This window comes from Pseudorasbora parva, chromosome 24 (assembly GCF_024679245.1).
Source record: "Pseudorasbora parva isolate DD20220531a chromosome 24, ASM2467924v1, whole genome shotgun sequence".
In the NCBI taxonomy this organism is placed as follows: Eukaryota; Metazoa; Chordata; class Actinopteri; order Cypriniformes; family Gobionidae; genus Pseudorasbora; species Pseudorasbora parva.
In genome coordinates, this window is record NC_090195.1 from 10,698,520 (window position 1) to 10,839,888 (window position 141,369).

Consider the following 141,369-nt stretch of genomic DNA (forward strand, 5'->3'; position numbering starts at 1 on the left):
CACAGCCAATAACTGCCAAAACGTAATTAGTGACTTAATATTGAGAACTGCAGTGATGGCATATTTTTGTAGGCCAACCCAGAAGTTAGCATCACACTGGTCCCCTTGACAAAAACCCAATATAATGTTTCCATTAGGTTTCGAATGATCACAAAAATGAGCTCTGCGAACAGCAAAAGTTTATGATACGTTACGCCTACAAGTTTTGTCCATCAAGATGATTTTCAACTTGATTTTTGAAGCATAAATACAATAATAACCTTAAACTATAGACAAACCACTTCACGGTTACTCGACTTCAGCGCCACCACCACCACGCTTCCGGCAACTCTCCAGGATTGCACTTTTTTGAAAGGTCAACAAGCAGTAGAAGATGAATTCAGCTGAGAAGACTGAAACTATCTAGAGCCCGCAGCCCCGCACCTCACATTCTGCATGGTCAACAGTTATGGCTCAGGATTTTCCTTCAGTGTCAATGGTGTTTTATCACCCACCAGGCCAAAATCACGTCAGATCAATCAGTTTAATAGCACAACTCTCACGAGCAAACCACGATTTAAAGTTTCCTTCATGTCCGAAGCACAGTGCAGGCAAGTAAGGTGACAAGGTTTAAATTACGTTCATGTGTAGAGCAATTGCAAGTGTGATACTGATTTTAAAAGTTTAGTAAAGGAGTGCTGCAGGGATGACATTTTTGTAGAACAAAACTTTGAAACAAGTTCAATAGTACTATAGTTATTACATGTACTACATTATATTACTATATGAATAACAGTAAATTATGCATAAGTAACTAACCCTAAAACAAACCTTAATCCTAATCATAACTTTGTAGTAAGTTAATGTAGTTAATTAATATTGCTCAGTACTTATTTGAGTACTAATAGTTTATGTATATCACACATGAAATTTCTCCACATATGAACATAAATTAAACCTTGCAACCTAACTTTTCGTACAAGAATGAAACTTTAAATCGTGGTTTGCTCGGGAGAGTTAAACCGATTGATTTGACATGATTTTGGCCTGGTCGGTGAAAGGAAAATCACCAAGCTATATCTGTTGACCATGCAGAATGTGTGGGCTCCATTTACTTTTTAATCTTCTCAGCTGAATTCATCTTGTACTGCTTGTTGATCTAGAATGAAGAGAATCACCTATACTTGTTTTGTCTGTGCGTGTGAATTGTGTTATGTTTTCAAAGGAGCTGAAATTCCTATTAAATCAGCACTAGGTAACTTTTCAACCTTCATAATATATTTTTTAAGACTCTTGTGATGATAAATCGACTTACAATAGGTTGAATGACACGTCTGGCATAGCCTGATGGGGTCTGTATCGTTTTTAATCGTACTTTTAAACTTTGGGTTTCGGGTAGTAACCCGAGAACAAAAAGAACTACAAAATTCGACTGCTTTACGGCATACGTCACTTCCACCAACACCCACACTTCCTTAAATTCGGACGTGCGAGCCCAACTTTGTTCGTCGGATAATATAGTCATGTCCGAAGCAGCAGAGACAAATAAGAAAGAAACGGTTTTGTTGGAGGAAAGCAATAAGAGGAAACGAAAAAGTGATGTGATTAAAGGCAGGACGAGGATCAACATGTGACCAGCGTTTGCCCGTCGGCATGAGCTGAAGGAGGCGTGCTCGACCGATGCTGTCCTGCTTGTTACGGTGATTACCTACCACTCAAACACTGAACTGAAGTATCATAAAGATTCTGTAAAACGGTAACCAATAGACTACTATAATGACGCTGGCTTGTAAACGTGAGCATCGTGATTATTTGGCGTTTGAAAAAAATAAAACCCATGAAATTATATTCATATGACATGCTGAAGCATAAGCCACTGACTGTAACGTTACCTGGGATGAAGACATTTCACATGCGACGCCAGAAGAACTTTGAACTCCTCTTGCAGTGTTCAGGGGAACTGTTAGTGCTGCACCGACCCGCGGGACGCTTTTATGAAGTTATTTGGCCCACCCCGCACCACTGTATATATTTTTACAACCCGCCGCGCACCCGCGACCATTAAATAGACATACGGGGTCCGCGGGTTATGAGACGACCCGCGCATCACTAGTTCAGGGCTATCAGGGTTGTCATGTCAACAAATGCACGCGCGATGGCATCCCCTGTTGTAGGATGACAGCTCTTACGACAGTAGTTGAGGATATTATTTTTCCAAACTGTAGGGGGACCCCGAGAGCAAAAGTAGCCAAGTGCGGCTTTAAGAGACATAATAAAGGCAGGCATCTTCTGAACAATGTCAGGAGAAGAATGCACTTGTATAAATGCTGTCCTTTATTTTACTCAGTAAGCTCACTGTGCCAAAATGAAGCGTGATTTATCTTGTGTCGTGAAACACTGGGGTTTCTGAGGAGCTCACTCTTTCCAGGGGTAAACAATCGGATGCCCTTAATGAGCATAAATTGCACAGTTGTTTGTTCAAGGTCAGACGATTACATGAGAAATTGGTCTGGGAACAGTTATTTCATTCCCATTGCTTAGTGTGCAATAAATTACCTCTCCCCCATGCATAACCTCTACCAGTTTGATAATGGGATTTTTTTTTCTGTGGGTTATTATGTAAGCGTACAGAAATCGTGCTAAAATGAAAAGTCTCATAACCTCTATCTCAATTCAAGGCAAATGTGTAAAGGAAAACTCTGTATGCTCATAGTTCTACTGTGTCAGAAATGACAGAAATGATTTCTATAAATATGGAGATTGATAGCAGCATAGTTAGACCACACAGCTTGTGCCCAATATCCATTGTGCTATTACTTTCAGTCCCACTAGCTGTATTTTTAACTATAATTTACATTTGACCGCTATTAACAAATGACCCAAACCTTAAAATTACAGATCACTACACAAGTCTTTGTTAAGACCTCGTAATTCTTCACCTGAGGCTGGCGAGAATGCATATTGCACAAATTGAGATATAAAAATCGGATTGTTTTTGAAATCGCACAAAATAAACTCATTTTTTTGGAGATTGTTTATGCATGCATTGTTTCCTGCAGAGAGATAAAAAATCAATGATTTGCATTTCACTCCATCAATCCGCCATTAAATGAGAGAATGATTGCATATACTTAAGCATGTTTATCTGTTGAAGACTGTTGGCTGCTCCCCAGTGTGTAGTTCTGAAAACACTCTCTCACACTTGGCTTGCATTTCCTCATTAAGTTCCAAGACGAACCAGTGGTCGTAACCAAAGAACAAAACAGTTCTGAAAATAATAATAATAATAACCAGACTGAAGGAGCCGATGACCACTGAGCACAGAATGAGAAAATGCATTCCAACTCAAAACATATGCTTTGAAAAACAGTCTAGTTGAACTTTAGATTGTTGCTGGATCCCAATTATGTCTCCAAGTACCTTTTATCTCTTGGTTTAAAGGGATAACTTGAGAAATGGAACCACATAGTTTATCACTGAATTGACATTTCAAAAGATGAAATGTCTGCTGTTTAGCTTTTTCTTTCAGTTTTAAAGTAGACCACACTGAAAGTTATGCTGTCATAAAGACATAAAAAACATAATTCTATTTGAGATCTGTTGGATAGCCCAAACCGTCTTCACCTTATTGTTCTTAGCATGTAATTCAAGGTAGTTCTGCGATGCTTTTCAGGTTCAAAAATCCATTTCCAAAATCAGCTCATGATCAAAAAGCTAATTTGCTAATTTGATTACTCCAGAAAACCATTTGACCTTTTTCTTTCTAGTCACTCACTTGGAGATTTAGCTGCTATTACAAACATCTTTGTTTTAAAAATGTGTTAGTGTTTGGCTTGATGGATTAATATACAGAATTGTATATATACAGGAGTATGTTTTATCCCAAGTCTCTTAATTACATTCTCTTATGTTAAATGATGTACTGTAAATAGGTTTGGTCTAACCAAATATCTGACTTTATGATTCCTTACATCAGAAACTATCAACCAGCTGTCAGTCCTCCTATACTGTCAATTCAGAATGTCATGTTACCTGACAGATGATTGACAGTCAGGGGTGTGCTTTGACTTTATGACAGGCAGATATGCAGGTTTGTTTAGTATTGTATAGTAATGGCGAATCTGGCAAGAAAGCAGCTATAGAATGCCTGTGGGTTGTAAAATATCTGTGTGTATAGTTAGAAACTGGTCACAATGCAGGCCATTGGAATATTCATTGAAGTCACAAATACCTTAAGGGCATCAGTGTAGCTGAAATGAGTGAGATTAAACTATATATATATATATATGTGTGTGTCATGACACAAATGGCTGTGTCTCAAAACATGGTAAGTTGCTTACATACTGTAGGTCGTTTTGCAGTAGTAGTCTATCTCAGATTGTAGACTCAAATACCCTTTTAGATACCTCATTTTGGTTAAAATTTGAGACACCATCAAATGCATCCTTCATAAAGGTCACAATGCCTGACCTTCTATCCCATATAATGATGGGATGAGGCTGCTGCTTAAGGTGCCACGTTGGAGCAGTGCGAGTCAGATGTTTGTCAGTGCTGGTGTGCCCACCTGCTCTGCAGTGTTGCGCAATATCATGTACAGAAGTATGTGTAGACTGACTGACTCAGCAAATAGAATAATCTTAGCACTAACGAACCCAACACTAAGTTCAGTCAGATTCTTCTCCAGTATGTGGAGCCACTGGCGTTTTAGCTTGAATGTAAACGTGTGATATTGTGGGTTTGTTTGTTTGTTTTTTTGTGTGTGTGTTTGTACTGCTATTGTTGTATTGGTTTTACATGTTTTGGACCGTGTGTGTCCTGAATAAAAGTTTGATGATGATGATGATAAAACGATCACACATTGCATTGCTTTAGTCTTGGTTCGCTTAGCATTCTGTTTACACTGTCATTTTTACACAAAACATACAAAATATAATATGGCTTTTATAGTATATATGTAGTATAGTATATATGTAGTGAGGGAAACTTACAGAACATCCAAAACAATGCTGAATGCTGGGGTTAATAATGCGCTCTTTGTGTATTTTTACCAGCTGAGAATTCACAAAGAGCTTATAAAATGTGTAAAGGTGTCAAAACAGCTCCAGAAATTCCATTGCACACAAATGAGGATTTGCTCTAGGGAGACGGCGGTTCCGACTCCTATACCGAACTGTAATGGGCAACATAGCTCTATAGCGAGAAACACCAGAGCTATGTCCAAAATCACTTCTCGTGATTAGCTGCAAAGTAGGTGAGACCTCTAAAAAAGTATGTTCTATATAGTATGAGTGTGTGTATGAGTGTAATCCGGACACTGCTTTCCCCAAGCTGTCATTATTATGTGACCAGCGTTTCTTACGTCCCTTCACTGGCATTCACAAATCTGTGGCCTAATGGAATAATGTAGTGTCTATCCTTTGCACACTTCAGAATCACACTGATAGTGGTACATACTCGGGTACATTTTGCTTACTCATTTAATACTGTGAATTCTGCCCTTTTTAGGGTCACGTCTTGTGACATCATGTTCTGTTGTTGTTTAGTTTAGATGTCTTTGTTGTATTGCATTCATATTTCAGTCAAATCGCACCAGGGGTTCTCGGCCCTCTTGTTTGGCGTGCACCAGGGTTCGGATGGAGCGCTCACGCTTATCGAAATGAACTGCACTAACAGAGCAATTGCACCAGAGTTCACTTTTATCAAACCAAACCTGCAGTGTGAGCACACCCTAAATTTGAGGTACTATTTCTGTGTTTTTTCTTCGTGGTAGAGGTAAAAACAATATAAATACTGTTCGTTTTCTCACACAAACCACTCGTTTCGTGTCTTAGGCCATCAGTGTGTACTTACGATGGGGGATTGTTTAATTTGGACTCCTCTGTGTATGCTCTTTGAGGTGGTGACCATAGACCTGCATTATGTGAGGCACAGACAAGAACGGTTTGACCTAAAATGATCAAAAATGAAACTACTGGGGAAACAAATACTCCTACATCTCGGATACCCATGAGGTAAGCTAAAACATATCAAAATTTAATTTCAAAATGAACTATCCCTTTAACAAACTACAAGGCATTATTTGAGCTTGAGTTACAGTAGAAATGCATTAGCAGTATTTCTTATCCTATTGTGAGTAGCTGTCGTTGCAGGCAGTGACTGACTGATATCTGTGGAACTGTCATACACAGCTTATGTCACACGTCTCTGAAGTTTCTCATATCTCTTCTCACCAAAAGTGTCAGTCAGTCACGCCACTGCCATTTCCAAGCATGATTTCAGACATCAGACAGCATACTGGCGCCTCCAGATTGGAGCAGTTTATTTGTGCATAAATTATGTTTGACTTGTCTAAAGTCAGTGTTCAGGGAATTCTGACCTACGGTTAACCTGAAAATGGAGGTGGGGCTTTGGTTAATATTGGTCAAAGATTTGGGTTAAGGACCTAATGGTTTTGGGTTTGAATCCCACACTTAACCCTGGGACTGTCACTTTGGTTAAAAGCATCTGCTTTAGATTGATATCCGATGTCCAGTATTGTGTGGTATGTATTTCTTTGCCAGTCCTGTTAGAAAATTTTTGTTGTCAGGGTTCTGATGTTAATGTCAAATTACTCCAGTACTAGTTCTGTGGGTAACTCCAAAGCCGGTCTTGCAGGCATGCGGGTGGAATAAATACATACACTATATTGCCAAAAGTTTTGGGATGCCTGCCTTTACATGCACATGAACATTATGACATCCCATTCTTAATCCGTGGGGTTAAGAATGGGATAACCTCTTACCATTCATCGAGGTTAATATGGGGTTGGCCCACCCTTTGCAGCTATAATGGCTTCAGCTCTGTGTTAAGTGTGTTTATGGGAGTTTTTGACCATTCTTCTATAGGAGTGCATTTGTGAGACTGGTTATCAGGTACTGATGTTGGATGAGAAGGTCACACAATAATTCCCCTCCACTAAACTTTACACTTGGCACAATGTTGTCAGGCATGTACAGTTCTCCTGGCAACCACCAAACCCAGACTTGTCCATCAGATTGCCCGAAAGAGAAGTGTGATTCGTCACTCCAGAGAACATGTCTCCACTTCTTTAGAGTCTAGTGGCGGTGTGCTTTACACCTCTGCATCTGACGCTTTGCATTGCACTTGGTGATGTAAGGCTTGGATGCATCTGCTCAGCCATGGAAACCCATTCCATGAAGTTCTCTACACACTGTTCTTGAGCTAATCTGAAGTCCACGTGAAGTTTTGGGGTCTGTAGCTACTGACTCTGCAGAAAGTTGCCATCTTCTGAACACTGTGTGCCTCAGCATGCGCTGACCCCGCTCTGTGATTTTACGTAGTTTAACACTTTGTGGCTGAGTTGCTGTTGTTCCCAATTGTTATACAAATTTGTTATAATACCACTACCGTTTTTATAATAACTTATAGATCATTTTCTATTTTAATATACTTTAAAATATCATTTATTTATGTGATGCAAAGCAAAAAAATGCATCAGCCATTACTCCAGTCTTCAGAGTCACATTCTAATATGCTGATCTGATACTTAGTTATAGTTAAGAGACAGTTAAGAGACTTCTTTCAACAACATTACTAAAAGTAATGTTTATTTTTTGTTATTATCTATTAATTTATTTTGGTAGAAATTCGACCCAGTTCAGCCCAAAGTCATTCTGCTGTAATTATTTAACCCTTTAGTTGGCCTTTCTGGACTGACCGTGCGATGGTAATAAATCGAAGGAATTCCACTTTGACGCTCTGGATCTCCCCCTCTATGATAATATCAGTGCTTTTCTCTGAGGATGAAAGAAGGCCTTGCTCTTCTTGTGAACTCCTCATCTTTCATAAAATCAGTGTCCCTATTGGCTGAGAGTTATTGTGAGTCACGCCATTCAGAGGTCATATTTCTCAATGCTGAATAATTTATTTTTCCTGTCTTATGCTCTGCATCGGGGTCAGTCTCAAAGGTGATAACAATGCATATCTGTACATGAGCTGTTTAGCCATGGGCGTACAGAATAAGACAAACAATACTTTATTGTATTATGTTGTCTGTAGACATTCAGATGATGATGGCAGTCTTTCCAGTAAATTGTTTACATCCTATATTTGTTTTTTTCAAGTATGTAAATGTGTTGTTTAGCCTTGTTCCTTACAGTATTTTCACCTGTGTGTTATTTAAACGAAGAACTGTCATAGGATTCACAATTTAAATGAACCTTAATCCTTCCTGCCTCCTTCAAGGACCTTGTGGCAGTCAAATGGCATTCCACAGCTGTTTAATTAAACCGTTTTATGCTTCACAACATCAACCCTGAAGTCCTTATATTGCAACTATATGTTTTTCTCAAGGACACCACCTCTAACTACCCTATTGACAGGGCCGTGACCCCGCCTAAGTTTCCTAGAGGCACTAATTAGGGCACCCTCCCTTGTGTCCGCACTAGAGGAATCAAGTTGCATTGAATGTGTAGCAGTGTCCAAACTACTGCTGTGAAAGCAAAAGGCATTTTAAAGCTGTGAATGGCATTTACCTGGCCTTTGCAAATATATCAGTATGGCACAACTTGAACGTGACTGTGCTGCTAATTTGTTGATAGAAAACAATGAATATCGTAATAATACGATAGACACAGCTGAAGAATGTTCAGAAACATCATGCATCAGTGACTTGACTTTTTTTTCCCGATAGCATGTTCATCTATTTCATATTGTCCTGATTCTCTGAAATCATATTTATACCCCAAACAAAGTGTTTATACCACACTCTTTGATTAAACTATTAAAAACAAGTTAGTTCCCTTTCGAAAGGGAACTCGCGCTGCGTCAGCTGACGCTACGGGGAACGCCTTCAGCGTGACAGGTGTCTGAAATCGCTATCAAATCACAATCCTACTGACCGTCGGCAGCTGGTGATGTCATCACCGTGCGACCAGGAAGTATAAAAAGGCACCGTGCCAACATGACAACATCCTTTCGTCTTCAGGGACTGTTTTGTCTGGTTCGCTGGAAAGTCAGAATGAAGTGCACACGCAAAGTGAAGGGAGCGTACAGGAAGTGCGCTGATCCGTGTCCCAGGTTTCTTACGCCTGAGGACACACACACCCTTTGTGTGCTCTGCCTGGGGGAAGAGCACGCGCGGGAGGTTCTCGAGGGGGCCTCCTGCGCGAACTGCGAGCGTTTTCCGTTGAGGACGCTCCGCTCTCGCCTGGCCTTCTTCTCGAGGGAAGAAGAGCCAGCATCTGGGAGCGGTCCCGCTCAAGCTGAGGCTGAGCGGCACCGTCTGTCCTGGGGCTCCCAGATGGACCTGGCTCATCGTCTGGAGAGTACAGTTCTCGCGGATGATCAGCCAGGTCGCGAGAGCAGGCTGACGGAGGAGGAGTCGGATGGAGACTCCTCCTCGTCGTCAGCCCATGCTCTTCCGGTCGATCAGAGGATGGCTGTGGATGAGGGGGAAAATGAAGCTGAGGCTGAATCCTCCCAGCCATCCTGCCCCGTGTATGGGGAGCTGTACGATGTGATGGGGCGCGCGGCGCTGAGACTTCAGCTGCCGTGGCAGAGAGCCAGGGGAGAGGCCGCCCGCCCTGACAGATTGGGCGATCGGTTTCTCCCCGACCATAGCCGCCCAGCTCCCGGGAGCCTTCCATTCCTCCCCGACCTTCACGAGCAGGTCGTGGGGGCATGGAAGAAACCCTACTCGGCGCGAATCCATCGGCATCAGCGGTTTAACTTCGCTGATGTCGAGGGATTGGCCGAGGCAGGGTATGTGTCGATGCCGCCCATCGATGAGACGTTCGCGAACTATCTCGCGTCCGGGCGGCCATCGACACTAAGAGCTCCAGCCCTGCCGTCTAAACCATTAAAGACGACCTCGCGTCTTAACGGCAGGGCATACACGTCGGCGGGTCAGGCGGCGGCGGCCTTGCACACAATGGCAGTGTTGCAGGCCTATCAGGCCGATCTGCTGAGGGACCTCGATCAGGGGGAGGGCCTACCCCCTGATGCGATGGCTGAGTTGCGCCGCACCACGGATCTCTCTCTCCGGGCGGCCAAACACACAGCAGTCGCCATCGGACGGTCGATGGCGGCTATGGTCGCCACGGAGAGGCATCTGTGGCTGAACCTGGCGGACATCGGGGGGAAAGAAAAGGCTTTTCTCCTTGATGCCCCGGTCTCGCCCTCTGAGCTTTTCGGCACCTCCGTCGAGGCGGTGGTGGGAAAGTTCAGAGAGGCGAGGGCGCGCTCAGCGGCATATAGAACGTGTATTCCGCTGAGGTCCGGGGCGGCGCCCAGGCAGGAGGGTGTCCCTGGCCCTTCGAGGTCCGAGGATCATCGATTGGGCAAACGCAGCAGCGTAGCCTCTCGGGCGCCCCCTCCGTGGAGGAGTAGGACGCAGAAGAGGCGGGACACCCGCAACAGGAGGAGGGACATCGGGGAGAAGAGCCGCTTCCAGCGCCGGAAGCGGGGTGGTGAGTCTCCGCCCCCGAGGGCGCGGAAGTGATGTAAATGTGTCCCCTCCTTTGTTTTTCTGTTATGTTCTTTTCTCTCCCCGGGCGCGCTTCACACCAGGCCGCGCGGGCCGATGATGAGCGGATGTGAGACTCTGACGGCCTGCCAGGCCGGTGTGTGCTCTGCCCGCACACAGTGCATCGTCTCTGGGAATAGCGGGATTTCGCGGCCGCCTCCAAAAGCGGCCTTGTTTGAGAATGAAGCGCCCCACCCTCAGGTTAGTGCGCCGAAGCATGCATGTTACATGAAGCGATGAGGCACTGAAGACAGCGGGTGAGTCCCCTTTTAGGGCAAACATTCTTCTTTTTAATGCCGTATGTTTGGACTCTATGCTTCCCTGAGGGATATTTTGTCTACAAAAGATGAAGAAAAGTGTAACAGTGGGCCTGTAGTTCCCCGGTAAAGGTGGCTAGAACGATGTTTTGTATAAACACAGTGTGTTTATGTAGGCTGTATGTTTGCTAGTGTAGCAACAGTAGTTTATAAGGCTGTTTCTCTTCTGGATATGTGTAATATGAGCAGTTGAGGCCACCGCACATGCCGCGGGCATGTAGCGGCGATATAAACTGACGTATGTTCTCCTGGCGAACGTTTTTAGCTGTAGCCACCTCTGGGTAGCGTTGGCACCTCTGCTAGTGAAATATCTAGATGAATTTGTGAGGTTAGGCTAGCGCATGAACTACAGTAAGGTCTGTCCCAGCCCTGTTTAGGGCCGTTGTGTGTGGGATTATCAGACCGATGCTAGTGCATCAAGTTGGCCTAGGCTGTTAATGGGATGACGGTGGCGTCTCGCGGTGGCATATCGCCCTGGCAGTTGCCCCGGGCTCCTGTCGGTAGTCCCGCAGGAGCTTTATATCCCTACCCGGCCTCCCCGCAGTAGGGTCGTCCGGCCAATGCCCACCCCCCTTCTGCATTTGGGGGTTATTATTAATGCATAAAGGTGTGTAGCAGAATGAATCGCGACTCAGCCAGTGGTCGTGGGGACGGGGTAGGCGTCTCTTCGCGGTGCGCAGTTAGACTGGTTTTGCTAGCCCCGCCCCCCAGAGCTAGTGCGGCCGCCACTTCTGGGCGGCCCCCCGGCTTGGTTCAGGAAATGGCCGGTTATGTGTGTTCAATATCTTTCACTTTTTGCTCTGTGTCTTCTGCTTCACCTTTTAGGCTCGGGTCGAGCTGTACTTCGCAACCATCTGAAAGCATCGGTTGGTAGGATGCTCCCATGGAGTCGAAACACTGTCACGGCTGATGCCCTTGCGCGGACGGCGGACCGCTGGACGACCAGACGGCCGCCCTGGAGGCAGGTGGCGTAAGTTGTACTCCCCTCGCTTTAGAGGGTTCAAGGCGCTTTATGCTGAGTGCACTGCTGTGGGCATTGTGTTTTAGGTCCACGCTGGTAGGCGCTGCCTGAGAGACTGCGCCGTCGCAGAAGGCTGCTATGGGCCGCTGGGGCGGACCGACTATAGAAGGCTGGCTGGCGGGAGACGCCAGCCGAGGCAGTCCGGGCAGTTAACTCTGGGTCAGGTGGTAGGCCTCATTAGGCCTCCCTGCGGGTGAGTTCCGACGTCGTGGCCCATGTGAGCGGGGAGGGTTCTCCCCAACGATGTCGGTTGCAGTAGAAACCTCGTCATAAGTAGGCCCCTAACGGCCTCCCTGGGGATGAGTCCCCAGGTAGTGACTGGATACCCAGTCCGCATCAGCCAGCAGACAGCCACTGTCAGCCCGACTTTAAGGGCTCGCTGAGTTTCAGCACGCCTCACATGACGTCCCCTGAGGGGGTGACCTAGGGTTCCGACCATTGGTTGACAGGATCTAGGCCGCTTGAGGCCGCCTGTAGGGTGAGCCCCGGTTCCCAGGTCTTGCAACAGTGTGCGCGGGTGCTAGCCAGGCGGCTAGCATAGTCTGCTATCAGGGACGGGCCGCTTCAGGCCGTCCTATGATCGTTTCCCGGCCCTGCGGGGTTTCCGGTGGGATTTGCCATCGGATAAGCACCGTATGTCACCAATCTAATAGGGAACTGCCATTCGGCAATAGGCCTCTCCGGGCCGCCCTAAAAAGACCGGACTGTACGTAGGCATCAAACAGGCCTCCCTGGAGGCGAGCCCCGGGAACACAACAGCTCCCAACAGTTTGCACGTTGGCTGACAGGAAGTAGGCCGCTCTAGGCCGCCGGAGGGTGAGCCCCCGAGCTGGGACGCTCGGTAGGCCAGTGTATTATGCTGTCAGGCCTCTTTTGGCCTTTTTGGGAGGGATTCCCGGACCAGGTCTCGGTGACAAGCTAGCTATTAGCATGGGTGGCTTCTGGCGCTATAGCCTCATGAGCCCCCTGAGGAACCAGTAAAGCCACCTGCCTGCAGGCCGCCTGAGGGTGAGCCCCGAGCTGGGACGCTCGTTAGGCCAGTGTATTATGCTGTCAGGCCTCTTTGGGCCTTTTTGGGAGAGGATTCCCGGACCAAGGTCTCAGTGACACGCTAGCCATTAGCGTGGGTGGCTTCTGGCGTTATAGCCTCATGAGCCCCCTGAGGAACCAGTAAAGCCACCTTCCTGCGGCTTTTAACAGCAAACAGCTAACACTGACGGTGCTGGGTGGAGGCGCCTCATGGCCTCCCTGGAGGGGAAACGGTTCCTTGGAACAGGAACATATAACTGGCTTTGGGCTGACAGCTAGCGGCTGCCCGCCGGTGGGTCCCGGCCTGCGCCGGTATAACTCAAGGGCGGGCTTATGCCCTAGCACAACGAGACTCCGTTTCTGCTGGACAGGGACTGGCTAGCCTACAGCATGGGTTACCTACCAAGCTGGCTTAAGAGCTCCCCTCATTGAGGGTCGTCTGCGAGCTTACGGCCGCTTGAGTCTGATCAGACGGGCAGGCCCCCCTCGGGGCCTCCCGGGTAGATCAGTCCATAGGCCTTTTTTAGGCCTCCTGAGCACCCCTGTAATAAATGTGCTCAGTAGATCCTAGGATCGAGCAGAAGAAACTCCCCTCGATGGCAAGGGTAAGAAGCACTAAGCTGAGTACTGCTCTCCAGGATTCCCGTCTCCGAGTTCCGGTCTGAGGAGGACACTGCCACTTTGCAGTCCCTCAGTCTGGATGCTCATAAGTAGAGCGATGTCCGGAGGCTCTGTTTTGACAGACAGGGTTGGCCAAGCTGGGGTGTCCCACAGAAGTGATGCCAGGTGAGGCCTCCCTGGTGGCATTCGGTGAAGGGTTTTCCCGAATTAGTGACGGCTGGTGGCGCCCTCGGGTCCCCTAGCCACATTCCCTTAAGGGACTCCTTCCTTCGAAAGTAGTAGGTCCCAGGCCCTCGAGCAAGCCGAGAGTAGGAAACCTCAGTTAAAACTTGTTTAGGTTCTCTCTTAGGCATATAGCTTGGGCTATGACCGTAGGGAATGATGTCACTGGCAGCCTGTGTGGCTAGAGGGGGAGTGGTTCAGACTTTCCGCGAACACTCGTCCAGGCAGTTCTCACTGCCAGTAAGGGGCGTGCACTCCCCTCAGCATGGCGGCGTGGGTATATCGTTCCCCGTAGCGTCAGCTGACGCAGCGCGAGTTCCCTTTCGAAAGGGAACGTCCCCGGTTACGTATGTAACCTTAGTTCCCTGAGAACAGGGAACGAGACGCTGCGTCACATGGCCATGCTTCAAGGTGTGCCTGCCCACAGTCCCTTCAGACGAAGCGGATGTTGTCATGTTGGCACGGTGCCTTTTTATACTTCCTGGTCGCACGGTGATGACATCACCAGCTGCCGACGGTCAGTAGGATTGTGATTTGATAGCGATTTCAGACACCTGTCACGCTGAAGGCGTTCCCCGTAGCGTCAGCTGACGCAGCGTCTCGTTCCCTGTTCTCAGGGAACTAAGGTTACATACGTAACCGGGGACGTTTTTGCACCTTATCAAAAAATCTATTTGGTTCTTAAGTTGGCCATATGTTTCTTTGGAGATTAAAAAAGTTGTTGATGTTCCAATTTACACCAACTTAAATTTAACTGAAACAGGGCTGGGATTTCTATTTCCTTGAATGCTTTGCTATGACGCCCAAAAGGAAAGTAAACGCTCCAATTATTATTTATTATTATTATTATTATTATTATTATTATTATTATTATTATTATTATTATTATTATTATTATTATTATTGTGTGTGATTATAACAATATTTTTTTGGGGAAAAATCATGTTTTGCTATGCCAGAAGAGCTGATATGTGAGGTTTTTTGGAGGGTTACACACCGAGTGGAGCATGAGCTTAGTTTGAGAACATGCATACTCTTTCAGCAATTGCTATGCTAATGCTATCAAAACATTGTGTTACTAATTATCTAATGCTAATGCTAAAAGTTAGCATTTACTGATTTAGCCTGTTGAAGATAGCCAAATTGAGATTACATGATCATTTACATTTACATTTACATTTAATCATTTAGCAGACGCTTTTATCCAAAGCGACTTACAAAAAAAGGGGAGAGTAATAGAAGCAACAGAACAGACAAGGCCAACATGTAAGAGCTGTAAGAAATCTCAATTAATTAGCACAATACACAACATTTTTTTTTTTTTTTTTTTAAAGACAGACATCTACAACAAAAACTCACGTACGCAAAGTGCCGAACACTGGATTTTGATAGCCATGATAACAACCCATTAGGACTAAGGCTGTTGCCCCAGCTGTTGTCGTTAATGCAGATTCAGTGGCCCAATGGGTTGCATCTCCTGATCATTTTAAATTCAATGTATAAATAAGCTTACTCAATCATTTCAAGTTAAGAGCAATTAAAAAGTATGAGAACAAAATAAAAATCTGCAAGCTTTGCTTAAACATTTTTTGAATTTCTTTGAAACTTTACATTTTTTACTTAAATCGATCTATTTGACCTGTTAACCTGAATAAGTTGGCAAAAAAGTTCAAAAAAGTTTAAGCAAGCAGAACTCGCAGATTTTTATTTTGAAATCATACATTTAAATTGCTCTGATCTTTAAATATTTTAGTAAGCTAACTTGAATTAACTTGTATAATTGTTTAGTAGTTGACTAGCTTTAACTAGCTAGCTAATTCAATAAATACCACCTTGCTAATTTGTTACAGAATGCTTTGGTAGCATTAGCATAGCACTTTGAGTGCAGCAATATAATACACTTGACATATCTTTTATCAAACTAACCTCATTTTGAGCGTATTAACAAAGCATACTGGGGAATAGACATCCCAGCACAGTTTCAGTTAAATTTAAGTGGGTCTAAATTAAAATAAACAATGAAACAATTTAGATTAAAATGTGTCCGTTTTGAGAACTCAAAAGAAAAAGAAAATTCTAAATACTCATAAAAGTTCATTTGATTGAACTAACTTTTTAAATTTGAGTTGGTTCAGACCAATTCATTATTTTGACAGTATCTATCTATCTTTCTATCTATCTATCTATCTATCTATCTATCTATCTATCTATCTATCTATCTATCTATCTATCTATCTATCTATCTATCTATCTATCTATCTATCTATCTATCTATCTATCTATCTATCTATCTATCTATCTATCTATCTATCTGTCTGTCTGTCTGTCTGTCTGTCTGTCTGTCTGTCTGTCTGTCTGTCTGTCCGTCCGTCTTTCCGTCCGTCCGTCCGTCCGTCCGTCATGTGTCTATCTGTCTCTCTCAAGCCTTATGAATGTCTTTAAAATTCTTGTTAATTATTTTCCTTCACATTCAAATTTAACAACCCTGCTAAACCCTGTGATCTTGTGAATGACAGGTTATCCCGCCCTGACGGCAGTAAACACGTCATCAAGAGATGTTGCTGCAAGAGGGAGGGGAAGTTATTTTAATTAAAGATTACAAGGGCACATGAATTTTAAAAACAATGATGTGTCAGTTTCGATTTCAAGGTGACTTTAAGATGGGATAGGAAAGTATTTTAACCGAAAATTACAGCTTGTTTCAGAAGCTTTTTTAGTTTCTGTTGTATCTGAATCATGTAGAGATTGATTACAAGAGAGTTTCAAGCATTAAACTTTATATAAAGAGAAAGTTAAAGTTAAATATAGGAGCTCAAGAACATGTACGAGTGCATTATCCCAGAGTGTGTGGAAAGGTGAACACCCAGTTTGTCCCAGTTTGGTCATCTTGCCTCTGGGCATTTCTGGCTGGGCTGGGGTGTACAGTAGGACTTCAGAAGACTGTGTATGACTCTCTCCACCCACTCGCTAACTCCTGCCCATGCACCCGGGCTGATTAATCTCCATTTCCACTGCAGTGCGTGGAGGAGTGTAGAGGGGATATCACATGCTCTCACTTATTCCCTGCATTAATACAGTGGGCGTGGGTCACCTCGCTGAGGAGTCTGTAGACGCTTTCTTTATCTCTCTATTCTCAGCCCACGTTCTGAATCAGCTTTCAGGGCTACAGAGGTTCCTCTTTTCCAGCAACTTTTGTTTCTGCTGTATATTATAAATAAACCTCAAACACACCTCTCGATGGGATGAGATTTAGTGTGATTTGTACAGGTTTATCTGCTCCATATAATTCCCTTGTTATGCATGTCACTGAATGGATTTAGTTGTTCTTCAATGGCCTCTAAAATTTTGCCTTTTCTCTTAGAGGTATTCCAAGTCATCAGCTGTTTTTTTTCTTCAGGTTTTGTGTCATAATATTTACTTTGTATAATATTGCCTGTAAGAAATATATATACTGTATATAAATGTGATCTTTTGAATGTCTCTATTTCTACTAGATAGCGATAAGATTAAATAAAGAGCACTATAGAACTGTACTCTCTCTGTGTGTCAGCAAATGTCTAATTTGGTTCTATTTTATTCTTTTAGAAAAAAACATCTGTGATAAAGTCAGTACTTTTTATTTTGCAGTTTTAAATGATGTAGGCATCACAATGGAACAAATGGATCAAATTATGTCTCTCATTTTTATGGCACTTCGCAAGAAAAGAAGAGCACAATCTGTCAGCCTGTAATGTGCACATATGTTCAACACTGCCTTTGTTGACAAAATCAAAAAATTATATCCAATAGCACATTATAGCATTATAGTGTGAACAGAGTCAGAAGGCAAGACATTGTTGGAATTCACTGAAAAATGGCTGCACAAAGCTTTTGATTGTTAAATTAACCACAAATTTTTTTGTCAGGAAATGTTTTACCTTTCAGCAAATGCACAACTTTAAAATATATATCAGTGTCAGATTATTGCCAGAATATTGTGTCAGATTATTGCCAGATTTTTGGCAGAATATGGGAAGTTGAGAAGTTTTGAATCACAATGAAATAGAGTGTCTTCGAAAATCTAAATATAATAAATGCATCTCTACCACAGTGAAAAATAAAGGAAGAGGTATTGTTGTTTGGGGAGTCTTATTAGCTGCTGATATTGGTAAGATACTTCACTGTGAAAAGTCATTCAATGCTTTGGAGAACAGAAGACTATTGCAGATGGTTTGCTTCCTATGAATGAAGAGTTGTTATCTAAAGAGGAATGATCAGATGTTATTTTTTAACAAGACAATGCTGCAATTGCAAAGATAACCAAGAAGTCCATCAAGCTCATGTTTTGGCCTGGTCAGAGTCCAGATTTGAAGCCTATAGTGAATATTTGGTGTCACATAAATTCTAACTGGGAGACATTTTTAAACAATTTATGAATTGTTTGATGCATTAACATTAAGTGGAACAACACTGACTCTTCTTTCTGTTAAACACTAGTTGGGAAAGGCTATTCCATGCTAAATTACTTTATCTACTGTATAATTCTTGCTAATTTTTTTACCAGTAATTTGTGATTAAAATGGTTAGCACATTAAATGACAACTAAATATTTTGCCATTTTTGGCTTGACCCATTAGTGTTACTGGCTACTGTTCATTCCAAATTAGCTTTTTTAGCATTTAGCATTTTTAATTGCATTTTATATGGTTGCATTTTGAAATATCGGGGGGGCGGGGGGGGGGGGGTAATTAGAATAGAATACATTTCATAAGTGACTATCAAACTTATCAATGATGGTAAAACTGGTATTTACACTAATCATGAACTTTATGGCCATGACACTTCACTTCATTTATCACGGCCCCTGTTAGTGGGTGGTATATATAAAGCAGCAAATGAAAATTGTGTCCTCAATGCTGATGTGTAAGAAGCAGGAAAAATGGAGAAAAAAAAATTAAATTGTGGTGGCTAGACGAATGGGTCAAGAGCATCTCCAGAAGCAGCTCTTGTGGGATGTTCCCGGTCTGCAGTGGTCAGTATCTATCAAAAGTGGTATAAGAAAGGAACAGTGGTAAAACGGTGTCAGGGTCATTGGTGGCCAAGGCTCATTGATGCACGTGGAGAGCGAAGGCTGGCCAGTGTGGCCCGATCAAACAGACGAGCTACTGTAGCTCAAATTGCTCAAGAAGTTAATGCTGGTTCTGATAGAAAGGTTTCAGAATACACAGTGCATCACAGTTTGTTGCGTATGGGGCTGCATAGCAGCAGATCCATCAGGTTGCCTGTGCTGACCCCTGTCCACCGCCAAAAATGACAACAGTGGGCACATGAGCATCAGAACCTTAGAGCAAAGGAAAACGGCAATTTGGGCAATGTTCTTCTGGAAAAACCTTGGGTCCTGCCATCCATGTGGATGTTACTTTGACATGTACCACCTACCTGAGCTTTGCTCCAGACCTTGTACACCCTTTCATGGAAACGGTATTCCCTGATGGCTGTGGCCTCATTCAGCAGGATAATGTGCTGTGCCACAAAGCAAAAATGATTCAGGAATGGTTTGAGGAGCACAACAACGAGTTTGAGGAGTTGACTTGGCCTCCAAATTCCCCAGATCTCAATTCAATCAAGCATCTGTGGGATGTGCCGAACAAACAAGTCTGGTCCATGGAGGCCCCATCTCGCAACTTATGCCGAGTTCACACTGCCCAATTTTAGCCCCGATATTGACTCGACGACAAGGTTTGTGGAATTGTAGACAAATGCCCAAAATCATAGGCAAATCGGTGCTGGTTAATGCAAGTGACATTAACGCAGTGTGAATTATCTTTGACGTGATTTGTGAGGATCACAGGCAAGTCGTTGACACCCGTGAGATATTTGGCATGCTAAATATCCTGACCTGGATCATCATGATCAATTTGGATCATGTGAGCTATCATTTTTAATAACAGTTCCAGTCTCGCATGACAATTCCGGTTGGATGCATGCGTGATCTTGTGTTGTTTCCTTGTCACATCAAACGTGTGTTTGGTTGTGAAATGTAGTTTGCGGATGAGACTGAGTTCCTTTTGAAAAGTCATGCAGTGTGAAACCTCCTGTCGCTGATCCATCGTGAACACATCAGCAACTGAAAGCTACCCCAGATTAGTCATGCAGTGGGAAAAGAACTGTGATCTGACTACTTGTCAGGGTGTCTAAGTGTGAACTCTGCATTACAGGACTTAAAGGATCTGCAGCTAACATCTTGGTGCCAGATACCACAGCGCACCTTCAGAGGTCTAGTGGAGTCAAATGGGTCAGGGCTGTTTTGGCAGCAAAAGGGGGACCAACAAAATATTAGGAAGGTGGTCATAATGTTATGCCTGGTCTGTGTATAACTCCCATTGATTATTAACAACAACTATGTCCTTAGGATACCCTGTTCTAGCCAGGCCTACTTCATTTTTTTTCTTTCTTTTTTTTCTAAATGATTTTAATTAATTTACACAGACTTGTGCAAAAACAGATAATTATTGCTAACTAATTAAATCATAGCAAAATCTGATGACGCAGAACAAAATTACTACATTTATTTTTACAGTTCTTTTTCGCCTCTTTCTCCGTACATTGTACTCTATAGCTTCTGATGTTATAAATAAGCTCAGCTATATTTTCTAAAGCCGATGGTAATAATTTAACACTAAAATGAAACTGCTGTAATTGCATCCCACTCATAATACCCTCCATTTCTTAATCAGAATAACTGCATATTATCCAGCACAGCTAATACATTTCTTTTGTTCCTTTACACACTCTCATTCTCCTTATATTCTCATTACTCTCTCTTGCGGTTTCTTCTTACAATACCACAGAAATGTAGATTTAGCCCTGGAGGTAAACTACTGGTACAGGAGTTTTTGACATAATCAGCACAATAAAATCTGCCTTGTTAAAGATGATGAAATAGAGCTTTCAGCCCAGACAGAGAGAGAATAGATGGCACTGATTTCTGTAAAAGCATTGAGGATGGCACTGCAGCACATTAAGATGAACCCAACTCCAGTAATGTTGCATAACAGCATCCTACAGTACAGCATATCATTTTCTCCTTGTAACAAATTTCCTTAGTGTTGCTTCGATCCCCTCCTCTTTATTTTTTTATTGGATTTATGTGGGTTTGATTGTATGTTCTCAATATGCAGAATGCAGTACTTAAAAAAACAGTTTATTCGAACATTTCAACAAGCCCCATGCGGCAATATTGGCTCAACCAATTAGCTTGAGTTTGGGGTGGAGCTTTCTGTTTGACTGACCAATGGCAGACTGGGAGAATGTTCTGAAATCACTATCACTAAAGCCCCTTTCACACTGCACGTCGGACCCGCAATATTCCCGGAACATTGCCAGGTCGCCTTCTGTGTGAAAGCAACCACGTCCCGGAATTGATTACCGAATTGAACCCGGGTCGGGACCTAGTAACATTGCGGGATTCGACCCGGGACGAGCGCTGTGTGAACAAAAGCCAAAACTAATGCCGCAATGTGTACGTAGTTTTCGTGCGACTCCTAGAGCTTTTTTTTTTCAATAATACAACCCTGCAGTGCCAGAAGAGCTAGTCTGTGTTTTAAACGCAGAGAGTGTTCGTATACAAAATAAACTAAAATTAAACAAGCAGAAATGTGCGCAAACTGGACACAAGTCGAGAACATGGCGCTCCTTACTATCCGCGCTGAAGCTGAGATCGCTCAGCGTTATACGTCACATCAGGATGTCACGTGTCAACTCGACCCGGGACCGTTACGGGTTGTGTGTGAAAGCGCACATATTACGGTATTTCACTGGCTGTGTGAATGGACCAAATCTAGTGGCCCGGGAACAAATGCCGGGTCGCATTAACGTGTATTTGACGGAATTGCAGTGTGAAAGGGGCATAATTCTGCAGTTCCATTGTCTATTTATCCTAAAAATTCCATTATATATCTTTATAGAAACACAATTGCTGACATATAGGTGGTGAATGGGTTTTGTTTCACAATCCTCTCCAGGGTGCGGCAATCCCTATTGCTTGTACACTTTTTTCTACCACACTTTTTCCTTCCCTTCACCTTTCTATTAATGTGCTTGGACACAGGGCTCTTTTGCAACGACCTTTTGTGTCTTGCTCTCCTTGTGCAAGGTGTCAATGGTCGTTTTTGGACAACTGTCAAGTCAGCAGTCTTCCCCACGATTGTGTAACATACAGATCTAGACTGAGAGACCATTAAAAAGGCTTTTGCAGGTGTTTTGAATTTATTAGCTGATAAGAGTGTGGCACCAGGTGTCTTCAATATTGAACCTTTTCACAATATTCTAATTGTCTGAGCTAATGAATTTGGGATTTTCCTTAATTTATTGTCAGTTATAATCATCAAAATTAAATGAAATAAACATTTTAAATATATCAGTCTGTGTGTAATGAATGAATATAATATACATGTTTCACTTTTTAAATGGAATTAGTGAAATATATCAACTTTTGGATGATATTTTAATTATATGACCAGCACCTGTATACAGTATACATCCAAACTACATAGACCAGATAATTTTGTCCTGGAATAATTTGAAGAGAACTGTGCATTTATAATGAAATATTATACTTTAGAGCATTTTGTTTCTCTGTAAATCTGATGCATTATTAGATTTTTTCCCCCTGAAATGTTCTGAAACTTTAATAACATTAGTAGGGTGTTTTTCTCAGGAGAAAAATCTCAGAAGCTTAAGTATAAGCTTAAGCTTCCATGTTTAGTTCAATTCTCACTTATTAGCATGCATATTAGTAGGATATTAGCTGTTTGTTAGTACTTATAAAGCGCGCATTTATGCCTTATTCTGCCTGACAATATTCTACATCCCTTAATCCTACACAGTACCTAAACTTAACAACCACCTTACTAATTAAGCAATAATAAGGAGTTTAGTGAGGCAAAAGTTGCAATTTATAGTTAGGTAATAGCAGGGTGTGAATTACAGAGATTCAACTGAACTGTGTATATGCATTTTAAGCGCACTGTGTTCTTCTTCCATGTGACAAATGCCCATCACTGAATGAATACAGGTTTATAGTGTTCCTATTTAATTCAACAGCTCAGGTAAAGATAATGGAAGGACTCATTTCAGGGGTGACCAAAAAAAAGTCAGAGCTAGAAAAATCTTATTTACTGCTAAAGCTACATATTAAGGGTAGACTACTTTATTTGTCCCTCCAATCTTGTATTGATGTCCTTCAAAGACCAGAGAATACTGCAATCCCAGTCTTACAATGGAAGCTGTCAGTGTGAAAACCTCATCCCAAGATGTTTTTTGACACAAAATGTAGCGTATACCACGTCTGAATGATGAACAAACTTTACTGATGGTTTATGAAGTTTATTACATCATTTTTCACTCCAAAAAAATTACAGTAAGAGCCGAACAAATAAAGCGTGCGCATTAATGCATCATTCTCTCTCATGTCTCAGTCTCTCTCGTGCTCTCTCTCTCTCTCTCTCTCTCTCTCTCTCTCTCTCTCTCTCTCTCTCTCTCTCTCTCTCTCTCTCTCTCTCTCTCTCTCTCTGTTGCATTATCATCAACATACACAGCAAATAACACAAAAAAAACATACAACTAACAATAAACAAACATATACAGACCATGTGCCTTTTCGTGGGTGCATTTTTTAACTGGTAGATCTGTATCTGCAAAACAACTCCGATAAACTGCCATCAAAATACCCATCAAAATATGGAGATATGGAGAGATGCACTGAAATGAAGACCATCGTTTATGTGTTTTTCATTTAACGTTTTACACCGTTACATGACGTGAGAACAGTTAGTTACCTAACACTAACTTTAATCATAACAAGAGTATGATAACCAAAGAAAATCCTCTCAGGATACTTGGAATCAGTGTTACAGTACCCCAGGAACATTGTTTTTCCATTCTTGTAGCAGAAACGCCATCAAACCGATGAGAACATCAGATTTTCCAATGTTTCTCTATGCGCTGAAACCTAAAGATGTCTGAGTTCCAGTGCCCGTGCAAGTGATGCTCAACTGCAATTGGTTCATCTGTGTTTGAGGGGAGGGGCTTACCGATAGGTCAACTGGACCCTAAATGAAGTACTTAATGTAGTACTTCACCAATAATAAAGACAAATGAATGGCAGTTTGCTAAAGATTCTAACTCGTCCTTTTATGCAATCTATTTCCTCACTAGCATGCTCGCCGTGACGATTACTGTAGAGGAATCTACAGAGAGCAGATGGGAAGGAGTGAAGAGAGCGAACTGTAGAATCTTACCCATCAATCCTGTGAGAACGCTCTCCAAGGACTCACATGTGGTCGGCTTCCGTCTGCCGTGTTTCCAAGTATAGGCCCTAAAAACACACACACTTTTGCACATACCCTCACCCCTGACTCATGGGTGGGCTGCAGCGGGGCCAGACGTACAGATGTGCACCGCCAGATGAGCATCACTGTCCCACTTAATGCCTCTTCCTCTTTCGTCTTTTATTTCACTCCATCCCCCTCTCTGTCCCTTATATTACCCCTCTCTCTCTCTCTCTCTCTCTCTCTCTCTCTCTCTCTCTCTCTCTCTCTCTCTCTCTCTCTCTCTCTCTCTCTCTCTCTCTCTCTCTCTCTCCTCTTTTTCCTCAGCAGCTCTGGTCTGTACTATTCTTACATCGTAATCAGGAAACACTTCACTGCGGACCCTTGAATGTAACATTTAATTAACCCTGCAATTATTGCATCTGGAGCTTATTAACATATCAAATGAGCAACCGCTGGGACGTAAAAAGAAACTGGGGCTCTCGGGAGGCATTGATTACCTTTTCAATGCACAGCTTGCTTCAATATGACTCATTGTGTTTAAAGCAGCCTGTTCATTTTCCCCTGTGCTCATTTTGTAAAATGTAAATGTGTTTTAGCACATTTTCTCAGCTCATTAGTTTGAGGTTCACGTCAGCAGCATGCAGAGATGCTGCGGCTGATGGAGTTGGTGGACGTGATGCAAATCTTTCTGCTGGTTTGCTGTGTAGGGAGAATATATGAATAATTTCTTGTTTGTTTGTTCGTTGATTGGGCTGATAGGCTCAGAGAGATCCTTCTCAGCTCACCGTGACTCCGTGGGAGGGACGCTCCTGTCTTTAACCTGTCACGCAGACTCTGTGATCTGTTTGATCTGAGCTGTCAGGTGCTTGTCATCTCAGTGACTTCCATATCCTGTATCACTTGTAAGAAGAAGGGCGGCTCTCCAAACAAAGGTTTGACATCTGAGAGAGCAGCTCTGTAATTAGGCAGCATGTTATGATTTCATTTCTCAGGTTGGTAAGGCAAGCATCACTTCTACTATTGCTCATGCTTGGGTTGGGGGATTGTTCTATTATAACTTACTACATCAAGGCGTTTCTGCTTGCTGATGGAGCACAAAATAGATCGCAAAGAAGAAAGACGGAAAAAAAATCATGCACCAACTTTTCCAAATGTAACGGAATTCTAATCTAACAACAGGTGTTTATTAGCCTGACAAGCCAGCCCAGGCTATTCTCACAAAAATGCGTATAAATAGTACGAGTGTGCAATGTCGTGGAATGTATCCGCCAAAACTCATTTTGGCGTGTCTATGGCACGCTGTTTTTTGCGTGCATATGACACGCATTTTATGGCGTATCATACATACGAACCCCCCACCCCACCACGCTAAACCTACCCAAGAGCGTGTCATATATACGCCATAAAGTGAATATCATTTGCACGCGAAAAACAGCGTATCATATGCACGCCAAAATGAGTTTTAGCGTATACATTCCACGACATTGCACACTCGTACTATTTATACGCATTTATGTGTGATCGGGTTGCCACATCAAGATGTTTAGTCTGGGAACTCACCATTGACAGGGCTCAATCCGTCGGGCGGGGTGAACGGTTGTCTTTCAAACTCCCTCTGCACGCGATAGGATAGCGCTACAACCAACCAGAGCAACGTGATGCAGAGCTGGTTGATAATTAAACTTTTGTCGGCAAAACTCTGAACACATCTTTCCTTCTTAAGAATGATTTCAGTGCCATTCTTTGTTCTTTTCTCAAAGAAAAGCTTAACTCCAAGTCTTCATGTGTCAGGGCCAAAGCCGATTCGAAAGACCGCCGTTTTCCAGCTTCTCTGTTTACTAGTAGCACGTGGAACTGCCGAAACTCTGGCGTCATTATGTTAAGCCCGCCCACTGACTCTATACACAATGTGATTGTCCTGACCAGAGTTTGTTTTCCAGCTTGGAAGTCTATGGAGAGCTGCTAGACGACACTCGCTGCAAATTAGATTTGCTGCCACTAGTGTGCGTCTAGATTTCTAGTTTTAGCTAAATATCTGCATTAAATTATGTTCATACTACATTTGTGTAATGCATGACCATTAAAACTGTCTTGGAAATATTCAACTATGCCATATATATATATTAAGTTTGGACACATTACTATTTGTAATGTTTTTGAAAGAAGTTTCTTCTGCTCATCAAGCCTGCATGTATTTGATCAAAAATATAAAATATATTTTTTAAATATAAAAATAATTGGAAACAGTTGGAAACTGTTCTGCTGCCTAATATATTTGATGAATAAAAGGTTCAAAAGAACTGCATTTATTCAAAATAAAAACATATTTTTCAAATAATATAAATCTCCTTTACTAGATTTTTTTATTAATTTAACACATCCTTGCTGAATAAAATTATTAATTTATAAAATATTAAGCAGCAGAACTGTTTCCAACTTTGAAAATGCATCATCATATTAGAATGATTTCTGAAGGATCATGTGACACTGAAGACTGGAGGAATGATCCTGAAAATTCAGCTTTCCATCACAGGAATAAATGATCATTTTTTAATAATTAAAAAAACAATTATTTTAAATTGTAATAATATATCGCAATATTTAAAAAAAAAAAAAACTGTATTTTTGCTCAAATAAATGCAGGCTTGATGAGCAGAATAAACTTCTTTCAAAAACATTACAAATAGTAATGTGTCCAAACTTTTGGCCTGTACTGTGTGTATATATATATATACTTTTACAAAGAATAAAAGGTTAATACCTTATGAAAATAACACCCCAAATTGTAAAGGTAATTTAGCATTTGAACTGTTTTCTGTGTATATCAACAGGGCACTGAATTTCAATTGATCTATTATTTTAAATTACAGCTTGTTTGTCTTTGACCTCCAGTGTTGTTCTTTGGATCCATGGCTTAGCACAGATGGCTTTAATTGTGATTTTGCAGGCATGATGAGTTCTGCCCTTAGAAAGACAATAAGCACTTTGGCACACACTACTATGTGCTTGTGGGTAGCAGAGCATATGGAGAGACTTGTAGGAGTGAAGAGGGGAACCAGGTGCTGGGGTTCTGCGTTGAAGTCTTTTGTTAACCAATGGACAGCTATTGGAGAGTCAAAGGCGTAACTTGATGAGCAGTTTTATTACAAGATTGCCTTGTCCTTGAAACAAAAAGAGAGGGAGAGAGAGTGAGGGGTGAAGAATGCAATTATTTCTGAGAGAGGGCACCTTTGGAGCCTGGTGAACATATGTGAGATCTCACATATGGAGAGAGGTCTGATTGGCCATGAGCTGAGCTGATGAGAAAACCTGCACAGGTGTGTTTGTACCAATCTCACAGCCCTCAGGGGGTCAGAGACAAGCTGCAGTCGGTCATCAGACACCCTTCACCATCTTTCTGCATCTTACACAAATAACATCTGACTAGGAGCAACAAAAAAAAAGAAGTTGTAACATTTTACTATCTATCTATCTATCTATCTATCTATCTATCTATCTATCTATCTATCTATCTATCTATCTATCTATCTATCTATCTATCTATCTATCTATCTATCTATCTATCTATCTATCTATCTATCTATATCTGTCTATCTGTCTGTCTGTCTGTCTGTCCGTCCGTCCGTCCGTCCGTCCGTCCGTCCGTATTATCTATCTATCTGTCTCTCCGTCCATCCGTATTATCTATCTATCTATCTATCTGTCTCTCCGTCCATCTATCCGTATAATCTATCTTTCTTTCTGTCTGTCCGTCCGTCCGTCTGTCAGTCCATCCGTATTATCTATCTGCCTGTCTGTCCGTCCATCCGTCTGTATTATCTATCTGCCTGTCTGTCCGTCCATCCGTATTATCTATCTGCCTGTCTGTCCGTCCGTCCGTATTATCTATCTGCCTGTCTGTCTGTCCGTCCGTCCGTATTATCTATCTGCCTGTCTGTCTGTCCGTCCGTCCGTATTATCTATCTGCCTGTCTGTCTGTCCGTCCGTCCGTATTATCTATCTGCCTGTCTGTCTGTCCGTCCGTCCGTATTATCTATCTGCCTGTCTGTCTGTCCGTCCGTCCGTATTATCTATCTGCCTGTCTGTCTGTCCATCCGTATTATCTATCTATCTGCCTGTCTGTCCATCCATCCGTATTATCTATCTGCCTGTCTGTCCGTCCGTCCGTATTATCTATCTGCCTGTCTTTCTATCTATCTATATTTCTGTCCGTATGTCCGTTTTACCTATCTATCTTTCCGTCTGTCCATCTGTATTATCAATCAGTCTTTCTGTCTATCTGTCCGTCCGTCCATCCGTATTATCGATCTATATTTCTGTCCGTATTACCTATCTATCTTTTCGTCTTTCCAGCCGTATTATCTATCTATCTATCTCTCCATCCGTCCGTCCATCCATCCATATTATCTTTCCAACTGTCTGTTCGTCCATCATTCCGTATTATCTATCTATCTGTCTGTCCGTCCGTATTATCTATCTATCTGTCTGTCCGTCTGTATTATCTATCTATCTGTCCGTCCATCCGTATCTATCTATCTTTCGGTCTGCCTGTCTCTCTGTTCATTCATTCAATTGCTTGTTCTCTGACTGTAAGGCCTGTAAACCTTTTAGCTTAAATGCTTTTAAAAATAGTCTAACATATTTTTTTGTTCACATCTTTCTAACAAGTTAAAAATGGCAATTATATGAATCTCAAGTTTGAATTCTACTTTGTTACATTCAAAACCATAATATCATTCTACATCCTGTTTGCTGATGTATCTCAAACTCCAAAAATTGTGATTTCACTATTTAAAAAAATACACACTAAATTATTGTAAGAAAGAATAAAACCGGATTTAGCGAGAGCTGAGAAGAATTTTGAGCACTTAAGTGCTCTGCTGTCTGACAAGGTTATTGCAAGCATTTTTGCCATTTCCAGTCTCCTTTTGTGTCTGTGTTTGTAGGTGCATGTTATTTCATTATCTCTGAATGTGTGCTGTTTGAGGTTGTGATGGAAAGTATGAATTTAACAGCACTTTGCTTTCACGGCGACGACGTCTCTAGGAGGTGTGTGGCTTTGTCTAATCTAATTTTGCTTTGCAGCCTTGGTCTCTGACGTCAGCCCTTTGTGCTTCAAAGGCGAAACCACAGAAACTGTGTGACAGGGAAATATGGAAGGACTTATTCTGCTGCAAAGAATCTGTGGCCCCAAGCAAATTCATAATTTTCACACTGATACGCCGGAGCCGGTGTCTTTGCACTTAGTGCCTTTTATAGCTTTTTTTAAATGTTCCAGAGCTCAGGCACACTGAGTCAGAGGAGACATTATTTCTCATTTGTCACATTAATTGACCAAACAAATCATTCTGGGGAGCATCATAGAACATTTGTAACCCTACAATGGACAATAAAAGTATATAAAACAAGAGTCTCTCATATTGTTAAGGCCCCGATATATACTCATTGCAAAGTTTTTTCGTTCTTCGCTTAGGGGTAAAAAGAAGTGTGAAATTTGATACATGTTCTCATATCCATTTTTTTTCCTAATGTCACAAATAAAAGGTTTACTGGGTTTGACACAATTCTTTTGTAATGTGGTTTTGGGTTCCCTTTATCGAGGGAACTCGCACTGCGTCATCGTAGATGACACATCGGGGAACGCCCTCGGCGTGACGCTGCTGAGTTCATATCAAAAAAGTCCAATCTTGATTGGTGTTGCGTAATGACGTAACGAGTGACGGCACACCCGGAGGTATAAAGGGACGCCGGCACAAGCAAACGCAGCTTCCTGCTTTCAGCGGTCGCGCTCTGTGTTCTGTCTGTCTATTTGGTGTTGTTTGTCCCGTAGGGCTTATTATATCTTTAGATATGGCGAGCGAGCAGTTTAGACGGTGTGTGCCTCCCTGTCCGCGCTTTATTTCGGGCACGGACACACACCAGCTCTGTGTGCAGTGTCTCGGCGTGCAGCACGCCCGGGCCGCTCTCGAGGGAGCGGCTTGCGGCGAATGTGATAAGCTGCCGCTGAGAGTACTGCGCTCGCGGCTGGCGGTCTTTGACGAGGCCGGTCAGCCTCGCGAGCCTCGCGGTTCTGGGCCCGCTGTTGCCGAGGCAGAGCGGCGCCGCAGGTCGTGGGGCTCGCAGCTGGATCTGTCAGCGGGATTAGGGAATGTTGAGGCATCTCTCTCTTCCTCTGACGATTCAGAGGATCTTCCGCCACGTGTGGAAGCCCGCGCTGCGGCTTCTTCCCGCGAGGCGGAGGATCAGGTGCTCATGCTGTCCGATTCCGAGGGATCGTTGACAATGAGCACCGAAGCAGGCGCAGTGGGGCAGTCGCCACCCCACTCGCAGGCTATGGAGGAGCTCGTGGAGGTCTTGACTCGCGCTGTGGCCAAGCTGAGCTTAGATTGGCCACAAGAGGAAGTGCACGTCCAGCCGCCAAGCAAGCTGGACGAGCGCTTCTTCAAGCGTCGAGCCCAGCCTCCACGCCGGGGTCTGCCGTTTTTCCCCGACCTGCACAGTGAGCTGTGTAGGGCGTGGGAGAAACCCTTCTCAGCACGTTTGACTACGCCCCCTGCACTTGACTTCGCTAACGTGCTGGGAGCGTCTGAGAAGGGATATGTTGCGCTGCCGAGGGTAGAAGAGGCGCTCGCGGGCCACCTCTCTCCCGAGACAGCAGCTTCATTGAAGACCCCGGCATTGCCCTCGAAACCATGCCGAGAGACTTCGAAGCTGGTGGCGAGGGCATATAGTGCGGCTGGTCGCGCTGGTGGGTGCCTGCACACTCTTGCGGTTCTGCAGGCCTACCAAGCGGACTTGCTGAAGGAGCTCGATGAGGGCGAGGGTCCCTCTCCGGAGGATGTGACTGAGCTGAGGAAGGCAGCGGATTTGTCTCTTCGTGTCACCAAACAAGCGGCCCGTGATATCGGCCGCTCCATGGCGGGTTTGGTGTGCGCGGAGAGGCATCTCTGGCTGAACCTGTCGGGGATCAGGGAGAGAGACAGACACTTTCTCCTTGATTCCCCGGTTTCGCCTTCTGGCCTTTTCGGCGGCGCTGTGAGCACCGTCGTCGAGAGGTTTCAGGAGGTGAAAAAGCAGGCGGCCGCTCTCAGCCAGTTCATCCCTCGCCGCTGGGGCTCCTCCAGCAAGGCTGCCTCGAGTGGGCAGTCTCGGCCAGCAGAGGGCTCCTCGCACCGTGAGGTGCAGAAGCAGAGCGTCGCTTCTCGTGCCCCTCCTGAGGGAGCTTGGCAGAAGAAGCGACGCTCTCGCGGGAAGTCTTCAAAGCCGAAGACCGACCTGAGGGAGGTTATTCAGGCCAAGAAGGCTTCCAAGCGGTCCTAGCTGCGGCAGGACCGCTGAGAGCTGTCCCCCACGGGGCGGAGCGACCGAGGTCGTTCTCCCCCCGAGGCTCTCGGGAAATCGATGTTGTGCTCTCGCAGTCAAAAGGGCTCCGGACCACGTCGTTTCCCCATGTTCGCGCGCGGCTCTGGCCAGCACATATAGAATCTGCGGCAGAGCAGCGACTGCGTTCACACACCGAAAATCTGCCTCGATTAGTCCCTGCCGGTTATCCGCTTCAGGGGGTCGAGGCAGAGGTTCGGTTGATACCCCAGACCAGCCTCGAGAGGTTGGTCCCCTTATCAGAGTATCTCGGCGCATGGTCATGCCTTCCGAATATCTCTGTGTGGGCCCTGCGCACTGTAGAACGGGGATACAGACTGCAGTTCAGAGTTCCCCCCCCGAAATTTGGGGGGATAGTCTGGACAGTGGTCGGTCCCGAGCAGGTGGGGGTAATGGGGCAGGAAGTACGCTCTCTGCTGGAAAAAGGGGCGATAGAAAGGGTTCCCCCGCCAGAAAGGGAGGTCGGGTTCTACAGCCGGTACTTCATAGTCCCCAAGAAGGATGGGGGGTTGCGTCCAATATTAGATCTCAGGCTTCTGAATCGGTCTCTGAGGAGATACAGGTTCAGGATGCTAACCATTCCTGTTATCGTGAGTCAGATCCAGTTCGAGGACTGGTTCGTCACGATAGATCTAAAGGACGCTTACTTCCATATTTCCATCCTTCCCAGTCACAGGAAGTTCCTGAGGTTCGCTTTCGGGGGCGAAGCGTTCCAATATCGGGTCCTTCCCTTTGGCCTAGCCTTGTCACCTCGCACCTTCACGAAGTGCATGGATGCAGCCCTGGCTCCGCTAAGACTCCAGGGCATCCGGGTACTGAATTATATCGACGACTGGTTGATCATGGCCAGGTCGTACGATATGGCAGTTCAGCATCGAGATGCTGTTCTAGCACACATGAGGTGTTTGGGGTTGAGACTCAACGGTTCCTGGGAATAGTGTGGGACTCGGTAACGATGCGGGCACACATGTCACCCGCGCGTATCGAGACCATACGGGCGGAGGTCTCAAGTATAAGGTTGGGCCACAGCATCACTGTCAAACAGTTCCAGAGACTGGTGGGTCTCATGGCAGCAGCGTCCAGTGTGATTCCACTCGGCCTGCTCCACATGAGACCGCTACAGTGGTGGCTGAGAACCAAGGGGTTTTCTCCGAAGGGGAATCCTTTTCGTATGATCAGGGTAACGCGCAAATGCATTCGTTCCCTGGTTATATGGAAGAAACCTTGGTTTCTGTCCCTGGGGCTAGTATTGGGAGCATCGTGTTGCCGGAAAACCGTTTCAACAGATGCATCCCTTACTGGTTGGGGCGCGGTCATGGAAGGCCGAGGGGCGAGAGGTCCTTGGACAGCCCAGCATGCTTCATGGCACATCAACTGTCTAGAGATGCTGGCTGTCTGGAAAGCTCTGAGGAGTTTTCTCGAGGACCTTCGCGGCCACCATGTCCTGATACGATCCGACAACACTGCCGTGGTATCGTATCTAAATCATCAGGGGGGTCTGAGATCGCGCTCTCTGTACAGACTGGCGCATCAAGTCCTCCTGTGGTCCCACGGGAAACTGTCTTCTCTCAGGGCAGTTTATATCCCGGGGGACCAGAACCAGGGAGCAGACATCCTGTCGAGGCAGGGGCTGAGGCCCGGGGAGTGGCGTCTCCATCCAGAGGTGGTGGAGGCCATATGCGAGAGGTTCGGCCGAATGGAAGTGGATTTGTTTGCGTCTCGAGAGACGACCCACTGTCCACTTTGGTTCTCCCTCAGGCATCCGGCTCCGTTGGGCCTGGATGCCATGTCACAGGCGTGGCCGAGGCTGCGTCTGTACGCATTTCCCCCGATTGCTCTGCTCCCGGGAGTTCTGGAGCGGGTTCGCCGGGAAGGCATTCGCCTGCTTCTGATAGCACCCCGGTGGCCGACCAGGGTATGGTTCTCCGACATTATGGACCTGCTAGACGACCTTCCATGGCAGATTCCTCTGAGGAGGGATCTGTTGACTCAGGCGGGGGGCTCGATATTTCACCCCCAGCCAGAGTTATGGAACCTGTGGGCTTGGCCCCTGAGGGGGCAGAGCTCATAGAGGAAGGGCTGTCAGCAGGTGTCGTGGAGACTATACTCAGCTCCAGGGCTCCTTCCACCAGGAAGCTGTACAACTTGAAGTGGAGAGTGTTCTCCATATGGTGTAGAGACCGTGAAGTAGACCCAGTGAACTGCGCTGTGGCTTCAGTACTGGAGTTTCTGCAAGATCGGTTTTCCGCCGGGCTTACCCCGTCCACACTTAAGGTGTATGTGGCAGCGATAGGAGCTTTCCACGCACCATTAGGTGAAGGACCTCTGGGGAGGCACCATCTGGTTGTACGGTTCCTCCGAGGAGCGCGGAGGATGAGACCTGTGGCTCGTTCTAGGATCCCTGCGTGGGATCTGGCAGTGGTTCTCGAAGGGTTGGTTGAGGCCCCCTTCGAACCGCTGGAGTTGGCTGAGGCCAAGAACCTCACGCTTAAGGTAGCTTTTCTCTTAGCCATCACCTCTCTGAGGAGGGTGGGGGACCTTCAGGCATTGGCAGTAACACCCAATTGCTTGGAGTTTGCCCCAGGCAACGTGAAAGCTATCTTGCGGCCGACCCCGGGATACGTCCCCAAGGTACCGTCTAATGCGGTACGGTCGGTGGTTCTCCAGGCTTTTCATCCCCCGCCTCATGTGACGGCAGATGAGGGCAGGCTTCACCTTCTCTGCCCGGTGCGGGCATTGAGGATTTATTTGGAGAGGTCTGCCCAGTGGAGGAAGTCAGACCAGTTGTTAGTGTGCTTTGGTCCACCTAGGAAGGGGCTGCCTGCAGCGAAACAGACAATTAGTAACTGGATTGTCCAGGCAATAGCAACGGCCTATCAGGTGCGCAACTTGCCTTCACCTATAGCCGTGAGGGCTCATTCTACCAGGGGCATGGCCTCCTCGGTAGCCCTCCTTTCCGGAGCTTCTCTGCAAGAGATTTGCGAGGCGGCTGGGTGGGCCACACCGCATACCTTCGTGAGGTATTATAGTCTGCACCTCCCGGTGACGCCAGGCGCTAGGGTGCTCGCCCCCTGATTATGCACTCCGGTTCATGTCATGGGGTGCAGGATAGGCGAGGACTAGTGGGTACTCGTTCCCCGATGTGTCATCTACGATGATGCAGTGCGAGTTCCCTCGATAAAGGGAACGTCTCGGGTTATGAATATAACCCATGTTCCCTGAGAGGGAACGAGACACTGCGTCTCGTAGCCCCGCCTATCTACAGAGCGGCCCGCTTCATAGCAGTAAGCTGCGTTTGCTTGTGCCGGCGTCCCTTTATACCTCCGGGTGTGCCGTCACTCGTTACGTCATTACGCAACACCAATCAAGATTGGACTTTTTTGATATGAACTCAGCAGCGTCACGCCGAGGGCGTTCCCCGATGTGTCATCTACGATGACGCAGTGTCTCGTTCCCTCTCAGGGAACATGGGTTATATTCATAACCCGAGACGTTTTCATTTTAAAACACCTGACTATACAAACACGAGTATTTTCAAAGATTTTTTCTACGCGGTTTGCCCGTTTGTCCACATGCAAACACAGCATCAGGTCACTGAAAGAGAACCTTTGTGAAAACTCCTACCAGGGTGAAGATTTTTAGGTACTCCGGTGCAGTGCCAGTGAAACCGGAGATTTTGGTGAGCTATCTCCTTTGTTTGACATGTATTGTATGCAAGCCACTGCTTAATAATAATAATAACAATAGTAACAACCTTTTTTTCAGGCTTCTGAATGGCCACGATGGCGTTACGGTGGTTATATCGCACCTGCAGGTTTGGCATGCTTTTGACAGTGCTTCATAGTGTGGACAAGAGTTTTTTTTTTATATATATACTGGAACAACCCATGTACAGACTAGGCCTGTCACATGACCATTCATGTGTGTACAATGCACGTACAACAGTTGCCTCTTGTGCATGTAAGCAGCTGCGGCATATTATCAAATAGAGAATTTAACGGCACTACGGCTGCTAAAAAGGACCAAAAAGTAGTTGAAAGAGACGGCTCTGCACTGCGTTTCCCAAAAGCCAAAAACACAGCCCTGGTCTGTTATTGTCTTATTCAGGTAGTGTAATGTGGGTAGCCACACAATCGTTTTCAAAATTCTTCGTTTTGGTCAGTTTCCACTGAAACGTAACCCCAGCCATTTCTAACTAAAACAGGGTCTGCAGCAGCTTTTTTTTTAGAAAGTCTCCATTTTCTAATTTAGAAAATGCTGGAGTAGTGTAGACGACAGATGCACAGATGCAACCATAGCATTTTGTAAGAAAGAATTATGCATTTTAAAATGAAAATGGGGCCTAAATACTTCGTCCGTTTGAGGAGGTGTGCTTGCAGTCAGCGGAGGCTCACGCTGCGGATATACTCACGAATATACCACGGCTTTATACTATTATCGAACATCCCAACGCCACGCCCACACCGCAGAGAGCGTCAATTAGATGGAAATGCAAGTGTTGTGCGCTTTTCTCTCAATAACAAAATAAACTAAAATGGCGGCGGTGACCTCGATAGACTGACTGAACAGAAATTAACCAGAGGAGATTTCCACATCAAAGAAGGCGGAGTCTCAGCACACACCTGACTTACGTAATCGCCATGGACCAATGGTAGTTCGAGCAGTTTACCAGCCAGAGTGAAATTTTCTGAAAAAGTAGTTTTTGCCTGATTTTGTTCAAAATGACGTCAGACAATTGTTGGGTTGGTTGCAAACAAGGTGAGCTTAAAGGATAAGCTCGCCCAAAAAATTAGCCCATGATTTACTCACCCTCAGGCCATCCTAGATATATATGACATTCTTCTTTCAGACAAATTCAATCTGAGATGTATTAAAAAAATGTCCTAGCTTTTCCAAGCTTTATAATGGCAGTGAATGGCCAAAAATTTGAAGCCTTAAAAGTGCATCCATCCATTATAAAAGAAATCCACACAGTTCTGGAGGTTTCATTCTGAAGGTTATGCCTTCTGAAGCAAATCGATGGGTTTGTGTAAGACAAATATACATATTTAACACATTATAAAGTAAAATATTTAGCTTCCGGTGGACCGTCTTCTGTATTCAACAAAAACATAACTGCCGCAACGTTTTGAGCGGCGAGAGGCATTGCACTTTTTTTGCAAGTTGAATACCGAAGGCGGCCCACCGGAAACTAGATATTTTACTTTATAAAGTTTTAAACATGGATATTTTTCTAACACAAACCCATCTATTCTCTTCAGAATGCCTTTATTAACCGTATATATTATATGGATTACTGTTATAATGGATGGATGCATTTTTGGAAAGGTTCAAATTTTGGGCTGCCATTCACTGCTATTATTAATCTTGGATTAGCCAGAACATTTTTAACATAACTCATATTGTATTCATCTAAAAAAGATTCTCATGTACACCTATGGCTTGAGCGTGAGTCAATCATGAGGTAATTTTCATTTTTGTGTAAACTATCCCTTTAATATCTCAACCTCAATAACATGGTTCAAATTCCACATGCTCATTGCTTTTGCGTACATATGGGATTTATCCTGAAATGAATTTCTCTTGTTAATTAGACCAGACAAACATGTTTAACCATTGATTGACCATAACAAGAAGTGATTGCTATCTTCTTTGAAAAAACTTTTTCAACTTCATTAAATGAAATTTAACTTCAATACTCTTAACTTCAATAGTCATTCAGGTGCAGTTATGTCCTAGGTAGTCTGGGTGGTCTTTATCTTGTGGCATGAACTCATTAGATCACACTTTTACTTGAAATATTAACACATGAAAATAAGTATATCAAACTATAATGCGACTGACTTGCAGAATGGTTCGCTTTGGCAATACAATAAAAAAAGGTAAAACCTATTTTTGTTGTTGTTTCTCAAACCAATAAATAGAAATGTAATCCTTTATTCCCTGTTTTGTACCATCGCAAATGGATAACAGCTCTGAAAACCCCTTCAAAAGGCAGACAACATTTTACATGGTTACAAGTTACATATTTCTTAAGACATGGACAACATCAAAATCAGTACACGGCTGTTGAATGTAACAGCACAGGAAGTGTTTCCTGTTCAGTGAGTGTGAATCAGTAGATGTTCAGTCTTCAGCTGAATATAAGAGCTACATAAACTTCTGTGTACAATGAGCCGTCTGATGTGCTATAGTATGATCTTCTACTGTTTTAATAAACAACTCTGAATAATTAAATAAAACTCATTCTTTTGTATTGAATTTAGTTCATGTGTCTCCCATAAAAGCTGCATACTAAGTATTTATTAGCATCTTGGCATTAATAAAAGTCACAAAGGACAACATGGCTTTTATTTTTCATTTTATTTTATGAGTGAAGAAAGGTTTATCACCAGCGAGGATCACACGAAGTGACAAATTGCCACACAGTTCATTTTCTAAGATGGAGTCATCTAAAAACTATAACATTTGCTCTATGAAAGCAATAATAAGCATAGGCCTACAATGAGATGACATTATTCTACTTCCCTTCAACCACTGAACATTAAAAGGAAAATTTCAGCATTAACAAAGTGCCACAACAGATGATGAATAACCCCAAAAGAGCGATTATTTCTGCAGCAAATATCACGCTAAATATCACTGAAGTAGGATTTTGTATAGCCAATGTTCATAACTGAAACATTGAGTGAAAATTGAAGTGATTTCTCTCATTTTGACAGATTTACCTGCCTCAGAAGGATTCCAGTAAACACTGCTAATAGGGATTAGAAGTGAAAAGGGAGGCAATTACATTTTAAACCATCCGTGTGAAAACAAACCTGGAAAGAGACTTGAGGATTTGGGATGAAAACAAGAAATTCTCATACATTCCAGTGAATTATTCATAGGATATATCATAAATTAAATCAGGAGAGCAGATCACAAATGTGCACCAGGCCTATATGTCGTCTTTTACAGCGGAGGGGGTGGGGGGAGATTGCAGTCATTTAAAAATTATAACATACATTTTTTTTTCCCAATGAAAATAATTAGCATGAACATTAAACAATGTGACAGCAATGAGTTTAATGACTTTAAAATTAATTTGATCTTTAAAAAAATGCAAACCATATGTATAGCAATGGGGCGTATTGATTACTTAAGTCATAAGCCCCAAGAAGCCATGGTTTACAGTGAATTTATAACAGCTAAGAGATTTTTTTAGGCATGACGCGGAGTGTTGTAAATTCACTGCAAGCCACGGCTTCACAAGGCTTATTGCTTTTATAAAATGATTACCAAACAATACAAATATTAAAGCCAAAATATATTTGTATCAATGCAACTTCCATTAAAGTGTTAGTTGACCCAAAAATGATTCTGTCATTAATTACTTACCCTAATGCCGTTCGACACCCGTAAGACCTCCGTTCATCTTCGGAACACAAATGAAGATATTTGTGTTGAAATCCGATGGCTCAGAAAGGCCTTCATTGACACCAATGTCATTTCCTCTCTCAAGACCCATAAAAGGCACTAAAGACGTCGTTACAAAGCCCATCTCACTACAGTGGCTCCACTACAATATTGTTATGAAGCAACGAGAATAGTTTTTGTGCGCAAAAAAACCCCCTAAATAACGACTTATATAGTGATGGGACGATTTTAAAACAAGTTTTGAACGTAGAATCAGTGTATAGATTCATGATTCACATCGCCAATGACACTTGATTTCAGCCGTTCGGCAGTTTGACACATGAATCAATATGCTGATTCATAACCGATTCACTATATAAGTCGTTATTTCGTCTCGTCGCTTCATAAAATGATTGTAGAGCCACTGTGAGATGGGCTTTGTAATGACGTCTTTAGTGCCTTTATGGGTCTTGAGAGAGGAAATGACATCGGTGTCAATGAAGGCCTTTCTTAGCCATCGGATTTCAAGAAAAAATATCTTCATATTGTGTTCTGAAGATTAATGGAGGTCTTACAGGTGTCGAACGACATTAGGGTAAGTAATTAATGAGAGAATTTTCATTTTTGGGTAAACTAACCTTTTCAGTAAAAGCACTAAAAGCCTCTCTTCCGCCGGAAAAAAATAGTCCCTTACTGTGAACAGCAAACACTTATCTATAGAAAATATTCTTTATATAGAGCAGTGACAGCAACAGAAGTTACATTATTGCATTACTGTTAGATGGTCACGCAATAGCGAAGACTTTTATATTAAAAGCACTAAAACTGTTGTGTGAACAACTAGACACAACTGACAAATGAACGCTGTCACTGTCAGGACATGGGAAACCCCCGTTACTGTTAAAAGGACAAAATATTGCAGTAGGCATTCAGCAGATTTTTTTATTATGACCATAGGACTGACCTAAATCTGAATGCAGGTAATACACTCGGTCACTTAATCTCACAATAATACAAGCTTCAATGAACAATATCAATGAGAACAAACATTCTAAGAATGGTTGCTAAGGGTATTGTGCAATGATACAGAGAACCGTATAGATAATGCGGTCATTCACGATAAAACAAAGCTATTGACCTATCAGAATCAAAAAGTAATACCAAACATATTGCACGACAGTTAATATGCTGTTGGCCTGGATTTTCCATAATGATCCTCTCTGGGTTGGGTTAGACTGGTCAATAAGGAGAATAATTAAAGGCAGTTTAACTTGGAGTTGGGTTACGGTGTCCTTGCTCATTATAGGAACTTGAACCACTTTCTTGCTTCAATGCTTCCAAGGCCTAAAGGCAAATAACTGCAGTTAAAGTCAGGGACATTCAGACAATGTTCTGAGCAAGGCCAAGTCAGACGTGATGAATTACTACACGAACAACGGCAATTGTCAATCTCGGGTCCTTCTTAGAAAAAAAACATTTAATTAAATAAGTTCCTAGCTCTAATGCACAGATGCGCACGGGGTTTTAATGAATTAAAATAGTTACCTGTAGAATAGACATCCTTGCACTACACCTACAGTAATAACTTTGTCAAGTTCATTTCTCTATTGGAAATGGCAGGGAAAAAGGGGAAATATAACCTTCACTCTGCGGAAGCCCAGATGGGCTTAAGTTACTCGACATTAGTCGTCTATAATGGAAACCCAATTAACAGCTATATTCTGTCTGGAGATTGAAGATGAATGAAGTTTGCACAATCAATATCAGTCATTATCTTGCAGGAAACAGGCCGTATTCACAAATTAGGTTACTTTGTGCAATGACTTCCTTTAGCTTCTATGATCAGAGAAAGTGCTTATTCATCCATCCATTCTCCAGACCGCTTGTCTTTTGTAGAATTGTGGCGATGAAGGAAAATGTATATTTAGTGCTTTATCCTTGTCACAAATTATTAAATGTATGCAAAAATCTCTGAGACTCCTTATTGTATAGTAGAGGATGAAACGATCACATTAAACATGAGTTCTATGTCGATAAATTAAACTCAATGTACTATTGAAATTGACCCCTAATGTTATTGTTTTTTTTGTTGTTGCACGAATTATAGGAGTTACTTCCAATAAAGTGAAAAATATGAGATGACATTATTCTACTCACCCTTCAACCATTGAAAGGAAATTTCAGCATTAACAAGTGACCACAACAGACGATGAATAACCCCAAAAGAGCGATTATTTCTGCAGCAATAGTACGCAAAATATCACTGAAGTAGGATATTTTTGTATAGCCTACATTGCCTTAATCAAAAATATTCATTAACTGAAACACTGAGAGAAAATTGAAGTGATTTCTTTCATTTTGACAGATTTACCTGCCTCAGAAGGATTCCAGTAAACACTGCTAATAGGGATTAGAAGTGAAAAGGGAGGCAATTACATTTTAAACCATCCGTGTGAAAACAAACCTGGAAAGAGACTTGAGGATTTGGGATGAAAACAAGAAATTCTCATACATTCCAGTGAATTATTCATAGGATATATCATAAATTAAATCAGGAGAGCAGATCACAAATGTGCACCAGGCCTATATGTCGTCTTTTACAGCGGAGGGGGTGGGGGGAGATTGCAGCGACTGAAATTAACTCTTGCCATTTACATTGATTCTTGTTATACCGTCACATCAAAATAGCATTATTCTCCTTTCAAAATAGAACATGAAGCAAATTTTACAGTGCATTAAGCCAAATTGACGGTTAAATTGAAGGCTTATCGGTATTGCAACCTTTTGAACCTGTTTTTGAAATCATTTTTTTTCAGTCTTTTTGAGTGGAACTTTAACAAACCCGAAGTGCCTCCCATCTAAAACTCAGCTAGTTATGTAACTATTTCCCCCCTTAACCTAAATCGATTTGCTTTGGAACATGTTATAGATTAATAAGACCAAAGACAGCCCTTTTAATATACCCCAAATTAATTATATCTGTTTTACCACTATCTACATAAGAGTCAGCGGCAAGTTCATGAAGGACAGGCCGAAATGAAGCTGACGGCCTGGATCTCACATCTATGAAAGCATCTGAATAGATGATAAAATAGGTGCTATGTTTACATATTAGTCACATATTTGAGGTCCGATTAACTACATTCTCACCAAAAACTGTTCAAACTAAATTTTGTGACACAACAACAGTAGTATTTTTAAAACTGGTGGATTTGCTCGACCGCTAGGACAGTGATACAAATAGTGAAATGTTTTGAGTGCCAATACCACGATACTTACATTTACATTTACATTCATGCATTTGGCAGACGCTTTTATCCAAAGCGACTTACATTGCATTTTTTTAAGGAACACTTTTTACATTTTTATCAATTCTTGCTTTCCCTGGGAATCGAACCCATGACCTTGGCATTGCTAGTGCCACGCTCTACTGGTTGAGCTACAGGAAAGCACGGGTGAATATCGCACGGCTGGAAAAAAGACTGGAAAATAAATACCGATCAGGCATAACATTATGACCTTATATTCCTAATATTGCGTTGGTCCCAATATTGTTGCCAAAACAGCCCTGACCCATCGAGATATGGGCTCCGTCTAGACCCCTGAAGGTGAGCTGTGGTATCTGGCACCAATATGTTAGCAGCAGATCATTTTAGTCCTGTAAGTTGCAAGGTGGGGCCTCCATGGATGGGACTTGTTTGTTCAGCACATCACACAGATGCTAGGATTGAGATCTGGGGAATTTCCAAGTCAACACCTCAAACTCGTTGTTGTTTTACTCAAACCATTCCTCAACCATTTTTGCTTTGTGCAAAAAAAAAAAAAAAACAGTATTAATTTCTCAAGCAATTTGAGCTACAGTAGCTCACCTGTTTGATCAGACAACACAGGCCATCCTTTGCTCCCTATGTACATATATATAGCATAGTATATATACATCTTTTGGAAACAATGTATCTATTTTGCAATCACTTTATGTAATTCTTGAGGTCTATTTTCCCTCTTTTTGGTATTTTCTTGTAACTGTTCTTGACATCGTTGCTTATTTTTATTGTTTTAAAAATAATAATAATAATGTTTATTTTTCCAGTTCTTCATGATAGTTGGTCATTTTTATTTTTTATATTCTTTCATGCCTGATTTATCATAAAACGCTGTGATGGCTTCGCTGTATGATATCATTTCATTTGCTAATGGACTCTCTCACGAAGAGAAAAACATTGCTGATTGCTTCATAAAAGTGACGATAGAGAGAGTTCACCTTTGTATTATCAACAAATACGCCCGGGATCAAGCGATCCATTTCAGCTGAGCTGACATAAATGCAGAATTTTCCATGGATATGTAGTCAGGTGAACTGTACTGTGAGGATGACTCTAAACATGTGTTTAAAGCTCATATATTCATCAGTGTTTGAGCTAAAAGGGGTTAAGGTCAGGCTTCCTACTGAATTTTTAGATTGGCAAATGGAGTAAATGACTATGGGGAAAATCGAAGGCAAAGCAGATTTTAATGGAACATCATTCAAAAACTGTACAGGGTCTATGTGGGTCTGTTCACAGTCACGACAGCCACATTTAACATAATATAGGCTTACTTCTAAGTGTGTTCTGAAATGGAACATTTAAAACCTAAATATATTGCTTTACTTGCACTTAGACTTAAATCCGAAATCCTAGGCATGTCAAAAGCCTTCCTGTGTCACAAATCAACCATGTCCGTCAGTCTTTGTCTCTGCTTTTAGATGTGCTTTGAAAATAAAGCTTAAAAGACAGAACTATAAGATATAAGAACAGATTAGAGTTATTTTTCAGAAAGAAACCATTTGTTGATCTGTAGAAATATCAAAGTATTATATATATTAATGGAAACACTTTAGTGTTCAATTCTCACTATTAACGAGTTGCTTAGCCTTTTTCTGCATGAACATATTCTACATCCCTTAATCGTACCAAATACCTAGGAGTTAATAAACAGGAATTAGGAGTTAACAGTAGAAGTTAATTAAGGCAAAAGTTGTAGGTAATAGTGAATACGTGTTATGTGTTACCTATTAATGCATCATATTTACTACATCTAAGAGAAAACGCCCCCCCCCCCCAAGAACCATGTTGATTTAGCGTGTGCAGAATGATGATGATGATGCATCAGCCGTTGTGTTATTATAGGAAATAAATAGAAACATTTGCTAAATTAGACACAAAATGTCAAATATTATAAAAGGAAAAATGTTGGGTTTCAACGCGTGTTCCAGTCAAATATGGACAAAGTTTATTGGTTTATTATAGATTTGGTTTATTTGTTGGTTTATTATAGATATTCTTAGAAATACTAAATTATAACCACATTAATTACAGTTTAAAAAAAAAATGACATTACAAATAATGACACTAGTAACAACATGCCACTTTGGCATGTTCTACTTTTATCAAAATAGATATTTTTTTATTAAAAATAAAAACTATAACCACAAATCTAAAAAAAAAAAAATGTCTACATTTACAAATAGATAAATAAATAAAAAATATTCAACATAATACAATGTCAGAGATCACAATTTTCCAGAGACACGGTTAATTTGGTTCAATTAACCTCAAAGCTGTTTCGACTGACTAAATCTCACAAATGTTGATATTCTGATAACATTAGCAAATGAAAAATAGGGAAGCCATTCATTAAAATTCATCTTGCTCCCAACTTAACCTATTTGGCAGTATTCATAATTTCATATGTATGGGGGAATTTCGCAATATGCCATTGTCAGCCCTCGTAATTCTCTCTGTCGCCCCCTATCAGTTTTGTATGGGCTCGTGGCACTAACTAAATCTCCTCAATTACTACAGGATTGATGTTTTGGTTCTCGTATAAAATGTATTTGTGATCAATGCACTGGCATGAAGCGAATTACCGGTACTTATTTTCAGTTCCCTTGTGCACCATAAACCATTATTATTCAAATAGACTTGTCAAGGGGGGAAAGCTTATAAAGTTATTTATTTATTTATTTATTATTTTTTTTACCAAGGCTGCTTAGGGGGTCTGTGGAATTTTTCAAATAAAACGTTTCGGGGATCATTGGCATCAAAAAGGTATGAAAATTTAAATAGACTATAGTTTCTCAAACCAAAAAAAAAAAAAAATGCAAACGGGAACTACAAACGAAGCATTAAAGCCCCTTTCCTGATAGTTAGTGCGAGCTTGATGTGTGTGCGTGTGTGTGTGCGTGTGGGGGAAAGTGGGTGTCGCTGTGTAGAATAATTATACGAGACAAGGGAGGCATTTTCTGACTGCTGGTTTCACAGAGGACTCAACAACTCGAGGTCTGAGGACTGTTGTCAGTGTTGTGCCTTCATCTGCAATCAGGGTCCCGTGAACGGATTTGATCTGGATTTTCGACAGGTAGGACCAGTCGGAACGTGGATATAATGTATCCAAGCACACATTGTCTCGAGATCCTGAACTCTTAAGTGGACCTATGATGATCTGTCTACGAAGAGACGCGAAGGGTGCACGCCGCCACAGAAGCCCCGCGGACTGTTGTTGTCTGAGAAATGATAACAAATGAACGACACGGAAAGGAACATGGTTGAAAGGACCAGTAAATTTCTGTTGATCGTCGTCGGATCGGTCTTCTTCATGCTGATTTTGTACCAGTACGTGGCGCCAGGGGTGATAAACTTCGGCTCCCCGCACGGGTACCTTCTTGGCGAAGAGGACATGACCATTTTCCCCACTCCGGATCCGCACTATGTGAAAAAGTACTACTTCCCTATTAAAGATCTCGTGCGCAACATTGATTTCGAAATCAAGGGGGAAGACGTGATTGTGTTTCTCCACATCCAAAAGACCGGCGGGACCACATTTGGCAGACACCTGGTCCAAAATGTTCGACTGGAGCTTCCGTGTGATTGTAGACCGGGGCAGAAGAAGTGTACTTGCTACCGTCCGAACCGAAAGGAGACCTGGCTGTTTTCTCGGTTCTCCACCGGCTGGAGTTGCGGCTTACATGCTGACTGGACCGAGCTCACCAACTGCGTCCCGGGAGTTCTCAACAAAAAAGAAAGCAAGTCGAAAAAAATTAGGTGAGTTTGTTTGTTTGTTTGACCCCGCAAGTGCTGAAAATCTCACGGTTTTCAAAACATTTCGTTTTCGCGTGGAGTTTAAGAGCGTCAAGTCAAGTCAAAGTCTAAGTCAAATTTGAGGAAGTCGTTCCTCATTGGGTTTATCGTTAATTGTTGTATGGATAAGTTAGTAACATTAAGGTTTTAAACGATTTTTCGGCCTCAGTAAATCTCCAGTCGTTCATAAACAACATACTTTCTTTATTAGTTTCTCCAAGGCGCTGGTTAATTACCCAATCCAGTCAAGTTTACAGTATCAGTTTCACGAAGGAAAACTATATTGGAATCCATACGTTGTTACTGAAGTAATGTGCGTTTCGTTTCAGCAATATCGCTTCAATTTATTTGATTTTATTTACATTCCACGTGAAAAACGTAGGCTACGTTTTTTCCATTTTTTTAAAGTATATATATAAAAAGCTATTTTATCAGATATGACTTTGATGCCTAATTTTCATCTGTAGTAGTCCATAGGACCTATATAATATTATAATTATTGCTATATTGTGTTGAAAAGATTGATGAAAATTGCTGACAGCTTTTTAAATTAGCCATCATGATGGTAATATGACTGACTATTTAAGACCATACTGACAACTCATTTGACGCTTGTCCTTAGTGTTCACATCCCGAAGAGGTGATATCATTATGACAAGATTATTAATAGAATAGTACATAATATATTTGACACTTTTATTCAGACCCCTGAATTTGACCTGAAGTAAAATATATTACTCAGTGGAACAGAAGTAATAGTTTATCACTCCGTAGGTTTGAACTTGTCCTTAATTTCTATCAAAATATAGTTGCTGACTTTCAGAGCCTTTTGCATCATTTAATATCTTTTTTGATGAAAGTCGTATCACAGGTTACCACAGTTGACTGTAGTAAGTTGTGGAAGTTCCACAAATTGTAGTTCCATCCCATGCAGGGCTTGAACATACAGGCTTACAGTTTATAGCTTGGAGTTTTAAACACTAAACTATATCATATTTCTAACCTTTGTGTCACTGTAACTTCTCTAAGCTGACCACAAAATGAAGTGGCTCGGTTCTGTTTATTGTCACAATGACGAGAAAACAGTTACAGAGTATACACAAGGAAGTTCTTCAGCTGTGTAACCAGTTAACTGAAACGCACAATGAGGTGTGTTTTAGCAGACCTGCAGGGAGAGCTGAAATATCATGCGGATATCTTGCTATTCTGGACAACTTAGACGTCTTTCATGACTTCTTTGTGCGTTCAAAAATCACTGACGCTAAATGTGATAATGGATACTGTGACTCATGTTTCAGAGTTACTAAGTGCAAGGAAAAGTCATCCCAGAACTTGCCTTGCCTTTCACTTTCCCAGGTGGTTTTCTAAGGATCTTTGTTTGTTTTTTCTCTGCTGGAATGAATAAGTGAGCATTCCAGTGTACTTTAGCAAATGGCCAGTTAACGTCTTATATCTCTAATTGACATGCTGTTTGAAAAAACCTGTACTTTTCACTAAAGAACTTCTAGATCCACAGGTTTCACAAACCATTGAACGGCCACATTCTGTCAGCTGTAGGCTAGGCTGATGAAAATTGGGAATTTCATGGATGGTTATGTCCAATAACTGAAAGAGTGGGTTTAAAAGCTTGCCCAACTAGCCTAATAGTTATCTCGCTGGCTGAGTGCATCACACATGCCTTGATGCACAAGCCTAAGAAACTTGCGCTACCAAGAGAGCCATCAGTTGTTGTTACTGGCAGATCTCAACAGCCCCACACCATCAGCCACAGTTACACTTAAACAAGTAGGGCGCCGTTCACACTCCCCTGCTGTTGACTTGTTTTCAAGATGGAATCGCCATGTGTTCAGTGACTACAAAGTGCTTTTATAGTACACGATTCATAGAGATATTGTGACCCTGTAGAAAGGTTAAGGTAAAAAAAAAAGCTAGAAGAGTTTTGTCAAAAAGGACAGATGTATATTAAAGGTTGGTTCACCCAAAAAAGAAAATTCTGTCAATTACTCAGAAAAATACCTCATGTTGTTCCAAAACCTTTAGACCTTTGTTCACCTTTGGAACACCTATCGTGGCGACAGTGGTTCAACCTTGGTTATGAAGTGACGAGAGTACTTTTTTTTCCTTTATTCCACAATCTCTTCTCTTTCGTGTCACTCTCCTATGTGATTCACGTAAGCACCACAACACATGCATGTGGTTCTCAGCCAATAGTGAACTGGCATTCTGCCGTAGAACCCGTAAGTGTCGCACTGTTTTAATAGCATAAGATATTTGACTGGGAAGAGATGACATTGCTGAATAAAGTCGATATTTTTATTGTTTTTAAGTAATGCTGGGCGGTGTGACAAAATGTATATCAGGGTGTTTTGTAAATTAGATCTGTTTTATGATATATGACGTGATTTTTTTTTTCCTATGCATGAACAAGTGTTTACCACTAGGGGCACGAGATCTCTGGAGACTAAACTGTGACGAGATTTCTCGTCGAGGTGAAAAGCTGTCTCGTCATATTTTCATGATCTGGTCATGATGGAGTGTGAGTAGGCATGTGCCGATATCATTTTTTCATGTTGCGATTAATTGATGAAGTTTTATCACGATATACGATATTATCACGATATTGAAATAAGTTGCAAAAAAAAGTGTTGCCATAGCATAACAGCTTTAAGAACTATTTTTGTAAGAACAAAAATAACTGAATGTTTAAATACAATAGTGCACCAAAAATATATACAGCTCTGGAAAAAAAAATTAAGAGACCCCTCATTGAGAAATCAATGTTATGTGGTCTCTTGATTTTTTTCAGAGCTGTAAAACTAAAATTTTCAAACAGATTAAAGTGCAAAAGAATTAGGCTATAAAGAACAACAGGTAGGCTTACAAATTACAATAAGGTCTCATTATTTAATGCATTAACTAAGATTGAGCAATAGCTACATTTGGTACAGAAAGTATAATGTTTTTGTTAATGTTAGTTAAGAAATACTGATCATTGTTAGTTTTATCTAAGGTCCATTAAAAAAGTTATTTTGATTTTGATTTTAATGTTATTAAAAAGTAACTAAGAAATGAACATAGAATGATTAATTCTTTATAAGTATTTTTCATTGTCAGTTTGGTAATAATGAATTAACATGTTAACTAATGAAGTCGTATGTCTCAAAGTTATACTGAACAATAACAAATATAATTAGAACAATTCTAATTATTAGGGTATGTTGTAGTCCAGATTAAAACATAAATGTTTAAATTTGAAAATAAATAGCCTATTAAGTCTTTAAGTATTAAGTATTTGGTGCTGTGATGAACAACATTGAGATTACAAAAACGAATAGCTGTTTTAAAAACTACACGCGTTTTTTTGTTTGTTTGCTGGTTTCCGGGGTAACCGGCTGCATTCTGCAGTTCATCAGCGCCCTCTGCTGTCATTGAGCGGTCAGTCATGTGCAAACGCACGTTGGGCTTGTTTATATCTGAGCGCGTGTCCCTTTGACGCAGAATACAGCGGTGTTGAGCATTTATACGGTTTATGGGCAAAGTATTCTTGAGTGCATTATAAAAAAATTATAAATTGTTAATAAATTAATATTTACGATATTTTAAAGTGCCCACGATAACAATATCGTGCATATTCATTATCGTGATAAATCGCATTATCGAAAATCGGCACATGTCTAAGTGTGAGGGTCAAGTTTATATTACGCCTCCACTCTAGTTTTGTTTTTTATAGAAAGAAAAACGGTTTAATTCAGGGGGATAATTATAACAGTCACTTCAATTCCATCAGCTCATCTAGTACTAGTTTGTGTAGCACATTTTAAAGGTCTTAGGATATTTTCAATATACAAAATCAACATTTTCAGTGTTGCGCTTCGCCACGTTCCGAACGTTGTTAAAGCGACATATAACGGTATTGTGGTATCATCAAAATTCATATCATAACAAAAATAAATACCGGCTTTCGGTATGAACCGGTATACCGCCCAGCACTAACAAAAAGTATTCTCGTTGCTTCGTAACATTTAAGGTTTTTGTAACATTTAAGGACTCGCATGCAATATTTTAACGATGACTTCACTACCTTTCTTGCCCTCAAAAGTGGTCGTTTTGTTGCTGTCTTTGTAGGGTTCCAAATATGAACGAATGTCTTACATGTTTGGAACAATATGAGGGCGAGTAATTAATATCAGAAATTTTTGGGTGATCTAAACCTTTAAGAAATGTTTATGTTTACATCCTAATGACGTTATTGGTATGTACTATATAGGTTATCATCAGGCACTTAAAAAAATCATTTAGATTATATTTACCTTCATCTAATGCTCCATTGAAGTTAATCATTAATTAACTTTTTAAAAATAAAAACACTGTTAACTGTAAACTTTAGAAAATCTCTACATGAGTATCGGTGTCCTGTCGCTGCTCTAGTATCTCGAGTTGCTGACTGACTATTGATTATACTAGTAGTTGAACCTCCTTCTCTAATGGCTTTTAGGGTGGGGGAAGTTACTCGTTAAGATTATCATAAATTCTACAGTAAACTGTCGTTATTATTTGTTTTCCCCCTGGGTTACGTCTCAATCACACACATGTATGTGTGTGCGCGCGCCGATGAGAGAAGGAGAGCAATTTGACTCTCAACCAGAAATAGAATAAGGTTAGTTGCACTTGAGGAAAATGTTGTAACTGATAGTTAGGATAGGGTCTATGCACTGCTGAATTAATGTTGCATGCAGTTGCATGGAGAGGCATTGTCTTAATGACAGGCCAAGAGGTTTAGCTTCACACTGACTCCTTTGAATTGCTTTTGCGACTGTCTATGCATACTTTGTGTATCTTGTGTTAGTAATACAGGATATGCACGTACAAGTATCAGCTGAACAGCTCCAGACAACCTTTAAAATATTTAAGCAAACTCAGCAAATTTCACAGCGTCTGTAAAGAATACATCTTTCATTTGCTGAGGGAAATATAAGCGGTATGAGTGGCCAAATCTTTGAGTTTGCTAGGTGTTTTTTACTAGTCTAAGTCAAAATGGCTGCTGGTCTCTATAACAATCTGGTGTGTGCCCCACGTTTGTGCTTTGGTTTTATTATTGTTCCGAGGGAAATTGTAAGTCTAATCAAAGCTGATTAGTAATCAAGTCAAATTTTTGGTGTAGTAATCATGTCAATAGCACAAACTGTGGACATATACTTAGCTTTTTGAAGAAGAATCTGTATTGTGCCCTGTGCTTAACCCATCACCCACACACCATGTTAGTTTTCACCCAAGCAAACAACTATTGACAGCTTTAAGTCCAATCTGTCTGTAGCCCTTGGCAACAGACTGTTTACATCATCTGCATATCATGAGAGTTGCTTATCTTAACGGTTATGCAGGAAACTGCAGTTAAAATGCCGGGATGGCATCCATAAACCTTACCATTATCCGATAATTAGATTATTGTGCAGTAATGTCATTTATTAATCTATATGTTGCTACTTAAGTAACCCCACACCTCTCTCCTTTCCGGGCTGATGTGCAGTTCAAAGTGGAGATGTGATGAAGCGCTGGCTGTCATAGATCTAGATCAGGCGGGATGGTGACATAGATTTAGACAGAGCTGCTTTTGTGCTAAATTTGGGTCTCGGGCTCCACTGGGAGCTGTTCAGGGATATTATGTCTAGGTAAGGTCTCTTTGTAGCTTGAATGATTATAAGAGGATTTGTTCTGGACATAAATGCTGATAATCAGTACAGCAGATCTTCAGCCTGATTTTTCCACTACAGCTGTTATGAAACTAATGTGCAGCACGGGTTGATTATGACTCACTTTGCAGTCTCGGGATAAATATTTAGTCCGCTAGAGTCAAATTGCTATTTCTGGTAGACTTTCACTGATTAATAGCTTTCAGTGAATAATTTGTTAAGTAATTTGCCTGTAAAATTGACCTACGGGATTCCTTCAGGAAAATATACCACAGATTCAGTAGTTAAACATGTTTATTAAAGGTACACTATGTAGAATTTTTGTAGTAAAATATCCAAAAAACCACTAGCCCAGTGTTATATTTTGTCTTACAATATCCCAAATGTTTCCAACTATTTGTCAATTTTGAAGAAAAAAATTGAGCTATTTTAACCAAAGGAGCTGGGACGTCTGAGGGAGTCACCTGTCGATTACGTCATATCTGCGTTACCCTCGGTTTCTGGTTTTATTCTGCAGAAATGCTTTACTATTAGCAGTGTGAACAAGTGTCACCGCAGACGCTGAGCGAACGTCATAACATCATTTTAAACACACTTAAATGTATCTAATATGATAAACAGAGCTGCGCTACCTCATACTCATGACCGGAAAAACGGAAATGGCGTTGCGACTGTGTCCCGTCATAATAAAAGTCCCGCTGCTCGCGAGCCGTGTATTGCGCAACAATCCCTTAGTGGCCTTGCTCAGCTCCTCAACCCTCAGTCTGCTCTTCGTCATACTACATTAATAATCGCAACCATGAACATGATTTCTGCCCGAGTCCTATCCCGATTCTTTTCCACTGGCTGTGAGCTGACCACATGTCCCAAGATTCTTCGCTCAAACTTGGCGTCATCAGACTACGCCTTTATTTTGAATAGTCGCCCTGTAGCAGACGGAAAAGTTACATAGGGCAGCTTTAATGAATTCCAAAAATGCATAAATAGAACGTGCATGTATGCTCGTTCGTGATTAGTGTAATCCCCGCCCATGCAAATGACGTGTCCAGGAACGCTGTGGAATCTTCTTGAATTCTTTAGTTTGCAGAAATGTTAAAGAGACTAATTGGGCATATAACTAGCAATAAATATAAAATTATCCACAAAAGCTTGTTTTAGCCAGCTAAAAAATGCCTGGTGCTCTTCTGAAAATGGCCAGCTGGTGGCGCTTGAAAGTGTTTTGCAAGGGCAGTGCTTTTCCAGCTTAGATATTTGGTTGCTATGATACAGAATATCCATGGCAGTAATGTTACCAGCATCTCATTTTGAAGAATATTACTGAATATAAAAATGCAGTAAAAAGCAGTATTAACTTTCTATTATTGTTAGTCAGACGGTGTAAAAGTGAGATGATTGGTCAGTGTAGTTTTTGTCCCACCCCTTCCTTCACTGTGATGGAGCTGATTTTTATATATTTTTAATATTGATTATCAATATATAAATATCATCTATTTTACATTTTAAATAGCGAAGTATTTTACATGTAAACAACTTTAGATGTGTTTATAGTTTTAGGTTCATATGATATTTAACTAATTGATACGTTGATAGGTTGATTTTATTGTATTTAATCAAGCCGGATAATTAAATCTGTTCAATTCCATCAAATTTGTTTATTTACCTCATTTGATATTTATTAATAGTTTTATTATGTTCTGAGTGATTTATAATGGGATTTTTAACTCATTTAAAATGATTTCATAACTTTAGTTTAGCTTAGAAATGTCAAACTTTAAAATGTCAAAATTATAAATTCTGCCTCTTAAATCGTACATAATCATAATGTTTGTAATACATTGATGTTTTTTTGCCGTGTTTAGGTTTAGTGTAGGATTGAGGTATTTATTTATTTATATACTTTTTAGGGGGTTATTTATTTATTGGAGTAATTATTATTTATTTTTATTTTTTTGGTAATAACACATTTGAATATTCAGCAGCCGTTACTCCAGTCTTCAGTCACATGTAATTATTTAACACATTTTCAAGCCTTCTAAAACAATGGGGCACTGATTCATGGTACCTGATAATTATTTTTAATTTTTTTACTTATTTTCTTTTTTTTAATCGCAGTTCATGTATTACTTGCAAAAAAAGGTAATTGTGGTATCTAGACTCCCAATGTGTGAATCCTCTTTGCCCCACTGGTGTAATCTTGAAGAAGGTGCTCTGCTCGGACTGGTAATAATAGTGGTGCTGGCTGCAGGATGTGATTTACTGTGAGCCAGAGAGACAGGACAGCAGCCTGTGAGGGAACAGGTCAGCGGTAAGCCACTAACTACCTGTCCGCAGAGACAAATGAGGGCCAAATTCTCTCAGACTTTCCCCCTGCTCTTATTTTTTTTGTTGTGCTCATTACCTTCCTCGCTGTATATACTCCTCTTTCTTTCCTCTTCGTGTTCTTCTCTGCAAGCATGACTGAAATGTCTCCTTTAATGTAAAACTGCACAATTATGACCATCTTTGTGTTGTAAAATGATGGGGAAAAGTATATAAATTGCGGTTACCTGGCATGCGAGTTTAATGCAGGAGTCTGGACCGTTTTAAGGGATGGATTTCCTGTAGCAGGCATGAAACTGGATGAGCTCTGGCTGAGCAGTGGTCTGTAGCGGCGATGAGAAGCATGAGGTTCGTCGCTAAATTGAATCAGATGTTGTCAGGCTGTGATGGCTCACGGTTCAGTGAGAGCCACTCAGACACACTTTGGAGGTAATTGGAGGACTTTTCTGTTCAACCTTGCTCGTTCTTTCGTTGATTTACCGTACCGTACCAGTGCAGAGCTGATATTATTCTGATTTTACACAGATATCACACAATCAGACCCACTTCTGGGCCTCATGGTCTTGTCAAATTTTGAAGTCCACATTGGAGCTTATTCATTCCAACAACTACACAGTTAGATTTTTATGTGACATTTGAGGTGGACATAATTCTTCCAGTAATGTGAAATATATAGAGTTGTTCAGACAGGCAGAATAAAAACTTTTTTTTTTTTATCTGGGTCTCAAATCCGTTTCGTTTTGCACTAAAATAACAGTGCTGCGATGGATTATGTCAGGTTTTGCAAGAAGAACTCTTCATAAACGCATTGCAAATGCCACCTTTGCTGTTTTTACGATGTATTTGTTAACTGATCTCATGAAAAACAATCAATAGTGGTCCATCAATTGCACATTTCTTGGCTATAGCACATTGAATTGGCTGTGGTGCTTGCAAAGTTCAAAGCCGTTGAGGCTTGTGGATAGCTCAGTATTAAAATAATTCACCCAAAAATTTAAATTATCCCATAATTTACATGCCCTCAAGCCATCCTAGGTGTATATGACATTCTTTTTTCAGCCAGACACAATCGGAAATATGTAAAAAAAATATATAATGGCTCTTCCAAGCTTCACTGGTAGTGAATGGTACCAAAAAACACATCTATCCATCATAAAAGGAATCCATATGGCTCCAGGGGGTTAATAAATGTTTTTTTTTTTTTGTAATAAAATATCAATATTTTTTACTTAAACTGCAATCACTAGCTTCCAGTAACGTCCCTTCATGCATTCACAAGAGAGTTGAGTTCCAGCGTATAACTTGGGACGTAGGTGCAGCATAAGCTTCGGTCAGAGTAGACGCCTCTTGCGGTTCAAACAAATAGGGTTGAAAAATTCAATCTCCTCCGTTCTGCCATGTGTTGGGTCAGAGGTCACTCTTCTGCCAGAACTAGACTTAAGCACCGTCGTTATCATTTTGGTCTTCAAAAAAAAATGGTATCATTCACTCACATTATAGCTTGGAAGAGCCAGGATTTTTTTGGTCTGCCGATATGAGCCTATTTTTTACGGCCACAAAATGATTCTAATTGGCCTCTTTGCATTGGATTTCTCTATTTTAACCTTAATTACTATACTAATTGTAATATAAATAATATAAATATTAGAATTTTTTTTTAAGTGGTCATTAATGGACCATAATTATTGCACAGATAGTATTTAGTACCAAAAGATCTCCTCAAAATATTCAATAAGTATTACTAAACTAAAATTAAAAAATGGTGTACGGTCACATTTGACTATGATGGTAAGGAATGTCTCAGGGCTAAATACAAGAGCATAACATTACAATGTTGCATCTCCATAACTCTCCCATTTTAAATGCAGTTGATGTAATAATCAATGCACATTATGCTGTACTGTGTACCAAAAATTATTGCAAATACCTGTATAGTGAAGCTGTTGTCTATTCCAGTGTTTCCCAACCTTTTTTCAGTCATGGCACCCTTTAAAATTTTTCACAATTTTGTGGTACGCTAGGGGTGTAACCGTACAGATTGCTCATGGTTTTAGGTTCACGGTTTCAGTACAGTTATGTTCAGTACAATTATAGGTATTATCTATGTTCAGGGGAAAAAGGACTACTGTCAAATGAAAATAAGAACAAAAACTTAAATACAAGCAGCAGCACAAATAAATACTATTAAGCAAATATAAGAATAAAATAAACAATGCTTTTCAGGGAGGTCTAACATTAGATTTTAGGTAGAGAAATGGTAATCAAATGTAAAATAACTGCATATTTAACTGTTTAAATTAAAAATGAATCCTTATTTAACGTACAAAAGCTATTCATTTAAGAGCAGTGAGTGATGTCTATGTCTTTTGTTTGACATTAAACAGACAGCAGTAAAGGCTACTGCCTTTTTAAGACCTAATACAAGGATAGTCATCGTCTTTTTTGTATAAAGTTCACTTAAGGCATACAGAGTAGGCTACAGACTATGTCTTGGATACTCATCAAGATGGACATTTTGACATATTCTTGATTGAGTTTATCCGTTCAAGCACAGGATTTGAACGGGCTGAAATAACTCAGCATTTGCGAGCTGTGAGACGAGTGCGCGCTTTGGGACGACTGCACAGAGACAGATCTTCTCACTGACTCGCGTCTTCTGGCGAATATACCCGGGTGACGATGGCGAAAACGGCTGTTATATTCGGACATGTGGTAGCACTCGAATGCATTGAACAAAGTTTACAAAGAGAGACCGTTTTGCCCACGTTTTTCTTTTATTATCGCTGTTGTTGTAGTGAAGAACTAACTATATTTGTTTAGAACTATTGAGAGTGCCGTGACCACGCGCGCTACCGCGTGATGAACGCGTGTCGCAACTCTGTTATTCAACTGCTCTGGTTTTAACTGTTATGCCACACTAAATGCGCCAAAATGCAACAAAACTTGTTTAAGACTTACAGACGAATGAAACGCAGCGAGTGTGTGTGAGTGAGTGATTAAGAGGGGAAGGAGGGAGGGCTAAGAAAATGCAGCTGAACAAATATGCGTGCGTGCAAAAATTAATGAATGACGAAGCTATATGTGGCAGCCGGTGTTGATTCTATGGTGGTCCGCCACAAATTAGTCTATGTGTGGGAAACACTGTTGTATGTGGGAAAGGTTCATGAAAAAAGAAACATTTTGATCATAAAGCTTAGAAAATTGTGTATTTCACAGAAAGTTTCTGTGAAAAGCTTCACAGTCCTTTAGCTCATCCTGGGTTTAAATTTCATTCATGAACATATCCGTTTTGATTTTTATACTGTTTAATGTTGATAATTATTTTACATATGCATCTGCTTCTATGAGATCACTTGTTTCTGCTTTTTCTTTTCTTGTGTTTTGATCAGGAGATTCTGTATTCGTTAAGGAGATGAGTAATAACACCCCCTACTGTATAACACTGAAAACATGGAAAGCCGGAAAACCTCAATAGTGCGTTTTATCGTAATAGACAAAATAACAAGACAGAAAAAAATTGCTCAATGCTCTTGACTGAATAACTTCATTGATGGTTATTCTATATTTATACAGTGAAGACCATGGTGATATTTCATTTGATTACTATTTCTGTAGCTTACCTGAAAATGTAGTTTAGACCTATGAAAAACTTTTTTTCAACACTTGTATTTTTGTTCTGTAGTTTTTATGTACATTGTATGTATATTATGTACTGTATTACATATACCAGTCAAAAGTTTGGACACATCAATGGGAAAGTGTGTCCAAACTTTTGGCTGGTACTATTATATACTCACAAATAATATTGGTTGATATATATCGATATCTGACTTTTTGACTCTTATCGGTATCGGTCCATAAAACCCATATCGGTCGGATTCTAACTCCGACTGTGTTTGGCTAAAAGAAGAAAGTCTTATACACCTAGGATTGGAGGCCGGTTGATCATGGGATGCACCTGAACGTTAGGACGTTAGCTGTGTCTGCACATTGCATGATAGGATAGCGCTCAGCCATGTCCCTATGAGCTGGGACAGCCTTAGTGTGTTAATCCAATCAGATCAGCGGGGGATTAGAGGCCGTTGTCTCCAAAGAAGTCCATGGAGTTATGCTAATCTCTTTAGCGATGTGTGCTGGGGCCGGGGCCAGAGCGTGTATCTCTCTCTCATGAGATGGAGACAGACAGACAGCCAGACATACAGACAGACAGTTGGTACCTGTTGACACTTGACATGGGGTAATTTCATACAGAAGAGAACATCCCTGATCATGTAGCATGTTTTTGGACCACAATGGTTGGGAACATGGAAGCGTCTTAATGCCAATTCACACTAAACTTACAGACAACAACCAATGGCAACAGACACTTGATAGATTGTTTTTTTATATATATATATATATATATATATATCCATTGTTTAGTGCTTGTTTTCACCAATTAAACATGTTGAATCGACGTTTGTCGAGTTGTAGAATCAAATGTCTGAGAAGTGGTGTACTGTAATCTAGTGGTTGTCTGCATTCGTCAGCCTCTGTGTGCAGTGGGAATTGGCCTTTATAGAAATTGGTTCCTTTTTTAAAAAACAACAACAAAATAAACCAGAACCAAATGATGTTCCAAATGAAATTCACATTCCTTTTATTAAATCAGAGACGTACAGTGCAACCAGTGCATTCTGATTCTTGAATGCATGGATATTATGAGTCTGCTCTTTTTAGTGAATCAAAAACATACTTGCTGTGCAACCAGCATGGCCCAATTCTCAAACAAATAATTGCGAGTCATTTTTAATCAGGCCTCAGTTTTTTTCAAACTTGAAAGACTTTTCTTAAATATGAAACTCTTGTCTGTACCAAACCGAGCAACACTTTTATTTCTTATTCAGCATGAAAGTTGAAATTGATGCTTACAAATGCGTCACACATTTAATGGCAAAAAGTCCTGCTTGAATACGCCCTGCGCTGCCTCAGTGACTAGATGACTGATGTTCACATCATTTGCCGGGACTCAGTGCTGTATGAAATTGAATTCAGGGAAAGCGAAGACCGCAAGATGGGGATTTAGTAGCTGATCATTGTATTCTACTCGGGAGAGAAATGTTATCAGTTACTCCCTTTGGGAAAAGCAAGCTTAAACCGAAGGAAACGTATACAGACTTCACCACACAGGAAGTACACAAACTCGCCGGTCGATCTGTTAAATAAAAGTGATTAGAAGAGTTTCTCATGATCGTTGTTCCTGTCGTCCTCGTAGCATCAAGGACTTGAAGAGGATGAGTGCTGGGAATATGATTGAATTCTAAATGAAAAAAGCACAACTGTTGTTATTGCCATGAACTTTGATTTCCTAGGCTTCCTTTGTCTTACTGTGAGAGATGTCTGCAGTTGAATGACATCTCATTTAGAATGTCTTCAGTTCTATACCGGTGCGCTCAGGAAATGGGCCGTCCTGCCGTCTTGCACTAGATTGATGCTCTACAAGGGCAAATTACAACGTAATGAGTGGTTAGCAGGAGACACTCTTTAATTAGAGCCTGATGGTCTCGAGTGAGTCTGAAGGACAACTATGGATTATTGAGTGCCTGTTTGTCTGGATGTTTCAAGTAGCGACTGGTCACCGTCTCACACTTTCTCCTGTATTTTTAGTCGATTCCAAATCTGGAAGCCCATTTCAAGACGGGCTAATAATAGCCCAGGGGCCTAATATGACAATGATGTGCAATCTGTCTCCTTCCACTGAACGTCTGACAGGGCGCAAGCAGACTGCAGATATTCAGCTCATGTTAGCTGAGATACCCTCATTAAAACGGGTGATGAAGGAGAGCAGTTTGTGCGGGAACAATGACAGAATCAAAGCTGTGACCAAATGGTGGTTCCAGTGGGATTTCATTATTGAATTTTCAAGCATGTCAACATATTTAGACATGTACACTTTGTGGTTTGTGTAGGACCTTGCTTCATTTGGATGTCATTGGTATAATATTGGGCTGCACAAGCTGTGTTACCTGTGCCATGCTTTATATCCTCCACATTTTCTACAGCGATTGTTGTGGAAAAACAGCTGAATTTAATTGAATATGATGTTTTTTTGGGGCCTTTTTGCTTCTTCAGTGGGAAGAGATTATATTGAGATGAAGCTGGATTGTGCCAATTGAACCACAGTCAAACATTAAGCGTCGGATTCAGTTTGATTCTGATTCATTTGGGTATATTTGAGTTCCATCTGTTTTGCTTACATATTAAAGAAATAGGTATTGCTGTAAACCATCTAAAATTATAAATGTTTCTGATGAAATCTGATGTAACCCTAACCCAAAGTATAATAATAATAGTATATATAAATAGTACTAAAATAATTGACCACTATATGTATCATGCAGGCCGACCAACTGAAGAAATAGTGTTGTAAAGGTGGCGAGATAAATTGAGGGATCCAGTATGCTGATTTAGGGCTAGGCGATATATTGAATATTAGCAATAAAATCGTAATAATTTTGACGACGATGTAAAATTTGAAAATATCGTAAATATAGTTCAAACTCTGCTTACATCATTTTATATATATATATATATATATATATATATATATATATATATATATATATATAATTTTATTTTATTTTATCAAAGATACAATAAAAAAATCTATATTGTAAATATTAAATTACTTGTATCATGAAATAAGATTTTGGTCATCCCAACTAATCTAAATAGTTTTCTTTGTTTAATGGTGGAAAAAGAAAATCATTTTTTTATTATTATTTAAAAGCAATTGCAAACATATCGTGATATATATCGAATATCGTAATCATTTTTACATTATCGAGATATAATTTTTTTGATATATCGCCCAGCCCTATGTTTGATGTGTGGCTTGCAGCACAGAAGATCCTTGATAATGTGCTGTGATTGAGAAGAACAAGCTTGGCGCAGAGTTCCCATATAGTTGTTACAGAGCAGCACGTTTGGCTCCGATTCATTGCATTCGCTCTTTTGCAGGCGTTCACCTCTCACTGCCTCTAATACTTTCAGTCCGTCAACATGCGTATAGCATAATTCCAGGTTCCCTCCGGCTGCTTTTTGGCTTTACTGGAAGGTCTGGACACAGATCCCACAACACTGCACCAGATTGATTCCTTTTGCATATCGTAAATCTTTCCACACCTCTGCTGATAACGCCCTGAGATTGAGCTGGGAGAGATGACTCTTCATTACCCCAACAGCGGGGTATCCGAACCAACCTGTGACACAGCTGAATCACAGCAAAAAACGCATCTGTTATCCTCAAATATGTTAAATAAAGAAAAGAAAAGTTTAAGCGTGTGGAAACCGATCATTTGGCTTAATTCTAAAGGTTTTTTTTCCTTTTTTTTTTTTCTTGTTGTTGCTGAGCAGATGTCTTCAGCCAGTGAGAATTGGATTCCGTGAAATTTGGGCTGGCATTGTGTTATTAGACATCTGGATGCTGTTGCCTGATATTTGGCCATGCAGCAGTTAAGGGCTTTAAACCAGCACATCTTTCGATTTTTCTTTTGCTCCCACAGTTGAAAAAGCAAAAACATCTCAACGCTAGAAGGAACAGGGGAGATTGATGGAGATGGAGCATATGCTGGGAAAACAAAAGCTTAAATTCATATTTTGAAGGTTCCCACCTCCTGATCTTAAAACATAAACCTAGCAGGATTGGGAGAGAGGGAAAACCAACGCACACATTGCTGGAGATATTATTACCCATTTATGGTACTATTTATACCTCTGCTGGGCCTGCAGAGCACTAAGGGGAAGTGAGGTCATATATGTTGAGATTGCTGGAGGCTGGTTTACATTCTCCTGAACATGTTTTATTTATTAATACTATGATGGAGGTCAGTAACAGGCGCTTTTCTACACAGATCCAGTGTCGTGGAGGAGGCGGTGAGGGCACCAGCTCGCCTGCAGCGAGTTGAGGGATGTGGGTGGGTTTCGGTTTATGCGCTTACCTGGACATGGATCAGAAAGGCAACAGGCCGTACAGGCTTTCAGTGGTTTGGACCAGGGGCTAGGTTTGAGCTATGAGTGTGCGTCCAGGGGTTGTTTTGGGTGTTGAAATGAAAGGGGAAAGAGAGGGAGAGAGAGTAAGAGAGGAGTGATGAATAGATAAATCTAGCCACATTGATGAAAAGATTTGCATTGACCTCCAAAACTGTCTGTGAAGAGTAATTGTGGGAAATGAGTAATGGTCTGTTGCCTCCTTCAAAATCTGTCAGTCTGTCTGTGGCAGAAACGTCAGCAGGAAATCTTATATGCTATATGTGGTTGCGCTATACCTATAATATCCCTTGGCAGGGATTGAAAAAGTATCAAGTCATTCATTGGAGAGCCGTTCTATGGAGTTTTGCTTCTAGTGTCACAAACATAAATAAATTTAAAATAACATCTGAAAGGACAGTAAATTACAAGACTGTGCACCATATATCATACACCACGAGGGATGATGGAATACCGTGCCTACTACTTCATCTTCTCCTCTGTTCTGCATTATTCAGCCGTTTTCAATTAAGTTTTTTTATGCAACCAAATGTAGCACAGGGCCACTGGTCTACAAAGCAGTTCTTTTCAGTTTTTCCTTTAATCTGTTCTTTTTAGAAAACCAATCTCTAAATGACCATTGAGGAGATTGAGTAAGTTTTACCTTAGCAGGCCTCCAGACAAAAAAAAAAATCAATTAAGTTGGCTTGGCTGGCTCCTATAAGGGAATTTTTGTTTTTATCATGTTGTCAAGTCTGCCCTTCTTTTATAGCATCAGCATTTTTTTATCCATCTTGTGGATGTCCTAGGAACTAAGGTTCACTTAAAATAGGAACTGAATTGCCTTTCGAACTTTCGAACTGCATACGTACAGTCAATCGTTCTTTACACAGAATTTGAACCAGTGTCACAGACCAGAATAATGTCAGCATCACTTGGCCAATGAGTAGGCTATAGTTTGTTGAAAGGCAGATAAATCGGTTGATAAGTTTAGTGCAGTTATATGGGCGGTGTTTAATTACATTTTTAACTCCTTCCATTCTTTCTCATGTAGACGACAGTTACCTAAAAATTAGGGCCGGGACTCGATTAAAAAAAATTAATCTAATTAATTAGAGGCCTTGTAATTAATTAATCGTAATTAATTGCATTTTAATTGCATATAAATATTTGACTTGAGAACAGTGAGAAGTAATTTTTCACATGGATTTTTAGTATACCATTGAATAATGACTGAATACATAAGCTTAATCAACAAAATATTGTTTATTTATTTCAGTCCAGCAGACCAGCGCAATGTTTGCCATTAAGTGTATAGCTTACACACAACCATGCTCTTGTCGACGCTTCAATCCTTTCGTTTTTTAAAACAAAATTTCCCATCCACGGGGCCAAGCAAAGCGATCTCATCCACTTCTTCGTTCATGTGCACTATGGTTTGTTGTTGTCGTGACTTCTGAGCGCTAGTTGGTGTTGCAGTATAATCAGTCCGTCAAAACTCATTCATTGAAAAACGTTCCGCGGTGCAAAAATAAGTGTGGTTAAAATTATTATTTTTTGCGTAATTAATTAATGCGTTAAAGTTCCGTAATTAATTCATCTTAATTAACGTGTTAAAGTCCCGGCCCTACTAATAATATAAGGTCTAGGCTAGTGCAGTGATATGCACTGCATATATTTAGCAAAATGCTTTTTTCTGTAGCCATTTTTCTAGCTGACTAATGAGTTTGAGCATTGAATTTCTTTTCTGAGATAAATTTGACATTACATGATATGCTGTACAAGCTCTTCCCAAGGTCAAAATGCTGATTGAGCAAGCTGTCAGGCCAGATTAAAGAGTTCCAAAACAACATTTATTGCTTGTATTTCGTGATAAATTAACAAACACATTTAAAATGACAAATTACAGGTGACGGATAAGTGCAGATCTTACTGCGATTATGGATGGCTTCGCTACAAATAATATGAAGTTCAGACAGTAACAGACAACAGCAAAACATTTAAAGATATTGAGAATAATGATCCATATCAGTATTAAAAACAAGACCCTGTTAACTATTAGTTCACGTCCACACAGCCGACATGTTTATCTGTTGTAGTTTATCCGCATTGTGTGCACGAAATAGACACTGCCTTTCTGCACTTTTACAGTAACGTACTTGGATTTTCAATCATTGACGCGTCTCCGTCGTTTTCTATCACTCTCCTACTGACGTAGCTATCAGTATTGTTGCTCGATAGAGATGGGGGACTTTGAAAAAGCCTGATATTTTTTGTTGTGTCATGATTTTCTGTCACGAAAAGCTGATCCTCGCTGTCTCTGTTTGTACTTTGGTGCTCAACTCCGCTGTGTTTTTTTTCTTTCCCCCGTTTTCTTATTTTATTACATCAACACAATAAAAGATGTGATGGGCTGCTCATCACAGAACATGCAGGTAAAAAGGTACGCAATTTCTTAATCATAACATGTCAATTTATATGGTCGCCAGTGGCAATCTCAGCAAAAATATCACTCTCAGTCGCAAATGATTATTTTTGGTTGCAAATGCGACTGTTTTAGTCGAAGTTTGGAGCCCTGTTTAGGATGCAATTGCTAAAAATGATTGGGACCAAGAAATAAAAATCTGTCCATATTTACTCGTCCTCATCTCATTCCAAAGCTGTATGACTGACTTTCCTCTGTAGCACAAAAAGTACATTTCTGGAGAATATTTTAAGCTTGCTTTTCTGTGTAATAAAAGTGAATCAGGACAGTCAAGCTCCAAAATTACCAGCAATGCACCAGAGAAGTAGATCATATGTCTCATGTATTCCAAGATAGCTTTTTGTGTGAGAAAATTATTTCAAGATAGCTTTGTGTGAGAAAATGATTGACTTAAATAGTAAACTGTGATTTGAAACTCAAGATCACAGATAAAGCATTGTTTGTGATCTGAATCAAATGTTTTGTTGAGGTCTTAAATAATGTTATCAAAAGTACCGACTTCGGTACCAAGTCGGTTTTGAAATGTAAAAAATGTGGGGCTGTTGAGCGGAATTGTAAACCTCTGATTGGCCGGTCTTCCCATGCACATCGAATATGTCTGTGATTGGCTGCAATTATCAACTCACAGTGGCGTTTGAAAGTGTTTCGAAAGCGGGAGCATTTGAAAGCACAAGCAGCTCAGTGAAGAGCGTCATTAATACAACATGTTTTTGAAGCACAGATCATTGTAGCCAATCACAGACATATTTGATGAGCATGGGAAGACAATGGTCAAACAGAGGTGTTTACGATTCCGCTCAACAGCGCTCAGTCACATTTAAATCTATTTTTAAATAGACATGGTACTGAAGTCGGTACTTTTGACAACACTAGTCTTGATAGAAAGATTTGTTCAGTGTCAAGGTTTGTCTGTAAGTAACTGAAATGTCAAAGCTATGACTCTGAAAGACATGTATAATACAAGTTGTACTTTTTTTTTTTTGTGCAGTTACACTGTAAAAAAAAAAAAAAAACCTTAAGGGAAGGGTTATAAACCTAAATATACTTGATTTATTTGAAATTTGTATCCAAATAGTAATAGTTTGGTGTTTGCTGTCGTAATGATGATAGGTCTGTGCTCCGGCGTGGTTAGCGATCACACTACATGCTTAGAGTGATGCCCGAGCCCAACTGTACCATGCTCTGGCCCACCTCTTCCAAGCGGGGCTTGGCTGGCTAAACGAACCACGCCCGGGCACGGTACGGAGCACTCACTCTAGTCAACCAAACCAGACTTTTGGGGTCAAATGCATCCGCGCACAGTTCAGATGCCGCCTTTAAATTTAGCGTTTAGTTAACTTGAAATGTGGAGTTGTACTAATAGCTCGTTTCCACCGAGCGGTTCGGTTCAGTTAAGCATGATTCGGGATGCTAAACCCTGATCCGGCTTGCGTTTCCACCGCCACAGTCGTACCCGCGCGAAGACGACAGCAAACAACTTTGGACGACATACAGCAGATCTTGTTCTTGCTTCTCAGAATATGTCTGTTGTCACAATAAGACAGCATGTTTTTAAAGCTGCACTTTGTAATTTTTCCGCCACAGCCAGTGGAAAATAATCGTGATGGCGAGCAACGGGACTTTTATTATGACAGGACACAGTCGCCAGCACTATTCTCATGAATGGTGGCAGAAATCACAGATTATTGGCCAGTATTAAAATTTTAAGCAATTTTGTCTAAACAAATGAACAATGAAATACTAAAAACCAAAATAAGTGTTACGAGTTTAGTCTTCACAACATTATAATATACAGCACAACAAATGGATCTTCATTTTGAGATTTGCAAAAGATTAAATTTAATAGTGTTATTCAATTAGTGTTTTTACCGTTACTGAAGTATGAAGCAGAGCAAGACCGAGTGTTCAGGGAGCTGAGCAAGGCCGCTGGAGGGATTGTTACACAAACACACGGCTCGCGAGCAACGGGACTTTTATTATGACGGGACACAGTTGTCGGCGGGCATTTCCGCTTTTCTGGTCATGAGTATGAGGTAACGCAGCTTTGTTTATCATATTAGATACATTTAAGTGTGTTTAAAATTGTTACTCTGTGCATTCGCTCAGCGGCTGCTCTGACAAGAGCAGTGTTGCACACTGCTAAGAGTAAAGCGTTTCTGCCAAATAAAACCACAAACCGAGGGTAATGCAGATATGACGTAATTGACAGGCGATTAAGCTTTGTTAAGCCATGGCTGCGGACTGCAAGGAAAAACAGCCGAAAAGCATGCACAAGTGACGATTCTCTGTCAACCAATCAACGTTCTGCAGTGAGTCTAGCTCCACCCTTTATTACCAGACTACTGTGCTGCTAGGTACCCCAAAGGAAGGCTGGCAAAAAAAGGGAATAGGGTACCATTTACATCTTCGTACAATGGAAACAGCTCAAATTGCGTACTGTACCAAACTGTACTGAACCATACTGCTCAGTGGAACCGAGCCATAAGTGACAAGGATATTTGAGTTGACTTGAAATTAAGGCAGCACAGACATTTTTAATTTAAAACCTTAAAAACAGTGCCACCAACAGTGTACCTTAAAAAGTGTGGCCAGGATTTTTATATAAAATGGAAGTCATACAAGTTTGGAATTACATGAAGTTGAGTAAATTATGACATACGGTTCATTTTTGCGGAACTATCCCTTAAAGGAGCTTGAGAAAGAGACACTCAGAGTGGTTTGGTGGTGGTTGTGTGTTTGTTGAAATTTCTTGGTGTGGCCCTGAGTGTGGCTTTTTAATATGTCTGGATTTTTATTGCCATTGGGAAAGGCTGGAGCTTTTGTGAACTACAGTCTAAATTGACAAGTAGATTGAATTTGTGGAATGGATGATGAAATGCTATTGAAATATTAATTTTTCCTTTGTGCTGCAGATAGGTCAGGGCACCCACCCACGTGTCCTGGTGCTGCTTCACGTGAGAAAAAACTGTAGCAGATTCGTCACTTCACAGCTGTTCCTCAAAGGAAGAGAGTTCCCATAAACTGACGCAGTTCTCTTCATGATCTAAACGCTATTGAAGTTGTTCCTCGGAACAAAATGAAAAGAAACTGAGGGAACAAACATTCCCAATCCAATAACATCCAGTCTTCTGTTATTAAATGTTTTGAGGTGTTGTCCTGCGTTGCTATAATGAGTTTAAACGGGGCAACTTGGGAACTTAATAGATTTCGGCAGTGCAGGAATCTTGCGGTATTGAGGCATGTGAACTACGCTGACCTGTTCGACGAGCATGATAATTGAATTGTTGGATATGCAAATCCATTACAATGGCATCTGCAGACAATGACCACTGGAAGAAAAAGAAGACCCACCTGTGAAAGCTATAACCATGTGCAGGGAATTGTGGGTGATCATTGCTTTGCAAGCAGACAAAGACCGTTTGAATCTCTTCAAGCTTTTCAGTCTTTTCTCTATGGACTAAAAGAAGTTAAGACCTATGATGTCTGTCAATCTTCTCTCTCTCATTCACTCATTCTCTTTCATTTTCAATAGATTTAGTCCGTGTAGTTTTTTTTTTAGTAAGAATACATTGATATTAAAATTGAAAAGTTGATTTAGTGTTTTCATGTTGTGACTATGGCCAGTATTAAAATTTGAAGCAATTTTGTCTAAATAAATGAACAATGAAATACTAAAAACCAAAATAAGTGTAATGTACAGCACAACAAATGGATCTTCATTTTGAGATTTGCAAAATATTAAATTTAATAGTGTTATTCAATTAGTGTTTTTAAATCTGCACTGTGTCATTTTTTTGTCACAGCCAGTGGAAAAGAATCGGGATAGGAGATTACTGTAGTATGAAGCAGAGCAGGGCCGAGTGTTGAGGAGCTGAGCAAGGCCGCTGGAGCGATTGCTACACAAACACACGGCTCGCGAGCAACGGTACTTTTATTATGACAGGACACAGGCGTCATTTCCGCTTTTCCGGTCATGAGTATGAGGTAGCGCAGCTCTGTTTATCATATTAGATACATTTAAGTGTGTTTAAAATGATGTCATGACGTTACTCTGTGCGTTCGCTCAGCGGCTGCTGTGACACTTGTTCACATTACTAAGAGTAAAGCATTTCTGCCAAAAAAAAAAAAAAAAACGGAAACCGTGGGTAACGCAGATATGACGTAATTGACAAGCGACACCCTTAGACGTCCCGGCTTCTTGGTTAAAATAGCAATTTCCGCAAAATTTACAAATTGTTGGAAACATTTGGGATATTACTTAACTGGACAAAATAAACAACACTGACCTAGTGATTTTTTTGATATTTTACTGCAAAAATACTACATAGTGCACCTTTAAATATTATCTTTAATGGGCAAATCTATCACTATCCCTTTAAGTTAGGGCTTTGAATGTTTCACTTATAAGACTTGTTTGTATTTATTTGAGCAAGGTTCTAGTTGGTTGAACATGAGTAAATCTAACCATCCATCATTCTCATCAGCTGAGCATGTCTTCACCTCACCTAGCCGCCCCTTCCCCCTAAAACTCCTGAGTAGGTGCTTTGGAAAGTTTGTTCAGTGAAAAAGAAAAAAAAAGTGCTGAAGGTGATTTTTCTTTTGAAACACAGCAGCCACGGTAACATACAGGCCTGTTCTGTGTGATGACGTGATCGAAAGCTAAACATGCAGGCTTTCTAGAAGATCAAATGATAGGAGTGGCTTATCCCTCAGTGTACGCTGTTTTCTTGGCTCAGCGCTGATGTAAAGAGGCTTGAATATGTTAGTAGGTGCAGTACATGTCGCGGACCTCACACTTCAAAGACATCGGTTCAAATCTCGCACACTGTTTTAATGGCCACTGGTGGAGGAAACTGGAAGGAATTATAGGATGTGAGTGAAACCACTTGATTTACTTTAAAGCCTCTTACGTCATTTCGAAGGAACTCTGCTTCATCGGGTGTTTTTTTTTCTCGTTTTTTTCCCCCCGGCAGTGTTGAATGGAGTTTGGCAGCCCTGTTGAGGCACGGTGACTGTGACCAGGGGATTTTTTGTCATAGTGTTCGGGTTTTTCCAAAGAATTATAATTCATGAAGCAGCTAAGCAGGAATAAAAAGTGCTGATCTCTGGCAATAAAGCAAGATTGCGAAAGAGAAAACTGTAAAAGAATCATGTCTGTCTTGTGTAGCTGGGTTGACTTAATTTTTTATGTTATTACTGTACGATATGTGGACCTTGTTCCAGTTTTGTTCCTTTTACAGATCCATCCATCCATCCATCCATCCATCCATCCATCCATCCATCCATCCATCCATCCATCCATCCATCCATCCATCCATCCATCCATCCATCCATCCATCCATCCATCCATCCATCCATCCATCCATCCATCCATCCATCCATCCATCCATCCATCCATCCATCCCCAACATGGCACAATACTTTCACTTTTAGTCTCATGCTGGTCTCAAAAAGTGTAATTACCTTTGGTAAAATATTAAACCTATGGATGCACAATATATTCCTACCATATTGGTTATCAAACAAATTGGTTAAAATGTTTGTGCATTCTTATTTCTCCTATTTTCACATTTAGATTACAATTTGCCTTTAAAACATTCATAATTTATTCATTTAAATGTAATCTTTTGTCAAATCTCAAAATGTGTTTTTTTTAACATACTTTACATTATAATTCAAATAATTTTGTGATGATGCAAATTTGAATAGCGTGGGATTTATATTTTTTTCTGGTCTTTTTTTACATTTTATTTAAATAATTTTATGAAAACAACATTTTCATATCTAATTTCTATTTTCAGAATTTAAAATTAGTGCATGCCTAATTAAAACAAAATTTATTTATTTTTAAACCAAGCATGCTTTATAAGTTTTATGAACCAGTTTGGTAGATTGTATACAATAATATGTACACTGCATGGATCTTGTTAATAATTAATGTGGTGAACTATACCTGTGCACTCTAAAAATGGCTAGGTTAAAATCAACCCAATTTAGCTTTGTGTAAATATGTGATAGACCACATACTGGGTTAAAGTAAGTGTGGGTTGCAAACGTTACTAATTTTCTGCTCGTATTTACTAAAAAATTGGGTAATTTTGGTTACTGTGCCAACAGCTTAACTAGACACACTCTAATCTGGCCAGGTCGCTTCTCTCGCTCAGTCTACAATGCAAGTGAACCTAGCAAATGTGAAATGATGTTAGCAGAATTTAATTTAATTTAAAAAGTGAACTAGTTTGCTAAAACTAAAAGCGTATACATTGTATGCCATTTAAACAGTATAAAAACAATAAAATAATAAAGCATAATTTATCTCAAACAACTCTATAAATTATTATTACAAATAGTATTACAAATATTATTGTTGATGTTGTTACATTTAATTTATTGCCTCATTTTAAGATGCAAATGATATTATCAGAAAAATAACCACGTTTAGTGTTGACAGGCTTTGTGCGTAAAGCTGCGCACTCGGTTTATTACTGCCATGAATTTGACCTGCCACATGAAGACACCGTTTCAATAGTTTTAGGCCTGAAAAATGTAGTTGTTTTAGAGAGCGTTTAGTTCTAATAGAGAGTCTATTAGTAGTATTTTCATTTTCATCAAAAAGATGCACAAAATAAACTGGGCAATACAATTTCACCCATCCCGCACCCATACATGCCCATACACACATTTGACTTTACAACACACAAACACACACCTTTATTTATTCTCATTCTCTCGTTTTCTCAATATGTCATGAGTGTACACATATTACTAATCAATTTAAACATTTTGAAAAAAGGAAAACGTTATTAATCAGCACACTAATTATCATGGTACGCACAGTGCTTCCAGTCATCGCACTGAACATAACGTACCAACAGGCAAACCTCAGTCTGGGTAACAAAAAATAACCCAGCACTTTTTAGGTTGTGGTTACTCTGCTAGGACACCTGTGTGAACTGTCAGTACTGAATTCATACATCCACTAAAAATGATGTGTGTATTCGCGTGCTTGCCTTAGTCTGTGTTGCGTGGCGTGTTGGAGTTCAGTACAGGATGCAGTGGTTTGAGTCCCTCTGTGCTAGTGAAACATGAGGTGATCTGTGATTTATTGTGTCCGTTATCACCTTCTGTGTCCCAAGTAGCTGTTTCCCAGATGGTCTTGTCGTTAAGAGGTGTAAATTACACTTTTAAATGGAGTCATTCCAGAACTCTGTATGCTCATACATGCCTTTTAAAATGAGATGTTCATCATGCTATTGCACACATTAACAAACTGTTCACTGAGGTTTAAACCTCATTGCTAATGTAAAAACTCTACCATCTCCAAGTATTATTTGTCCAAGCTAATATTTCGAATTGTGTGGCTTTTTTGTGTCACTCTTAGTGTGTGTGTGTGTTTTGTGTGTACTTGTTGCTCACAAAAGAGTGTGTGTACACATATGTGTGCATTTGGGCTGATCCTAATGCTGGCAGCTGCATCCTTTCATCATTTACTAGAGTCAGCAAGCCCTGTGAGTCTTTGAATGATGGCTTTAGCCTTCTTTAGCAGGTGTTTAATGGAAGAATGAGCCAAAGCCTCCTTCCTTTCACCTTCAGTTTCATTAAACCCTCAGACCGGAGCTTTTAACAGCAGCTGAGGATGGACTGAATAAAGCTGGAATCATATTTAAGCATCTTTCAGGGAAGAAATGGCCTTTCAAAGCATTGCGAGAGGGAAAACGGCTCATCTGGGATTCTTCCGAAAGGTTTTGGGTCAAATAGGATTTACAGAGGGTCCTTCTCAGGACTGCTTTGAGCTTCCTTTAAGCACATAAGATGTTTCTGGTCGCCTTTTTTTTGGCAAACTTTCTATGATTGTATAATATCCTATTAGTTTAATGTTAATGCAGCAATGTTGTGTGAAATTAGCTTGTCCTCTATCTTGAAACTCTGAATAGACTCTGAGAGATGAGGTCTAAAAAAAAACAATGTCACCATTCACATGCTAACTAACTACTGTTCGGTTTCACCCAGTATTCCATACTAATGGATAGGGTATCGATTATAGCTGTCATGTTAAAAAACCTCAAGGAACAGGGTCACTTTTTAACCAATTAAAATTCAATGATGGCTGAAGAGTCTTCCCTTTGTAGCTGTCAATAATCAAACACTATTTGGAAATGGGCCCGTGAAAGACAGGAAGTCAATGGAAAGCACTTTACTGTCATGAGGTCTATTAGTAGACGCATGCTGAATGATTTTTTTCCATTGGTCAAGAAATTGTGAAAACCTTTAATGGTTTGCTTACATAGGCGCTTCACAATGAAATGTAATAAAAACTTTCTAAGTGCATTTCTAAGTGAAATGTGCATTTTTGCACAACTTTGACTGGATTTGATTGGCTCATTTAGGAATAATATGTTTACTTTAAGTGTTGGAAAGAAAGACATTTTAGATGAAAGATTTTAAAAACAAACTGTTTGTTCTTTACGGTAATGTGCGTTGATCAATATTGCGCAACAAGACCAGGAACATTTATTTAGAAAGTCAATTTGTTCTCTTCTTGTCCTGGAAAGCGTTTCTCTTTCGTCTTTGTTTTTGTAGCAAGGCCTGGCTTGGTTTAGCTGTGTCGTATTCTTGGTTTCTTTTAATTACATGCTCGTCATACGCCCCTAACTGTAAGGATGTAATTAACTGGAAAGCGTTTCGGCGAGCAGCTGTTTGTGGTCTGTGGTGTGGGTTGGGTATGAAGCATGACAGCCGAGACTATGGATTAACAAATCACTGTGTCATGATCTGTAGCTGAACATTATGATAACGGTGGTCATGATGATATACAGACATGATGTTTCTAAAGTCAGGCAGGGCACGCAGTGGCAGGTGGCACCATGGCCCAGAGAGACTCTTTTGTCCGTTATTACATTATTCCACGGGTTCTCTCTGTGAGTTCCTACATTAGTTGTTTTAGAGCCATCTGGATCCACTCACTCTTGTCTTATATCTCTTTTTCTTCCGTTTAAAGGTCACTGGTCGGCAGGAATCTGAACCTCCATGTGAGCTAGAGTGGTTACCACCATTAACATTAGTCGTAGAGGTCAAAGGTCAGACATGGGGTTAGTCCTTGTAGAGGGATAAAAGCTGAGGTCTTATTTTATGGCATGCAGACTCCTTGTCAGAATGACCCCATTGCTTTTTTCCAGATCGAACATCAAGAGAGCAGAAGTATCTTGTTTACCAAAGAACTTTAGGTACAAATTAATTGATTTTGGTTCAGGGAGTCATCGCACAATTCCAAAGTGATTCTCGATGCATCTCAATTTTTCAGCAACATTGTATGTTTCTCACTTCAAAACACAAAATTAGATCACACCTTAGTTAATAGTGAAAAATGGACCCCTAAAATAACTATTAACTGATTTTGCCTAAATACGGACCTAATTACTGCTTTTTAATAGTTCGTAAGGAGTTTAGGTATTGAGGGATGTACAATATGATCATGCATTGCAGAATAAGGCATTAGTATGTTTTTTTATGAATACTAATAAACAGCTAATGTCCTACTAACATGCATGCTAATAAACAACTAGTTAAACGTGGAGTTAGTGCTTTCTGGTAAAAGTTATTTCTAATCACCAAAACAAACACGCTCCTACTGTCAAAAGGGTCTCGGCCCAATTTTGATAGCTCCGCCCCACACATACGTAACCCAGACGACGACTATGGCAGAATCTGTGTGTTACTAATTCATATTCAATGAAAAACTCACCCCTTCCATCACAAAAACACAAACCGTTCTCATGAACAACTCGATAGTACACGCGCTCGATAGTCCAGCTAACGACATATTGCAATTATGGCAAGATTAGATTTATAGCGATCACAAAACACAAACAATTCTTATGACAACTCAATATTATAGATCATGAGAAGAGGAAACAAACTTATATTAGGAATATAATATCTTACTTGTCAGACACATTTTGTTAGCTGACGCTTGAAACAGACAGTGAGGAGATTTAGACGCTCCATATGGTGTGTTGTAAAGCGGTTTTTAATTAACACCCCACCTTTAATAATGAGAATTGGGCACTAAAGTGTAACCAAAAGTTATAATTGTTATTATTATAATGTATAGTCATAAAAAAATATATTAATTTAAGATAAAAATAATAAATAATTATGTTTTTTGAAATAAATTTCAAAATAATTACTGTATAAAACCAGATTTGCTTGATTCATTTGTAAACTGTGTGAATCACTGGTGGGTTAAAAAATGGATGAACTGTCATCTATTACCTAGTGTCCTTATGTGTGTGTGTGTTAATTAATAGCTTTGAGTTTCTACAAAGCCAAAATGTTTAGTTAGTTTGCCGCAGTTCTTTATGAAGATGGGACTAACGCCCATTTTTTTTCTTGTATTCAGCTTTTCTGAGATGAGCTTTGCCATTTAAAGCCCATTAGGTTGATTGATCGTGTCTGTGTTATGGTAAATGGCAGTGTTGGGTTGGTGCCCCTTTTCATAAACTCTGTTTTTAATCTAGCAGAAAGGTTCACGCATCTGTTCATTTTTCATCCTGGCGGATGGCTGAGGTTTCTTCATGGCTGGGGGCACCATATGGTTGAATTACCCAAAAGCCACTGGTTCATCACCTGTTTTTTTTTTTATATAAAAAAACAAACACTGGTTGAGAGGACTTGAGTGGGCAGAAACACAGACTTGTGAAAAACAACAGATACCGAGAATGCCTTCTCTGTCTGTCTGACTGAATGTCATGTGGTTCACGAGGAATTCTAGGTGTTTGCCTAACCCCAAAATGTGTCACTCTGTTTCCTGTTAATAGCGGTGAACCCTGTCGGTGTTAACTTCACATGTTACATATAGGATGCAAGTCTCAACATCTGCATCCTTACTGACTGTAAGTGAAGAATTTAATGGGTTATATTCATGTTGCATTTCCTACTCATAAAGCAGTAATTATTTTCATGTTATGGCTGAAAACCACTAAATTGCAGGTATTAAAATACTTTATTAAAATATATTTATTAAAATGTTACTTTATTGAAATTAAAATACTTTTTAAAATTATTTTTTCCCTTTATATCTTTGCTTTTTAATGTAAAGTAATATGCAGTGTATTTATTGTTATTCAATTCATGTTTATATTTATTACACATTTTGTATTATTATTATTATTATTATTATTATTATTATTATTATTATTATTATTATTATTATTACTATTATTATAGTAATTTTATGACAATTGTCAGGTAAACCTCCTTTTCACAGTACATATTGTTTCAATAAAAAATGTATGTGATACTAAATGTATTAATAAGACTTTATTATTAATAATAATATATTTATAATAGTAATAGAAATCAGGAAGAAAAAAATGTAAGCACCTTTTAAGGGTTGCTTTCAATAAGGTGCTATTTAAAATGATGACTATTATTGTTAATGTTGTTTATGGCACGTAAAGAGAAGGTAAACCTCTGATCATATCTTCCCGTAGTGGTTTGTTCTCGAACAGAATAACCAGCATTGTGAACCAAGATGGCAAAAGCTGCAGATGTGAGACTAATAGGACTGTGATGAACTGGTGATGATGACAGAACCCTACACTGCTGGTAATCCAGAGTTCATGGGTCTGTGTGTTTGATGTCCCTCAGTTCTCAGATTATCCATGTGGATCCTGTTAGTGTGATGTTCACACTGCTAATCTGAGGCAGAAACAGAGCTCACATCTCATATTCAAATCCACACAGGGCCACCTGCTCATGTAATCACGGCTGCGATAGAGAGGAGGGAGAAAAAGATTTATATTTGACCTCATCAGATGTTATTATTTTTCCACTGCGAGCGTTTGCTCTCTCGTGTTTTCTCTGCGTCTCGCTGTTTGTTATCTCCCAGATCGGAGGAAAAAGATCTGAAATAAACCTGTCACTGTTTTGCAACGTTTGCTTGTAAAAGGCACAGACTAGCTGAGTTCACAAATTAGAAACGGTACTGATCTTGCTCTACTTTTCTCTTTTAATCTCTGTAGAAAAGGCCGTCTTTCATTCCATTTGCATGCTGGTTTAGTGATGATGTACCTGATTTTATTCAAACTGTTTCCCCGCCAAACACAGAATTTTTGTTATTTGTGAGAAAACGCTTCCAGGCCAAAAACGAAATTTTCCGTGTTTCCACTGCTGGGCGCTATTGTGCATCTTCTGAATGAGTACTGATTCTGATCAAAACACATGCAAGTAAGACGCAGTAAAACAAGTGATCGCGTGTAATCATATGCATATGTAAAATAACGTGATCGTCGTCATTAAACATTTTACCAGCAGATATCACCCTGTAGCCCAAGACTGGGCTGAGCCTGGTCAGTACCTGGATGCGAGACCTCTGGGAAAACCAGGTAGCTGCTGGTAGAGTTGTTAGTGAGGCCAGCAGGGGGCGCTCACCCTATGGTCTGTGGGTCCTAACACCTCAGTATAGTGATGGGGACAATATACTGTCCTGACTCTGTGTTCATTAAAAAAATCTCATGGCACTTTCCAATCATAGCCTCCTAATAATCCTCATCCACTGAATTCGCTATCGCTGGTGTGTGATGAGCGCACTGGCGCCGTTGTACTGTGGCTGCACACTGGTGGTGGTTGAGGAGAGATCCCTGACGTGAGTGTAAAGCGCTTTGGGTGTACAGTAGTACATATGAAAGCACTATATAAATGCCTCATTCATTCATTCATTCATTCATTCATTCATTCATTCATTCATTCATTCATTCAAACAGCATATAAATCAAAAATATCTAATGTTACTGAATGAAATGTGGACCCAGAATGAGCTACAGGACTGCAAGCATTAGGAGTGTTGATGGACTCGATCTACTCAATCTGTGTTTGATCATCGCTCGGAATCTGATCTGGATGCAGTCTTTCACAAAACATGATTTTCTCAGCTTTTTGTTCAAAATGTTGCTTTTTTTATGAAACTTGCCCACTGCTGTTACCAGTTTATGCTATAAACTGCTTATGCTAAAACTATCTTTCGCATTAATGAAAATTATAACTTAATTTACTCCCAAACAAACCATCGTAGGTGTATATTACATTCTTCTTTCGGACAAATACAACCTGAGTTGTTATATAAAAAAAAATTCTGGCTAATCCAAGATTTAAAATGGCAATGAATGGCTGCCCAAAAAAGTGCATCCATCCATTATAAAAGTAGAGGTTCTAGAGGGTTAATTCAGGCCTTCTGAAGTAAAGTGAACTGATTGGTTAAAAGAAGAATGCCATTTATACACACCTAGGATGGATTGAGAGTGAGTAAATCATAATAATTTTCCTTTTTGGGTGAACTATCCCTTTAAGTATGAGCAACAGTAAAAGTGTCTGTTTAAGACTAACTCTATTTCTTTCTGTTTTTGTTTCTCATGCTGACCATCTCTGCATCTCTGCATCTCTGCTCAAGGTAAGGACGTGTTATTTTTCTCACTTTCATTCCCATTTATAGTGTGGTATCTCAGTGTGAGGTATGTCAGGTATCTCTGATCGTGTTCCAGTAATGGCGCCTCATGGTATTCAGGGTCCTTCTGTGTCAGTGGTCCTGCCTTGAGACCATCTGGGTCTCTCATTTACTGCCTGTGCATTTGTCTGTCATCAAAGACTAAGATTATCCAGATCTCTTTGATATGGACTACTGCGGATGAACATGCACAGGCTTATACAAGCTCTGAATTTTTTTTTTTTTTTGGTATTTCCCTTTTCTTTTTCCTCCCCCAAAATTTATATACTTTTACCCTTCAAAAGCTTTGGGTCAGTAGGATTTTTATTTATCTTGACATTTATAAAAATCTTTAAAGACAGAAAAAAAAAAAAACACTGTAAACTTGCTATGGTATTTCTGCCTTGCCCTATCCACACTGATATATAACTGGTCAAAAAACTTTGACTGGCTTTCATTTTGTTACTCAATGAGGACCAGATTTTAGATTTCAGACTTTAGATTTTAGTTATGGCACATTTTATGCTGTTCGAAACCTGCTTAGTTTGGAATATTTACTATTGTTAGAGTGGGTGATTTCATTGCATATCAGGGTTGATCCAAGCGTATATCTGTCATCTGGAGGGATATGATCTCCACCCAATGCTTTAAACTCTTCTCTTGCATTCCAGCTTGCCCTTCCCTTTACAGTCAGCAAATGGTTGGAGGATTGTTGAAGGGTTTGACTTACAGCAAAGGTTTCTGTTGCTATGCAAATGCGCATTTGGTTCATGCAAAACAAGCCATAAATAAACCAAAAAAACAGTGGCCTGAGAGTTTGAGTTGCATCCAGTGAAGGTCCTGTCAAGCTGCTCTCCTCATTGGACAGTGCAGGTGTCCATCATATTATCCGAGCGAGTGAAATGAGGACAATTTGCTGTTTTCTGATTTCCTAAAACAGTTTAAGCTAGTAAAAGTTCTGCAAGCGAGGAGGTGCTCCTCTTTATAGTGGAGTTTATTCTTTTACACTCTCTTTCCTTTTCCTGAAATCAGTAAAGTTACAGCAGAGTTACAACACCGTATCTGTACCAAGAGACAGCCTTTTCACTGAGGGATCAAAGCGCCAGCACTTTTGTCTCAGAGGCTAAAGATGAGACTCTAAGATGGAAAGCGAGCTTGAGGAAGGAATTCAGGGATTCATCTTTGCTGTTGCTCAATTTTCATCTATTCATCCTTTTATCCGGCTCGCCATCTGTCTCTCTCATACGCTCACTTTCTTTGTTTTATTGTCTTTCTCTTCGCATGGAGATATGAAATCTGGTAATTGCAAAGTGCGAGGCTCTGTGCCAGCTGTAAATTTACACAAAATGAAAGTTCTGTCATTATTTACTCGCCCTCTTGTTGTTTCAAACCTGTATTAGTTTCTTTCTGCTAAATAACACAAAATAAGACAATTTTAAGTCCCTGTTTTCATTTTTTTTTTCTCTATGAAATTGCAACGAACTGAAGCTTTAAAGGGTTAGTTCACCCAAAAATGAAATTCTGTCATTTATTACTCACCTTCATGTCGTTCCAAACACGCAAGACCTTCGTTCATCTTTTAAAACGCAAATGAAGATATTTTGGATGAAATCGGAGAGCTCTCAGGCCCCTCTATACAGTATTTAATTACTACTTTCAAGGCAGTAGATAAAATCAAATAGTCTTTATTTTGTTCGTTTTTTGCACAAAAAAGTATACTCATCGCTTCATAACATTAAGCTTGAACCACTGGAGTCACAGGGACTATTTTATCAATGTCTTTATATCTTCCTGGGCCTTGAAAGTGGTAATTAAATTGCTGTCGATGAAGGGGTCAGAGAGCTCTCGGATTTCTTAAAAAATATCTTCATTTGTTTCCCGAAGATGAACAAAGATCTTAGCATTTGGAAAGACATGAGGGTGAAGAATTAATGACAGAAATTTAATTTTATGGGGTGAACTAACTAGGGGTATAACGATATATTGCTAAATGATATATCACGATATAAAAATATGACGATATGTATCGTTGATGGAAATATGATTCGCGATCTAGTTATTTTATCCAAGGCTCAACATGCTGTAGTAGGCCTATTTATAAGGTATAATTCACCCAAACAAATTAACAAATGTAGGCTACCACAAATGTAAACTCTGTCATCATCATTTAGTCATTAACATGACGCGCATACTGTAGTAAAAACAGACGTTCAAATGATTGCGTGTCGCGCGAAAACAACATGAGAGGGAGTAAATGCAGAATTAAAATTATTTGATGAGCTAAACTTTTGCAGTTTGAGAGCGGTCATTCTGACGAGTTTCTTGCGATTAGAACTGTGACGGATTGCATTGATCATCTGAGGTGCGCGCGCTGCCGGAATGGCGCTCCTCAAAGTGAAAGCGCAAACATAATTTAAAGCGATACTCCCTCAAAGTCAACGCGCAAACACCATTTAAAGCGACACTCCTTAGTGAAAGCGCAAACATTAATTAAATCACCAGATCACATTTAGTTTTAGTATTATGATTATTCAAAGCATTTTCGATGGTTCATTCTTACATACTGCATTGATAGCGGGAGAGGCAGGACATAGCAGGCATGGTGAGAGATGCTGCCTGCATTGAAAGCGTGAATAATGCGTGAGGGAAACATTTTTAAGTTTAGAGGTTCACTGACATTATTACATTAATAATCTTATTACATAGAATCATACAACATCTATACATAATGTTGAATATAATTTATAATAGAGCAATGGGGGAATATTTGTGAGTCCTGATAATAAAACACAAATAATAATATAATAATAAAAAAGTACCCTCTTTAATTTGGCTTAAAATATCGGGATACATATCGTATCATGCTATCTTCAGATGTTTGCGGAGTCGGAGCGTGAACGGGGCAAATATGCTTGTATCGGGGTTTGTAGATGTGAAGGAAGGAGGCGGGAACCGGTGAACGTTCAACAACTTTATAATAAATAATAAGCAAAACGAAAGAAACGTGTGCAGCCCCTCACGTGTGACTGCCCGCACACACATACTAAAACATAAACAAACCATAAAATAAAGTCCAGGCCTGGTCCTCTCTCGTCTTCCACGCTCCTCCATTTATACTCCCGTCACTCTGCCGTGAGCCGAGACCAATGTGGCGATCAGCTGCCGCTCATTATAAATGGACTGCATTTATATAGCGCTTTTATCCAAAGCGCTTTACATTTTTGCCTCACATTCACCCATTCATACACCGACGGCGATGTCAGCCATGTAAGGCGCCATCCAGCTCGTCGGGAGCAGCTGGGGTTAGGTGTCTTGCTCATGGACACTTCGACGCTTGGTCAGGTGGAACCGGGGATTGAACCACCAACCTTCTGGTTTGTAGACAACCTACATGAACCACTGAGCCTCTGCCGCCCCAGTTATCACTATCACTATTATCATTATCACTCCACCGGCCCGCTCTCACGGTCCCTCACCTCGCTGCTTGCCACAATGCTTTTATTAACGTTACCAAACATTTGTTATAACCATAGTAAATATAAGTAAAGTTTAACGTTTAAATGCCGGTACAAATTACTACTGTATTGATGTAAAAAATATACAAATAACGTTACACATAACGTTATTGATGGCCAACGGACCTTTTCACTGACGTAATGACGCAATGACGTGCACTTGCCAGCCAGTTCCATTTACGTGTTCTCTGAATGCTAAAGAGGAGCCTCACCAATCTTTTATGATACTTTACTTTCACTGTGATTTTGGAGCTTGACAGTCTCTGTCCTAATTCAAAAAATTCATTTTAATTTTATCAAAAAGAATGAGCAGGATATTTTTTAAACGTATTTTGATCATACAGGTTTGGAACATTATAAGAATGAATCATTGTTTGGGATTAGTTTTTTAGTGGTGAACTATCCCTTTAGGGTTTGTGATCTACTTTTTTTATTCTTATAATTAATTAATTAATTAATTAGCTTATACCGACTTGAAAATGTTAAAATCTTTTTATTATTATTTAATTACAGATGTAATTATATGTACTTTTTAAACGAATTACAAACTGAAAACATTTAATTAAAACAAGTATGTTAAGAATTTTAAACTAATATAGCTTCAAAACATAAAAGCAAGTTGTAAATAATAAAGAGGAACAAAGAAACATATTCGTCCTTTCAGTATTTAAGATTATCTGAATGTTTTTTCATTCAAGAACTGTGTGATCTTTCTTTCTCATCGTTACAGTCCTTTAATTATTATGACATTATAGACAGCGGGGGATCTAATAAGCTGCATTCACGAACAGATCTCTTTTGAAATATAAGCAGATGTTGTTTGTCCTGTTCGTTTAATCCTCAAGACATAACTGACTGGGTTTTCATTAATTTTGCGTCATAAACCCATTTTGAGACGCAAGTAACCTACATTAAACCACTTACACGGAGTCCCACACAGCCACATGCTTGCGAGCACTTTTCACAAAGAACGCGTCAGCATTTGAAATTGAAAGCAGCCTTCAGTCAGTGCGTTTCATATTTTTAATATACAAGTCCACTGCATTCCAAAAGACATAAATGATGACTTCGTAGAGCATTTGTAAGGAAAATACTGGCAGGCGAGACCGCTCACTTCAAGTGTAACATCAAACGAAACGCGTAAATATCCTTTATGAAAGATTATTGCATGGAAGGTTCGATGGGTTGAGGGATTGGAAGCAAGCAGAATATGGGTGTTTCTAAAGCAGGCGCCGTCATCTGGTTAAAAACTAAGCTCAGAATCGATTCTAAGAGAGAATTGCGAGGAATCGATGAGGATGACCAATCATTTTCTTTCAACTGTATTTATTTTTGCACGACTGATTCAGAGAAATGATGGCTCCTGTGTTCTCAGATAAGCATCAATCTGCAGTAAAGACATTTAGAATACTGAGGTTGATCCATGTATAGTGACAGGGCTGCAGTGTCTGTCATTTCTAAGCATTGAAGGTGTACTTGTTTCTTATAATTCAGTCAGTTGACAGTCCCAGGAAGATGTTTACTCTGAGTGTTTGCTACCGGTGAGGTAGCGTCTCTTTGAACAGATCGTTGGCTCTCATAAGTACCATGTCCTTCTCCGAGGACTTGCTCTGTTTGTGTGGATGCTCTGTTTTTTTCCCCCCGGTGACTTCCCTTTTAATGTCAAGTTTTTCAGTAGCCCGACAAGAGCTGTCAATCATGTTGATTGACATCGAGACTGCATTCGCACCTTGCCTTTGTGTAGGTAGTTTTCCCTCTGTCCATTCATGTGTGCCATTATCCGTCCCTGCAGCCCCTGGCACTAATAATTCTGTCACGGCGGCCTGTGAAAAGTCACGTTCAGCTGCGTTTGTGTGTGTGTGACCCGAGGGAATGTGGCACCTCATTCCTCAAACGAGACAACAGGAGTGCCGATCTTTGAAGCCCGCGGTGCTGCCGGAATTGAACCCTGTGTGACTCCGTGACCCCGGTATGGGAGGAAGCTCGTACACTTCGACACTCCCACACAACTCCAGCAGAGGAACCGCCATCTCTCTCATGTGCTAACTGCTCATAAATGTTTAACATTCAGCATATGCCAAACACACGCGCGCACACACACACACACACACACACACAATACTGTCACCCTGCCAAGTTGTAGTGAATGTATGGGAATGGTTAGGTTATTGAAAATCTTATGGCATTACATCTGTTTTCAATACTGATAAGACAACTTATTCTGAAAATGTGACCCAGAAGACTAGAGTAAAATCCATATTTTTTTATACATTTTTGAAAGCCGAACATTAACATTATTTTAAAACCTCCTTTTTGTTTAATTAAAGTAGTATATACGTAATGACACACACACACACACACACACACACACATATATAATTTTAATTTGTGGGCGAACTATTTCTTTAATTAGTTTTGGCAACAATGAGCTCTTCTGTTTGGCAACAGTGTTACACACAGCAGTGCAGAGGCTGTTAGCTCAGGTGCATGACTGCGTCTGCACATCTGTCCCTGTCATTGTCTCTCTGTTTTTCTCTCTGACTGTCAGCTGCGTGTTTCCTCATTCTCTCTCTCAAGGCCTGTGCACACCAATAAATAGTACAAAATGTCACAAATTAAAGTGATTTTCCTCACCAAAACTATTTTTGTGTGAATTTCAGTCCTTCTCTAAAAGTGTTTGCATGCAGTGTAGCTTTTGTTTTGTCTGATTGTTTAGCTTCTAAAAAAACCTATAACTGTAAAGTGCTCTTTATCTAATGCACTTTGAAATCTATTTCCTATTTTTTTTTAGGGGAGTCCCCGACTAAGGATTTACATATTCGAATCAGAATTTTCGAATCTCTCTATGGTCGACCGATAGTCAAATCATCTATGTGTGTGTAAACCATAGACCGGAAAAAAATAAACGGTAAACGGGTTGGGAAGGGCAGGGCACTATAGTCAGCAGGAGGCTCAGCAAGACTATTTTTATTTTACGTTACACACGGCACACAGCCACCACTTTTAATAAAGTGATAAAAACTAGGCTACACTACACACGTTCTCTCATAACATTTAAAAGCCGCGATCGAAACGGAGATCATCACACAAATATATAAAAGAACATTGATAAAGAAACCTAAAAAAATACCTGCCTAGAGAGTGCGTTTATATGCACGTTCTTAAGCCGATTGTGCCTAAAGGGGGTCGCACACTGGACTGAAGCTCAGCGCCGTGCCTCTCACACCAGGCAGACGTGAACATTATATATGCGCCAGCTCAATTTTGAATTGACTTCTGACAGAAGAGCTGCATGATGAGTGTATCTTGTAGCACAGGGTGAAATCAGTACATTTACAATTTAGGGGAAATATACATTTAACCGCCGCGAACAGGCGTCGAATGCCGCCGTCACTGTATATGTGTTCGAATTTTAAAGGCGCGGCGCGTCCGGTGCGAAGCTCAGTGTCCTTAAAGGGCCGATCGCTCAGCGCCGCAACACGTCTTTATAACACTAATATTGAGCACCCCCATATTGCCAAAATGGAATGATCCTCGTTTCATAACACCCGCGAAGATTCGACCATGAGATCAGTGGTTGAATCCGGTCCTGCATATCGATGCATCGAATCTTCGACTTTTAGGGGTCACCCCTAATTTTTTTCCAATTTTTTTTCCTTTTGAATTTTTCTGAAATAAGGGCTATGGTTTTTCTGGACTATGGTTAAATTTATATTTTATAAATTCAAAAGCAAATCTAATTATTTGAGTTGAAACATATACATTTTAACAACAATTTATTAAAAATGTAGCAAAATTACATTTCTTGGGCCCTTTTTTTTAATTTATTTTTTACCAAATTCTGTTTTCTGTAAAAATTCTTCAATATTCCATTTGAATCATTCATAAAATGTTAATAAACACCAGCCTAATTAATTGAATCCATTAAAACAGCTTAATTTATATATTTTTTTCTTCTAAAATAATAGGGCCCTATGAAATGTGTTGTATTTTTAGAAAGTCTGTGTTATGTTTTTTAATTTATGTTTTAATCAAATGAAAATTAAACCCTTTATTTTTGGGGGCAAACAAAGTGCAGCACAATAGAGGTTAGTTGTGTAATTATTCCTTAAATATTAATTTATTAATATTAATATAATATTCCTTTAAGATTACTATTTTATTATTATTACAACTTCTACTACTATACACTTACATTCTACTGTACAATAGTTATATATTTCAGTCACAATTTCAAGTTAAACCAGACTTTTATTTTGGCGGATTGTCGTGATAACCATAAAGTTTCTCTATATTTTATGAAACGGTAAAATACTCATGAAGTGACTCTCAGAGCAGCTCTGGAGATGAAGTGTGTGCATCTATATCCTCAAATAGTGAAACAGCAGAGACTGAAAACACAGCGAGCATCACACATGCTTCACTATGTGCATACTAAACGTAATTGCACGTCTGATCCATTTCTTCACACAGAGACATGCAGAATGCAGGTTTCATATTTAATATTCACAAACATTAGTCTGTATCATGAAGTGTACTGACCTACTTTTGATTTATTCATACAAGATTCCATGACATTTCGTGTTTTCCACATCGTGGAAATCATAGGGCTCTACTCTTTATCTCGCTATAACAAAAGTGTGTTTGAGGATGAGGGTGTTCCCGCCAGCACAATAATTTGTTGACGGTCCTCATGGGACCCAAAGAAAGTCGAGTTATGTGTGTGTGAGCGTGATTGAAGGTGTTAATGCACCGGGGCGCTGTATATCAGCTCCAGGTCTGATTGGTGAGCTCTGTTAGTGGAGGTGACGGACTGACATGAGGTGAGGGGTCTGACTGTGGCAGGATCTCCACCCCAGAGCTGCTCTGTGGCCCCAGCAAATGTTTCTCATTCTCAGCTGTCATCCGCTCCTCGCAGACAGACTGGCACGCTGGGATCTCCCCCGCCCAGAGCCCTGGAACGCGACATGCCGTCGTGCTCCACCCCCATGCCGCCCGTCCGGGTCTTTAGAGACAGAAATGGAGCACCAGCTCCTGAGGAATTCTCAAAGTATTCTTGTTAGCCGCCACATAGACGCTGTAGTCTTTTTAAAACGAATAAAGGGGTAAGCCCTTTATTCTTCTTTCCAACCCCTTTCTTTCTCTCCTCCACCCTAATGGAGTTGCCACCGGGGTAGTGTGGTTCACTCCCAGGATACAGCTCAGGGGGATTTGGGAGAAGCATCGATTTAGGGATGAGTGCTGCATAATGACCTGTTCATTCTTTAATTATCTGATAAAGGAGAATGACTATCCCAATGTAAACACTGAACCCTTTTTGATAAACCCCCTTTGAGACCAATTGACACTCATGTGCTTATTAACATGGGTATCGAAACAGGGACTTACTATTGCTACTAATGGTTTTAAAATGATCTCTTTGTTGTCTTTCTTTACTTTAAAAATAAAAATTAAAGGTGCCATTCAGTGGCATATCTGAACATATCTTTCAAAAGAATGAACAGAGCCTCAACTTTTAAACAAACAAAAATACATTTTATTCTAACTTTTATCAACACTTGAATGTGGGTAAGTTTCATAAAAAACAAAAAACATCAGCTATGTTTGAATCAGATTCAGAACAATAATCAATGCTTCTATCGCTTGTTTCTTCTGTTTCTTTTCCTGTGTTTTGATCCGAAATTCTGTACTCTTTCAGAAGCTGCGTAATAGAAAGTCTGCAATTTTATTTTTTTATATTTTAATTCAGAATTCTACAACTTTATTGTACGCATTGTTAAAGATGTTAACCAATTAGAGTTCACTTAGTGCACAACACTGTATTCTCGCCATAGCTGACACAGCGTAAGAAATACGGCGATGAGTGAATTAGGCTAATATTTAATGATATGCATCATGCTTTTGGATCTTTAATAAATGCTAATTTCCTCGAACTATGTATTTATTCTTCTGCGTTGGACCTACACCGTATCCTCTACGCCGCAAGTTACACGTTGGTTTTCATTTATACTTCTGCGTTGTTCTCCGCGTTTGTGTAATTACACATGCAGACCACTAGTGGGCAGTGTCCATAGGCATGTTGATGTTAACCCCCAGTCTCAAGGCAAAAGCCGAAGAAGAAGTGGCTTGTTTGCACTGTCATTGCATGCATCTCATTCAGCTCCCTACTCCCTAGTTCAGTTGTTGGGACACTGATCAGGACATAAGTCAATGGGCTGACTCCTTGATCAGTGCCCTGACTACTGAACTAGGGAGCTATTGAGATCCACCCGAAGTATCAGCAGTGATGGCGGCAGATAGCGGCTTTTCTTGCACCTTGAGTTGTTGTATGTAATAAAAATTAAGCATCTCTAGTTGATTAGTAGAGTTACATAAGAGGCAATCTGGCACTGTAATGCGTTTGTGAAATCATGCAGAGTGCTCGTGGCCGCTGTTTTTAGTATCGGTGGCTTGTGCGCTGACTAGCGTTTCAATCGATTATTGTTGCAGAGACTATTCATTCCGTTGAGATCTTGATATACAATCACTGATTAACATCTTTGGTTTTAATGAGAAAATAAATAAACTATACACTAAATAAACTAGCAGATCTATGCATTTATTCACTAACATAAAGAATCTCTGCACTACAAAATATTGTTATATAGCAGATATAGGATGAAACTATAACTTCTGGACACACAAACTCCTATCGCAGATTTATTTATTTATTTATAGACTTGAGGGAGGGGTTCTGGCAGACCAATCACGCCGCTTACAGTCCGCATAGAATTGATGCTACATTGACGAGAATTGTTGTAACATTTTTGGAGAGGTTTGCGTCAGGGTACAATCGTAGGGTATGATGTAGCTATGGCATACACTTAACGCAGAAGTATAAATTGGGCTTAAGCAACAGTCTCGTGCAGACACAGAAGCAGCATGCAGTGCAGGTTTCTTGACGGAGGGAAGTGAGAGGTTTTACAACGTTTACAAGTGAAGGCTGAGGGAAATTATGAATGAATTCTATGAAATGACTGCCTTGAGAAAAGTGTTACATCGAGGGAAGATGAAAAGAAAAGGATATCAACAGTGTTTTATAAGCTCTGCACTGCTTTGTTTACAGAGGTTACTGGGGAAACGGCTCTATTTCTCTTGTTCTGTAAGTGCCACCTATACTGACAGAGGGTGGATTTATATTTTATCGTTGGTTTTTGTTTGTGAAACTCAGACCACATTTTAATTTTCTGTTGTACATTTTCGCCAGCTAATGCTAATAAGCTAATGTTCAAAACATAGGCTGCGTCCGAAAACCTAGGCAGTTGACTTGTTGTCTCGCTGCCGTATGAGACAATTGCTTGTAAGGCAGAGTTTTGTGCTCGAAGGCACCTCACCAAATGATTTCGGACAGACTTCTGAGGCAGTGTAAGGGTTTAATGATATAAAGCAAAATAGAGCAAGCTTTGGTAAGAACTAAACACATATTTAATTACAATATTACTAATTTCTCGCTAAAAATATCATCAGAAGTGAAAAATATTCGTAAAAAACAGCAAACGCAACTTTCGGACACCATCCTTTTTTTCCCTGCTCAGCTCACTGAATGGAAAGCACAGGATTGTGGGATATCAAAGGCAACGAAGGATACATGTATGCTGCTTTCAAAAATCGATCAGATGAAGGTATCTCAGGAGACGCTAAGTGAAGTGAAGCTAACATTAGATTCGGACATGCTTGATGCCTTCCTGCCTTCAAATGTGTCCTCTAAAGGCAGCATTTTCCAGGTTTAGACTCTACTACAACTATACCCTTGAATAATTAGCTTTCATATAGCCAATAATGCCAAAGCAAATTTTAGAAAACATTATCTTGAAATATTTATTTTATATTCTTTTTTCCCCTCACTTTTCACAATGAATATAATTCCAAAGCAACATATTTAAATTATATTCAGAACTGTAATGAGGTTAAAATAATCTGAAAAATAATCTGTCAATCACTTAGAATGCACTGTATTTTTTTGTTTTTATTGAAACAAATGTTACTAGTGAACAGCAACATAACACATTCACTACGCCACGCCATAACCAGCAGAACAATGGAGCCGAATATGAGTTTAACGGTTTTGAAGTTTGTTATAACTGGAGTTAACTTTAATTGATTTTATGTTGTATTTTTTAAAGACAGTTTATTACAGTTGTGTTTATCAAGCTGTTAATTTCATTGTGAAATGTTTTATGCATTTCTGAATAAACACTGAATACATTTAGAATGTAGTAGTTTGAAAAAGCTTAAACAATTGCCAAAATCCCAATAAAATCGCACTTGCAATATTCATTTAAAAAATAAATTCAAAATTTGTACAGTGTCCCAACCTTTTAGGAATCGGGTTTGTTTTTTGGTTTATATTTCAACAGATTTTTCAGATTCAGTCACTACTTGTCCCATGGAGAGAAATTCAAGACATTTGACTTTGTGTGTGGTCACTGTGCGAGACTTCTCCAAATGTGCTCAGGGCTTTGCTTAAACCATATTGTAAAAAAAGAAAGAAAAAATCATTCTCTTGTCCCTTCCTCTTCCTACACATACCTAAAAATCAGACAGTCTGAGAATAGAGTTGTTAAAGGCCAAGGCTATCTTTTAGAGGATTTCAATTGAATCATTTTCTGAAAGTAGTCCTACAAATGAAAGCAGGCGACTGTCAGATCGATAGAAATCGTGTGGTAGTCATGCCATCTCTCACGTCTGCCAGAGGGACAGTCTTCTCTTCTATATAAACTTTAATACACATTCACTTAGCTGTCTAAATGTAAAAAGACACACTCACACATAAACTGATGAGTTTTATGAATTTTATTGTTCATCACTCAAAAGATAAAGCGTCCGTTTTACTCCACAAAATCAATGTAAGAGGTGAAAATCACTGTTCAAGAGTGTGCATTAAAGTCTTATCCATAAACTCTCTCTCCATTGCATTATCGTCAACATTTACAGCGAATTACAATTACAGACCTTTTCAGGGGGGCGCTTAATAAACTGGTCAACTTTATATAAAGGGACCACTGTCCCTTTCATTACTGCCGTGACAAGTATCACTCCGGATACAATGAGCGGGATTGCAAACAGTTGGTAACGGTTTGCAAAAAGGATGGCTGATCCATCCTTGAGCTTTAAGTTTTAAGCAAAACATGCCTTGAATTGTCCCTCGTTTGTACATGAATTTTCTTTACAAAACATTGTTGAAATGGCGGACAGTGTAAAACTGAAAATGGCGGACAGTGTAAAACTGGCTTAGGGTGGAAACTATACTAATACTTAATCTGCTGTGCAGATTAAAGGATGGTAATATTATCTCTATATTCAGAATATTATATAATCTGAATATTATAATCAAAGAAATCTGAGCATCTTGTTTTGTCACATACGTGCAGAGAAAGGCTTACCAAAATAACATTACTGGGTTGTCCTTTTTCATGTTTTCTGGGTTGGTAGATGCACCAGGGACACGATTATAGCACTTAAACACAGAAAAAAGTCAGATTTTGTCCCCTTTAAAGGAACACTCCTTTTCCATTTTTAAAAATAGGGCTTATTCAACTTCTTTCCTACATTTAGATATGTGGGCAAAATGCATTTTTGTCTCTGTGCATGCATTGTTTTAGTTTGGCAGGGTCGCTGCTAGATTAGCTTAGCATAATGAATGGAATCCTATGTTGTCAGCTAGCATGTCCCGAGTAAAAGTGATCAATAACACACAAAAAAAAACCTAATTAATATGTGGCTTGCGTATTCACAAGGAGTACAAATAGTGATGCGGATTAAGACTAACTATAGCAGTGCTTCACCTGTGCTTCCTCATAATATAGTCCCAAGTTAATATCTGCCTAGGAAATTGCCTAGTCTTAATCTTCATCACTATTTGTATTAGTTGTGAATACGCAGGCCACAAGAAGTAATTCGTTTTTTTTATTTTTTTTATTTTTTATCACTTTTACTCAGGACATGCTAGCTGGCAACATAGGATTCCATTCATTATGCTAAGCTAAGCTAGTGGCGACCCTCCCAAACTAAAACAAAGTGTTCCTTTAATATATGGCTGTATATATAATATATGGTTTTTGGAGGTTAAAAACACTCAATGTAAAATGAAAAAATGCCAACATAATAACAACTAAAAGGTTTATATATAGTTATTTTGACTAGTTTGCTCTTTTTAGATGCCCTTCTCTCTACTTCGGCAATGAATAAATTAGCTCAAAAGGCTAAAACCATGCTTTTTAAATAGTAAAGTGACACACACCGTTTTATTCAAACGCAAAAATTGCGGTCTTTATTAATATCCTCCACTCGCACTCTGTCTCTCGCTCTCACACAAAGGCGAGTCTAACATTAGCGAAGGGAGGTAATTGTGTCAGAGCCTTAGAGGGAGGTAAAATGGAATAATGAGACTCATTATCATACTAAAGAAGGAGAGGGATGGAAGACGGGAAGAATGAAAGAGAGCGAGGGAAGGACAAGGAGGTGCTCCCATCAGTTCGCGAGCGAGAGCGTCTGTGCTCTTGTTAACGGAGTTTAGCTGAGGAGCAGTGTCAGTCTGGCTGAATATTCGTTCTAACGCCGCCGAAATGAAACCACTTTTCCCTCTGCTCCGTCTCTTTGATCAGCCCGCTCCAGTCTTCTTCCACAATGGATGAATGGCTGTGAAATAAGACTAGTGGAGCGCGTTACTGCCGTGCAAATGACAGGTGAAGGGCAGTTTCCCCTTCGCTCGCTGGCAGGGCTGATCCGGTGACAGACTTTGAAGTTTAGAGGAATCGCCTCTTCATGTTGAATCGGGGTGGATGGAAGCACTTCAGACTCTGAGATGTTTTTGTCTCAGCTCTGAAGTGGGCGAGATTACAGCGTTCTGAGTTTTTTTAATCCTCACCGAGCGTGAGATTAGAAACACCAGCACAATGGAGCAGGAAGTAGAGGAGGAGAGGACAGGAGAAGTTTGTGTCTTTGAGCCGAGGCGACAGGCTTGCTGAGATTTGACAGAGGCCACGTTTTACTGCATGATGCTTTAATATCAGAAGCCTAGCTGTAATATGTCTCGCATTAAGAGAGGCTGAAGGGGAGAGAGAGATAAAAGAAAACGAGTGGTATCGTTTGATATGATGCACAATGGTGCAATATTTTGTTAAGGAGACTCCTTTTTTTTCTGTAGTCTCGTAACCAGATTTTTAATCATAAAAATAACCATTTTTACACCAATAATAATTGATAGGAATTGAGCACCAAATCCGCTGCTTTGTCATCACGGTAATGAATTCTATTTTAAAATATATTCAAATAGACAACAGTTCTTTTAAAGTGTAATAATATTTTATCATATTATCATTTTATTGCGTCTTTGATCAAATAAATGCACTTCTTTCAAAAACATAAAAAAATCTTTAGAGGTAAAACTTAGAGGTGTGCATGAATAGTCAAAATTCAATTTTTATTAGTAATTTGAAAAACATAAAGATGCTACATGTTGCTTTTCTGGCCGTAAATGCAGTGAATTCGTGATAAATGCATGTAAATGATGTCACAGTTATAAGTAAATGCATTGTAATTTAGTAAAGAAGATTGATTTCAATCACAGAATGCCGTCATCTGCCTCTAGTTTTGAATTACTAATTCAAAACCTGAGTTATCATAATATCACCAGAATGAGAAATCACATGAGATTAAAACTAGGGCTGTTAAACGATTAGTCATGATTAATCGCATCCAAAATAAAAGTTTGTGTTTACATACAATGTGTGTGTGCTGTATATATTGTTTATATAAATACACACACATGTATATTTAAGAGATAGATAGATAGAAAGAAAGAAAGAAAGAAAGAAAGAAAGAAAGAAAGAAAGAAAGAAAGAAAGAAAGAAAGAAAGAAAGAAAGAAAGAAAGAGAAAGAAAGAAAGAAAGAAATCAGGAAAAGTCCACAAACCAGTGTCATGTGTGTAGATAGATAGATAGATAGATAGATAGATAGATAGATAGATAGAAAGAAAGAAAGAAAGAAAGAAAGAAAGAAAGAAAGAAAGAAAGAAAGAAAGAAAGAAAGAAAGAAAGAAAGAAATCTGGAAAAGTCCACAAACCAGTGTCATGTGGATAGATAGATAGATAGATAGATAGATAGATAGATAGATAGATAGATAGATAGATAGATAGATAGATAGATAGATAGATAGATAGATAGATAGATAGATAGATAGATAGATAGATAGATAGATAGATAGATAGATAGATAGATAGATAGATAGATAGATAGATAGATAGATAGATAGATAGATAGATAGATAGATAGATAGATAGATAGATTGATTGATTGATTTGTCCATTACTGCGTTCATGTCAATGGTAAGTGCAGCGGTTCCCCTAAACGAAGCGAGAATGATGGAGACGGGTGTAAGAACAGAAAGTGATGTAAGAAACTTTGCTTAGCTTTTAAAAAATAACTTAATTTAAGTGAACTTAAAACAATCTGCACATAAACCCATTATAAGAAATGTCATATTTACCTGTGACTTTTATATATAATCAATATGCATAAATTGAATAAAGTTATCAAACACTTTACATTCTTAACTAGAAGTATGACTACACTTTAATATAAATAAAATATAGATTAGTCCTTATTAAAGCTACAATTATAAATAAAATAAAGATAAAAAAAGCTGTACAGATATGGTCATTGCACAGAAAAACATAAAACTGAGCTATAATATACGTAGACTCAAGTTGCGTCAAGCCAGCAGATGAGAGAGGCACTGCGGTTTTTCTGCCAGCACTTGCCATTTTTGTATGCAGTGTGTGAAGAGAGTCATTGAACGGATTGTGGATGGTCTGTGGGTGTGCTGTCTTAAGATTCTTTTTATGCGGTTAGGGGTAATTGTGGTATGATTTGTATATGTGGAGCAAGATCACAGATGTTGGCTCTCAAACCTGTGATCACCATGAATCATCACTGTATACATATCTAATGTCTAGCACTAGATTTCCTGTGACCTTTGTCAAGAGCATAACATAGATACTCAAAAAGCAGATTTGCTGGTAACCTTTTACTTTTGAAAGAAGTCTCTTAAGAGGATAGGTCACCACTATTTGATAACATTCTTTAAAATAGGTTGTTTGTTCAAAAAATATCTGACTTCCTGTGGGGTTTTCAGAGTTTGTCTTGACAGTAATGAATGTAATGACATAATGAATTAACAGTATTGTCTGTTAAGTGTCTACCGAATTTCATACTTGTACTCAATACTTGTACTCTTGTTGCATACTAGTGCGAACGGCACTTTAAGACATTTTTCCAGACCTAATTCTGAAACCCATATCATGAGATTTCATTTTGGAGAAGAAGAATAGACAGAGCAATTCTAATAAGGTCTTCACACCATTGGTGCTCGGGCCCTAAATATTATAAAACATTATTAGAATTAAAAATAACTGGTGTGTATTTCTTTGGTGGCAAATTTTCAACTGTCCTTAAAGTGCATTTAGTATTTTTTTTATTTTTTTTTTATCTTTCAAGGTAGTTAATTGTTAATGAAACCTTATTGTAAAGTTTTCAAACTTTTCTTATTCTAGAAACGTACGGTTCTAACACTAGGGCTTAATTGTCTGAAAAGGTGATAAACACTAAACACATTTCTGTTTATTATCAGCTAAAGAGAGGCTATTTGTGCTCTTGTGCTGTGCTGTTCTCTAGCGCAGGGCCAATGAGAATATAATTTGATTACCTTTTATTGTGTGATGCCAAGAGCTCTTGCGGAAATTATGACTCAGTTTAATAGTATCATTACTCTTTTATTTCATGGAAATGAGTCATTAGCTGTGTGATATATCTACCATCTTTGGCTTCATTCTGTTTTGGCTTTTGTTGTTTATCTGTAATCGTTCACATGAAATCAGCTGAGTAAATTTGGTTTATATTTTGTATTTTCTACCAAACCTTTGATTTACGGGGTGGGTGGCATGACTTAAATCTTCTATCACAATATGATTTGTGTAATATATTGCATAACTGCGAAGCTGTCAATGTGAGAAATGACTATATTGTTTCTTTTTTAAATTATACCATGGATTTATAAACCGTACATCCATATTATTCAACCATTTTTCAGCTCTAAAAAGATACTGGTTTATTGAACGTTTGCATTAAAGAGATCGTGACCTTCTCCTGTTTGACACTTTTGTTGTATCGACTGTAACCAACAAAGAGCTGTGTATCGTGATTTCAGCTTCACTTTAAAGCCCACTGGCTCTTTTTTGATGGATCACTAGGTGGACCAAACACTTCACATGTCACTTGCTTCTCCAAGGTGTTGCGATTTGAAGAAAATGCTGAGCAGGCCACATGTCATCTGTCACTTCACCTAAAAACTCGACTTGCTATCAAACTCACTGAGGCATAGACGGTGTGCACGGCGCCTACCCACACTGTGCCAGTGTATCGGTGCATGTCCGTGATGTTTCTTGAGTGCTTTGACGATATGTCTTATCTTCGCTGAGTGGCTGCGTTCGTGTCTCGCTGTGGGCCGCTAAGAGAGCCAGATTTCTGTTCTCCACTTCTCTTACACTTCCAGATTCACGTGCGTTTAACCGCTGTCCTTGGTGCTGAACAACTGTCTGGGTAAAAGCTGGAGTGATTGAATAGTGCACTTGTACTCACACAGGTAGAAGTGAGGGACCTAACTTGTGTATGGTAAAGTGAAGCAGACTTACACCAAGCCATCGTCAAAGAACTAGAGCTGGACGAAAAAACGAAGCAGAGCAGCCAAAGCTCAAAAATGACCTGATGGGATCACCTTCCCAATATTGTGTTATTTGTGGGTATCTGACACCAAGATGTTAGCAGAAGATCCTTTAAGTCCTGTAAGTTGAGAGGTGGGGCCTTCATGGATCGGACTTGTTTGTTCAGCACATCCCACATATGCTCGATTGAGATCTGGGGAATTTGGAGGCCAAGTCAACACCTCAAACTTGTTGTGCTCCTCAAACCTGGACCATATTTGCTTTGTGGCAGGGTGCATTATCCTGCTGAAAGAGGCCACATGTACCAGGGAATACTGTTTTCATGAAAGGCTGTAGATGGTCTGCAACAATGCTTGGGTAGGTGCAAACATGATTCATCAGACCAGGCCACCTTCTTCAATTGCTCTGTGGTTCTGATGCTCATGTGCCCACTGTTGGCGATTTTGCTGGTGGTCTATCATAGTAGGCGATCATAGTAGGTGATCTGCTACTATGCAGCCCCATACTTACCTGCGATGCACTGTGTATTCTGACACCTTTCTATCAGAACCAGCATTAACTTTTTAAGCAATTTGAACTACAATAGCTCGTCTGTTTGATCGGATCACACGGGCCAGCCTTCACTCAACACGTGCATCAATGAGCCTTGGCCGCTCATGACACTGTCGCCGGATCACCACTGTTCCTTCCTTGGACCACTTTTTATAGATACTGACCACTGTACCAGGAACACCCCACAAGAGCCTCAGTTTTGGAGATGCTCTGACCCAGTCATCTAGCCCAGTGTTTCTCAACTTTTTTTTCAGTCATGGCACCCTTTGAAAATGTTCTAAATTGTGTGGCACCCCCTTGCATGTTCGCTACGGTTCTACAGATTGCTCACGGTTTGGTTTGTATCACGGGTTTAGGTTCACTGTTTCAGTACAGTTCGGTATTTGCTATGTTCAGGGAAAAAAGGACTACTGTCAAATAAAATCAAAGAAACTAAGAACAAATAACTTAAATACAAGCAGCAGCACACATAAATACTATTGAGCAAATATATTAATAAAATAAACAATGCTTTTCAGGTAGGTCTTATATTAGTTTTTAGTTAGAGAAAGTGAATAAAGTAATCAAATGTAAAATAACTGCACATTTAACTGTTTAAATTAAAAATGTATCCGTATTAAACTTACAAAATCTATCCAATCAAGAGCAGTGAGTATTTTGTTTGACATTTAAACAGGAAAGCAGTAAAGGCTACTGCCCCTTTAAGACCTAATGCAGGGATATGCGTCGTCTTTCTCAACTGTATACAGTTCACTTAAGGCATATTCAGACTATGTCTGCTTGGATACTCATCAAGATGGACATGTTGACATACTACTTGTGTGAGTTTGTCCGTTCAAGAGCAAGACTTGAAAGATAACTCAATATTTGCACGCTGTGAGACGTGCGCGCACTTTGGGACGAGTGCACAGAGATAATCTCACAGCACACGCAAGTTCTCATTCGCGTCTTCTGGCTCTACACTCGGGTGATGACGGAGAAAATGACTGGTCATATTCGAATATACGGCAAGACAGAAACGGATTATTTTCAAAAGGATTATTTTCAAGTTACAACTCATATTAAAGATGTGTCATCAGATGCGAGATGAACCGCAGTGCAAGTGCGCCTGACACCTTTTACACGACACCCCGTGTAGGAATCACACATTCCTAATATTAGGATCCAAAGGAAGCTTATGCAGCGACTGTTTTCTTCCACAATATCTTAGTATCATCTTCGTGTTTATAGCTGGCTATCGTGATCCAATGAGTCTGTGGGCGGGGCTACTGAATTACACGTGCTTATTATTCTCAAGAGGAGGTGTTTCGCCACTAGATGATGTCAATATGAAGCACACGATCGTTTTCTGGGCCTGGTGTCTATAAAAGCTTTTCTTTAACTAACAAGGATGTTTTCAGCTCTGAAACTTACAGGATATTCTTATATTACCAAATACATTACATTTTATATATCAAAAGCTCAAGGGAAAGTTGATTTCTCAATTCATCACCCCTTTAAATGCATTTTTTACGAAGACCAATTCACATTTATTTCTTAAAAGAATACGACGAAAATATATATAAATTATTTGCACATAAGAAGTATTTGAATTGGCTATGTATTATTTACAGCAGGGTTTTTAAACTCAATTCACCTTCGGGCCTGTGGAGGTAAACTCTGGGTCAGGCTGGGCCGCATCAAGTATTCCACACAAAAAAAAGAGCACAACTGATCCAGTCTTCTCAATCTTTGTTATTAACAGTTCTTTAACATGATTGTTTCTTCTGAACATGAACTGTTCTTCTGAATTTTAGTTCTGGACATGAATGTTTTTGATGAACATGTAGGGTTCTCTTGCCTACTATATATTTTTTAAATATAGCCTATAAAAATTAAATCATTATGTAATAATGAATAATTTAAATTTTATTTAAAATAATAGGCTAATTCAAAGCAGGGCTGTAACCAGGTCAAACAGAACAGTGAATTAAATTCTAGTTGGCAAATAGTCTTTTTGGGACTATTTGCAAACAATATTTGCATTAATTTGTGTCAAATATATTATTAGTCCCAAGATTATTTGCATGAGTGATTAAATACTTAAATCCGCTATCAATATTTGACTTCCCTAGCGGTCTGGTGGTAGCCTAGAAATTTAGACGCACCCTAGCGGCAGCAAATTTAATCTGCCCGCAAGTGTCGTCTAGGAACTCTCAATACACTTCTGACCTGTATTCGCCCAACTCTTGCCGGGCCAATCACATCGTGTATAGAGTCGGTGGGCGGGGCTATAATGATGATGGCCGAGTTGCGTTTGCGTGCTTCTAATAAACACAGAAACTGGCGAACGGCGGTCTTTCGAATCAGCTTTGACCGCGACTCTGGAAGACTTGGAGTTAAGCTTTTCTCTGAGAAAAGAACAAAGAACGGCACTGAAGTCATTCTTAAAAAGGGAAGATGCGTTCAGTTTTGCCGACCGGATACGGCGAATGTTTAATCTGTCAACGAGCTCCGTTTCACCTTCGTTGCTCTGGTTGGTTGTAGCGCTATCCTATCGCGTGCAGAGGGACTTTGAAAGACAACCGTTTATCCTGCCTCTCGGATTGAGCCCTGTCTATGGTGAGTTTCCAGACCAAACATCTTGATGTGGTTCTGGCTTGTCAGGCTAGTTTGGTGGTAGAATTTTAGGAAACCGTCTCAAAGGTTCTGAGTTCAAATCCGCTCTCATATAGTTTTTTTTGTCTTCATTTAAACCAATGTCCATCAATGATTGTATATTAAGAGCATGGACACGTTGCATTTTGTGTCCATTTGTGTGAGTGCATTTCGTTGTTTGATTTCACCGGAAAAAATAGTCTCTCTCCGCAACGGCATTAAGCGATAGATTGGCTCGCTCGCGTGTGTGTGTGTGCCGAGCCAAGTCTCTCCCCCACATGCACACATGAAGTAAGGATGGCAAGCGCGGCACATGGAACGACCCAGCAAAAAACAGCTTTTACAACGTACGGGACGCACTAACACTAAACTTTGATGTCAAGTAGGTGCGCCGGCCACGAGTTTGAGACATCCCGTCCAATAATGAAGCTGCTGAATGAATAAAAAAAATAAGAAGGGTAGAAAATGGAGGGATTCTGGGAAGGAGAAAAGAGATTTGAGATTGAACCCAAATTGGACTGAGGTGAAGGTGTTTGGCCGTTGATGACTCTGCTCTTATTCCCATCCAGACGCACACACACACTCACTCGCTTCAGGATCTGGTATCTCAGGTGTTAGATTATGCTCATATTACACAGACTGATTTCTTGGAAAGGTTTGAAATTATTAACTTGGATAAAAAGCAGAACCCAGAGCTTCTCTGATGTCTTCATTAAAGAGGGAGTCAGTAGTTTATCAGAAGAAAATCTGAATAAGTGTTCTATAAAATCCACAGTACTTGAGCCTAAAACGTAGCTGAATGGTGGGAGGTGGAGCGCTGCAGTTTATGTTAGGATACAACTGACTCGTTGATTCAGTGAAGTGTTCGTCCAAGAGCCGTTTCAGTAATGAGTTCAAACTTTGATTCAGCAAATAAATCATTCAGATTTATCTGTAAATAAATTAAGAATGAATTGTGGTCTGATGGATTCAATTGACTTGTTTTGTTGATCACATAACATTCAATGCAGTTGTTTTGCTTTTTTCAGTTTTGACAAATAATAAGCTATATAAAGCACTCTCAACAGCTAACGGAATGTTTGAGTGGGTCTTCTCTTTTGGTAGATAAAATAACAGAAAATCTGACTCTCTTTTTTTGTTGTTGGAGAAAAGCATTATTGGAAGGGAAGGCGATCAGGTGATAGGAAGGTGTTGCCATTCCAAGCACCATGTATCACCCCGTCACACACTGTCTGATCCCTGCAGACAGATCCATATTGATCACTGAGGACTGTATCTGTCTGGATCCATCCCTCGGCAGATCATCCGCGTGTCGGTCAGCGTGGCGGATCAGTGGGCTGATTAAACTGAGATAATAGGCATTTGTTCTGCTAGAGTTACCAGATGCAGAAGCCAAGTTCATTTACTGACCAACAGTCTGAACAACACAGCCACTCTCTGGGAGCGATTCATTTGTGTTTGGGACATCAACATAAACTAGAACAGAAAAAACTAGAACAGCCTCGTTTCTTTTCAGTCTTTCCTTCCTTGAAATTCAGATCAGTGAAAGAATAAACCACACTGCTCAGTTGCCAGTGCATAAACATAGCCATTATATCAATAGAGTCTTACTATTATGAACCAGCTTACCTGCTAGTTCAAAAGTTATGAACAATCTTAAAGAAATGTGATGACTAACTTGTAAGACCGGCTCCAGTTTGACTGAATCACTGAAAATAACTTGTTTTGCACATTATCATGTTTCTGTTTTGTTTTCTGTCTTCTCTTTTATTGTCATCCATCTTTTGTCATACTTTGTCATAATTTTCTCTCTCTCTCTTTGCTGCTGTCTTTTTTTATCTGCGACTTTCTACCTCTTTATCTTTCGCCTTTTTTGTTCATTTTCTTTCTTTCTCCTTTCTCTGTTCTTTTTCTTTCTTTTTCTTCCGTTGCTTCCATTTTTAACTTTTTTCTTTCTAATCTTCCCTTATTCTTTCTTTACATTATCCTTCATTCTTTCTTCCTTTTGTTCTTTCTTTCTTTCCTCTCTTCCTTCGATGACATTATACATTGAGAGTTAATATATTCTTTGTTAGTTAAAATACACACAACTTGCAATACTGTCAGGAGTTATGCTTCTGTGCGTGTGTGCGTGCGTGCGTGTGTTAATTCAAGTATGGGAGATCGACAACTGGCCCTGAAGGGTCTCCAAGGCCCGTCTGCTTTTATAAACCTACAGGCATACGAAGGTCTCTGTCTGACCCTCAATGCATTACAGCAAGGCCAATGTTTCATTTGAGCCTTTACTTTTTTTCTTATCTTCATGCTCTTCATGTTCTCTCTCTCTCTCTCTCTCTCTCTCTCTCTCTCTCTCTCTCTCTCTCTCTCTCTCTATGGCTTCGCCCTGATAAAGAAGCTCTCTGAGCTTTAAAAAATCAGAACTGTTGATAGATTTCACAAATATCTCCATTAGCACGATCTTCATCGAATAGAGAGAAAATAGACTCTGCAATTATCCAGAAGTATCTGATGTGAGACAGGCATTCTGGGGAGGTCAAAAACACTGATTAACATCAAACTGAGTGTGAGTGTGCGTCATGTCTTCCTTCTGTGCTAGTTGTCTTTGTACACTAAATAAAGACATTCTTGGTTTATTTGCACAGAATATTGTGTAGACGTGTTAAACTCTTGCTTTTCTCCTATGTTAACTGTTGCCGTACAAAGCAGAAATTGCAAAAATAAATTGCAAAAATAAATAATATTAATAATAGCGCTCTCTATATATGCATCAGCATTTGAATGGGGTACTATTGTTTGTTTGTTTTTTGCATCTATATGACGGTTTGTATATACATCCTATAGACACACACATTTTAAAGCACTAGAGACAGTGGCGTAACTTAGTAATGACGGGCCCAGTGAGGCCAGTGAGGGTATTACAAAAATTGTAACACTTTAGTTTAGCATCCAATTCTATATTGCGATATTGGCTGTTTATTGCTACTTATAAATCAAATATTAAGGCCTTATTCTGTATAGGACCTACATCCCTCAATCATAATAAAGGCATGGTTTTATAATCACTGAGATTCCAAATGTGAGTTAGTTAGGGGGGTTCGGGGGCATGCACCCCCGAGAAAATTTTGATTTCTATGATCTACATATGTGCATTTTAATATGTTCTGAAGACCAAAAAAAATTGATAAAAATAGCTTAAAAACCATGTCGGACAATTTTCGTCAGTGAAGAAAGTAAATCTGGTTAACTGATATTTATGTTTTATGAATCATTTTCGCAGACACGTTAATTTATTGAAGGCTACTGGGAAAGGTAATTATGTTTATTAAATTAATTCACAATATGCACACATTCATTAGGCTACTAATCTTATGCCCAATACAGGCAGAAAAAAATACTGAGCTATTTAATTTAAGGCTACAAATGGAATTGATTTAGACCATTTTAGTTGGCCGCCCATGATTTAGACCAACTAAAATCAGTAGCTTAGTTTGGTAGTTATTTTTTCGTGCATCTCTCTCCAACACACACGCTCGTATTCTTGATCATACTTTGCTTTGGGGTTAAAAAAAACTGGCTAACTTCACAGCGTTATACGGTTAATGAACATCCCGACACCGTTTAGATGAATCGCCTATATGTGAATATGTGCTGTGCAATTATTATTAAAAAAAAACAACAATAAAAAAACAACAACAAATTCGACATTTTAAAGAGAAAGCGTCTGATCTGATCATATCAATATGGATACGTTTGCACCAGCTCTGCAATATAGCACTCCAGACAAGTTACATCTATTACACTTTATAAAATATAGCATAGCCTATTGCTTTAAAGGCACACATATAATAACTATCTAGGCCTAATTAAAACATGTATTCAAGAAATGTATTAAAAACAGACAGACTTAGCCTATCATTTCAGCTTAACTGGAAGGCCCCGGAAACAGGCAAGAGGTTTCGTTACACTCGTCAATCGCGCCGGCGAGTTCTGATGTTTTTTTTCCCCTCACTAATCATGATAGAGGATATCATTTTTGGTCATACAGATAAATGTGAGACATAATTTATAATAAACTTACAATAACAACAAAACTTTGTGCTTTTGTAAAATAAAAACGGTGCACTTTCTGTCTGCGAGAGAATCTGGAACTCTGAATACTTATCACATGACATTAACATGAAACATACGTCTAAAGAAAGCTTGAAATTGCTACTTTTAAATCAAACAATTCACATTTTAGAGGGAAGTGTGAGTGGAGCGCACTGGCATACAATGGAATATCTAGCGCAGCATCACACCAGTCTGCTTCGCTCACATGCTCTGATGAAAAGGTGGTCAGTATCCTAAGCGTGGCGGTTGAGTGCGAATGCCGTGTGATTTTCGAATCTGAAACCAGTGCATTTCATTTGAAATGTGAGTGTCACAATATCATGTGGAGTCACTTTGTCGCCAGTACCCCGATGTGGGTAGGTTTGCACTGAAGTTACGCCCCCTGACTAGAGCCATGATTTTCTCTAAATAGAACAAATTGATTATACATCATCAACCTACAGCATACTTTATACAGGGAAGAAAAGGGAAAAAATCTGTCTGTCCTGTCTGTTGTGCGGCTCTTTTTTTTGCTATGGGTGATCTAAAAAAAATGTTTGTAGTAAAACTACTTTAAGTAGTTAAGTTGCATTCAAGCTACCCTTATGAAAAAGTAGCTACACTACTTTCAAAAAGTAGCTAGCTATATTGAAACTACTTTATTCTTCTTCTTTTTTTACAATGAGATTGTTACAAATAACTGAATAACTGTTAATGAAGAATGTTGTAATATTTGGGGTTCCAAGCAACATAATGCAATGTAATTATGATTTCACAGAGTATGCATGGGGTGAATTCGGGTTTATTGGAACACTTTTTCCCAGTCATTTCAATGGGAAATTCTGAAATATAGCCTATATCTCAAACTGGCTGTCAAAGTGCAAAATGGCTACAAATTTAACATCAGTGCAAGAACAAAATGTATGCAACTTAAATGAGATACTCATATGAGATTAGGCTAAAGATGCAGGTTACTCACAACACATGCAGTGATGAAGCGCAAACAGAACCGCTCTGAGACTCCAGTCATGAGCTGCTCGCGTGCGCATTGCTTGACTAATTTATTTTCGTTACGAATTGTTTCGTTAAAAAAATGGACATTTAAGTCCACATGTCATGAAACCAAGAAACTCTGCTTCTAATCACAGGTCGAGAGCTGTCATTCCAACCAACTTTATGATGCAGTTTGCAAACGTTTGTTGGAACAATGTTTCGGGAAACACCGACTCGTTTAACGTTAATGATGGAACTTACAACCATAGTTAGCTAGAGCTAGAGACTAGAAAAGTTAGCTTCTCGTCCGAACTCAAAACGGAATGTAGCTTTTGGTCGCGCTACACTTATTTAGTTGCACATTTATTTTGAACCCCCTCACCGAAAGCATAACTAATCGATTACGAGTGGCTCATCAGGTAGATCTATAGATAAACTTATCTTTCAGGCATTTGACCGACAGGGTTGACACTTCAGCGTGAGAAATCAAGAGTGTGGCGTGTGAGCGTGTGAAACCATTCAAATGCGTGTGTCTCACGGCCAATGCGTGAGAGTTGGCAGCTCTGAGGTAGTAGTGGAGCATGATATAGCCTACCGGTACTAGAAAAGTATTGCGATACCCTGCTATTACAAATGGTATGATATGAATTTTTATTAGTACCACTACTGTAAGGAGGACAGCGCTAATATGAGCTGTATTTCTTCATTTGCGTGGATGTGTGAGTGTGACAGCAGGTGTCAGGATGTGTGTACAGAGCTCTGTTTCCACCCTTGACTAAACACTGGAAGTGGAAGAGTTAAATATATACGCGGAGCGCATGACAGAGAAAGCAACAGAAATATGCGCGCATGAGGAGAAAAAGCGCGGCACGGGATGTGCTCGCGCTGCCGGACTCTGACCTGAAGCGCGCGCACACCCCTTTCAGACAAAATGCGTTTTCCGATTCAGTTCTTTCGCAGATTATTTTTTGGGTTTGATTGGTCAAAAATATGATGATAATGCCTGGGAGTATTCAGGTAAACACAGTCGGATATGTCTTTAGTGAACGTATACAGCTGAGGTAGATCCGTGCAGGTCTTAAGCCAGACCCAATATCTGTATGATTAATCAAACAACAATGAAAAATAGAAAACCACCACATGCTTGGCTAAATAACTCAAATATATTATTAAGAACCAGTGTATAGTTAAATTATAGAGTGAAGATTAAGTTAGCAGTTTTATATTTGATTATTTAATTTCTTTATAGACTTGCATGATTGATAATTTGATCTCTATAAAGATGTTCACACTCGCATGTAGTTATTATCGCAATAAAAGGAAGGGATTGTTCCAAAACCAGGGTAGGAACATGCTGGCCAAGTTAATTTTTTGTTAAAAAAATAAAAATAAAAATAATAATAAGATCTGTTGTCATATTACTCATATTACCATTTTTTCTTCTTTTTTTTTCTTTTTACTGTGGTATCGGTATCGAGGTATTTTAGTCTGGTATCGTATCAAAGTCATTATTTTGCTCATGACAACACTATAAGTTAGTTTAAAATGCCAGCATATTATATTCTGACTAGTATACATCAACACAATGCATACTTGTTTGCATTTTCAACATGGCAGTAAAATAAATGCATATTCTAGTGTAAATTAATAAATAGTAGTACATGGTACAATAACACAATAAATAGACAGGTTAGCCTGAAAAGATGGATGTGCAACACCAAGCAGTGATGTGCATTAGGCTGGAAAAACGGGGAAATGCCCCTGGCCTCCTTCCAGACAGCCTGAAAAAGAGGAGCCAGAGAGAGAGAGGGGGAGAGGGAGGATGAGAAGGGAGCAGAGAGAGGAAGAGCATCTGCTTCGCGCCTCAGTAGTTTTAAAAAACAAGTGGACGGAAAAAACGCTAGATGCCAGTGACTGTGAGTACACCTGTCTGTGTCGCCATAGCAACCTAATTAGAAGGCCAATGGGATGAAGGCAGGGGTTGGTTAGAGACGCCAAAGACAGGAGCTCAAAAACAGTTCAGCTAGAGAAAGAGAGAGATTCATGTGAAATACTCTTTATTACAACTTTTACAGACACATTTTACAAAATCATCTCGGAAAAAAATTAAAAAAGCAATTCATCTTCAAACACAGAACACAATGCTCTTTGATACACCATTTTAGTTCAAAAGACAAAAGTATCATCCATAGATTTATACAAATGAGAGAGAGAGAGAGAGAGAGAGAGAGAGAGAGAGAGAGAGAGAGAGAGAGAGAGAGAGAGAGAGAGAGAGAGAGAGAGAGAGAGAGAGAGAGAGAGAGAAAGAGAGAGAGAGAGAGAGAGAGAGAGATGAATAATAAAAGCACACTCAAACTAAAAGTGAGAGGGTTGATTTCAGAGAAATGGATTAGAACAAAGGTCTGGTGTCTTTCACTTCCATGCCCCTCCGTCTCGCTCTCTCATTCTCTAAGATGTCTTTGTCTGTCTGGTAAGACTAGTGGTCTAAACATGCCTGGGGTTAAACACATTCCGTCCTCATTTTCCAGAGATGCTGTCTGCTTAAAGCGTAACCTTGTTAACCTAGGAATCCAACACTAAACAGACACCTTTGTTCTAAATAAAATGAACGAAAGAAAGCAATACGATTAGTTTGTTAAACAAATCCGACTGGGAGAGCAGAGCTGTCTTTGGTAATGAACACGGTTCGTTTTTTAGTCTGGACTGTATGCATTAAACACTCAGGGTCGGAGAAATCGTGTTGCCATTTCATTCCGAGCAGTTCTGAAGGAATTGTGGGTTCTGTTGGAATTGCAGTGTGTGACCGAGAAGTGTGTGAAGGTGAAACGGAGGGATCGTCCCCTCTGGCTGTTAGGGGTCCCTTCGCTATAAACATTGCTCACATTCCTGCTACTAATTGGATCAGAACCGTTGAGTTCCTGGTGGAGAGCCGGTTTATTGTGTTTTTAGAGTCTAGCGTGGGTGGTGGTCTGATTCTTCTTTCTCGCACACACTATTTGGTCTGTTTTTATAAGGGCGCATGGTGGTTTCATCCAATTTCGCTCACGTGGGTGATGCAGTAAATATTTATGACATTAAAATAATATTAATATAAAATAATTTTTGCTATCATGGTGGTTTAAGTGAAACCGAATACAATTTTATTCACAAAAAAATCCAAATATTACATTTATTGTTTAATAATAGTAATAGTTAATGATACACAGAAATATAAAAATAAAATTTTGGTCGATACCGATAACGTATAATTCTTTATATTTGAAAGCAATATTTTGATCAATATAATGGTCGGTTTAAAAATCTTTTTTGAGAGCATGATTACAAAATAAAAGTCTCACCATTAAAAGGTATGTCCCAAGCGTAAAATTTTCATGCGTTTATTATAATATAAATGTATACATAATATATAAAATTGGCCACCCGCTTTCTTTGAAAACCTGGAAAGGTAAAAAAAAACGGATTTATTTTCCGTCCCCACAGCACACCGTTTTAAAGGCCAGGTTATCCCAGGCTCTCTCAGGAGGGCATCATATTATGAGAAGGATTTATGAAATCCTGCATTATTCCCTCTCTAGTCTCCAGTCTTGCCTTAGTCCCTCCTGAATCTTCAGTCATACATAAACATGAAGAACCGCATGCAACAATAAGCTCTAGCTTTATTAAAGCCTCTGCTCCATCTTTATCGACTGTGTTGCTGCTGTCTGTCTCTCCACCCAGAACTCTCTCTTTTATCTAGAGTTCAACTGCAATCTTCAGTATGTTTTCTTTAATACACGGCTTTTTAAATTACACAGCATGTTTGGTCAGCTTGGTTGACCGTTCACCCACCCTGTACGAGTTGCTGCAACTCAGTTGTTCCAAACTTACATGAGCTTCTTTCTTCTTTTGAACACACAATATATTTTTTAAAAATGCTGCTAAGCAGACAGTTGACGGTGTAAAACTGACTTACATAATTCAACTGTTTAATTACTGACATTCTTTAAAATATATTTTAGTTCAACAGAAGAAAGACACTCATACAACTTAAGGGAGAGTAAGTGATGACAGAATTTTCATTTTTAGATTTGTTGTTGTGAATGGTTGCATTATTAGATGTTAGCTTGTGATACTCATTTGGCAATGTGAGAAAACAGATGTTCTGACTTTAAAAGAGCTGCTCCTTGTTCCAGGCGAAATCATAGCTGTGCTTCCACAGCGCTCGCATAATCTTCAGACTGCTGATGCCCCATGATACCCGTCACAATTCACATCATGACAGCTTTTTAATGACACTCAAGAGGTCACGCAGGGTTCCTTCAGTGTGTTGGTTTAGTGCTTGATCTGTCCTTGCACATTTGGCAGATCTTAAACCTGCCAGGAGTCTTTCCGCCTGCTAGCATCTCAACATGTAATTTATCACCCGCTCTGAAGAGAAACACCTGTGCTGCTTTACGAGCCCCCAGGTAGAACCTGCAGGAGGTCGACACATCCTTATGGACTTATTTACCACATTACCAAGATGTTGTTTTATTTGTGGTTCCTCTTGTGGTTCCTTGCCTATTTGTGGCGCCACATTTTGTTCGTAAAAATCTAGGTCTTTATACCGCTTCCCTCATCCTTTTTCTCCTTTCTTCCTCTCTCTCATGCAGACACTAGCATCTTTATCTGCGTCTCTTCCTCCCACATCCCAAGACGAAAGAATCGCCGCTCTCTTGTTAGTCACGCTCCCTCAGCTGTTACGGCTAGCATGCGACAGCGAGCACCAGGAATAAGGTTTCATCAGGAATTTACATTCATCCTGGTGAAAGCAGATGTGGTGCCTTTGATAGTCAGAGAAATCTAGTTGAAATCCTCCACCCCATCTGTGCTTTAACAGGTTTGATGCCGGCCTGGGTGAAATTTCCACCTACTGCTCACCTCTGGGCAGAACGCTGCCTCCGTTCTTACAGAAATCCAGGGAGACCCTCTTTCTTTCTCTCGTTTCATCTTACTTCTGGTTCCTACACTCCATCATGTTTGTGTATATTCACAGATCAGAGTAAAAATAGCTTGTTTTCTTATTGGGAAGGATTGTGTAAAGCATAATTTATCAGATGTCTGTCTTTTCATGGAACTATGGCTATATTTTAATGTGTGGAATGATTTTAAAATTCTACAGACTTCATTGCATATTTAGCTTGCTTGCTGTTAGCATGGGCATTGCAATGAGTCAAATGTATTGAAAGCGACTAAAATTAATCTTTCTATTGACTTTCTATTAATCAAAGAGTCCTGAAAAAAGTAAAAATAAATTAGTTATTTTTAAATATTACTGTTTTGATCAAAATATATTAACATTGCTGTGGTTCAGTAATTTTAGACTGAAAAAAAAGTATTTTTTGGGGGGGGGGACTTGGTTAAAAAAACAAAAAAAATGGTCACACTTTTGTTGTTCATAGTCAAACAAGAATGCACGCCGCAGGAAATGAATGGGAAATGGGCAAAAATACCGTTTTTTTATACAAACCAGCAAAGATGCAGAACAAAAATTTAATTGAGCATTTTGAATCCACCCAAAGCGAATTGGACGAGCATTTAAAGCAAGGTTTTTAAGTGGAATTAATGAGGGTTCAAGACCAAATACACTACTTTTGGGAGGGGAAAGTGCTGCTAGGTGGTTGTCTGTTTTCATGAGGGCTAATGTTAATCGAGCATTCATCGAGAGGGTCACCGCTCTGTAGACCAGAACAGTAGCATCCACCAGACCCTCTGAAGGTGTACCCAGTTTGGCGAGTTTCACCACGTGATCCAGGAGCTGCGCCTGAATGATGGCCGTTTTTAGCAGTACTTCCATCTGCGCCTTTTGATTGCCTGTTGTCCCGCATCAGAGCGAGGTTTGCCCTCCAGGACAGCGACAACAGACGCTCTATCCCAGCTCCGGAGCGCCTGTCCATCTGTCTTGACAGCAGCAAGCAGGCTCCTGATTGGTTAACCAAAATTCAGATTGTTCAATTCTGGCATCAGACGCAAATTCGCTTCAAATGCATAAATGCAAAAAAAGCACCAAGTGAAATCACTCATGGAAAACACTCAATTCGCCTCTTTCACACACACTGGACGCGCAAATGCGGTGAAATTGCGGCGTGATAAATGTGTCTGTTGTGCCGCAGTACCTCCACACACGTGTCTTTACATTGAATTAACATGGAAATCACTCGCTCCAGACACTCAATTCACGTTCGATGTGTGCGCAGCATAAGACGTTATAAAAATGTATCATATTTATTTAATAAATATTAACTAGTACCATTAATTAATATTGAAGAAAAATCTATTACATTGATTTTACTGAAAATAACAATGTATATATTTTAGGTTTTCGGTCACTTTTGACTGTAAACAACACAAGTGTGACTCCCAAATGATGAATCCCCAGAGGGTTAAATAAATTAAGCGTTGTTGAGCAGAAGAAAAAGTATATACTGTAATTCATGCAGAACATTCTATAGTGTTATTCCAGGACATGAATCCTCCAAAAAGAGGATAAAAACAATCCACTGTGTGAAAAATCCGCTTTTCCACTATGAAGGGCTGTGCCGGATGGGAAATAGCTTGCTAATTTTGGAATTTTGGCCCATTTCACGGCATACAGAAACGCCCACATTAACAGGTTACAACATTCACACTAGTTTGATGAAACAAGGCACATTAACATCCCTTTTTATTGAACACGTCTACTCAGTCCTGATGATTTGAGCAGTTTATAGTTTGATTTTGGAGGTTTATTTTGTGTAGATTAATTACCTTAAGGATCTAAATATGGACTGTTCCGTGTTAATAAGATTTAATGACAGTTTAAAATAAGAGTTTATAATAATTCGCAATGGCTGTCGCCAATAAACTATGGTATATTTTGTGCATTAGTAAAATAAATGAAATGAATAAACTGGAAAGCAACTTATCTCATTGTGAAAGAAACAACCAGGCTCACCAAACCCTGAGTAGCATGTCAGTAGAATTACATCATCTGATGAAAGGTATAATCATTTCACTGCGCATACGGTGGGCCAGTTCCAAATGACTTGTGTTGTGTAGCCTTGCATCAAAATTTGAAAGATCAAATGCTTGTAACCATCCTGGTGTAATTGATATGTCAGTGTTTAATCATCCTTGTGTGATAAGAGAGGTAATGTTCAGTTGTGTGTGTGTGGAAACAAATAGACAAAGAAAAGCAATGACAATTCAGTGTGTATACGTTTTTTTTATACTCTGCTCTTACAGAGAAATGGATTTTCAAGTGGACATTCTCCAGGATGACAGACTGGAGTCATTTTGCACAGTCTGGTGATTTTTGCAGGCAAAAAAAAAAAAAAACATTACCCAATCTGCACTCAGAAGTAGTGAACACAGAGCTGAAACACCCAGGACAGCACAGCACACCACTCCTTGATGGTACTTTTAACCTGTAGAAGTTGGAGACTCTGGCGAGGTGAGGGAACCCTGTGGCAAGAGTCAGTGTAGGTACTGCATCAATAATGCAGGAAATCCTTCACTTCTCTAATAAACACACCATTGGGAAGGAGCACTGGGAGCGAAACGTCCGAAGAAACCTACACATAGAGATGAATGGCTTTGTGGGTGCGTGTGAGAGAACGAGAACAACTTGGCCCCAGTTAACACATCAGGGTTAACGCACTGTTTCAAAGCAACCACTTGCAGTTCTCCGTTTTTCTGCCACTTCCGCTGTGTGTTGTGTGTCTGAAAGAGGAAAATGCGCCCCCACAGCTGTTTTGTGTCTGGTCTGTCAGAATGGGTGACTGGTCTTTGTGCAGTCATCATAAGTTTGAAAGGGTTAATTTGCATGTGGAGTCGTGTCAGATGGAGAGTTGTGACGGCTCCACTGTGAGCTGTCAGCCCGAGGAGGAGTCTTCCAGCACGCTCTGACCTTGAACTCGACTCTCCAGCGGGCTGTTCATTCCATCTCTCTCAAGAGCCACATTTCCTTTCCCATGTCTCAGTGGGAGAGAACAGGGTTGTAACCTCAATAATGGGATTTTTAATGAAGTCGTTGATTGTTTTAAGGTTTTTGTTAAGTGCGTTTGATTCAACAGTGAAAGTGTGGATTGAGATGAATGATTTTTGGAATGAACCACCACTGGCATTCCTCCGCAGACACAGAATTAGTGTTATTGGTTCTGCAATCACTAATAGGGAGTGTTTAGATTATTAGCAGTGTTTTTTGTTACTCTTTAAATAAGTTGACTGTATAGGTCACTATGGTCAACTATTAACCGATCAACTGGTTAACTAGTTTTTCTCGAGCTTTATCTATTTTGTTTTCATCATTTTTAATATATGTACTTAAACAAAAAAAAACATTAAATGAATGTGCTGAAAATGTTTACCATTTTTGGCATCATAGGGTTCAATTCTCGCTATTAACTAGTTGCTTATTAGCATGCATATTATTAGGATAGTTACTGTTTAGTAGTACTTATGAAGCACATATTAATGCATTATCCTGCATGACCATATTCTACATCATTTAATCCTACTCAATACCTAAACTTAAACGCTACAAAATCTACCTCACTAACTATTACTAAGCAGTAAAGTAGGCATTTGAGGCAAAGTCATACTTTATAGTACGATTTTAGTGGTCCCCATACCAAAGTATTACCGAATGTTCTCAGTTGTTATAGTCTAATAATTAATCAAATAAAGTATGATAGCTGTAATTATATAATCCACCGTTTATCTCAAGTATATATCAGTGGCGAGGCCAGAAATTTTTAACTGAGTGGACCTTGGTGGAATAGGGTGGACCTCAATGACTACTCTCAAATTACACAAATTTAACAATATGGGACAAAATCACTTGACAGTAAATATAAGCTATATATGATTTATTTTTCGCCAACAAATTCATATAATTCATATATGCAAAATTAATTTATAACAAGCAGCTACAAAGCCTATTGCAAGGAAGACAAATATAGATATTGTGCTGCTATATGACCACTGTAACAAGACATCAGTGTTCAGTAATTGGGTTCATTTTAAAATGGAATAACCAGTTCTTGTCACTTATGCAACTCAGTATAACTGTTATCAAACATGTATTTGCAGCTTAACCTGTGAGAATTTCGTCTCGTGTTATGCACCGTGGCCCGTGTTAAAAGTTAATTTCACTAGCAGACGTAAACTCATCTTCCCATCCCCTCAACAATACGTGATTGGCTAAACATTACTACTAAGCTTATTGATTGGCTGTTGCAATAGGGCAGTTATATGAAAATGTTTTCGCTCTACAGTAAAATATTTAATCGCTATTAATCGCATGATTGTCATGAGCTAACTCGTGATTAATCGCAATTTAATCGCACATTTTTAGCAATTGTAAATCTAAAATTAAGTTTTTAATACTCTAATCAACATGAGTATGGACAAATATGCATGCTTTATGCAAATGCACATTTATTATTAGTGAAACCATACTTATTCAATAATAATCAATACAGCATGAAGATTAGACGTATCAAAGGTCATAGATGTTTATCTAAGAAATTGTTCATGTCTCTTAAGCCTAAACTTTAAAATTAAGTGTAAGTAGTGATTTCTCTCATTTTAAGAATATAAAGGGAGTTTTTACACTGGAAGTTTAATTCAGAGCAGGGCACTGTTCGTATGAAAAATTGGTAATGTGTACCAGTGAGCGCACCAGAACCACACCATACCCGGAGGAGGTCCATATTCAACGAGTAGGAATATAGTGCGGCCCCTTTAAGAGACGCGCGCTCCCTGTTGAACTGCCGGTATTTTGCGTGTGCGCGCCGAACTGGGCTGCGATTTACATGGACAGTGAAGAACACGGACTCGGGAGCGCGCTTGTTCAGGAAAGTAACCTGTGCATTCGTTTTAGCCGATTGTAATGTATTTAGTTCAATAAAACAGGTGTACTGTAATCGGTGATAATGATTTACCTCAGACATGAGCGAGAGTGAGCTGCAGTGCATCGCCCTCGGACTGCATGCGCTCTGTGAAAAAAACGCACATTTCTTTCTGAAGTCTAATAAAAGTTAAACAAAAAATATGGTAGCTTATGTGGTAGCTTATGTAGGCAATAACTGCACTTTTGGTTTAGAATATTAATGCCAACCCTTTTCTTTCCCTATTAATGTTTGCTGCTGCATCCTTTGCGTCTGACTGCTCTCACTTTTTCCAACTGCGGGCTATGCCCTATGCCACAGATCAAACAGAAAATGCGCGCTGAGTTAATACATTTAGTGCTGTTAAAATGAATTTGCGTTAACGCGTTATTAACATATTTGACAGCCCTATTTTTTAATGAAACTTTTTGTACGTGTTTAAGTGATTTGTGTTGTCACATAGGCATATTCTTTCTGCTATCCCAATTTTTTTTTTTTTTTTTGTCTGTTCTGATTGGGTGGGCCAGCCGTCAATCTGAGTGGGCCAGTGCCACCCTGGCCCTTATGTAGCCTCGCCCCTGGTATATATAGTTTTAAATTAATTTCATTTAAATAGTTTTCATTAATAAAAATAAAATTGAAGCGACCTCAATTATGTGATACATAGATAATATTGGGCTTTTTTTGGGCTAGTAATTGGTGGGTTTTGTTGTAAAAACTTGGCAACCCTGTCTGCAAGCACGCTGGAATAAGTAACGTTAGAAGAAAAAGATGACTGTTAATGGTCTTTATTCTGTGTATCCTTAAATAAATTTTTTGCAACACTGGCAATTACCAACAAGATCATCATTTCTGAAAGAAATAGTTAAGGTGAATGTATATACGAAAAAGTTCTCCTTTTAGGATTAGAACAAATTTTACCCAAGCACTCTTTGGTGATGTGGACGATTACGTTATTGTTGATCATCTGTCCATCATCGTCTAAAGCCCGCCCTGACAATTGTATTGGTCCGAACAGTTTCTGTTCTGGCACAATTACTCCTCTGGATCAAGTCCAGACCGAACTACCCGAGCTCAAATGTTGTGGGCCGGGCTGAGTTCGGTTAGCATCCAGGCTAAATCAGGCCAGCAGCACTCCTGGAAATAACTGAAGCCTCCGCTCAGATTTCCCCCAGGTGGCCGGTCCCAGTATAGCCGCCCCTCCGTGTTTTCTAATGGATGCGAGACAAACTAAACAATCAAATTACACTTAAAATATTTTTTTTACCAAAAATGAGTTTGTCATTGTAGGCAGTTATCATCACGATTTCATTTTAAGTGTTCATTTTTTAAATAAGTTTAGTTTTACTAAGTTATCTGATGCTATAAAAAACGGGGGGTGTGACGTCATGATTGACAGCTGAGATCGACGTCTTCTCTGAGTGAAGTTGTCACTGAGGCACTAACAAGACTTTTTTTCTTGATTTTTGGGAGGAGACTGGAGCTTTAGCTTCAATTTCTACATTTCCATAACTGTTCATTTTTACACCAATATAATTAATTGTTCTGCATCTGTGAGAGTGTGGGCGGGCTTTTAATATTGCGGCTGTACTTCCTGCTCTCTACTGCACAGACTGTGGTACTGAAATCACTACTGTGCAGACTCGGTCCAAAGATGTCAGCGCCATGCAGCTTCAACTTTTGTCAGTGTAAACGGATGAAGTTGCGTTGTCCATATTTTTTTTACGGTCTATTGTCTTAATGCAGAATTCCGATTTGGTGACTTTACATCATCTTTTAAAAGTGTCCCGTATCTGATAAAGATACACTGTCAAAACAGCCCAATGCATTCTGACCCGGAAAAGGAAGTAAAATGGCGTGATATGCAATGGATGCAGACTAAATGATTATTCAATGTTTTGCTTTCTGCACCCTCTATAAAGGTCAGCAAAACATTGCTCTCGTAAGGGGTACGAGAGAGCCTTTGATCGCAGTTCGTGTCCGTTGATGTCATTCGCCCCATCCCCTTTTCAATGACCTACGACTCTTGGACGTACGACTGGGGAATATCTGATTTGACCGCTTACACGGCATACACAAATACACGCATCCAAATCATATCAGATTTATTACCACATATCGGAATTCAGTTTTTTTTCCTGCTTACACGTTCACGTCTTATCCGAGCTGTTCCACATGAGGGATAAATTTGAATTTGAATCTGTGTAAATGGGGCTTTAGGCAACCCACCAGTCAGTTGACTTCAAAACTTTGTAGTTATACGCATAGTATACACATCATCCTCATGTTGACATTAAGGTTTTGTAGTACAACTTAAAAAAACAACAGCCACCAGATTCCTACACGTCCTGTTGACTTTGCCAAAGCAGCCTTGCTCACAAGCACACACTTGGTTGAAACCCTTCCACCCGAGCTGGTCTCAGCTTGGTCTTAATTCAATTATGAAACACTGTTATAAAGGAGACTTGTGTTCAATAGATTAATTTATGAGTCTGCACACAGCAGCAGTCCAAGCTTGTAGTATGACCCTCAGTTACTTTGTGAGGTGTCCCAAGTTTCAGTACTGGGTCCATTCTCATTAATAATGTGGCTGTTTCACTGTGTGTTATTAGTATTGACCGGCCTTGCACAGAGCAGGCAGCCAGTTATTGGCTGGGATTTGGATCTGCCATGTGTGTTGATGGGGCCCAGAGTTTAATCGCTGTGGAAACATGAGAGTTATTAAAACGGGAAGCCTTGGCACTGCAGAGGGATCTCAGATGTCTCTCAGGCTCACTAATGATTATAAGCCTGCAGCCTTATCCCCAAATAGCGAGAGGGGAAGAGGAAATGAACAAAAAGAGATCTAAATAGCCTCAAAAAAAGTTATAAAGAGTCAAACAAATGATTCTATTAAGTCTAGGAGAAAAGAGGAACAGATCAACAAAAGTCTGAAGAAGTCAGAAAGTCATTTTTAATAATGATCTTCCATATCGGAGTCTTTTTTTCTGTGAAGGAAGTTATTGAAGTGTGCATAACTGTCCTATGCTTTTTGCTAGGGCCTGTTTAATACATACATACTGCCTCCATGTGGTCTGTAAGGGCACTGCATGGACAGTGTAGGAGCATTTGAGTGCACAATGTTGGCTGGATTGCAGGCTCTTGGCCAGAGGCAAGATTATTGTTTAGTGTATCTCAGCACCCAGTGATACCTTAAAGTGCCATGTGGGTCACCAGCACTGTTCTTGTCTAATCAGAGATTTCATGCTGTTTTCAAATGTGTAACCAGCTCTTGGGCAATTCGGGGAATCTGTTACCTTGGCACATTTGGTCAAAGGGGTGTGAAGAGGTAATGTAGGGTGAAGCACAGCTGGAGCGGGTGGTGACAGGGGGGCGTTGAATCAGTAGCTGAGAGCTAAATCTCTCTGTCGTCAGTTTGGTTGAGATTAATCTGTTGAAAACCACCTGCTAGGTTGTTGGCAGTGCTCGGTCTTCCTCCCACTCCACAAATCCTTTGCGTGGTTCCACCGGTTTTCCCTGTGGCTTGTGTCTCTGTAGCATTCTCAGAGAGGCAGAAAGCTCTGGTAAAATATTTTTGTATGTTTTTCAGGAAAGATCCCTATAGTGTGTGTGTAAGCAGTGTAAGAACTCCTTGAGGTGGTTTCATCACCATCGTTATCTGACTGTTTTCACTTCAAAACGGCCTTTCACTAAAAGACTCTGAGCCAGGCCTGTTTTTTCACTTAGTTCAGCTCCACATAATGATGGTTAAAGATGTTTGCAGATGTATGGTTATAAGGATTTTTTCATATCTTCTTAAGAGGCATGGTCATGGAGGATTTTGGTGTGTGTGTGTGTGTGGTGAAATTTTCAGTGATAAAACAATCAATGTTTTTAATCAATTCATTGAAACGGATTCACCTAAGTGAAACCCCAATGCCATTTTGCTAATTACATTTATGCATTTAGTCAAAGTAATCGTTGAATTTGATTTTAAAAATGCTTCAATAACTGAATAACTTAAATGAATCTCAGCTCGCCAACTTATAATACATTTTAGCAGATGTTTTATCCAAATTAACTTATTATAAGCAAGGTAAATGTTTTTCTTTAATAGTCTAACACATCACTATTAGTTGGTAGCGCCGTGCTGTATCAGTAGAGTTTGTATTTAGCACACCAAACTATTGTGAATATGTAATTTATCCTCCATTATATATCAGGTTTCCTTGATCACATCCAGACCAGGAATGTTCCTAGTCCTTTTTTATGTATCTACAATGATGTTTCAAGGTTCATCAATCATAAGAAAATCTAAGCTGGCAGGATGTAAAGTGGTGGGAAAGGATTAAGACATTGGTGCCCCAGGACATGCTGGGAAGACATATGTTGAGTCACAGTTTACACCTGTTACACCCTGTATTCCAAAACAGAGTATTCATTTTAGGATCACGTTATAGACATCCTATATGCCACGGTGTAGGTTGCATTGTGATCATTTTCTTTGTTCTAGTTCCTACTTTGTTTTGGTAATATTATACGCATATTCCAATAGCTTAAATCATGTACTAGCAATCCTAAGGTCATTCGGATCCAAGGGTATGACTATACTGATCAAATGCCTGCCAGATTCTTAAATATTTTGTGACTAATGGATTTCTCATATCCTGTTTCCTACAGAAAGTTCTACTACATCACTTTACTGAGGGACCCTGTTTCCCGCTATCTTAGTGAATGGAGGCACGTCCAGCGTGGGGCCACATGGAAGACATCCCTGCACATGTGCGACGGACGGACCCCCACACCTGAAGAGCTGCCGTCCTGCTATGAGGGCACAGACTGGTCAGGGTGCACTTTGCAACAGTTCATGGATTGCCCCTACAACCTAGCCAATAACCGCCAAGTGCGCATGCTGGCCGACCTTAGCCTGGTGGGCTGCTACAACCTCTCGACGGTCCCCGAGAAGAGGCGCTCACAGCTTCTGCTCGAATCGGCCAAGAAAAATCTGCGAGACATGGCTTTCTTTGGCCTCACAGAGTTCCAGCGGAAGACGCAGTACCTGTTCGAGCGCACCTTTCACCTCAAGTTCATTCGGCCGTTCATGCAGTACAACAGCACGCGGGCGGCCGGCGTGGACCTGGAAAACGACACAATACAGCGCATCGAGGAGCTTAACGATCTCGACATGAAGCTCTACGACTATGCCAAAGACCTGTTTCAGCAGCGCTACCAATACAAGCACATGCTGGACCGGCGGGAGCAGAGACTGCTGAGAGGACAGGCGTCTTTCCACAGCCCGTTCCGAGAGGATGGGGGAGAGGGTATGGCACGCCTGCCAACCGAGGACTACATGAACCACATCATCAATGGATGGTAACCGCCCACCCCTCTCCAGAGAGACAGAAAGAGACACAGTAATGAGGAGAGGGGGAATAAACGGACCCAAGTGGAATACCCATTCCCAGGCTGGAGAGTTTAATGTTCCATCCTTTGGTCGGGAATACAGGACCAGAAAACGTTCTAGAAATGTGCAACATCTCAAAGGCCTTTTTTGAGCTTTGTTTTGGCATAACATTAATATTAAATTATCGATTCATTTCATTTGTGCCACAAACTATTTTTCTCTGGACTTCAGTGCTGCTGTGTTTCACAGAAAGAGGGGCTGAAACCTGATTCACATGACTATCTAATAAAAAAATCTATTGATTGTTAAAAGATTGTTTTTTATAAACATAAATATAAATATGTATAAATCTTAGATTGCCTTTTTTAAAACCTGGTGTGAAGTGGATGGTGCCAGTCATAAGTGGCGGAGAATTACTAACAGGTGTTGTGAGTATGATTTTATAAATCTTAATATATAACACAGAATATTCCCTTTTTCCATGAGTGTTTGTATCATTTCCCCCCTTTGAGTGATGAACAGAATTCCATAAGCCCTGAAGCTTGTGTTGAAAAGCCATTCCTGACAGTCAAATGCAGTTCTGTCATTTCTGATACCTAAAAATATATATATTACGCCATCATGCACTGTTTTGTTTGGTTTAAGCATGTGCTAATTTATACAGTATGCACTGTATGCGTTCTGCTGTGATCCTTTTACCCATAATCCAGTGCAGTATGCCCACATTTTACATTGTGAATCATATACTTTAACCAAATCTTTTTCTGATCATGATTTACATCATCACTTGCCCTTGTTAATTGTTGAGTTCGCACGCATGTAAAAACATGTTAATTGAACTTGCACTGAGCATGTTGAGGCTTGACATCCCTCACAGATAGTTCTCGTTTGGCTCTGCGTCTAGAGACTCCTGAACTCCCATCTTTGCACTTTCCTCCCAGCTGAAACTCAAAATAAATAGACTGCTATTGAAGCCCATTGAAGATCCATGCAAAAATGCTTAGAGTGAAGAAATGGATCATATGTTCTACCTGTGTGTATCATTTAGAATATAGAGAACAATCCTGATTAAACCAAGAGATTGGTGAGGAACATGTGACCATCGCTTTGAGTGTGTGTATTTGAATGTATGCAGTGAATATGTGTGTGTATATATGTGTGTGAGTTTGTGTGTGGGTGTGAGAGCGAGAGCACACTAATTTGAGGTGTGTCGAGTTTGCTTTCCAACATGTTCATTATTGTGAGTATTTCTGTTATTCATGACACCTGGATCTTTAAAGGTACCAATAAAAAGATATCCATTTTTATGACAGTCATGTTGAGTCCTTTTATACAACGTGTTGTTCTTTTTACTTTTCTCTGAAGACTGGAGTAATGGCCATGTTTTGCCCTATAGTACTCTAGTGCCACTATACTTTTCTTTCATATATGAATCACCGTATAATTAGTTCAAACGTGCAGAGGTTCATGTTTTATTCTTTTTATGAACATTAATCAGTTTAGGTTAATCAGTTAATTTTTATTGCGTTATTTTAGCATACCCTGTATGTACTTTGTGTTGGTAATGTGCTCTGTTATATACAGTAGCCAAACAATGTCTGACTAGTGTTATTAGTTCTGGAATATAAACATTATGTAATTTAATGACATTCAGTTAGGACTCTATTTACAACCTGAACACCCTTCAGTGAGTTCCCTAAAACATTAATCTCAGGAAACCCAACAAATCTCTGTTAAAGTGTTGGAACAATCACAGCTTTCCACTCAGTGTCGTAAAAAAAAAAGTTTCTTTTGAGCAGCTCTTTCAAGGGTTAATTATCTCTTGGCGGATATGTTACCGTATGCATTAATGTCCTAAGAACTTTATGACTTGCATATTTCCTAGTGTCAATTTTTGCCTGACTCTACAGATTTCAATGACTCTAAGAGATTCTTATTTGTGAATAAAATCTATAGTAATGAAGCATTTTGGTACATTTTCAGTCATGTTAAAATATCCATTTAGTTTTAAGTTTGAGAATATAACTTTTCTTTTTCTGTGTAAGCCAAATTTCCCAGAGCAATCTTACCATACCACATAAAGCATATTGTAATTTAAATTCAATATAATATATAATGATTATCATTCAAAATCATTGAACACACAAAAAAAAAAACATGTATACAGATGTGGACTAATTTAAAGGGATGGTTCAGTCAAAAATTTAAATTAGCCCATGATTTACTCAAACTCAAGTCATCCTAGGTGTGTAAGACATTTTTCTTTTAGATGAATACTATCTGAGTTATATTTTATAATACCCTGGCTAATTCCAAGCATTATAATGGCAGTGAATGGCGTTTTCTGTTTTGAAGTCCATAAAATCCATTATAAATGGCACTAGGGGTTAAGAAAGGCCTTTTGAAGCAAAGTGATGTGTTTGTATAAGAAAAATATCTGTATTTAAAACTTTAATCTCTAACTGCTGTATGCGCATGCAGGAGAAAATGGTGTTCCAGCGTATGACTCTCTGGTGAGAATATCCTAGCTCTCACAAGAAACAAGATTGTTGACATCAAAGGACATCCATGTGAAGAATTGAATTGTTAGTGAGATATACACTACTTTGTATTTTAATTATTGGATTATCTCAAAATCCTTCGACATTTTTCTTTAAACACCTTTGTGTTAAGGCCAAGCCTGCAGTCTCCCTCTCATTTACTGAAGCTTTCGCGCCTCGATCGCCCCCCGGTGACCGGTCCCAGTATAGCCGCCCCTCTGTGTTTTCTAATGGACGCGAGACAAACTAAACAATAAAATTACACCTCAAATATTTTTTCCCCAAAGTTAGTTTATGTCATTGAAGGCAGTTATCATCACGATGATTTCATTTCAAGTGTTCGTTTTTAAAATAAGTTTAGTTTTAGTTAGTTATCTGACGTTTTAAAAACGGGGGGTGTGACGTCATGATTGACAGCTGAGACTGACGGCTTCTCTGAGTGAAGTTGTCACTGAGGCACTAACAGACTTTTTTCGAAATTTTTGGAAGCAGATTGGTGCTTTAGCTTTAATTTCTACATTTCCATAACTGTTTATTTCACAGCAACATAATTAATTGTTCAGCATCTGCGAGAGTGTGGGCGGGCTTTTGATATCGCGACTGTACTTCCTGCTCTACTTCCTGCGCTCTACTGCGCAACTCCGGTCCCGAAATCGCTACTGCGCAGACTCGGTCCCAAGATGTCAGCGCCGTGCACCCCCGCCTGAAAGCTTCAAATATGGCAAGCGGAAACGGATGATGTCGAGTCGTCCATATTTTTTTACGGCCTATGGTTAAGGCCAATTCACATAGCACAGACAAAACTCCAAAAAATACACGTCTGTTGGATTAGCGTGATACCCCTGTCTGTGTTTGTTGGTGTTGTTTAGGGTTTGTTTTCATCCTGACTGAACATGTTCAATTTGCATTTGTTGGGTTGTGAATGTCTGCGCAGAGTGGTATAATTTTCCAACAAACGACAACAAACTGTAATCTGACCTGGACACGAATCGTTGCCATGGTGATGAGGCACATTCCTTGCAAAGACTGCATGTAGGTGCTGGGCGTGCTTAGTAAATTATCCTGTGAAAATGGCAGGCTTCTGGGCAAATCAGAAGACAATTCTAGAGAAAGAGCAAGAAGATATTCACACTGGACAAAGTTAGAGAGCAGAGCCGTTTGAAAGTGTTTATCCAGTAAGTTTTGTGCTAGAGCACTCTCGCATTACAATAATGCGCTGTGTGTGTATATTAACTATAAAATGTGTCAACGTTAAGGGTGTAACGATTCACTCGTCTTCTCAATGCATTGATTACAAATCCCGACGATGCATATATCTTGAAACATGAAACAAAAGTATTTTGAATCGTGAATCGTTCAATTCGGTCGATACTCGATGTAAAATGTTAAGAATCGGAATAATCGCGATTAAAACCTGATTCAGTGCTTTAAAATAAACATTTGATTATATCTACTGCATGTGTGAATTAATAGAGACATTGTGCTGCATCTCTCACAGTCACAGCTCTCCTTCACAGACGCATGCGCTCTTCACCGCCTTCACTGGATTGCGCTCGCGCTCCATCCATAGCTCATTTATATAAAGTAAAATATAAGGGAAATGTTTTAGGGGAAAGGGTCATACCTGAGCATTTGAAATACAACCCTGCTTATTCAAGGATGCACATTTATTGTATGGATGGAGCAAACACATTGGTAAGTGTCTAAAATGCATACGCACAGTTCGGATGAATTATACATGAAATTTAGCTTAATATCGTTTAACTGAATATACAAAGCAAACTGCTAAAGTAACTACAACATTAACAACACTTAAATAAGATTGTGCGGTGTATCTATCAATCAGAGGCACATTAAAGACGTGTCCGATACTATAGCAACAGACACCGGTGCATTTACTTTCAGACTCATCAACATAAGGAATATGTTCCAAATAAAGAGAACAAAGAAGGCTTTTCTTTCTATTCCGTGAAGAAAAGTTAGTTTAGGATTAGCTGGAAAAGTGCCTGATATTTCCTCTCCATGGAAGCATTACATGTTTAATACCTCGAACACTTTAGTAAGGTTGTGTAGCCATTAACACCATAGAGGCAGCAAACCTAATCTGACACGAGTATCGTCTAGCAACTCTCAATACAGTTCTGAACTGTAAAAACCAAACTCTGTTCGGGCCAATCACATCGTTTATAGTGTCGGTGGGCGGGTCTTAACATAATGACGGCCGAGTTGCGTTTGCGTGCTTCTAGTAAACACAGAAGCTGGTGAACGGCGGTCTTTCGAATCAGCTTTGACCGCGACTCTGGAAGACTTGGAGTTAAGCTTTTCTCTGAGAAAAGAACAAAGAACGGCACTGAAGTCATTCTTAAAAAGGGAAGATGTGTTCGGAGTTTTGCCGACCGGATACGGTGAATGTTTAATCTATCAACAAGCTCTACTTCACCTTCGTTGCTCTGGTTGGTTGTAGCGCTATCCTATCGCGTGCAGAGGGAGTTTGAAAGACAACCGTTTATCCCGCCCCTCAGATTGAGCCCTGTCTATGGTGAGTTTCCACACCAAACATCTTGATGTGGGTCTGGCTTGTCAGGCTAACAATAGTTAGCATTAACTAACAATACTTTTAAAGCCTTTTTAAATTTTGGCTTATTTAAATTTCTACAAATGCCATTTTATATAGGCTAGGCTTATGAAGTAAAATGTGTAATAATAATAATAAAACAATAAAATAATAATATGAACTAAAGTTTTTTTTTGGTAACGCTTTAAAAAAAAGTGCATTAGTTTAACTAATAATGAACTGCACTTATGAAGCCTTTATTTATCTTTGTTAATGTTAATTTCAACATTTCCTAATACTTTATTAAAATCTTTAATTAACATTAGTGTATGAATGAACACAATTTAGTTAACATTAGCTAATGCACTGTGAAGAACTAATGTGAACAAACCATGAACAGCAGGATTTTTGTAACAAAGGCTAACAAATACAGTAACAAACGTACTGCTCATGGTTAGTTCATGTTAGTCAATTAACTAATGGTAACTTATGAAACCTTATTGTAAATTGTAACTGTTTTTTTGTTTTTTGGTAACACTTTACAATGTTTCATTATTTAATGCATTAGTTAACATGAACTAACCATGAACAACACCTCTGTTCAGGATTTGTTCATCTTTGTTAACATTAGTTAATAAAAATCCAGCTGTTCATGGTTTATTTATGTTAGTTCACAGTGCATTAACTAATGTTACCAAGATTTTAATAATGCATTAATAAATGGTAAAATTAATATAAACAAAGATAAATAAATGCTTTATAAGTGCAGCTCATTTTAAGTTAATGTTAAATAATGAACCTTATTGTAAAGTGTTACTGGGTTTGCTGCCCATTCTCTGGCCCCTGAAGGCGGCTGTGTAATTCACACCCTGACTAAGACACATTAGGGCAAGCATTTTAATAATCATATGAATGCATATAAGAAAATGCAAAATCGAATCGAATTAATTGAATCGTTTTGAATTTTAATGAGAATCGTCTCGAATTGAATCGGTCTGAATTGGCAAAAAACGTTCTTGAATCGAATCAAAAACCTATGACTCGTGAATTGAATCGATTAGCTGCCTACCCAAAGATTCACAGCCCTACTAAACGTGTATAAAATACTGCGATCTTTTATTTTCATTGGTTTAAAAGAACTAAGAATATCTTGTGTTTTTCCGTGGGTGCGCGATTATTTCTGTGGGTGCTCGAATTTGTTGGTATCTGTCTATCTTATTTATTTTTTATAAAAGTCTAAATCCAACGGCCTAAATTAATCCTGTTAGCCGTGTGGAGCACTTTTATGGATTTTTTTTATATAACTCAAGACTGTATTTGTCTGAAATTTGTCATATACACCTAGGAACACTTGAGGGTGAGTAAATCATAGGCTAATTTTAATTTTTGGGTGAACTAACCACTTTAAAGCCAAAATTTAAATACAATATAACTAATCATAAAAAAATTAAAGGGTTAGTTCACCCAAAAATGCTCAAACTGCAGGAATCACGTGACACTGGCGATCCGAATCCTGATTCCGATATGCTGATTCATAACGGTTCGAACCTTTGTTTTGAAATTGGTCCATCACTATATAAGTCGTTATTAGGGTTTTTTTTGTGCACAAAAACTATTCTCGCCGCTTCATAAAATGATTGTAGAGCCACTGTAGTGAGATGGGCTTTGTAACGACGTCTTTAGTGCCTTTATGGGTCTTGAGAGAGGAAATGACATTGGTGTCAATGAAGGCCTTTCTGAGCCATTGGATTTAAAAAACAAAATATTTTTTGTATTAAAAAATATTATAAAAAATCTGTGATATCAATTTCTTAAAGTCTTTGTCTTTAATATGAAATGGGGGGGGGGGGGGGGGGACGGACTGTTGGGAGGAAAATCTCCTGTACTTAAAACATGGATCGTCATATAGATTTATTTAGAACTCCAAAAGTTTCATTCATACTGGCAGCCAGAGGGCGCCCTCCAGCAGAAACTCCACATTTGCCTCTGTAAAGTGATAGCGTGCGTCTCAATCAGCTCCCTGGTTCAGTAGTCAGGGCACTGATTAGGACATAAGTCACTGGGTCGACTCCCTGATCAGTGCCCTGACTACTGAACCAGGGAGCTGACTGAGACGCACCCATAGTTTTCAGGAAATCTCTAATGTGAAGCTAGTGCTGTGTAGCTGAATAAAAAGAAGATAGAAATGCTTTGACTGATTAAACATGAAGAAAATAAACACGACTGCATCAAGATATGGTGTATTTGAGTTCTCAAGCCTTCTCGGGAATTTTCATAATATTAAATTATATCGCAGTGCTTCCAGACGGAGCAGCGTTAAAGGGTCATGAAACCCCGTTTCAGCAGCCATCGGTTCTCACCAGTTTTGAAAAATGCTAAAAGATAAAAGTAGGTGTGGTTAAGCTGTTGAGAGGAGGGGGTGAGTGGAGACTGACTGACAACGCTGTAACAGTGTAACTGATTTAGAGTTGTATTTCGCTCTCAGTAAAAGCATCAATAACACAAATACATCAAGTACATATCCTGTGACAGCTATCATTTACTGCAGAAATAAATGCATAGCCGTTCAAATGTTCTCTGCATCCCTGATAGCTTTTGAGGCTTATTTTGCAGCGTTTTATGAGCTTAATGGGCCGTAAAGAGCAGTTACACTCACAGTGTGGACGAATCACATTTATTTTGAAGACTAGGGATCTACTGAAGAGAACTTATGCGATGCAGAATCTCTTACAAAGCAAAAACAAACACTCGTTTTTGATCCTTTAATACATCTCTCACTTACTAATTGCAATCTCACTCTTTGAAGTGCCTATCAATCAAGGCGTGCTGCTGTGTTAAGTGAGTCATCTTCTCATAGGATAAGGACACGCAGACTCATGAATAATTATGAGACACAGATGAGTCATCGACAGTGGTGGAATGTAACGAAGTACAAAAACTTTGTTACTTTAAGTACATTTTTCACGTTTCTGTAGTCTGTACTTAAAGTAGAAATCAATAGTGCATACTTTTTACTTTTACTTGGTTACATTTTGCAGCAAATATTATACTTTCTACTCCACTACATTTCTACAACGTTTCGTTACATTTTCGCTACATTTTCTGATCAGTTTCAAGGTTCAAGATTAAGGCTTGTCCGGATAATTAAAGGAGTAAGCCCTATGAGGCCACTCCCAAAGCCACCGCTACTAGATTACTGAATCACTTTCCCACCGCAACCACGTTCATTTTCATAAAATCAGTTCAGTTAGAGAACAGACACTACAATTAAAAACTGAACGTGTCTGTTTAATATGTCATTAAGCCGCTGAGGGAGTCTCACAGCCCAAAACGCTGCAGGAGTCACATTGACAGTCATGGATAAGCTTGTGATGAGAGCTGAGGTAAACGCGACGGCACTCGCGGCATAGATTCACAGAGCATGTTCAGTCTGGCGCGTTTTCAGTTCATGCCTTTGAAACCTTAACTTTCATAGGAATCAGTTTGAGAAGTTGAAAGACTTACTTTGCTCTGCTAGCCACACCGTTTCCATGAAAGCCTGAGGCTGCAGCTGCAAGCTGAGTGCTCTGCTGTGTGATCTCCCATCCCCCACGAGCGAATTGAAAACATGCGGAAATGGCTCCCTCTGCTGGCTGTAGTCTTTAGCCTCTGGCCAACAATTCCTCTAGGGGTGTTCGATTGCAGGTTTTTTGGAGTCGACTCCGATTCCCGACTCCCACTGTGGAAGTCTATGGAATCGACTCCTCGACTCTGTTTACTTTACATCAATACAGGGTTAGAAATCAGACAAAAATTGCTGTTGTTACACACTTAAATTATTTACTCCCAACACAAAGTCCTAAAATCCTCTTATTAAAAATGCACACTTTTAGCGTGGCCATCCAAATTAGTCCAATTTAGCGATGACTTTCGTGGCTATCAACATTTCTGTACCTACTATTAGGCCTACATAACCTAGGAAAAGTCACGAAAAAAGATTTTGTCAATTTCAGACACAGCAACAGTGTCGACACAGAGTCGATTCCTGTACTGGAGTCGACCCTGACTCTGGGGCTATTCAGAGTCGAGGAATCGACTCTTTTGGAGTCGACTCCCCATCACTAAATTCCTCCGATGGTGCAAATTGACGTTATTTGTCATGGGAGGAATTTAGTGATGGGGAGTCGACTCCAAAAGAGTTGATTTCTCGCCTCTGAATAGCCCCAGAGTCGGGGTCGACTCTAGGAGTATGCATTTATTTGTCATTTTAATTGTTGAAAACAGAGCCTGCGTGTCAGGAAATAACTTATCCTGTTGCGCCCTCTATGGGCCAGCGACTACTCGAAGTCAAGCTTAAAGCGTCATGGCAGAGCATTAAAGTCGACTTGTTGATTAGTCGGTGCAACCTCTAAAGTCCGGTCATCGACTGACTATAGTAAGAGAAAACATCACATTCTGTGACTTTAATACAAAGATAAATTTAAACCCGAAAGTTGAATATACAGCAAAAGGTTACAAATGATCTAGGTTTCTAGGCTGTATAGCTGCTCTAAAAAAAAAATAGTGTCTGCTGAGGTCAGCTCAGTGTTGTTTCCGTTCCGTTGATCATAATAATCAATAGTGATGAATCAAGTAGAGGACAGGGACTGATATTAAAGTACATCTACGGGTTTACAGAAGAAAACACATTCAGTGTGTGTGTGTATACTTAGCCCCTTGAATCATAATTGCCTTGTTTTCGTCAAATTGCCAGTGGTGCCCCACAAAAGATTGAATTTCCTCTCACATTTTGTTTTAGCATCAAAACTCCTCTAGAACATTAGACTACAGAACATCTCACTTCTCCATTCAACACAACTTAACAAAATGGGCTATCTGTTTCAAGCCATTAGTTTAACTGAATCATATATTTAAGCTTGAGTGGTTCTGCACGCTCTGCACACCTACCGGTGTAATCAAGTCAGGGTAAACTTGCTAAAGATGTGAGTTCAGAATCATGGGTCTGCATTGATGACTGTGACAGTCTGACCATCGGAACCACCACCGGTTTTGCATTTAATTTCAACCCTAGACTGAAACAAGCTGTGCCCTTCATGGACACTAGAGCGCACTAGAGGACAAATAACGGCATTAATTCTCATGGCATCTTGCGGTCATTGTTTCTATAGTTAATCTTTTATCTGAATGTTGAAGGTAAACATCTGTATTTGTCAGTTTTGAGTCTCTGTATATTTGTGTTGTGTAGCAACGATATAGGTAGCATCTGCATTACTATATTCTCAGAGTTTTTGCTGAATTCGTCAAAGAACTTACTTCTCAATTGTTGAAGTGTTCAGGTATGTAGAATGAATATTGTCCATTTGTTTCCATACTACATCCACCATCTTGGCATTGTCCTTTGATTCAGATGTTCTTTGACCTATTACAACAACCACCAAAAAAATGTGGGTTAAGAAAACAAGTACAAGTACACTTTAATTATGAGTGGTAAACTTCTTGATAGGCAACCTACAAATGCTCAGCCCAATTTTTAGTCATGTCACATGGGATAGAAGAATATTGTGGGAAGCAGTATATCATATCATATCAAATATCATATCAATACTGAAACTCCAACTGATTATCTGACATGTTTTTTTGTATTCTGTGTTGTAAGCATGCAGGGATTCTAGCAGCGCAGAAAGCAGGGCTTTTCATTGACGTAATGACACAATGACATGCACTTGCTAGACTTTTCCATTTATGTGTTCTCAGAATGCTAAAGCCTAGCCTCTGAAGGAAGTGACTAGGAAAGATTCTGTATGGGTTTTGTGATGTGAAAATGAAGACTTTAATTTTCTAGTATTGAAGTGAATTTAGCCTACTTAGCCACAAAACTCCAGATGGACATTTACATCACATGAGTTCAATATGGTAACTTCCTGCCATATTCATGTAAAGACAAGGACCTATGCTTGTTTGTGTTGAATGTCCATAAGATGGCACTGTATGTTCAGTTTTGCAATAAGATGCGCAGATTTCCTAAATGGAAAGCAGGGACATTTCCTATTTGAGTGATCAAAATATCCCTAAATCTCATTTGTTATACTTTTAATTGAAAAAAAAGGAAAATACATTGTGTGTGTGTGTGTGTGTGTGTGTGTGTGTGTGTGTGTGTGTGTGTGTGTGTGTGTGTGTGTGTGTGTGTGTGTGTGTGTGTGTGTGTGTGTGTTTATGGGCTTCCTATATTTTTATTAACATTAATAATAATTAATATTTAGTTTGATTATAAGGACTTTTGGTATTGTTTTAATACAATTCAACTGAAAAATAAAACAAAACAATGAACAATGAAATAGACAACAATAAACAACAAAAACATTACAAAAATAAAACAACATACATATGATAAATAAAACTAACAAATATTTTAACAACTTACAGTTGTATTTAATATTTTGCACTTGTTACCTATATCAATTATATACATTATTGTCCTTTTATACCTCAAATGTTTTGTTACGTTTGTGCTTTAAAATAAATCGTACAATCCTTAATTGGTCTTTTTATTTTGTATTTTAGGCTTATTATAAGCAGAAAGTATGTGTATTCTCTGCACATGTATTTGTTACAAGTGCGTTCATATGTTTAGCTTTTTTTAGTTAAGTTGTCTGGTAATCACTGGTTTGTGACTGCAGAACTTTTTGGGGACAAAATAATCCCGCACCCTATTGAGGCTCTGTTATAAAGCACATACAAACAGTATAAATTTGATGTAAATGAATAGTTAGTATGTTACTACCCTGAAAGCGATAACGATGTTTCTTTTGATATTTGACGATAATGGAGCTCTGCTCCTCGGTTACTTACTTCATGAAGTAGTAGCGGCGCGCGACGACCAAGTGGTCACCTCACAGCGCCATCTGCTGGTGGCAATGATCACTACACGACTGTATGTTGGTTGGGCGCTTCTTTTTTTCTTTTCATCTGCGGGTTGTTGTTTATTTTTTACAGTCTATGATTTAAAGTAAAATTTTAAAGTTATTTTATTTTGTCTCACTGTGTATCACTGTTTTGGTTAAACACGTTTCACATGTTTATGTAATGGCATGTTAGAGAGCTGTAAAACGGACACTTCCGGGGCAGCTAACATGCCATTGCATAAACATGAGAAACGTGTTTAACCAAAATAGTGATACACATTGAGAAACAATAAAATAACTTGACAATTAAAGTTTTTTTTTTTTTTTTTTTTACTTTAAATCTTAGGTTTGATGTGACTTAAAGGCACAATATGTAATGTTTCAGCATTAAAAATATAAAAGATCACTATATCTATGTTATATATTTTTTAAAGTTGTGTGTTTACATTATCCCGACAGTTCTAATTAACTTCTAAATCCAGAGAAATTAATATTTTAATTCGAAGACACGGACCGTGTCTTTATTTCCGTTATGTCGCCAGTCTTTCACGTCATATCCACGTTTGCGTCTTGCTTCCTGCGGAACTCGGCGGAACCATAGATATCTATGGGCGGAACCGCCAAACTCAAAGAGGAACACTGACAGACAGTATAAGGGGAACCCCCGTATAAAAAAGTCTGTATGATAATGGATCATGACTACTCTTTGCCTGTACGTTTTGTCAGCTCAACAAAGCGCAAACGTACGGGTGAAAAAAATGACCCGAGAAGATTTTGGGACAGTAGAAGAAGCAAGAGACGTGTAAACCTTGGAGAAGCCTTTGAAAGATGGCGAAATCTTCGTGACAAGCTCGGACTGCAGAGAGATGCTGATCTCGCTTGTGTTTTAATAAACAGGTCATTTAAGTAACCATTCAGCTAACATAATAATCATATAATCATAACATGCTGTATAACATGCTGTATGTTTGCATATTGCATAGCGATCTTATTCATATATCTCCGAGTTCCAAAATAAATGTTTATTAGAATGATTGATGAACGTGGGGAGCGACACAGCGCGTGTTCCAATGAACAACGTATTGCAGGTGCTGGTTCTCTCATTTACTGTTTTATGTTGGTAATGATAAACTAAATTGAAATGTATTTCCATATTGAACAGTTGATATACAGAATGTTCGACAATCGCGGATGCCATGTCAATATATCTATAATTTGAGTAACTCAAATTATGATGCGCGGTTAATATGTCAACATAGCCTACCAACTTATAGGTGTGTTGACATAGCGACCGCCCGCACAACAACCTGTCTCACACATTAGCTAACGTTACTGATAAGTTTGTTAAGTAACGGTAGCTTGCTGCTATTTCATTAGATTGACATTACATAAAGTGAAAAGCCGTAACTAAACTTAACAATAATAGAGATGTAATATAACAATCAATTACCTTGTCAGTGAACATGTTTTCTGCTGGAGATGCCAGATTCGCTGGTTGACAGTGGCAATAATGACAACAACTCCCATGAGCCCACGCACTTTCCCGACGTCACCAAAGTACGTCAGTTGTTATTATTTTGAATGAGTGACCCCTAGTGGCCAAAAGTTGCATACTGCACGTTTAAAAAAAGGCTAATATTGTCTTGTGTCAAATTGCACTTTCAACCTTGAATGAAGAAACTACTTTTGTTTGCTTTGTTTTCTCGTGGAAATAAAGGGCATTTAAAATCAAAAGACATTTAGTGAGGTACTAAACTGTCTAATGATGATCTGTAGGCTAACGATTGGAATTTAGAGTGTGAATGAATCAAACACGCACGAACCGACTCACTATCAGATTTTCCAACGCATATGAAACGATTCACTAAAAATAACGGCTCGAATGCAACTGTTTATCAAAAAAATTGTACATTTTTAATCCAAACACCTGAATGTAAAAATGCATTCACACAACAGCGATTAGTTCTGATAATAGTAGTATAATTTGTGCAGTAGTTTATGTGAATATCACGTTCACGCGTATACTGATCCCACTGACCTCATCTCCAAACAAGAGCCTCTCAAATCCCAGACTTGAATGGTCTTCCATTGTTTCCATTGTTTTCCTCGCTACACATGCAGTGTCGTTTGTTCATTCAACCACGTGGGTGCCTTTTGTTTTTGCACCTCTTCTGCCAGGTTCTAAATGGTTCTCTGTAAGGATATTTATGCAAAAACATCATTTGAGTTTTTGAATCATCTTATTTGTTGTTTGCCATCAAAGCGTTACATAATATGCAGAATGCATGTAGGTTAATAGCGAAAAGCAGCGACGCAACTAAAGGTATGGGTCTAGTCACTTTCGCCCTCTAGTGGTTAAAAACTAAATCTGCTTGCAAGAAGATTGTTTTGGTTGAGCTCACTGCTCAGATACAGGACCAAACCACCATAGACACTAGTGGTCAATCTATTATTTCATTTGCTGCTCAAGAACATTAAGCAGCAGCATATATACGCTCAATTCTTTCTTTTTTTCTTTTTTTTTTCTTATTTTTGTGGAATTCTGTAATGCACAACAATCCCATTTTCAGTGTTTGGGTATCGCGTCAATCTCTCGCCTAATGCCATTGCGGGGACGCTATTCTTTGAAATCACAAAGCAAAAATCGCAAAGCAAAATGCACACAGACATGTCTATGCTCTTAATATACAATCATTGAACATCTTTGATTTAAATGAAGAAAAAAATAAATGTGAGGGCGGATTAGAACCTGTAGCCTAACCTTCAACACGATTTACAAAAATTCCACCAGCAGACTACTAAGAAATTCAGATATCATCAGATCTAGCCTATATATTTTTTATTCACAAATTAATGCAAATATTGTTTGCAAATTATAGTCCCAAAATTATTATTTCCCAACTAGTTAGACCTAGAGTTTCTGCTCATAAAACATCCAATACTTGGCTAAGAGATTATATAACCACCTTAGATGGAAAATATCTCAAGCTGACTAGCAGAAGACATTACCACAGCTATATTAATAGGCACGGTTTTTACTTGAAAATAAATTCCAGCACAGTGCTACAACAACCATAATTAAATGACCCTTCACAATACATGCTTTACAAAACTCTGTCAGAGAGCTATGTGAAGGATTTGAAATGTTGAGTTTTTATTTGTATTTTTTACTACTCAATAGCTGAGTAAGATATTTTATTGAACAGATTATATGCCTATTTTTCTGTTCAATAAAATACATTTTGTTCACTGTAAACCCTAACACTCAAAATAATGATTTGGTTTGAGTATAAATTAAACAAATTAGTTCAATCAAATTATCTTTTTTGAGTATTTAGATTTTTTTTTTTTCTTTTGGGTTCACAAAACCATCATGGTGATGAGTGGAGCATGAGCTTGAGAACAGATATACCTTATGTTAAATCGTATTACTGTACTCATTCAGCAAGTGCTATGTTATGCTAATTCTATCAAAACATTGTTACCAATTAGAAAGGTAGCATTTATTGATTAGTTAAAGCTAGCCAAGTTTCCACTACTAAAAATATTGAAGTGGATCATTTTAATTTAAATGTATGAATTAGCTTACTCAAATATTTGAAGTTAAAGGTCCCGTTCTTCACGAGTTTTCGAAGCTTTGATTATGTTTACAGTGTGCAATATAACATAGTTCATGTTTCGCGTGTAAAAATACACAGTATTTTTCACACAATTTTCTTATCTGTACAGCACTGTTTTCTCTGTCCTAAAAACGGCCTGATGATTTCCTTGTTCTATGAAGTCTCTCCTTCAGAAATACGTAACGGATACGTAAAAAGGATAGTTGACACAAAAATGACCAAACAGTTGATGGACCACACTGACTTCAATAGTATGGAAATGAAAATACTATGGAAGTCAGTGGGGCCCATCAACTGTTTAAACAGGCTTAGAACAACTTGAGGGTGAGTAAATGATGTCTAATCGTCAATTGTTTTGTTTTTACGAGCTACCAGACTACAAGTAGCCTGCAGTGTAGTACGACCAAATCAGTTTAGGTTCTAAAAAGTCTTCATAGCATTCATTATAGTGAATCGGTTCATTTTAAATGGCCTTCTTGTTGGAAATGTCAGATTCATTCAAGTTTTCGAAACTGTACTACATTCTACAGATTTTTTTGTTTTATTATTATGTGAGTCAGTGTGTTTATAAAAGCTCAACATTTGTACAAATTCACCTGCTAGTCTGTCATCCTCATTGTTAATTTATTCAAAACCCAAAATTTGCCTCTAATTAAATTATAAATGATATAATTGGATAGTTATATTTGCCTCTTAAATAACTTGTAATTAGCTGTAATGTAGCAAGACTGAAGATTTAATGGATAATCAGCAAACACCTGCCACTGTGCATTTTCCCATGGGTGACTAAATACCCGGCCCACAAGCAAAAATCAAGGACACTGCTGCTTCCACAAATGCATGCTGTTACTGTACACCTGCAATTGCATGTTGATATTAAAAAGCTAGTACACAAATGAGCCTGCAGGACTCCAGACTTGAGAGCTGGTGAAAGGAGATGGACAGAAAAAGATACTGATACATGTATCTCCTCTCAATGGCTCCACTATCTGTGGTGTCTTCTGTTTGTAAACCTGCTGGGCTAATGAAGAATAAGACATGGGAAGATCCATCAGAGCTGACTGTGCTTATCAAACATTGGATTAATGTGGTCCATTCAGCCATGTCTGTGATCGGCAGACCAACTTATTTAAGAGGAATTTTAAGCCTCAACTGCTGTTATAGAAAAAGTTATAATGCATTCATTTTCAGAAACCTTGGATAGTGATTTAAATGTCATCTGGCCACATCAGGCAACTGATAAATGACTTGACTTTTATTTAATTGTTAACAAGCACGAAATGTGAGTCAGTGTAATAGCAATTAGAGTATTCAGTAAAAACTGCAGTAAACAACTTGATTCTTACATTTAATGAAGAAAGAATGAGTGACATTTACATGCAAAAGTCCATTACCATGATGCTAGGGTTTTGTGTTTGGTTTCCAGGCCATTAGTTCATGGTTACTAATGTGTTTGAGTGTTTTTTAGCATGCTGATTTGAAGTTGCTATGGTGTTACTTACTGGCAAAAGTCTGAGGTGCAATATTGTGGCCCTTAGGTCCCATTTATACACAAGACATGAGCCAGAGCCTATGTTAAAAATTGAAGCTCTTACATTTCTCAAACATTCTGTCATCTTACTCAGTATAATGTTGTTCCAAACCTGTAATACTTGTAATAAAGGCTGAGCTATTTCTTTCCCTCCATTGACAGCTATGCAACCTTTAACCCTTTGAAAAGTTAATAAAGAGATCATAAAACTCATCTATATGAATTGAGTTTTAAGACCAAATTCATATGGATCTCTTTATGCACATTTTGAAGCTTAAAGGGGGGTTAAATGCTGTTTTATGCATATTGAGCTTTTTACACTGTTAAAGACTTGGATTCCCATCCTAAACATAGACAAAGTTTCAAAAACTAATGTTGGACGTTTGATGGAGTATTTCTGTGTCAAAAATACTCCTTCCGGTTTCTCACAAGTTTCGGAGAGTTTTTTTCGAGTATGGCTCGGCTTGACGTTAATAGAGCGGAAGGTCCTTGTATGGGCCGTACAGGCTCTTCTCCCGGTAGGGTGTGCGTGCGCGTGCGTGACTAGAGCGAGAGAGGAAATGCACGGCCATAAACACTCGCTCAGCTGCAGATCCAGTCGTCCACGACACTTATGACGCGCCGCGCTCCCGCTCCACTTTATTCCAATGGGTGATATCAACGCTTCAGCACAGCATTCCGGGAAGGCAGCGCTGCATTTGAACCGATCTGAACGCAGAAATGACGGGAAGCTTCACAACATCGCGGATTTCCATGGTCAATGCAGTCACAGGACTTCACCAAATCATACCAAAGAAGTGTGTTTTTGACGGAGCGGTCCCAGCGATAAAGGTTCGGTCCTGCTTTGGAAGCAGCCGGTGAGTAAAACTGCTTCAAATGTCTGTGCGGTTGGGTTGTCGCGTGAGTAAACATCAGTAAACGAAGCGATTGCGTGCTTCATCATTCAAATGCGCTAAAGGTTAACGTTACTCCATTGTTGTTCTAAATAACGTTACACTAGTCTGACGTGCAAAACCGTTTTGCTTGCTACTGCTAAGGTTTAGTCGCATACAATAGTCCATAAACCGAATCATGTCCTCATAAACTGCGAGTAAAGACACATAAATGTTGACAGGCCACTAAATACAGTACATACCACAGAGACGGACGTCCTGCTGTTGCTGTTTCTCCTGTTCAATTTATTTCAGCCTGATCCTGGATCACGTATTGGCTGAATCCGATCGATAGCATACATGGGTCGATAGCATACTTGGGTTTCTCCACGCTTGAGGACGCTTTGGGTGTGCTCGTCATTATTTAGCTCCGCCCACACGATACGCCTCCAGGGGCTCGTTTTTTTCCGGAAAGACTCGGTACAGCCCATTTTTCTTTTACAAATATAATAAAACTAAAGACTTTTCGGAGATATGAAGGATGCAATACTACTCTATAGGTACTCAAGATTGACATGAGATTGACTGAAACTGATTGTTCACCCCCACCCCCACCCCCCCCTTTAAGGGCCCTATCATACACCAGCCAAGCGCGATGCAAGTGTTTTTTGCTAGTTTCAGCCCAACGCGGTTATCATTTTCACGTCCAGCGCCACGTTGTTCAAATAGAAAATGCACTCACACCCATCATTTTTAAATTTTAAAAATAGACGGATTCCTAGAAGAAACAAATTCCACCAAATAGTGAATCCACAATGGTGCAAGTGCATCTGGCTTTTAAAAGGAGTGGGACATGAGACTCTGATTGGTTTATCGCACGTTATGCCCAAAACACACCCATGATGAATCAAAAGACTATGTACAACCCTTTTAGACCATGCCCTGGCACGCCAACTGTTTTTTCCATTGTTAAACTAGCAAAAGTGGATTCAGAAATCCCTTAAGTGCACCTTCGCTATGTGCTCAGATCATTATAGGGCCCTAAATGTGGTAGCTGTGTAGCTGTCAATGGTGGATTTCATTAAAAATCTTCATTTGTGTTCTGAAAATAAATGAAAATCTAATGGGTTTGGAACAACTTGAGGGTGAGTAAATGATGACAGATTATTTGTAGTAGTAGTATTACACATATTTAATTCTAAATCCATTCTATTATAGAATACTGGCATAAACATGTGGCAGGATAATAGTGGCAAAACATTGTAGAACCTTTCTTTGGGTCTAGACTGCAATATCTGATATATTCTGGTCAAACGTGTAATAGTGCTGTAAGAGCTCGCCTCAGCACTTACATCTGAATTCAGACCTGCATTACTCACATTTCAATTACAGATCACATTACTCCTATCATACCTTGCTAGAATACCAATTCATGGGATGATTACCTTTCTTCCTCCCTATCATCTAGGAAAAAAATTAGACTTTCAGAGCGAACAGCTACTCGTGGAGTTTCTTGTCTCCTGAGTGCTGAATGGTTTAGCATTTAGATAGCAGCCATAAAAGAAATTAAAGATGAGGGACAGAGAGAGAGAGAGAGAGAGAGAGAGAGAGAGAGAGAGAGAGAGAGAGAGAGAGAGAGAGAGAGAGAGAGAGAGAGAGAGAGAGAGAGAGAGAGAGAGAGAGAGAGAGAGAGAGAGAGAGAGAGAGAGAGAGAGAGAGAGAGAGAGCTGTTAGGGATTTTATTCCTAATGCCTGATTCTGACTGAGACTGAATCTCAGAACAAGAACTGAATTACACTGTAGTTCACGTAATACAATTCATGTAGAGTTGTGTAATATTACTGTACCAAGAACAAAGATGTGCAAAGATAAACACACACATTTAATGCTAGGTCAGTCTATTGAATGTAGTCGGATCTACTGGACCTATAACAACTGTGAAACCTAAATGTATAGTGTTTGATTATATATATATATATATATATATATATATATATATATATATATATATATATATATATATATATATATATATATATATATATATATATATATATATAGTTGAATTAACATAAAACAATTCAAAGGCACTGTGACAGACCACAAAATGTGGTTCATATCCAATATGAAAAATTTCCATTCATCAAAGAATCCAGAAAAAAAATGTATTCTTTAATCCAGAAAAACCCAGGATCTGGGTTACACAAAAAACTACCCAAACACTAAAAATGGGATTGTTGTGCATTACAGATTTCCACAAAAAATATCGAGCGTATGCTGCTGTTTAAGGTTCTTGAGCAGCAAATCAGTTATTAGAATGATTTCTGAATGATCATGTGATACTGAAGACTGGTAGACTAGGCAAACCCAGCCCGATCTGCTGGTGATTTGATTTTGCCCTGCAGCTCAGGCTGGAAACCTGTAGGCCTACGTATTTCTATCCTGCTTATGTTACAAATTCGCAGGGACCAATCACAAACCGGCTTATCCACCTGGTGCGCTATTGGCAGGTTTAACATGATGATGGATAAAGAAGGATATCCAATTGTGTACAGAGTCAATTAAACTATGCCCGTTGACCACGCCTCTTGCGGAGGAGAAAATACAGAGCAGACTCCCCAGAGCTATATGTTCAATCTTATAAGATTAAGCTTGGTCTGGTGATAACCAGACAAGACAACCGGAGTAATGATGCTGAAACATCAGCTTTGCCATTACAGGAGTAAATAGAAATTTTAAAATAGTTATTTTACATTTTAATGATATTTCACAATACTACTGTTTTCACTGTATTTTGATCAAATGCAGCCTTGGTGCACACAAGCAACTTTAAAACATGATATTTAAAAACCATTGATTTTAAATGTTTGTGCTTGAAATAAAAAGACATTCCTCTGCACCAATATTTAAGGCAATATTAGAGGAATAAGTAATGGACAGAATTTTTAAACTAAGAGATTCTCCTAGAAATTAAGGCACAAAAGACGACATTCTTGAATAAATAGTAAGAGAGGGATGCAGAGTGTCACCTAATACTGCACGCTGATGTTGATGTTGGTGACAAGTCGGAAAATGAACGTCAGTGTGTGTGTTAGAGAACAGCAGGTGGGTTCATGTTGAGGTCAGGGTCAGCCCACTGTCTCTCAACGGAGCGCTTTAGTTTGCCTTTGGGGACAGCACAAATCTCTCCAGACCCCACTTACATTTTACATAACTCATCCATTCTGACATGAAATGTCCAAGACACTGAAAACATCTGACACTGCTACAGGTGTGGGATTTGTCTATTTGTGACATGCATGATTACTTTCAGTTAGAATCACAAAAACTCAGTTAGATATATGATAAATAATATATGATTTCATTGCCAAAAAACCCCCCAAAAAACACATCTATAGACAACCAAATATAAACAAACTACATGTGTTTGGTTTGCTCAGTGTAGTCAATGAAGTCTTGCTGAATCTGTGTTTGCCATTTTTTCTGAAGGTTTAAAAATTGTTTTTTGGACCACTGGGGAATATTTGACCGCCATATCACCTCTGTGGTGAATTATTTACTTAATCTGACTTCACACCAAATTCTGCTTGCAAATTGAAAGAGCTTGTGTTTTTCCTCTCTTTTTTGCAGAATGTTGCTGCATGTGTT

General features: G+C 39.5%; 1 protein-coding gene and 1 non-coding gene across 2 annotated transcripts; one reads left to right on the forward strand and one right to left on the reverse strand.

The window, feature by feature from the left end:
* Positions 1-42,181: 42,181 nt before the first annotated feature.
* On the reverse strand, positions 42,182-42,256 carry trnaa-agc (transfer RNA alanine (anticodon AGC)). The gene has a single exon. It is a non-coding gene; the product is annotated as a tRNA-Ala (tRNA).
* Positions 42,257-45,014: 2,758 nt separating this feature from the next.
* Positions 45,015-121,035, forward strand: hs6st1b (heparan sulfate 6-O-sulfotransferase 1b). Its single transcript, XM_067435442.1, has 2 exons — positions 45,015-45,887; positions 119,000-121,035. Exons 1-2 carry the CDS (start codon positions 45,367-45,369, stop codon positions 119,694-119,696), a joined length of 1,218 nt encoding a protein of 405 aa, XP_067291543.1. The 5' UTR covers positions 45,015-45,366; the 3' UTR covers positions 119,697-121,035.
* The last annotated feature ends 20,334 nt before the right edge of the window (positions 121,036-141,369 follow it).

Bases quoted from the DNA above. Each gene is read 5' to 3' on its own strand.
- hs6st1b (XM_067435442.1), top strand. From the start codon at position 45,367: ATGAACGACACGGAAAGGAACATGGTTGAAAGGACCAGTAAATTTCTG. The intron at 45,888-118,999 runs GTGAGTTTGTTT...TGTTTCCTACAG, and splicing joins AGCAAGTCGAAAAAAATTAG to AAAGTTCTACTACATCACTT.